The sequence below is a fragment of the Spermophilus citellus genome (assembly GCF_964194105.1).
Source record: "Spermophilus citellus genome assembly, chromosome: 13".
Classification (NCBI taxonomy): domain Eukaryota; kingdom Metazoa; phylum Chordata; class Mammalia; order Rodentia; family Sciuridae; genus Spermophilus; species Spermophilus citellus.
In genome coordinates, this window is record NC_138193.1 from 76,781,300 (window position 1) to 76,890,133 (window position 108,834).

General features: G+C 37.7%; 1 protein-coding gene across 1 annotated transcript; it reads right to left on the reverse strand.

The window, feature by feature from the left end:
- Positions 1-2,856: 2,856 nt before the first annotated feature.
- Positions 2,857-70,638, reverse strand: PPP1R21 (protein phosphatase 1 regulatory subunit 21). Its single transcript, XM_081264058.1, has 22 exons — positions 69,632-70,638; positions 56,418-56,486; positions 54,395-54,541; positions 52,185-52,286; positions 50,852-51,016; positions 50,616-50,674; positions 49,557-49,651; positions 44,723-44,775; positions 44,095-44,244; positions 40,508-40,609; positions 40,329-40,417; positions 37,798-37,934; positions 33,618-33,710; positions 28,941-29,068; positions 25,544-25,696; positions 22,811-22,903; positions 20,173-20,415; positions 11,677-11,709; positions 10,420-10,536; positions 8,449-8,547; positions 7,328-7,456; positions 2,857-4,824 (listed from the first exon to the last, which is right to left on the reverse strand). The coding sequence occupies exons 1-22, from the start codon at positions 69,686-69,688 to the stop codon at positions 4,795-4,797; spliced, it is 2,343 nt and encodes a 780-aa protein (XP_081120184.1). The 5' UTR covers positions 69,689-70,638; the 3' UTR covers positions 2,857-4,794.
- Between the last annotated feature and the right edge of the window lie 38,196 nt (positions 70,639-108,834).

The following is a 108,834-nucleotide window of genomic DNA, read 5'->3' on the forward strand; positions in this document are numbered from 1 at the left end:
TTAGTAAAGCTGTGGAAAGGTAAAGTTGAATGAGGTACATGAGTTACTGAGAAATTTGATATTTTATTCTCCAAATATGTAGTATCTGAAGAACTTGAAAGTCCCAATTTAAAAGGTTCATACTACAGTAGTGAATAATCCAGGCTTAGGAAGCCAACTAAGCTGGAGTTGAACCCTGGCTCCAATATGTACTAGTTGTGTGACTGTAGACAAGTTGGCCCTCTAAACCTTAGTCTTCTATCTATAAAATGGGGATAGTGAGAATATATATGAGATAATGGTTGTTGGGCAGTTTAAAGAGAACCACAGTGTCAAGGCCTACCTATGCCTGACTTAGGGTAAGAGTTAGTACACAAGAATTACACTGTGCCTTGGGAACCGACTTTGTCAAAAAAGCAAAGATCTTAGCAGATAAGTCAAAAAGGCACCATTTTGGAGGCCAGGGTTGTGGCTCAGTGGCAGAGTACTTACCTCACACGTGTGAGGCACTGGGTTCAATCCTCAGCACCACATAAAAATAAACAAAATAAAGATTAAAAAAAAAAAAGGCACCATTTTGCCATAGATCCAACTCCAAAGCAAAAAGGGAAATAATCCCAAGATTTACATCATCTCTAAGAAAAAAGCAGGCCTATTGCTCCAAAATTCCTCCTGACTCAGAGGCCCAAGAGTTTTCACAAAGAGGAGAGTGTGCTTCATGCATGAAAGAGAGGAGAAAGTGAGCTAAGAATGGCGATATTTACACTACTAACAGACTTCCAGACACAATAAGGAGCCATTCTGAAGGCTGTCCGTCAGGAAAGTGGGCTCTGCAGAGACATGTTTTAGAAAAATTATCTGGTAGAAGGGGTGGGAGGACTGGAAGATGAGTCCAGACAGGTAGCCAGGGCTCAATTTCAGGTATAGAGTAAAGAGAGGTTAGAAGTCAGAAACACTGCAAAGACAGAAGTATTCAGTAAAACAAGATAACCAATGAGATGTGCAAGATGAGGAGGAATCAAGGGTGATTCCCAGGTCTCCAGATTAAATTTCAACTTGGAGAAGCTAGCTGCTTCTCCCTCAATCCTCCTCAGTGATGCTTGTTCAGGCCCAAACCCTTGGATTCATCTTTGACTCCTCTCCTTCTCTCACACCCCACCCTCCAACCAATCAAAATTCATTCAATAAACATTCACTAATTGCCAGGTAGTGTTCTAGGAACAGAGTACAGCAATGAACAAACCAAACAAAAACACCTGCCTTCACGGAGCTGTGTCTTCTAGAGGCAGAAACAGGCAACACATAAAGCAAATAGATCATATGCCAGATTGTGATAAGTATTAAGGAAAACAAAGCAGAGACAAGCAATAAAAGTATAAGGAGTTGCAATTTTGGATAAATCTGTTAGGTAAATCCTATCAATTCTATCTTCAAAATAAATCCAGACACAGATTTCACATAACTTCCCCCATCAGCACCATGGTCCAAGCTACCATCATCTCTAGATGGCCTCCTGTTACCGCAGTAACCATCTGACAGGTCTGTGTTTCCACCCTGTTCCCCCCTAATCTATTCTCAACTGAGCAACAAAGAATTGTTACTAGAATTCTATTAAAACTTAAAGTCAAGTAATGTCTTTGCTTTGTCCCTAACTTTCCAAGGGCTTCCTATTCGTACTCACAAATTTTTAAGACCAACATCTACAACTCACAGGTCAGTTACCTTGTCTGCTGTCTCATCTTCTCCTACTATTCTCATCCTTGCTCCCTCTACTCCAGCTGCAGCGGGCCCCTTGCTTTCTTGGATTCCAGGCTTACTCCACACAGGACCTTAGCACGTGCTAGTCTTCCTGTGTGATACACTCTTGCCCCGAGGTCTACATGACTCATGATTCATTTTCTTCAGATCTTTACTCATTTGTCACACCTTTCCTGGTCTCTCTCTCTTAAAAGCCAATATCCCATCAAGTCCTTATCCCCTTTCCTGGCTTTATGTTTTCCTCTTCAGTACTTAGAAGCTTTTAACACATTGTATATTTTATTTACTTTTGTTTTCTTCCCCACACTAAGTTCAATGATGAAAGGTATTTTTGTCTATTATTTGAGTTCCAGCACTTGGGATAGTTTTTAGTGTATAAAAGGCACTCAATAAATGTCTGTTGACTAAATGAGTATTAGGTAAGAAACACATCTGGTGAGATGCAAGAAAACTAGAAAAAAATGGGAGGGGAATTGGGTGAGTGAATTTACCATTGACTGAACCCTGGAATTGTGAGCTGCCCATGGGATACCTGGTAGAGAATTCATATGACAGCATGAGCTCGGGGAATAGCTCGGAAGAGGTCAAAGCTGGAAAGATGAGGTCTGACATCTCTCAGTAGACTCAATGACTGAGAAGCTGAAACAGGATCTTGAAGAACACTTAAAGGAGAACCATAGAAGAAACTGAGAAGGAATTTTCACAGGAAAAGAGAACAAGAATGAAAGAGAAAGAAGCACTGGAAAATCCAGAAGAAGAAAGATCTTCAAAGACAAATTGGGTTATAATCTTTCACATTATAGAAAACTCAGGCAAGAGCAGAGATGAAGAGAAGCCACTGGACTTGGCAATCAGGTGGACACTGGCAAGGCTCCTTATGGTGGCTTCATTATAATGTAGGCAATGAAACCTGACTACCCCAAATTAAAGGAGCAAATGGGTCTTGAGAAAGATGGGAAGACAACCAACAATAACCATTTCCATAAAATCTGGAAGAAAAATGGGAAAGAATATGGACAAAGGGAGGAGAAAAATAAATAACTTAAGTAGCAATGACAGTAATATTGCCAGTAACATTTATTACTAATAAATAATCTTTATACGAGGTACTCTAGGCAATTTACAATATTAATTCATTTAATCTTTATAAAAATCCTAGGAGGTAGGTATTATTTATATCTCCTATTAATAGATTAAAAAAAACTGAGACACAGAAATGCTAAGTAATTAATCTGTGAGTAAAAGGATTTGAACCCAGGAAATTTGGCTTCTAAGTCTAAACTCAACTTTTTAAAGGATGGGGTAAATTCAATTTGTTTGGAAGTTGGGGGAGAGGAGTCAAGCAGAATGAGAAATTGAAGATGTAAATGTGAAAGGCAAAGTCCTGGAAAGGGAGTGGCACCAAAGCATTGAAAACATGTTGGCTTTATGGGGAGCAGGAGCCCCCATTGCCTCACAGTCAGGTTGGGTTTATATATAAACAAGTGTGGCAGTGAAGAGGCACTCCTGCTGAGGGACTGTGAGTTTGATGGTATACAGTCTGATTATGAGGGGGCAAGGCTTGAGAAGTGGTATAGTCATTACTGAAACTTGGAATAGAAATGCCAAAGGACTATCATGGAACAATGTAAGCTTGGAAGGTGAGGTTCCCAAGCTCATAATAGGGTGAGCTAGTCAGCGTGGTTCTTTGATGTTTCCCTCAGAGTTTGGGGACCTGGGTGCAGGTGCTGGTTTAATTGATAGAGAATTGGAAATGGACAGTGATAAGGTGAGGGGGCAAGGGACTGAACTAACCCCAAGGTCCCCCAACCCAGGATCCAAATACTTTCATTGCCATGAGGACTGAGCATAACCAGAGTCTCTCTCCATGGCAGGCAGCTGAGGACTCAGGGTAAAAAACCACAGACGCAGCCTTGACACTGAGCACTGAGGGAAGCGAATGATGGGCTCTCAGATTAACCAGAATAAAGCAGGTGGGAGGGTGACCAGCAACTGCCTAGGAAGAGCCTCAAGGAAGATGCAGTCACAGGGAGGGAGTTAGGAAGGAAGGAATTTCAGGAACCCCTCAGCTAATCTGGGGAATTAAATGGGCCTGTGCAAGCAACTGAAAAAGGAACAATCTATTTTGGGCTGTGGGAGTGGGGGTGCAAGGAGAGACACTCCTGAAGTTTACACTAAAATGACACAAAAAATATTTATGGGATAAACCACCGGAGCCTAAAGGTCTTAGGGTTCTTGTTTGACCCTTGAGTGTACAAGCAGCTCTCAAGACAAAACTCAAAAGCATTATAAAGGATTAACTACAATTATTCCAATTTGGGGAATTAGAAAGATTACATCTAAGTCAACTGAGTTTTTATAAGTTTTGTAAAGTCGACTTTAACAGGTTTTGGTTTCTTTTACCAAATTTTCATAGAGACTGAAAGTTTGACATAAGTATGAATTTATTGACATGAATTTTCTTGAGTTATTATCCTAACACAGAGAGGGTACTGAAGAGCTGAAGACAATGATAATAAACCCACAGGATCTGAAGTTTGCAAGACTCATTTCCTCTGAGAGGGAGGGAGAGATAGAGAATATGAATAAATCTTTAAAAAAGAATCTGGAGACTGCTTTCAATTATAGTAAGAAGTAATGACAGTTTGACAATTTAAGCATTTTATCCAGAAACATATATCTATTCCATAGATACCAAATCGATTACCATATAATTGAGTTTGAAAATATACAAAATATTTGTTCTCACATACTGAAATTAAAACCTAATTTTAAAAAGTGCACAGTAAAAACAGCATAAGGAAACCTATAATATCCATGGTATGTGTACTGTTTTCCATTTTACTGTCAACATCAAATTCTGTATTTGCCTTACTGGTTACAAATATATTTTAAATGTTTCAAGGCCATTTACAACACTGACTAGTTTACTAGGTCCAACAACACTTCAGCTTCCCGAAGCCGCCAGCGCTGGACGAGGAGTCTCGGCCTGCAGCTCTGTGCAGCAGCAGTAGCAGCAGCTCTGGAAAGAACAGTCGCCAACCAGCTATTTATGAGCTATCGACTCTTGTTCTTTTTTGAATTTCCCTAGGCAAAGAAAAATATAAACAATAAGAACACAAATTTCCAAAAAAAAATAGTTCACATAGTTTATAAACCAAGCTGTCAGAAGGCCATATTTCACTTTGGAACATTTTTGCTTCCTGGAGGGAGAATAGCCGATAACCTTGCATTGTAACTTTTATTCAATAATCGCACAACAGTTTACTTTTAACTCTCCCTGCTTTCTACTTCTGTGGGCCCTATCCCCGTGGGGGATGGGGTAGGCAATAAAGGAAGAAAAGCAGGCTACTATCTGGGATTTACCAAAACCTCAAAACATTCATTTTGTTCTAAAGACAACAGAGAATAAGATTTCATGAAACTGAGTAAAAAATTTTAGCCTAAACATGCTTTTGCACTGTTTAAACAAACACTGTATAAAGGCCTTAATAGCTAATAATTTTGAATATGTGCCAACTAAATGCCAAATGATACTGATTATCTGTCAAAAGTAAGCTGAGAATAGTTAGAGAGAAAATATCTTCACTTATTTCCAATTCCATCAAATAAGGAAACTTGAACTTTCTGGTTTTGTATAATGTTTTCTTTTTTGGAGCAGTTCATTTCTTAGGAATACATTTTAATTAAATTCCTAAACTATGAGGTATAGATACTTTTTTTTTTCTTATAAGTGGGGAATGCCTGCAGAATACAAATACTAAGAGAAAGATAATAGCAAACAAATGGTTGAGGATATTTACTTGGTATCCAATGGAGACAATGTCAACTCAGCCATAAGATGATGCTATAGCACTATAAATTATTAATAAGCTTGAGGGGAAGCAAAATACAGGGATTACAGCATGATCAAAGAAAGGCTAACAATATAAACTCCTAATTGAAGACAAGTCTCTTAGAGATTTTTTTTTTTAAAGAGGAGAGAGAGAGAGAGAAAGAGAGAGAGAGAGAGAGAGAATCTTTAATATTTATTTATTTTTTAGTTCTCGGAGGACACAACACCTTTGTTGGTATGTGGTGCTGAGGATCGAACCTGGGCCGCACGCATGCCAGGCGAGTGCCCTACCGCTTGAGCCACATCCCCAGCCCTCTTAGAGATTTCTTAATGACATGTATTTTGAGGAACAGTTTAAAAAGCTCTGAGAAAACTTGAAAATTCCCTACCTTCTGAAGTAGCTATAATCTAATTACCTCTGGGATAATGAGCTTTGCTGTGCTCAACATTTACCCTCTTCAATTCAGAACCAAATGCTTTGCAGATTCAAGGCTTTCCCTAGACTCACTTTACTTCTTTTCAAATGACAGGTGCTAAAACTGGCTTTCTCATTCTATACTAAAATGAGAAAAGACAAAACGTAACCTCTTCAATGTGTGTGCTTTCCTCCATGACTAGGAATATAACCTCAAGTTAGACATTTCCCTGCTGGAATATCAAGAGGCCAAAAAGGTAAAAAGAGGCATTATTTAAGAAGGCCAACCCCCACCTTCTGCCTCAAGCTCAAGTTTCCTGAAGCACGAGTAACTGAAGAACCATAATCAGAACCATATTGGCTGGTTAAAATCATCACAGTGAGGCCCAGAGAAGCATCAGAGACACCCTCTAAAGTAGGGAGAGGTCAACAAATACCATGATACTACACTGAAAAATAAAAATTATGTAATGCAAACACAAATACATTAACATTATGTATTTTCCAAGAAGACCCCAACTGACCTCAATGTTGCCCTACACCACCACAAGCAGAAGCTAAAATAAAGCTATGGTTTATTCATCTCTACTTCTTCTCCAGTGCACAGAGCAGGATTCAATAAATGCCTGCTGAATTACTAAGTAGCAGCAGCAGATCTCAAAGAGCACAAGCTATAGACAGTGAATTCCAGCTGATGGTGGTAAAATAGCCTCTTGTAGTTACTGAAACGTGTTAAGCATCAGAGATGACACATAGAACTGAGCACCTGGTCCCTTAAAGCTTACCATCTTGGCAAAAAAATACATATGTTATGACACAAAAATAAAGATATGGCAGGTAGATATATACATTCCAACCTAAATAGATTACCGGTTATCTATTGACCTTGACTTAGACAACAGAGGCTTTATGAAAAAGGTAATCTCCAGAGTTAAAAAGAGTCAGACATTCCTTAGTTATATGGATACCTATGAGAATAAATTTTGTTAAAGGTTACTCAACAGTACCATTTAGATACTTTTGTAAACAAAGCACAATCCCCTTCCTAAAAACCTCTGTGCCACCACCACTCTTCCACAAGAATAGCAGAAATGCCAAAAGTGCCCCCAAAGAAGCAGACACAATATTAATGCCTCAAAGTCAGAACTTCTAAGTTTATAACTCAGTCAAGGAAACTCAATTTTACTTTTTTATAGGACAAATGAGATTAAGGAAAATGATCTATAAGCATTATAAATCTCATAATCTTTCACTCCTGAAATGCATAACAGTGAAATACCTTCTATTAACTATATTAAATACATTGCAGAGGGACTACCTCTTCACCTCACCCCACATACCTTACTGGACATCTTCAGGGTGTCAATCTCTTCTCTCTGTTTAGACAATGTCTCATTCATGCTGCACAGATGGTCACTCATCATGCTTAACTGATCCTCATAACTCCTTTTGGTGGTTGTCAGCTCATCCTGAAGAGCAAAGGAAAAGAGAGAAAAAAAGGAAATTTAAAGCCCCACTAGTCACTTTAGTCTGAAGCTTTTAAAATTAGTTTTTAAAATTTGGAAAAGCAACCTATGAAGATGGCCCAGCTGATCAATTAACACAAAGGTGAAGGCACAGGTCTAATAAAAAAAAAAAAAAAAAAAAAACTTAAAAAGAAATGGAAAAGAAGTTTCTCTCAGCCTTCAAAATATGCCCTTAATTTCTTTGCAAAAATGTTTAAGGGTTTCCTTCTGAACCAGGTGTAAAATCATCAGAAAGGCCAGAGGACTAAATGATCTTTCCAGATCCCCTCAGGTTTTCTCAAGCCTCACACAGGGCCTTGGACACTTTCACACCATCCCACTCCTCAGTGGCCCACAGCCCTCGAGGGACGAAGTGCCCTTCCTTTCTCCTCCCGCTTCTCATGCTCTCTTCAGGCCCCTCAGATCTGATCCTACACGGGCTCCTAACTAATCTGAGAAGCTGATCAACAAAGAGGAGCTGGCACTGTGATGATGTATTTTCCTTGGTCTGGTACCATGTTTACGTAACAAGGGTACCATGTTACAAAACAAGGTGGTGAAGAAGGAAGAATGTTTTGCAGCCCCACCTTTCAATGTAGGTCAGTTTTATGAAAAAGAAAAGAGAAAGAACAGAATAATGTGTGTAGAACAAGCCTCCAGTCTACTATGAGGAGTATTACAAGGAAGGAGGTGGGAGGATTATCAGTAAATATAATTCAAGCACATGTTGACTGTAGAAGAATTTAAAATAAAGCTCAAGTCAGAGAAATAAACAAGTCAATCACTTTTTGTCTGACATAAGATGTTTGTTTAAAATATGCTAGGAACAAAGTGGTTAGAAAAAGCACATGCAGAGGTCAAATGCCACAACTTCTGAAAGGAAAGGCTGACTTGTCTGCCCAAGGGCTTTCAGTGAAAAAACATTAAGCCTGCTTAGATAACACTTACGAACTCACCTGAAGTCTGCTGATGTTCTGACTGGCAAGTTTCATCTCCTCTGTCAATGCCTCCTTAGACTTCTCAGCCAAGGCTAGTCTTTTAGTGAGTGCTCGGCACTGTAAAATCAGAAAACATTCCATTTCTAGAAACAGTGTTTTCCAAAACCAAATTTACTTCAGAGAAGGTTATTAGAAAATAATCCCCAAAGGCAAAAGCCATTCGTTTTTCATTCATTTCACAGCACCTGCTGAACACCTACAGACACTGTACCACACCTGAGTACAACAGATGAGGCCCCACTTGCATCATTTTAGTAAGGGAATAAAAATTTTGTCTAATAACCCAAGCCCATCGGTGTTTTTTTCCCTAGCTCTGATCTAAAGACCACTTGTTAAAAAAAAAGTAAGAACTTTCTACATTCACCCATATGACAGATGAAAAGGGAAGTGATTATTTCAAAAGTGATCAATGCATGCTGGCCATGGATTCTAAGATACTTTTAGTCCTTCAATAGAGAGCGCATTACAAGAGCAATAAAAGCTTCACAGTCCCACCTGATAAGTTATTCTTTATCTGTACGGGGGAAAAAATGAGTCCAGGACCGTTATGATCACAGCTGTTTTCTCTGGGAGTTCTACCAAACCTAGACCATCCAGATACAGAGCAGATGAAAAAGGAAAAATTCTATTTTGCACTATTGTTCAAAGAAAGTGAGTAATTAAAAGGATCGCTAGACTTTTTGATAAGACCATTGAGAATGACAAAGAGGAACTGATGAGACACACTTGAATGCTGTGTCCACATCAGGCACTCGGACTAACCATTCCAGTAAGGTCATTCAGGAGGTCACCACTTCCTGTTTACAGATGAGGAAAAACTGGGACAATCTACAAATTTTTGTATCACAATTATGCTGAAGACATTTATGAAAACAGGCAAATCTCTTGAAAATAAGATAGCCTAAAAAAATTTCCCATTTACTCTTTATTTCTCAAGAAAATTTCAGGACAGTTCAGCCAACCAAATAAACTACATCCTATTAATCAAATACCAACCCTGCTCAGCACTAGATGAGACAGAGAATGGAGAGACGTACGTGTAAGGCGCAGGTGCTCATGAAGGTGACAGTCAAATCTGAGACATTAACTCAGCAGTTAGAGAACCAAATAATGAGGATACACTGCTGTACCGTATGGCTTAGGTATTACAGCAATTCCTCTGCAAGTTTTCTCATTTGCTGTCCTCCCTGCTTTTTGCATTCCAACAAATGATCGCTACTCATCAACTTATCTAACATGTATGCAATAGCTGCTTGCACACTACACTGAGCTAGGTACACATCATTTAGTTTAGCAGGAAAAATACGCAAAGCTCCTCTCCACTTCTAGCAACTGGCCTCCTATCAACCTCTCCATCTCTACAGTATAAGAGAAAATCACAGATAAAGTCAGGTCTCAATAAAGGGTGTTGTGTTTTTCAATATCTTTAACAACTTAACTTTAAGGTTACTTTTTTTTTTCATTTATAGTAATTCATTTAACTTGTTATTTAGAAATTGGAAAGTGTTTTTTTAAAAACGGTATATTTGTTTTTCACCTTGCCTACACAAGAATTCCTTCATCTGTGATCATCTACCTGTCCTTAACTGTAAAACATTTGAAATCTCTAATAATAATGCTCCAAAATGTATATTATATGACTATAGAAAAGGCTACTTCTAAGTCCCCCGGCTATCTTTCAGTAGCTTGGAAATGACAAATCAGTCTTATTGAAATTAAGATTTGGGGGGTGGTTAATAGACTAATCAATATGAACTGCAACCAAAGGCACAGACACAGGTACACAGAAAATGCATATTGATTTCTCTCTTCTAGCAAATGGTAGAATAGGTGGCCTGATTCCTGAAGGGGTGAGGAAAACCACCAACCCAATTAACTCTCCCCGACTCACCTCAGCATAAAAATGCCCAATTAACTCCCCCGACTCACCTCAGCATAAAAATGCACTGACTTACTGTCAGCCAGCTGCAGCTGGGACGTAAGCTCCACTATCCTTGCCATGTAGTGATTTTTAATTAAGTCTTCTCGAGATTCCACATCTGGAACCTAAATAGAGCACACATAAATAAACACATGCCAGTAAGATGAAGCAATTCTAGGGGGACAAAAAAGACAACATTTTACATATTTTCACTTGAAATCTGATGGGGAATTACAGTTTGCCTACCCCTCAAAGGAACATCAGGCATAGCAGGTAAATGGACATCCCAAGTTTCTTTTATTTAGCATTCTGCCTATCTCAGAAAGAAGCTGTGTTCAGAAGAAAACAAGGCTGAGGTAAAGTACTGGGAAGCTCACTGGGGCCATATCCTTCCACTTGGTTTTTATTAACCTCAAATTGGACTTTCAAAATTTCCTTCTGTGAGACTCCTATGTGCTCTAATTGGAAGAGGGCAGGGGAAAAGGAGGGATTTACTGGAACTCTTACATTCTGAACATTCTCTTTTCTCCTAAATTATCTTAAGACAATTCTAATGCTCTTAGACAAACTAAAAAATTAAACTATTTCTATACTGAACAGCTTTTGACCTTTGTTCCAAACTGATATTTCTCCCAGTTACTCTAACAATGACACACGTTTAAAAATACAAGCAGAAGTTCAAGATTATCTATATTATAAGATAAATAAGGAAGCCAAAGAATTTACCAACCTACTTGAATTATATTTATTGGTTTGCCATACTAAGTGTTAAGATGAATGATTTCAGGGTTCACTTAATGGTTATTTACAAATTTGTATGTAAAACTATTTCAACATTGAAATGTACAAACCTATCCGGCAGGCCAAATCTGAAGCGTTCACTTACTTCAAACAAACTGTTTATCAAGGCCCTAAACAGTACTGCTTTCCTGGCTGCCCACTGCAAGGAACAATATGGCTCCCGGCTTCATGCAGTATACCAGTGAATAGATGGCCAAGCAGGACCACACCTTGTCAAACTGCCAAGACAAGTCACTCAACAAGGCAATTACAAAAGCAGGCTATAATTTGTTGGTGACAGTCAAAACAGAACCAGAGAGAAAAGCAACATGGATCCATTGATGGAGGGGGAACTACTGGCCCTACATTTGCTGGAATTTCTAGGAAAAAACCACAACTGGACCAAGAAAGCTTCTGCAGGATTTTGTCACAAACATGGTGTCAGATATTTACAAACAGACAACACAATGCCAAGTGCACATTACCTCGCTGTCAGATGTCCTGGTTAAAGTCCCAATCTAGAACATAAGGGGAAAAAAATCTTTAGCACAGAATGTTTATATTTCAACCACAAAATGTTTAACATATATAATCTTTTCTCAGTCCACACTGGTTTACAGAGCATTGGGAATACAGTTCTGGAAGATCATCCTTGGATTATCTTTTACTATATGATGTTGTCGCTGCATTCACTATTTCTGCCATGAGGCAGAAACCAATAATGACCATTATTAAATCATCCCTCAAAATGCTGAATAGCCATTTTCACTAAAACTCAATAAACTATCTAGGAAGAACAAGAGGAAGATCAGCTTTGGACCCCATCTCATCATTTCCATGCCTATTTCCAAAGCAGTAGCCAAGGCAGGGTAAAGACGGTTTTATGGTGACCATAATTAAACATTCTGAACAGAAAACACAAATAATAGATATTCTGGCTGAAAGGTCCAAAGCAGAAAGAAGAGCCAGGCACAGTGGCACTCTCCTATAATCCCAGCCACTTGGGCAGCTGAGGCAAGAGGATCACAAGTGTAAGACCAATCTCAGCAATTTGTAAGACCCTAAAGACTTAGCAAGATCCTGTCTCAAAATAAAAAATAAAAAGCACTAGGGACATGGCTCAGTTTTTAAGCACCCCTGGGTTTAATTCATGGTACCAAATAATAACAACAGTAATAATAATAAAAAGGAAAAATAAGTATTTTGGGTTTAGTATTAAGACATTAATAAACTTTGAGATTTAAATTAATGAAAAATATGTAATTTTAAACACATTAGAGTACAGCTAGATTTTAAAAGTTTGCTTTTATGGATTAAGATTTCAAAAACAGTATGCTTACTGAATTCAGGCTATTGTTCAAGGTGGAAGGGCCTATGCTTGGGCACAATGACTTAAGAAAACTACTAGAAACTCAGTTTCAATGGATTCTGCTAATCAACAATGATACCAAGTAGACAGTTTTCACATATTCTAAATAATACCAGTAGGAGGGGAGGGGACATGGGAAGAATGGAGGAACTTTGGATTGGGCAAAGGTGAGGGTGGGGTGGGGAGCAGGCATGAGGGTAGGAAAGATGGTGGAATGAAAAGGACATAATTACCCTACGTACCTATGTATGATTGCACAAATGGTGCAATTCTACATAGTGTACAACAGGAGAAAATAAAAGTTGTGCTCCACTTGTGTACAATGAAATGAAATTCATTCTGCCGTCATGTATAACTAATTAGAACATTTTTTTAAAAAAGAGAACTATTTTGGAGAGCTGTGTGTACTAATGAATGTTATGCCCACCTAGCTATAAAAGAATCTTTTATAAGACTTTTTTATTTTTATATAAGAGTTATAATTTTGTACTCAATGAAGCAGGAGTAACAATTACTCTGTCTTTTAGTTAAAACTTCTTATAATTACATGCTAATCATTTAATTTTATATATTCAAATATGACTACATTTGATGAAATAAACTTCAAAAGTGTATCTATTCCACTTCCCCACCCTCACACCTTACTCCCAAGTTATGGTTTGAAAATACCATATAGTACAAAGTTCTTCAAAGGAATGATATTACATAAATGGAAGGAAAGTTTTAAAATATATTTTCAACATTTCTCAAATGCTACTAACAAGAGCTAAACTGATACAGCTCTTTTAGAATATAGCTTGGCAACAAAGATCAATGAATTAAAACATTTAGGCTTTATAACCCAGTGATTCTAACCTTAAGAATATATCCCCAAAAAATCATCCAATACACACTCTTAAGCATTTAAAAAAAATGTTATTTAAGATAATAAAAATTAAAACCAGCAGAGTATTGTGCATAAAGTATTCTTTGGGTTTAACTAAGCCCTTTCTGAAATATGCATATTCATTTTGATTCTGAGATTTTATGTGTGATAATTTTTGTATTAGTGCATTATAATTATACATAGTAGTGAAGCTCATTTTGACCTAATTATACAAGCATGTAAAATAATTTGTTCCAATTCAGTCTCTAGTACTTCCCCTTTCCCCCCATTCTCCCATTCCAACCTGTATTCCCTTTCCTTTACTCATTGGTCTTCTTTCTATTTATTTACATTCTTAAAATTAGTGCTTTATAGATATATATAAAGGTGAAATTTGCTGTGGTATATCCATATATATAAACAAAGGGTAGTTCAGTCAATTTCATTCCTCTTCCTCTCCTTCCTTTTCCTGTCCTTCCCTCCCCCTCAACCCCCTTCCTCTACTCTACTGGTCTCTGTTATTTATATATTTCAATTACTTTTAACTATTCTGCTTTCTATCTAATATCACAAATTTATTTTGGCATTGTTTTATTATTATGGGGTAAAATTGGAAATATATTAAAGATATTGAATATTAAAAAATTATAACCAACATCCAATCATAAGTAATCTAAGGCACATTAGATATGGAATATTATGAAATTAATAATAGAATAATAGATGTTAATTATAATCAGTAATAGATTATAGAGTTTCTCATAACAGAATGTTTGTGTATTAATATTATGCTTATAGACTTAAAATTTTATATAGTACAATCTCAAATATAATAGGAAATTTTGTAGAAAAAAATGTAAATAGTCACAATGATGACTTGATTATTCAGGATATCTTTTTTTTCCTTAACTCATCTGTATTTTTTAGTTACAATATACATGTATTTTTTTACACTTAAAAGATATATTTTTAAATTCTACTAATTAAAGTAATACTTTTTAATTCCAGAAAAATATGAATATTTTTATTGTTCTGTGGTTTTTTTTTTTTTTTGAGATTACAATGTTCTCTTTTTTTATATAAAAAATAATGAGTTGGGCGGGGATGTGGCTCAAGCGGTAGCACGCTTGTCTGGCATGCACGCGGCACTGGGTTCGATCCTCAGCACCACATACAAATAGAGATGTGTCTGCCAAAAACTAAAAAATAAATATTAAAAAATTCTTTAAAAAAAATAATGAGTTACTGGATATTCAAATTACAATACTAGGTATTTTAATGAAAAATTTAACTTTTGAAATACTAAAGGGTTAAAAATTATAGGTTTCTATGTTATTTTTTCAGCCTCAAAGTGCTTGCACCAAAGTAATCTGGTAGTTTGTAAAATCAGTTTCCTTTGTTAATCAGTTAGCTTTAAAATGGGCACACTTGTTTCCAATACCCAGGAGAGAGAGACAGAACATGCACATGAACACATACACATAGAGCTACATGCTTAGTTCACTTATGTGCACTTAAGGGGAGACAGGGAGGATAAACAAAAACTGGAAAGTAGAAACATCAATGAAAGCAAAAAACTCCATCTTTTTTATCTCTATTGTCTACTATGTGTGAGGCAAGTACCAGATCGTTTTTGGCAGGAATCTCCCATATGCAGAAAGAATTGCATGGTAAGACTTTTCTTAGCCTGAAATACAATTCCTGCCTTGAACTCCTGCTCACTTTTAAAACCCTTTCATGTCACCTCTTCTGTGAAATCCTCAACCTCACCAGGGAACTTCTCCATGATCTCATAGCACTCTATGGCTAGCCAAGCAACATTAAAAGAATCTAAGAGAAGGCAGTATATTTCATTATATAGACTATAATACAGAAAATGAAAGGAGACACCCATGTCTTGGTTCTCTAATACTAATGATTAAAGACAATGCCAGAAACAGTGGTTCATGAAAAAAGTGGCATCTCAACTATACCTTAAATGATGGGTATAGTTTGAATTCAACAAAGTCAAGGAGAAGGAAAGAATTGTCAGTGAAAGTAGATGAGGGCAGAGGGGTTTTGAATAAACAGATGAGGATAAGAGTTATGAATAAAGAGTTATCCAGCAGAACAGAGATAGGGAGGCAAAAATGCAAAGGACACTATCAGAGAAGAGAGTTCAGTTTCAGTTAGTACAAGGAAATGAAGAAGCTACAGTTAGAAAGACAGTTTTGAACTATCTTTCAAGAATCTTCAATGCTAAATGAATGAATGGATTATATTCTATAGATAACAGGAAACAACTAAATCTCTAGAAGCAAGAAAGTGCCAATCACTAGTAGATTCTAGGAAAAGTATACTGACTGCACTGTGTAAGGGTGGTGTAGGAGGAAAGAGACCCTCAGAGATGCAGACAGTAACAGACAAGAAGAAAATAAGGCTACATATACACATGCAAACTGGCCAGCCTACTTAAAGCCACATCAACCTTGAAATGCACCAAACCCAAATAAAGTCCTTATTACTCATGGCCCAACAGCGTTCAGTACTAAAGTTTTTTCACGTTCTTGGAAACTGTTAACACATATGGATGAACAGTGCTTGCCACTGAAAATGTTCAAAGTAAAAATTAGTCCTCAACTTTCAGCAATTGACAATACTCACTCAAATTCACAAGTGTTACCAACTTCTGGCACCTCAGTAAAGCAAACAGTGAACAAATGGGTTTATGTTGGCTAGGCTGACATAACTGACACTGATCAGAGCACGAGACTCCATTAGTTAAGAAGTCAGGTTGTCCAGTTCTTTCTCCTTGTTCCTCAGTTTCCTCACTGATAAAATGGGCATGTGACAGTCCTTACAATCTCACAGTCCCTATGATCCTGGATGAGGACTGACTCAAGCTAACATACTGCAAAAGTCCTTAGACCCCAACCCAGAATTCAATAGCTGCAATCACTTTCACAGTCAGCTATGTCTCCCCTGGGCTAGTCTGTTCCCACAGTTACTCCCAGGCCAACAACTACTCCACTGCCAGCACAAGTGAAAGATGAGGAAGGAACAGATGCAGACAATCAGGAAGACAGGACAGAGCGAGAAAAAATTCCAACACAAAAGCAAAGTTCAAAGGAGAAGGTAGGAGCACCATGTCACACTGCCCCCAGATGCTAGTTGGACAGATTTGAAATTCTGTTTGTTGAATGTCCCTCTGGTAACTTCATTTATACCCTACAGTTAAATGTTAAACCACTGATGTGGGGGTGAACTTAGTTGCCTTCCCCTATCGGGGCAGCATGTAGGACTTATGACTGTGACAATCAGCAGGGCACCACAGGACCTGTGGCCCTGGAGACCATTCAGGGCAAAATTCCAGGATATTTCACTATTATTATTATTATTATTATTATTATTATTTTGCTTTTCTAAAAATGTAAATCTTTCTTCCTCTTCTATATTTTGGTATGAAAAATTTTAAAAATTTTACAGGAAATTTGGGAGGAAAAAACAAAAGGTCTACCATCTAAATTCAATAGCTCTGTAAGGATATTTTTTTTTCTGAACAATTTGAAAGTAAGTTACAGACATTATAATACCTTGCCCTAACTACTCTGACATTTATCTTCAAATAATGAAGATATGTTCCTAATATCTCCATAATACCATAACCACACCTAGGAAAACTAATAATATCTAAGGTTCTTGCATGGTGAAGATGAGATAAGGTCTGCATACATCTTGGAAATAAAAGCTGCTGTCTACATTTCACCATCAGGTCCACTGGGTGAACCAGGTGCAAGTGAATCTGAGGATCATCTTGCTTTTCAGTAGCATCAAGAGCCACAGGGGTAGAACAGTAGAAAAGCACAGCCAGAGGGCAGGGTCTTTCAAAAGCAGAGGGACTCTCCTAAGCTCCTCAAGAAAGGCTGGGGAAAACATACCTGAAGGGACTATTTGATTATATGGGCTTTTTTTTTTTTTTTTCCTTTCTGATTTCTCCTTTTCTAGATTTTCCTAATTTTTTTTTTTAACAGTAGGCAGGATATTAGAAAACTTTGTAAAAAGAAAGTTTCAATTCTGTAAAGTCGATAAAAGATATTTCTTCACCTTCACTTTCAATGTAGTTAAAAATAAGGCCAGACAGAATTAATACTATTAAAATGGCCATATTACCAAAAGCACTTTACAGATTCAATTCGATTCCAATCAAAATCCCAATGGCATTCCTCGCAGAAATAGAAAAAACAATTATGAATTCATCTGGAAAAATAAGAGACCCAGAATAGCTAAAGCAATTCTAAGCAGGAAGAGTGAAACAGGTGGTATCACTATACCAGATCTTAAACTATACTACAGAGCAATAGTAACAAAAACAGCATGGTACTGGCACCAAAACAGGAAGGTAGACCAATGGTACAGAATAGAGGACACAGAGACCAACCCACAAAATTACAACTACCTTATATTAGACAAAAGTGCTAAAAGCATACAATGGAGAAAGGATAGCATCTTCAACAAATGGTGCTGGGAAAACTGTAAATCCATATGCAACAAAATGAAATTGAATCCCTTTCTCTCACCATGCACAAAAGTTAACTCAAAATGGATCAAGGATCTAGGAATCAAACCAGAGACTCTGCGTCTAATAAAATAAAAAGTTGGCCCTAATCTCCATCACGTGGGGTCAGGCCCCAAATTCCTTAATGAGACACCTATAGCACAAGAGTTAAAACCAAGAATCAACAAATGGGATGAATTCAAACTGAAAAGTTTTTTCTCAGCAAGAGAAATAATATGTGAGGTGAATAGGGAGCCTACATCCTGGGAACAAATTTTTACCCCTCACACATCAGATAGAGCTCTAATCTCTAAGGTATACAAAAAACTCAAAAAGTTAAAAAACAACAAAAAAAACCCCACAAATAACCCAATCAACAAATGGGCCAAGGACCTGAACAGACACTTCTCAGAAAAGGATATATCAATCAATGAACAAACACGAAAAAATGGTCACCATCTCTAGCAATCAGAGAAATGCAAATTAAAACTACTCTAAGATCATCTCACTCCAGTAAGAATGGCAGCCATTATGAAGTCAAACAACAAGTAATGGCGGGAATACGGGGGAAAAAGGTATACTCATACATTGCTGGTGGGATTGCAAATTGGTGCAGCCAATTTGGAAAGTAGTATGGAGATTCCTTGGAAAGCTGGGAATGGAACCACCTTGACCCAAACTATTCCTCTTCTGGGTCTATACCCAAAAAACCTAAAAACAGCATACCACAGGGACACACCCCCATCAATGTTTATAGCAGCACAATTCACAATAGATAGACTGTGGAACCAATCTAAGTGCCCTTCAATGGATGAATAGATAAAAAAAAGTGGCATATATACACAATGGAATATTATTCAGCACTAAAAAATAACAAGATCATGGCATTTGCAGGGAAATGGATGGCATTAGAGCATATTATGCTAAGTGAAGTTAGCCAATCCCTAAAAAACAAATGCCAACTGTTTTCTCTGATATAAGGGGGGTGACTCAAAATGGGGTAGGGAGGAAGAGCATGAGAAGATTACCTCTAGATAGGGAAGAGAGGTGGGAGGGAAAGGGAGGAGAAGGGGAATTGCACGGAAGATGGAAGGAGACCTTCATCATTATACAGAATACATGTATGATGAAGTGAGGAAAAAGAAAAAAAAAAAGAAAGGTGTCACATTAGATTGGGTAGAGAGAAGTGATGGGATGGGAGGGGAAGGGGGGAAAGGAAGGACATCAGAATAAAATAGACATTATTATTGCTGTATGTATATATGCATGACCAATGTGATTCTGCAACCTGTACACTCAGAAAAATGAGAAATTATACTCCATCTGATTCATATGTATGATATGTCAAGATCATTATACTGTCATGTGTAATTAATTAAAACAAATTAAAAAATAAAAAATAAAAAAGGCCAGAAATATAAAGTTGTAAGATAGTTTGCCAACGTACTGCCTTAAAAGAATTAGCCTGATGGGTTTCTATGTTATATGTATGTTACAGAGCTTTATACTCTTAGGTGTACCATGTAATTGGTTAAAAATTGTATTAGTGGTCATTTCTATTAAAATAGTTAGGCATTTGGTCCTTAGAAACATAATCACATATTTCAAGTGTTTTTATGGAAAAACAAAATCATCTTAAATTTGACTTCCTTTATCTCTTTCAGGAACACAGTTCTCATCATAAGGGCTCATGTAAAATCACAAGGAATTTAATGGAGTTGCCTTATCAAGGAGGCATCCTGCTTACTAACCTGCATTTTTTTCCTATAGCATATGTATCATTCCTGTTATAGAATGACATGTAATTTAGATAGTTGTGATAGTCTGAATGTGTCTCCCCAAAATGATTATGTTGAAATCATAAGCCCTGAGGTGATGATATTAACAGATTCAAACCTTGGGAGGTGACCTGATGGAATCAGTACCCTTGCAAAAGAGACTCAGACAACCTGTTTGCCCTCCACCATGTGAGAACACAGTAACAGATGATCACATATGAACTAGGAAACACACCCACCAGATACCAAATCTGTGGGTGCCTTGATCTTGGGAATTCCCAGCCTCAAGGACTGTGAGAAATAAACTATTGTTTATAAGCATCCTGCTTATGTTATTTTGTTGTAGCAACTGAAGTGAACCAAGACAATGGTTTTAAACCCAAGGATAAACAGATACCAAGTAGCATTTAAGCAGGCAACTACAAAGACACTTACCAGACTGGTGCTCTGAACAGGCTCCAACACAGCCTTGGCTACAGCTTCACCTTGGCCAGTAGCATTCAACATGGCAGCATTTTCTTGGGCCAGCCCAACAAACTGGCCGCCACCTGAACTCTTCAGCTTATCTGCGATCCGCTGGTTTTCTTTCTCTAGCTTGATTTTGGCTAACTGTGCTTCCAACATCCAATGTTCTTTTTCCTGTTCCAGTTTAGAAATCTTTTCCAAACTCTGTTGAACCTTGAAAAGTCACACAGAGTTGTGCATCTTAGAGAATAATACAGACAAAACTTAGTGACAAAAATAAATAAATAAAATACACAATATAAAGCAAAACTACCTCACAGAGGTTAAAAAAACTAAAATCTGACACTGGAATGGGGAGAGATTTATTAAATAGGATACAAAAAGCACAACCATAAAATGAGAAACAGAACTAACGCACAATAAAAAAAGATCTCTATTCATCAAAAGACTTATCTAGAGAGTGAAAGGAAAGCCAAAGAATAGAAGAATGTGTAAATGTTTAACCCAGAACATATAAAAAATTCTTTATCCAACAGATATATTTTATATAATACCCAGAACATATGAAGAATTCTTACAAATCAATAAGAAAAAGATAACTAATAGTAAAAAAGGCAAAAATAATACCACCAACAACAAAAGACTTGGACAGGCACTGGATCAAGACCATAAACATAGAAGAAGGTGCTCAATATCACTAATTATCAAGAAAAAGCAATTTAAACCATCTATTTGACTACAATGCAAAAGACAGAAAATACAAAAGTATTTGTAGAACAATTTGAACTTTCATTCATATAATGCTAAATGAAAAAAGTCAGGAATCAAAGAGTATATACAGTATAAAATCATTTAATAAACAGTTCCATATCATGCAATAAAACCAATCTATGGTATTAGAATGCAGGATGATTATTTTCTTTGGGGAAGAGGAGAGTAGTAACTAGAAAAGGGCATGAGTAAGGCTTCAGGAATTCTGATTATTTTTTCCAAGGCATACCTTACACAGAGAAATCACACACACACACACACACACACACACACACACACACACACATCACTTTTAAATCTAGGTGCAGTGTATTTAACTTATAAAAATTCACTGGGATGTGCACTAGCAATTTGTATGTTTTTCTCTAAGTATATCACACTATAATAAGAAGCTAAGACATACCTGTTAGGGAAAATAAAAACTTGAGAATTACCTAAAAATAATAGTGATCTTATAGTGAATACACATGCTTTACCAACTATCACAATTGAGCAATTTCCATGTACCAGACACCATTTGTGGTACTTTCTTCCTCTTATCCCACTGAAGCCTTCAACAGCCCAACAATTCTGATTTATCAAAGAGGAGAACTAAGGCTCCCAGCAGTTAGACCATCTGCTAGGCTAGAAAAGGAAGAGCCAGAATTTGGGGCCCCATATGCCTGTTTGAGAAGTTGGCTTCTTTTTCCTATATCACACTGCCTCCCACTGGCTCAAAGCATGCTTACAAGACCCTAAAAGGCACGTGTTCTCCTCACTTTAGAGAGGCAAGAAGGGAAGACTAGAGTGTTTGTCAGACCAGCCCATAGCTGGTCGAAGGTACAGTGGGAAAAACATGAGCTCTGAGGTGAGGCAGCTCTGCCACTTTTATATAGCTATTCTGGTTAATATTTACTTAATTTCTTTTGAGCCTTACTTTCCTTACATTAAAAAAAAAGAAAAAAACCCAAAATTAATTTTTAAGGTATTCTACATTTTACTGTGTCTGAGGAACTTTGTTTTTTATTATTTTTTAAATTTTTTTTAATTAGTTGCTCAAAACATTACAATGATCTTGACATATCATACATTTGATTCAAGTGAGGTATGAATTCTTTTTTTTCCACGTGTACAGATTGCAGTATCACATTGGTTTTACAGCCACGGAAACTTTGTTTATTAAAAATCACTTTGTGGATGAAATTTTTAGTCCTAATACCTTAACACATTAATGTTGAAACGATAAGTGATATGTGTTTCTTATTAAAGTAAGGTCAGGATTGACAAAATGTTGTCTTGGTAAACTTATTTGTACTCTCTTTAAAACCAAGTTTTTCCAGAACTAAAAGCCAGCTGCTGACGTGAATAAATCTTTGAAAATAGCTATACTGATTTCAGTTTGTACCAGTTTCTGAAAGAGATAGTACCTCCCATTCCCACTTGCCCCCAAATTCAACTGACCAACTAAATACTAGAAATTTCCCATTCTTGCTCAGTGAAGAAATGAAAATAATTTACTGAGTCTCCAGGCCCCCCCCACCCCATTGATACCTTAGAATTTCACACATTTAAATCTAGCACCTTAAGAATGAATCATCATGGCCAAAGTATGTTAATATCATTCTAGTGCCAAATGAAACACCAACTGAACTAAGAAGACTTTTTTAGAATATCAACAGATTATTCAACAAATTATACCTATGGCCCTTTTTAGCATGTATAGAAAATTCTATAGATTAAATGTTTACTAATGTAGTTTTTTTGAATCAGTCAGCACCCTATATGCCTTAAAAACCTTCTCCAGAGGATCTAGCAATTCTGCTCTTTAACAATTTCCATCATTTTCCAGGTGCCATACCTGTTGTGCAAGGCCTTCTCGACTTTCAGTAGAGCTGAGAAGGACCCGGCGGTTTGCCAGTGCTTCCTCATAAGGCACAGACTCCAAAAGGGGCTATGGGAAAAGCACCATAAGAATAAATAAATAAATAAATAAATAAATAAATAAATAAATAAGAATTAAAAGAAAAATATTGCATCATCTTCCCCCTGGATCCTACATGCACAAATAAGAATGCTGGATAATAGGGTATGATAATAAGTTCAGATGTACAACAACATAGATTATTTCCTTCAATGCATGTGAAAAGAATATATTTGTATTTTAAAAAGACAATAATGAAAGAGAACTTATTATACCAACTATAAGATACACTAACTTACACTATATGGACTTGCACCAAAATACAGATCAACAACAGAACAGAAAATCCAGAGACAGACAAAAGCATACATAAAAATCTACTATGTGACAAACACTACAATTCTAGTTCAATGGATAAAGAACTACATAAATGGTGCAAGGACACCATGTAATTATCTAGAAAAAGAACTAAGATCTTTTTCACATCTTGTACCAGAATAAATTCTAGATGAAAGATCTAAAAATTTAGATGACAAAAAAATTGGGAGAATATTTCCATAACTTTTGCAAAGTACCCTAGCTGAGAATGACCACCAAAAAGATCTGATATTAACTTTTATTTATTTATTTATTTATTTATTTATTTATTTATTTATTTAGGTGGAGGGTGGTACTGGGAGTTGAAAGCAGGGCCTTGCATTAGCATGTAAAGCATGTGTTCTTCTACTGGGCTACAGACTTCTCAACCCAATTCTTAACATAAAGAAGTTCTTTCAACCTTAGTTAAAAATATATTTTTTTAAATGTGTAAAAAGCTTGGACAAAGAATTTACAGAATAAATACAAATGACAATTATGAGAGGACATTCAACTTCATAAATAAGCAAAGATAGACAAATCAAAATAACAGTAAGAAACCCTTCCTCTGAGATTGATAGATATTAACTGTATGGGTTAAATTCACATGACTATAAGCTGTAAATAAATAACTTTCCTGAAGTATAGTCTAAGAAAGGTGCCAAAATTTGAAACATTAACAAACTTTCAATCAGCAATTCCATTTTGGAGAATCAATCATAAAGATATAACTAAAACAATTAGATAAATATGGAGAGATAGGTTGACTTATACATTATACAGAGTATCAACACTGAAGGGAAATTTGGCAGTAACCATTAAAACTTAAAATGTGCAAACCACATGGCTCAAAACATTCTACTTCTCAGTATTCCACACATGTGTCCAAGGAGATACTTAAAAGGCTAGCCACTGCAGTATTACGGATACAATAAAAATAATTAGAATCAACCTTAATGCCTGCCAATTAAGGGAAACTTAATGAACCATGGAATATTCATCTTATAAAATTCTATACTGTATTCAAAAGGAATGTAGCAGGCATTACATATAATGACATAAATGGCTAAAATATATTTTAAATGCACAACAAATCTTGCATTATGTTTAGAAAAGAAGGAACTAATAAAAAGAAAGAATTCTATATATTGTTACACACCAAACTGATATATAAAGGTGCTTCTGGATAGAAACTGGAATTAGGGATATTACCTGTAATGTTCTAATTTAAAATAAGAATGTATTTGTCTATTTTGTAATTAAATATTAAAGACAGTTCAGTGGTCGAGCACTTGCCTACCATGGCAAGAAACTGGGTTCAACCCCCAGCACTGTATTAAAATTTTTTTTTAAATAAAAGGAAAATAAAAATTTTAAAGAAACACAGAGAAAATAATAAATGCAAAGTTGCACATACAAGAACCCATTGTAGCACTGCATATAACAGTGAAAAATAGGCTATAACCTACATATTCATATGCAATAAAATGGTCAAATTATTACATTAATGACTGAAATATTACACACGTGTTAAAATGATGATAGTAATTTACATTATAGATATCTATTTTTGATGTACATATGAACATATTCACAATACAGTAAGAGAAAAAAATTCTAAAACAGCAGATGCAGCTAGATACATTTTGCTATTTATAGCACATGTGGGTACATACATCCATGTGTGCATCCATGTTAATTTTTTTTTTTTTACACAGAGGTATATTCTAACAAAGTGAAGAGTAACTAGCTATATTTGTGTGGTGGAATTGGGGAGATCATAATTTTCTTCTTAACATAATACTATATCTTCCAATTTTTTTTTTTTTTTTTGGAAATGACAATGTATCATCACTACTTAGAAAAAATTATAAACATTTAATTTTTTTCTGATTCTACAAGTTTAAGATAGACTTTTGACATCTGGTATTTATTGCTTGCCAGGTTACCTCACTCCAGGCATTCTACCTGGCACTAGGGACACAAATCCAACATGACCTGTGCTTACCAAGTAAGGTTTGGGTCTCTGCCACCTTCTCTTCCCCAAAGATCCATTCTAACACCACCAACCACCTACACCCCAAAATTTTGTAAAATCTAAATAATATAGCCAGGTGTAGTGGTGCATGCCTATAATTTCAGCAACTCGGGAGGCTGTGGCAGGAGGCCAGCATCAGGCACCCCTGGTTAAATTCCCAGTACAAAAAAAAAAAAAAATCTAAATAATATGGACTGTGAAAAAAATCTACTACCATTCTCTGGAATGATTCCTAATATTTTCCTTCATTTAAATGTTAAAAGCAGCTCACAAACCTTTCTCAAAGCCTTCATATAGGCAGCAGCTTTTTTCTTGTACTGTAGCATACATTCTGCTGAAAGAGGACTAATGAATCTATTTGACGCCTTAGGCCCGTAGCTCAGTGAAGCAATGAAGTAGTCCACATTGTTGCTGAAGAAAGATGCAATCTAAACAAAGTGTGACAAGAAGATAAATTGTGTTTTCCAACAATAATCTAGAATTTATAACTAATAGCTTTCAGAGCAGTTTAAAGATGCTGAGAATGGAAATGAAATTCCAAAACCTGCTCGGCAGCCCATATTTATTTACTGTGAGAACAACTCCTGGACAATAATAGATAATAAAGAGAATATAGCTACAAATATTCAGAACTGACTTCTGACATGTCCTATTCTAGACAATTTCTATTCTTATTGAAAACCAAGACTCATTCTGATGTATTCTGTAGGTGACTTTTATGAGCTGTTTATCTCAGTAATTTCTACACTGATTTCAAAATATCCACATTTGGGTTTATTCATTTCATTTGCATTTTAACTAAATATTTCACATTCTTACAGAAGACAAGATATAGCACCTTGAATATGTAATCTCTACCTAAATTTAATTTGTAAATCTCAATTTTTAAATTATAAAAGAAGAAAGAGTAAAAATCCAGTAGATTCTTATCATTTACAGATCCAACAAATTGTTAAATCTATATAAACAGCCTCAAAGAGCCATAACTTTAATTTTGCTGAGCCATGATTTGAATCTACAGTGCTGTATGAAATGGTATTACAAATAAAAACATCTGGCTAACTGTCCTAGCCAGAAAAATCAGTCTTAGAGACATTAAAGAATACCCTGTCTTGATAAATCTGAAAAAAAATGGCTTGTGAATAGAGTACATTACCTTGGTTAAAAACTACTCTAAGCCAGGCATGGTGACTCACACCTGGAATTCCAGGGGTACAGGAGGGTAAGGCAGGAATATCATGAGTTCAAAGCCAGTCTCACCATCCGTGAGGCACTTAGCAACTCAGTGAGACCCTGTCTCTAAAAAAATACAAATAGGGGTGGGGATGTGGCTCAGGGTTGAATGCCCCTGAGTTCAATCTCCAATAACCACCTCCCTACCAAAAAACCTACTCTAAAATTAAGCAATTAATCACTATTGTCTGAGGATATATTTTTCATTAATATTTTGTTATGTCAAATAAATGGGTATTCCAAGAATATTTTTAGTTGTAGATGGACATCTTATTCATTTTTATGTGGTCCTGAGGATCAAACCCACTGCCTCACATACATCAGGCAAGTGCTCTACCACTGAGCTACACCCCCAGCCTCCAAAAATCTTGAGCTATATTCCCTGTGAATGCAGGGACACACCCAACACCTAAATTTAAGTCATATTAGTATACTGTAAGGTAAATTTTCTTTCTTCTAATATTTTTCCATTTTCCAAACTTCCTTTAATATATATATGCTATTCCTTCCTATTGTTTATTATTACAAACTATAAAATTTAGTTTAATCAAATCATATTTGCTTATTATTAGGATTTCACCAACTAACACCCGTTCAAATAGTAATGGTTAAAAAACATTTATAAAAACTCTAGAGCAAAGATCAGATACATACTTTTACCTGAAACAACATTTTAAGGTTTCAGAAAGAGCAAAGTTAAAATAAACTGTGAAATATGCAGGTATTTAATATTTCAGTGTTTTTATAAAAGACAACAAATGCAGAGATGCCTATAAAATATCAACTTTTTCCAGAATTTTTAATTCAATCAAAGTTGTCCTCAGTAAGCTTCTGGCATGCTGTAAAATGAAGGAGATAAAAGAAAGCAGTGGGGATGGTCCTATGGCTCAGGAATCTTTGGCACGAATATGTGAATTGACTGAACCTAAAGATAACACTTCTTAATTATCGCCCTAAGCTACAACAAATGGTCACAAAGATCAGTCGAAATTCAGGAAAAGTGACACTGAATGTCTAACATGACCTACAATCATTTTGGATTGATTTAAACCACTTCAAGAAAAATCTCTTATTATCAGGATCAACCCGTCAGAAAAAAACAATGATGTATAAATACAGATATAGAGATGAGAACTTCCTTCAGAAATTATGTTGAGCTGCTGAAATAAATGGGCTAAGTTAGTTCTGAATAGTCTTTTGGTTTTATATACATGGTAAGGTCTCCAATGTGGGGAGCCACCCTGAAAAACTACACCTTCAAGTCCTGAAGCAGGAGGCTTTGACCAATCTCTTATATTCAAGGTGATTGGGCATTGACCCAGCTCGGATAGCAAGGCAGGTCGTCAGGTGTAGGCGTACCCCTGAGGTTGTTACACTCACCTGCTCCCTTGTAATCCTACCCCTACTGCCCTTTTATGGATAGAACTTTCTAAGATCAGTGCCCCCCCACAATAAAAGCTGAGTTCCAAACGTGCTCTCTCTCATCAGCATCTCATGACTTTCTCTTGCTCTCCCTTTTGGGGAGCCTAAGGCCGAGAGCCTGGGGAAGCCGTCCTGAAGCTTGTGTAAAAGTAAATTGTGTCTCTGTTTTAATTTGCTCCACCACAAATTCACACAAGCGACCTTAGTTCAGCTGCCCGTGCTGGTCAGGGACCTTACTCCAAGACATTTTGTCAAAGATATTGATGACAGCATGACTCTGAAAATATGAATTCTGAAGAAATTACAATATCCACAATCATAAGATTTTTAAAGAAACTGCAATTTATAATAATAATTAAGTACTTAATGACACAATCATAACCTAATATTAAGGGTTCAATGAAAGATACATATTGAAGCTGCTTCAAAGGAATTGTTAAGATACAAAAGCACCACTGTCACAACTTACCAAATACTATGAGAGAAGTGAGGCTCTAATCAACTTAGCAAGACCCTGTCTCAAAATAAAAAATAAAATGGGCTTGAGCTGGGGCTCAGTGGTAAAGCACTCTTGGTTACCAAGGGGTGGGTGTAGTATGAGGGGAAAAAAAAAAGCCAAAATATTAACAAAGGTTGTATTGGGTGACTTTTTTGCTTTCTCTGAATGTTTCCATTGCTTTATGTAACAGACTCCTGAAGAACCTATATTGAGACTATGCAGAATCTTCAAATCATTCAACCTTGCATTGACATGACCAGTGAGTGATCTACTCACTCACCACAAATACCAAACAATCACTGCCATATTGTTTTAAACATTGAGTAGATAATTCAACCTGAAGAAAGCTGAAAATGTTTTTAAATAAAAATAAATAAATATGGGGGAGGGAGGAGGAAAAAGGAACAACTATATTTTACAAAAAAAAAAAATTTATATTCCAAAATTTTTACAGGTAAATTCTCCTATGTAATTAAAAAAAAATTTATAATTGTCAACATAAGCCAGAAAATAATTACCTTTCCTGCTCCATTTGTTAATGCCACTACTGATGACAGGATACAGTCATTCGTTGTTATCAGCTTCTGTGTTGCTGTTGGAAGTTCATGCTCTATTGTAGCTTTTTGACTATAATGTTTAGAAATATCTATAAAAGCAATCAAATGAAAACTCATTACTACCTATACACAAGTCCACGCACTACTCTTACAAATTTATAAAGTAAGTTTGACAAAGAATGGTCCCAAGTATCACGATTGTGCTGAATATTATCAAGTAGGCCACAAATTCAGGAGAAAGAAGGGAGAAATAAGTGTTTCTTAACACCACCTTGGCTGTCTTGACTATAGTCACCAGCCGGTCAGTCTGATTGTTAATAATTTGAGGACTAGCCTTATTCTAGCATTCGGCAAATGATCCTGACCAGGATTTACCACTTAGAAACCACTGTTTTGAAAGTCTAACAGGCACTAACAAGAAATTATCTTATAATTATATAAGCAACCCTGAGGCTAGAACAGCCAACATAGGCATGATGTCCCATAATCCATACTGGACCTTAGGTAATTTGCTGATACACACACTAGCAATAAGAAATGCCTGCACAGCCAAATAAGGATTGGATACTCCAATGTCTGCTTCATGTGCTATTACTTCTAGTCCAATAATATTACAACAAAGGTCTGTGGCTAAAAAGTACAGAAAAAGGCTAAGAGAAATTGCAGTAAGACTGGTCAAAGAGCTAAGTTTTGGAGTTTTTCTGGGTCTCTGAAATATATAATGAGTTTGCCCTGGAAATAAGGGAAAATGGGAGGATTATTATGACAACATTGATTTATAGTGAAGGGTGATTACATTTTTAAGTAATAAATATTTACAATACAGTTTTCACTGAATTTCTTAGACTTCTTCAAAGAACACTATCATTACCTCAAAGCTAAAAATAAATCATAAAACATGAAAATTTACTGTTATAGAAACTATGTACGCAAAGAATTTCATTTATTCAAAATCAAAAATTTAGGGGCTGGGGATGTGGCTCAAGCGGTAGCGCGCTCACCTGGCATTCGTGTGGCCTGGGTTCGATCCTCAGCACCACATACAAACAACGACGTTGTGTCCACCAAAAACTAAAAAATAAATATTAAAAAAAAAAAATTCTCTCTCTCTCTCTCTCCTCTCTCACTCTCTCTTTTAAAAAAAATCAAAAATTTAGTTGATTTTACATTATGCATAATTAAAGAAGAAATGAGACTATTTGGAAAGAAATGGTATTAAAGACTTAACCTAATACTTTCATATTTTCATACAAAATTACTATATTCTATGAAAGATTATTTTCACTAAAATTTTAAAACTAAGGAACTGTTTAATCAATAAATATGTATTATTTATACAGTCTACATACCTATATATATCTTTAATTTAGTATAGTTTCAGTTTTGAGAAAACTTCTTAATAGTCTCTGTATACACTTCAGTCCGTTTCCTTCTTATTAACATCTTACTTACTACATGAAAGTTGTTACAGTAAGGGAACTAACCAATAGGTACATTACTATTATATTCAATAAATATATTTTTTAAATACTTTTTTAGTTGTCAATGGACCTTTATTTATTTATACATGGTGCTGAGAATCAAACCCAGAGCCTCAACATGCTAGGCAAGCGCTCTACCACTGAGCTACAACCCCAGTCCATATTTTTTAAAATAAATGATAATCTCTATATATTTTGTAAGGTTTCCAAGTATATAAAAATTCACTTAAAATAGTGAAATTTATTTGTATACTGAATATGCTAACACCTAAACAGACATTTTCTTATTACACACAGTTTTATTCAATATTTTTCTGGAAGTATACAATGTTATAATACAAGTTGGTTAGCAGGCAATCTTGGTTTGTTAATAGGTAATTGAAGTACTTTTCTTTTATTAGACCTTTATAGTTATAGATAGTTTGAGATACTTATGAAAGAGGTACAATACTAAACAATGCTATTGGAGTTTGACTATAATTCTCCCAATCCGATTGTTTACTCATTGTTTGATCCAAATATTTTAGCCATTTAGGGTGTCCCTTGATGTTAAATTTTAGCTCCAAAAAGTACAAAGGAATCACATGACCAAGACCATGTATTTATTTTTTCCTCTTATGTTTTCTATGAATCTACTTGCTTTGGATGTCTCTGAGACCAAAAATCAAATCATTCTCATATAGAATGTCACTTGTTAAAAATTAGTTCCTATAATTCTTTGTGGTGAAAACATTTTTGATTGGTAATAAAAATTGTGAAAATTGATTTATTTTATGAATAAATGAATCATTTAAGAGTAAATTGCTTATTTTATGAAAAAAATTAGTTTATTCCCATTTTAATTCTATGTAAGATAAACACTTTTATAACTCCCTCCCTATCTTTGTTTTTACACTGAGAACAATCTATTAACCCACCTCCGCATCTTCCCCTCTTACTTCCAAATTTGATTAAGCAATAATTTGGGGGAAAGCAGGAAGGGCAGAAGTTTGAAATAAGAGTTCTCTTAAAAACAAAGATTCTTCTGTTAATGCTCTCAGATTTCATGAAAGATATGCAACAGTCTTCCAAACTAGATACGAAAACAGATTTGAACTGTAAATCTAGTAACATGGCTCTAAACCTACTTGTCAACATTCTTCAAGTTTCCCAACATTCTTTCTTTATATTATGTTCATCTTCAAGGAAAGAAACACATGTGACATAAAGGAATAAGGAGGTTTCTGACCATCCCATATTTTCCATCAGCTCACATCAAACACTTTGATACTTGGCATCTTCTCTATCTTATATAAGGTATGAACAAAAGTATTAGAGAACTTTGTTGGTTGATAAATTAAAATAGCAACATAAGAAAAAATCAAGATTTTTTTTATGTAAATGAAATGTTAAGATCCCTTTCAATTAGGTAGCTATCATCCACTGCTCTAGTATCTCCTATTTAGAAATTCTGAAGAAACTGCTAGCAGGAACAAATGATAATATTCCTTTGGAAATTTAAAAACCAAGAAACCTGGAGTCATAGAGGTACCTGTGGTTTCAAAGGCCTAGAACTCAGTTTAAAGAAAAGTTCTGGAGCCAGGCACAATGGTGCACGCCTGTAATCCCACTAACTCAGGAGGCTGAAGCAGGGGGATCATGAATTCAAAGCCAGCTTCAGCAACTCAATGAGGCCCTAAAGACTTAGTGATAACCTGTCTCAAAATAAAACATTAAAAAAAAAAAAAAAACAGGCTGGGGATGTGGTACTTGTTGGTTATTCAATCCTGGGTTCAAACCAGGGTACCAAAAAAAAAAAAAAAAAAAAAAGTTCTGGAATGACCACTAAAGCTAAGTCCCAGCTCCTCAAACCAAAAGTTGCATAGGAAAAAACAGTACCTGTTTATTATGTTTTCTACAGATCAGATTAAGTTCTGCAAGTTTGGGATTGACTACTGTGAAGTGCCACTGAAACTACCAATGATCAATCAAGCAATGATTCCTGAAACCAGGGGATACCTCTAGAGATACACTGACTTTCAAAGTTCCCAAGGAAGTCCCATTCTCCAGATGATGGCAAAATGCTGCTTGTAATGCTGCTGGGATGAAGAATGAATCTCAGTGCCATAGATGTTTAACAATCTGTAAGAGGGTACCAAGCACACCCCTCTTACACATAGCTTTGTTTTTTTTTTAAAGGAATTTTAACAATCAATTTTGACTCAGAAACATTCATTTTATTTATTTTTTTTTAAAGAGAGAGTGAGAGAGGAGAGAGAGAGAGAATTTTTAATATTTATTTTTTAGTTCTCGGCAGACACAACATCTTTGTTGGTATGTGGTGCTGAGGATCGAACCCGGGTCGCACGCATGCCAGGCGAGCGCGCTACCGCTTGAGCCACATCCCCAGCCCAAAGTTTTTAAAATTACTGTTTGTGAAAGGAGTTACTAATTGTTAACTAAACATCACAATAAATCATTTGGGCACCTGGGTTACTTCTAATAGTACTTAATAATCCCTCCTGCCTGTTCTCCTTCCCCGACCCCAAGTTTCTAAAAGGAAAAGAAAGGAGTAAAGAAATCTAGAAGCAACACAGAACTACTGATTGGTCAAGGCTTAGAATCACATACAAAGAATCATATGAAATACTTTAAAAAGTTACACTCTGCCTACCAACATAGTATATTCTTAAAAACACAAAAGAAATAAATTGACCAAATGACATCTTCATTTCTTAAAGCTATGCTGAATGAGACAGGAATTAGGCATTTTAAACATCAAAATGCACAGATGTATTCTTTCTTGAACTTTAACCTTAGTTTTTTCAATTCTTTCATGCTTGGGCTCTAACAAGCGTAAAATACTTTGTTAAATGCCTCTGAAATAGCATGTCTTGTTTGGTAAAAATCCATCTACCTGCATTTAGTAGGGGTAATGTCTTTCTGGCTAATGTACAGTGCACAGGGATTTCTATTCAGCACTTTGTTTACCTTCAGAAATCAAGCAGATGGGAAAAGCAGAAGGCAATAGCTGTGCACTTTTATGTAAGCCAAATGCTGCTAAGCCTTTTATCTAGGATCTCTAACCCTTGGCAGTATTTGTTTAAATCTCATTCAGACAGATCTGAGAAGTGGGATGAAGGTTTTAAGCTTATTTAAGTTCTTTTTCAAGGCTTACCTTTCATGACATCATGAAATCCATGCAGAGCAACACCAACATTTGTTAAGACAGAACTATAGTTTGTCCGAAGGAGTCCATCTGGTTCTGTACCTAGGAAACCAAAATCACAAACTTAAGCATTTTCCTGTCCACCATCTCCCTTTATTTGGAAGAAGAAACAGTGTAAAGATTACCCGTAATGTGTTGGAAACAATGGTCCTTAAAAACCTTAACATACATACATACATAATGGTGATAAATAAACACAGAAACATTTTAACTGGTTTGGATTTCTCATGTCCACAAACATTTTTAAGAACCAAAAATTAAATTTGCTAAGCCGGAATATGTCTTAAGAGTCTGTGAATTTTCATCTTGTTACTACATAACATGTTTCTCGTTTTTTTCATTCCCCACACATTATTTTTTGCTGAATATCACTAAAACATTATTATTCAAACACCATGGAGTTCTACTTCTGGCATAACAGCATGAGGGGCTCTCTGGATCTGCTCCCCACAAAACTGGTGATGACTACAAAAAAGCAATCATTCAAAGTTTCAGGAAATGGTTCTAAGGACACATAACAAATGAAGAAACACTCAGGAAAATTTGTAACAACTCAGCAAGAATAGCAAGAGTCCGTGGTATTTAAAACAAGACATATTGCTTCCCTTCCCTTACCAGCTCCTGGAGGTTAAGAAACACCATCTCAACCTCAAGCACACAGCACTCCAATTCTTCTAACTCCTGGCTCAGGGGCCGGAGAGCTCATCGTGTCTCCAGCTACCTGTTGCTAAGGCTAAGTTCTGGACAAATGCAGCCAAGAGGTGAGAAGTGTTCCCTTTCTGCCCAGCCCCTGCTCCAGAGATGAAGATTCCAGCTGAACACGGCACTGAGAATTGGGTCTCTCATCACCCTTGTCCCTGCTCAGCAACAGGATTTTCAAAGTTCCATCTTAATAATATTAAGTCTTCTGATCCACGAAGACTTAATGGCAGGCCAAGGAGTCCTAGTTTGCTGCTCTACCACTTCCACCAAGCTCTCAGAGAGAAGTGCAGCAACTGTCCCCAGCACTAGAACCATGGCTCAGAGACTTTTGCCTTGGGGAGAAGCAGTCCTGAAAATAAGAGCTTAAACCTCTTTTCAAAGGAGCTGACAGTATGTGAAGAAGTTCAAGCCTAAGGCTCTCAAAAACTGGAGCCTGTGGTAAAAGCACAGGAGCAACTTGTAGGTTCACTAGAAATTTAAGCTAAACTGTAGGCTGGCTTACCAGAGAAAACTAGAAAAGAAGTATCAAGAAAAGCCCTCCTGGGATCAGAACAAATTTCAAACATTGACCTCAAAACCTCTACCTGCTAGTTATATGCTAGGTCTATAACTACACACATAACTTTAAGATCAAATTTAATTGGATCATCCTGTTATCAATTTGTGCCCCAAGGCATTCTGGAAACACAAGAGTAATCAGCCAGGGTATAATTAGGAAGGAGACAGCGAAGGAGAGCCCTGCCAAAACCACTGTCATCCCAGATGACAGTGTGCATGTGCAAGGCTGAACCCTCTGAGAAGCAGCATCCAGGTATAAAACTTTTGCTCTAAAAACAAGAAAGTGGTGTTTAAAGAAATTAAAGGAGATATATATAAATGGAAAAACATGCCATGTCCATGGATCACAAGACTTAATGCTGTTAAGATGGCAATATTCCCTGTAAGTTTTCTAGGACTAGTGTTACAAAATACCACAAATGGGTGACTTAAAACAAGAGACATCTATTTTCTCAAAGTTCTGGAGGCCAGAAGTCCAAACTTAAAATGCTGGCAGGGCCATGCTATTACCAACAACTTCTAGGAGAATGCTTTCTTGCCTCTTCCAGGTTCCACAGACCCCAGGTGTTCTTCAGCTGGTAGTAGGGCAACCACAATCCCTCCTCTGTCTTTATGCATCATTCTCCCTTAGGTCTCTATCTCCAAATCTCCTTTCTCTTATAAGGATGCCAGTTGTTGTATTTGGGCTCTTCCAGTATTACCTTATCTTATTTGATTATACCTATAAACCCTATTTCCAAATAAAGTCATACACATACATACTTGGGGTTAGAATGTCACATATCTTTTTTGGGGATACAAGTCAACCCACTCTCCAAATTGATCCATAAATTTAATGCAATTCCCATCGGAATCCTAGCTGACTTTATTGTAGAAACTGACAAGCCAATACTAAAATTCACATGGAATTATCAGGGATCCTGCAAAACAAAACAATTTTGAAAAAGAAAAACAAAACAGGAGGACTCACACTTCCTGATCTCAAAAACCTTCTACAAAGTAATAACCATCAAGACAGTGTGGTACTGGCATAGGAGACATATAAGGAACAATGAAATAGAATCAAGAATCCAGAAATAAACCCATACATCTATGGTCAACTGATTCTCAATAAAAGTACCAAGACCATTTAACAGGAAAAGGATTATCTTTTCAACAAGTGAAGGAGGGACAACTGGATACAACACGCAAAAGACGAAACTGGATCTTTACTTTGCATTACAGATAAAAATTAACTCAAAATGGATCAGAAACCTAAATGCAAGAGCTAAAACCATAAACTCTTAGAATATAAGTCTTTATAACCTCAGATTTGACAATCAATTCTTATATATGACATCAAAACCATGAGCAACAAAAGAAAAATCAGATAAGGATTTCATCAAGATTAAAAAATTTTGCTCTTCAAAGGATACTATCAGGAAAGTGACAAGACAATTCACAAAATAAAAGACAAATGTAGCAAATCATACATTTAATAAAGAACTTGTATCTAGAATATATATTTTAAAAAACTCTTATAATCAATAGTAAAAAGACAACCCAATTACAAAAGGGAAAGGGTCCAAATAGATCTTCCACCAAAGAAAACATACAAATGACCAATAAGCACATAAAAAGATTCTTGACATCATTAGCACAGAAATACAAAGTAAAACCACAATGACTTATTGCTTCACACCCACTAGGATGGCTAAACTCAAAAAGATAATAATAAGTGTTAGGGAGAATGTGGAGAACAGAACTCTCAAACATTGTTGGTAGGAATGCAAAACTTGTTAGTAAAGCACTTTGGAAAACAGTCTAGCAATTCCTTAAATAGTTAAACATAGTTATCATATGATACAATTCCATCCTATCAGCATACACACAAACAAAATGAAAAGATATGACCACATAAAACTCACACATGAATGTCTATTGCATCATTATTCATAATAGCCAAAGCAACTCAAATGTCCATTACCTAATGAATGGGTAAATAAAATATGTACATCCATACAAGGGAATGTTATTCTGCAATAAAAAGGAATAAAGTTCCAATGCCTGCTATAATTTGAATGAATCTTGTAAACACTATGCTAAATGAAAGAAAACAATCACAAAAGACCACATATTATATAATTCCATTGAAGACCACATACTATGATTGCATTAGTATGAAGTATCTAGATTAGGCAAATCTATGGACAGAAAGCAGATCAGCAATTGCTTAGAGCTAGGGAAATGAGGAATTGGAAAATATAAGGGTGAAAGCTAAAGAGGTAATGAAAGTTATCTAAAATTACCTACTCATGGTGCATACGTCTGTGAATATACTAAAAACTATTGAATTATACACTTTAAGTGGGTAAAATGTATAACACATCAGAAAGAAAGCTGTTTAAAAACAAACAAAAAATCAGATTACCAGGAAATTTATAGCATTCTGAAATACATCACTGAAAATAAAGTTCACTAAAATTACCTAAAAATGCTTTTTTCAAATTAGGACCAAGAGAAACAAATGGTATCTTTACTACTAAAACTTCCCTGTGCTACCTGTTGGAAAGCTGCTACAAATTCTTATGACTTGCTCTTCTCCATTAAAAAGAGGAAGAGCAAAAAGGGGATGATATTTAATGCATGCTTTAATGCCTAATATTTTACATTCTTAATAATCCAAACATTACCTCCATTTTATAAATGGGAACACAGAGGCACACAGAGGTAAAATGTTTTGTCCAGGAGGCCAGAGGATTTGAATTCCAGTTTTTCTAACTCTAGATCCTAGTCTCCTCTTATTCTATCAAGCTAAATCATCTCCCCTTTCCAGGTTATTGTGCTTTTAAGTCCTTCAGTTTGAACCATAAGTAATAAACACACTTACTTGGCAAGGCGAGAAGAGTGACATAAGTCTGCAACTTCTCAAACACAGCTGTCATCTTTTTCATGTCCTGAGACAGCTCTAGATTTCTGGTTTTTAATGCAGATGTGCAAAGAGAAGATTCACATTCTTCTTCTAAACTAGGAACGGGCAGATTTTTTAAAAATGAGCATCCTGAACAACTTTCAATTAGCTATTAGAAATCATCTAAGTTCTCTTAATGATCATATCCAAATAAAGATTTTTGTAGAAAGAGAAATTTGACCTTATGTTTACATGGCTCCTTTTCATGCACCATGATACACAAAATTGCTTGGTGCAAATGCCAATGGAGTAACAGAGGACTAAAGAGAAGAAAACCTAGCTGGGCATGGTGGCACATGCTTGTAATCCCAACAACTCGAGAGGCTAAGGCAGGAGGACTACAAGTTTGAGGCCAGCCTCCAATAAAAAGGGATTAGGATGTAGTTTAGTGCTTAAGAGCCCCTGGGTTCAATTCCCAGTATCAAAAAAAATTTTTTAAAGAAAATATCAAGGCATATGCCTATCATCTTTCCAACCTGAAAGCAGTATAAAAGCATTAGAATTTTTTAAATGTTAAATATTTTAAATCCTTTATTTACAGGGAGGAAAAAAAAAACATTGCATATACTAAATTCCTAAAGAGAATTAAACAAGAACTATTACTACTGCCACTGCCACTAGCTGAGAGTCTCACCAAGAAACCTTTTTTAATATATGTAGTAGTTTCAAAATCAAATTTACTTAGCACGCATAAAAATACACTTTGCCATCAACAAGGTGGTGCACACCTGTAATCCCAGCAGCTCAGGAGGCTGAGGCAGGAAGGTCGAAAGTTCAAAGCCAGCCTCAGCAAGTTAGCAAGGACCTAAGCAACTTAGCGAGACCCTGTCTCAAAATAAAAAATAAAAAGGGCTGGGGAGTGGATCAGTGGTTAACCACCACCACCACCCCATTCAATACCCCTGTACCCCTCCCAAAAAAGTAATCATGAAAAAATATAGTAAGATAAAATTAAAATGTTTACTTCACATAATACTTTTGCAATGATTCTTTTTTTTGCAATGATTCTTAAACAGAATCTTATTAAACCCAAGCCAAATCAATAAGGTATATTCTATTTTAATTGTTAAACTTCCAGAGTTAATTTCCAAAAACTATTTTAACTGTAATGAACTATATAACATGTAAAGATCTGAATTAAATTATAATTCATAATTATTCATCTAAGTCATAATCCCCTAATTCCTAAAATTCCCTCAAACACATCATAGAATTTAATTACTGAAATACTTTGTTGGGTTATAATTAAGAAATAAAATATCTCTTAACATATGTTAATTTTTTTTAAATAGTAAAATGTTATATTTTCATACACCTTCTAAACCTTATTTTGCTAAGAATAAGTATATTCTAGCCAGGCACACGCCTGTAATCATAGCAGCTTGGGAGGCTAAATAAGGAAGATTGCCAGTTCAAAGCTAGCCTCACCAAGAGTGAGGCACTTAGCAACTCAGTGAGACCTCTCTCTAAATAAAATACAAAATAAGGATGGGGGGGCTGGGGATGTGGCTCAAGCGGTAGCGCGCTCGACTGGCATGCATGCGGCCCGGGTTCGATCCTCAGCACCACATACAAAGATGTTGTGTCCGCCAATAACTAAAAAATAAATATTAAAATTCTCTCTCTCTCTCCCTCTCTCACTCTCTCTTTAAAAAAAAAAAAACAATAAGGATGGGGATGTGGCTAAGTGGTTGAGTGTCCCTGATTTCAATCCCCAGTACCAAAAAAAAAGAATAAGCATATTCTTATCTCTTTTATGTTCAAGTACTATTTTTCTTTTTTTTTTAAACATTTGTTTAAAGAAAGTTAAATCTTAGGATGAAATAGAAACTTGGTGGTTTTAGACAAAAATTTAGATTAGTTTTACATAAAAAATAAAAATTTCCAAGCAGCATTATCAAATTCACACTTATATGTATTATTTTTTTCTTCCTTCCCGGAAATATTTAAGGTAGACCATTAAAGATTCCTAAATGACACATCCTATGAGGGCTTGAGTGAAGTTTTTCATTTAGAACTTCATCAATAATAAAAACAAGAGAATACCATCTCAAAAATACCAAAAGATAATAGATCCATATAGAAGTTAACTATTATAACTCTCTTCTCGATGTTTACAGCAAAGGGATAATCAAACCCCCAACATGAAATATTTCTTTCAATAAATGTGCCATTCACAATGACTGAAAATATTTCTCATAACATCATGTGGTTATAAGAGCAATCACAGTACAAAACTAATGAAAATAAAAATGTAGCTGATAACTACAATTCAGTTTTCTTAAATACAATTTTATGCTACTCAAGCATGGTTTTCCTTCTTAACAAAAGTCCAAATCAGCTGCAGCGCAGAAAAGTCCAGCAGATCACAAGAGGCACATGTTACTATTGCATTAATTTCAGCACAAGTCAGGTTCCACCCACAGTTCCCTGGCCTCCAGGAGAAGTACCTTTTTAATTGGTAAGGAAGAATCTTCCTAAGGAAACATATATAGGACGTTAGGTGCTCTGAAAATGTTTTCAATTTCACAGTTGTCTCCTGGAAAAGAAAAAATAATCTCAAAGTTAAAAGTGCAAATGGATAAAATGAAGTTCCCATTTCCAGAAGTAAAACAAGCAAGAAAATTACCAGGACAGTCACAGTATCCTCAGTAATACTTTCGAATAAATGAAGCATTCCTTCCTCAAGGGGGCGGACATAAGATGCATTTTCATGAAGATATTGTGAGAACTAATAAAGAGGAAAGAAACTGTAAATTAATTTACTGGAAAATAACAAACATCCTAAATGCTTTTTTCAAGTTTTCTGAGAAATTTGGCTTTTACCCGGATGGTAATACCTCTACTACCCCCAAACCTCATCCCATTCCAAAATGAGAAAACAGAAAGGGGTGACACAATAAACAACCAGGCATGGGAGGAAATGGAGAGAAGATAGGGCAATACAACCCAGCTCCAACAGGTGGCATTCCTCAAACACTTGCCTCTCCCAAGGCTGCCAGTTTGAAAAGGGAAAAAAAATAGTAAGATCTGAAAACCAATACATAGATTTTTGTGCTATTGTCTCATTTTTAAAAAAATAAAGCTTTTTAAAAATAGTTTATTATTTTTATTGTATATGATATTCAGGGTTAACAAATAACAGGAATGTAATTATTAAAAAGAGGACAGAAAAATTTTTATAATGATCACTGATATCGTATTATGGCTTAAAAGGACTGATTCATTATGAAGAATAGATTTCAAGAGCTATGGTTGCAGCTCAGAATGGAGCATATGTTCAGCATGCACAACCCTGGGTTCAATCCCTGGCACAAAAAAAAAAAAAAAAAAAAAAATCAGAAGAAAACTCCCAGAGTTATTTTAATTTAGAAGCAAAAGGGTAACTTTTAGCTATAAAATATTTCAGATAAGTATTCCATAATGGCTCCAATTTCAATTTCTCAGTATAAAAATGTAAGGTCTCATTCTGCACAAACATGATTCAACTGACCCCACTGCAAAGTATACAGATGTATTGTCCTGGGCAACTCACTCAATCTCTCTGGGCTTCAATCTTTATAGCTGTAAAAAAAAGATGAACTCTAAGCTTACAGGTCTCAAGGACTACTTTATGATTCTACGAAGAAGTTGAAATATTTTGGTCATCTTTTAACAAATGGTTTCTGAATCTTCTTCAATTTTATAAACTTATTAGAAAAATCATAAAGGGCCTTTCATAGGCTAAAACACCAACATTTTACCTTTGAGAATATTGAGGAAATACATGAGTTCTTCAAAATAATGAAGTGTCCCAGAGAAACTAAGGTCAACAAATTTGATTCTCACCCTGCATATAATACGGCAACACACTAAAATAGTAGGCAAAGAACCAATATAAAGTAGAAATTTTTTTTGGTATTATAGAAAGTATAACTTTCTATATGAAAATACAGAGTACTGTTTTTCCTATGCAGGTCTTTTAAAAGTTGTTTCCCATAGTGATATTTAAAGATCATTTCAAAGACCCAAATTTAATTTTATGAATTTCAGTAGATTCATGGAGTCAGACCAAAATTGATGAAAACCACCTTCTGAAGGCTCATATGTATAAGGCATAATGATGCTGATAAGAGCTAACCTTCACAGAGTTCTCATTATATAGCACTTTACACATATTATCTCATGTAATTTTTCAGACACACACAACTGTGAGGTAAGTACTCTATCCCTTCACTTTAAAGATGAGGAAACTGAAGCACAGAGAGATAAAATAAGTCTCCCAAGGGGACATAGCTGGACAGTGGCAGAATGGATTGGGACCCCAAGAAGTCTAACTCAAGTATTCAAGTCTTTGCTACACTAACTGGCACTTTGGGTATTCACAGATACAAATACTGCTCAACTGCTGGAAATACCACATAATACATGGTGAGGCAAGAGAACTGGGAAGAAGAATCACATAAAGTAGAAAGAGTGGCACTCATTTCAGATCACCACATTATCAAGCCCTCAAAGTATCAAGATCCCTCGACTTCCTTCCTGTGTGAGAGCTGGCCTTAAATATGGCCCCAATGATCCCCATGTATTCTTGTATACCACCCTTCTCACATTATTTGGGGGTTAGTTTGTGTGACCAATACAATGTGGCAGAAGTGATGGTATGTGGCTACCAAGGCACTGTATAACAGGCAGTGTAGCCTCCACTTCACTCTCTCTTGGATCATTCTCTCTGGGGGAAGTTAGCTGCTGTTTCATGAGGGCGCTCAAATAGTCCTGTGGAAAGGAGCATTTACTTAGAACCAGGCTTCCAGCCAACATTCAACACCACTGAGTGAGGGAACCACCTTAGAAATAAATCCTCCAAATCCAGTCAGATCTTTGGATGAATGCAACCCCAGTGAAACCTTATCAGAAATCTTAAGCCAGAGACCTTCCAACTAATTAGCTCCCAAATTTCTGACCCACAGCAACAGTGTGAGACAATAAGTATTTGTTGTTTGAAACTACTAAGTTTGGGGGCAATTTGTTATAGAGTAATACATAAGAAATACACTCATTCACATTTATTTTACCTTTTCAGTTAAATGAAATTTTGCAAGCCTAAATTCTGTTTTGGAATTAGCTGGGGAGAAAAAAAGGAAAGAAAGGAGCAAAATCAAGCAAGAAAAAAAAAAAAGCATATATGGACTGAAGTAACATTCAAACCTCTTCCTATTCCATGTTAAAAACTCACAAACCCTGGGCTAGGGTTGTGGTTCAGTAGTAGAGCAGTTGCCTCGAATGTGTGAAGCACTGGGTTTGATTCTCAGCACCACATACAAATAAATGAATAAAATAAAGGTCTGTCAACAATTTTAAAAATATTAAAAAAAAAAAAAAAAAACACCCTCACAAACCCTGAAAATGCCTTCTAGTTTGAACTGGATAAGCAGTTCCACCCCCGTTCCTCATCCCAAGAGGAAGAAAAAAACCTGTGTACCACACAAGTTTGATTTTTTGTTTTTGTTTTTTGTGTTTAAGCATGACCAAGGATGAAGGTTACACAGGGACCACAAATAGGAAGAGAGAAAAATGCAAGCAAATTAATCTTACCAATAATAGAATGGGATTTCTCATATGTCACCCCTAGTCAAAAAGTTGCCAAGGCTTCAATTCTATAAATAAAGTGAAGGTCTATGCCTTAGTCTACCCTCAGGGACCCCCAGGCCCTCTCTACTTTTTCTCTTTTCGATCTTACCTCCCATTCCTCCCCTCTATGAACACTGGCCAAGACTACTTGTTCATTTCTCCTCTATCTCTTCCTGCTTCCTCCTTCCTGTTTCCTGATTTTGCTCCTGCAGTTCCCCTTTCTGGGGGAAAAAAAATATCCATCCCTCTTCTCTATCCTATTTGAATCCAGTTCATTCTCTAAGATCCATTCAAATTCCTAAAGAATCTTTCCCAGAGGATACTACCCATGGCAATCTCCCTTGCTAAGGATATCAGATACCTTATTGGCCACATCCCTCATTCACGCACACTGAGGTCTTTCAAAAACTCCCCTAGTATTTCAATTCTTAAGAATCTCCATTTCTGCCATATATTGCCTTGAGAGTAAAGACAATGACTTGTGGTTTTTTCCACATCCTCCTCAGTACTTGGCTCATGCACAGAAAGTGGTCTGAAAATACACAGCTCCCTATTTGTTCTCTCAATATGTTCAAGGCAACAAAAAGCATTCTAAATTAAATTTACCTTCTGATTCAATGGTGATATAGTGTCTATGGCAGAATCAACAGGAAAAATCTGAATCCTCTGTTCTGTATAGGTGTGAAAGTTCAGAAGAGCTGTCACAAGATCTTGAACAAAAGCCAGGGCCTGCCCAGCAATATCTCGCATCTTCAGCTTTAAAATGAAAAGTGCACTCAGTTGAGGTCACCTAACAATTATTATTCTAAAACAACTTTATTAAGCCTATTCTAGAGAAAACCCTTGAATTCTACTGTGATGGTTCCTTATTCATTTGATCCTATCTGAATTTTAATATTCCTATCTAAGTAAATTAGAAAGATACCAGTCTTTGGCAAACATACCCCCGACCATTTAACCCTGGCCATTTAAGTGCAAGGTCCAACAACATTAAGAAAAGCATGGTTCAAAAATTAAGGTATCCCATTATTCAGTTCTAATGTTACCAGATAAGAGAGACATCAAAAATTTGTATTACTCATTAATTCACTAAAAAGCAAATTACACAATTTAAAGCAATCTATGAGAAAGTAAAGCAATGGTTTAGCACACTGAATAGAAGCCAAAGAACTGATTCTTGTTTCTGGAAAGTTTAACATACTGACTGAAATAAAAACAGAACTTTGTCTTTTACCTGATGCCTCCTATTGTGGAGTGGAACATTGAGCGCGTTATACTGACTATACTCTACAAAACAAAAATGAAGCGCATTAGGTCTCTTGTTTTAAATTTACAGAAAAACAGCTTAACTACAAACTAACAAATGCTCTGCAGCAAAATCAGCTTCACATGAGAATTTTTTTTAAAATATTTATTTTTTAGTTTTAGGTGGAGACAATATCTTTATTTTATTTTTATGTGGTGCTGAGAATCGAACCCAGTGCCTCACACATGCTAGTCAAGCACACTACCACTTGAGCCACATCCCCAGCCTAACACATGAGAATTTAAAATGATCAGCAACATAATCACAGTATGGGAATAACAAAATTTATATGAAGTCAGTAGTTTCTCAGATAAAATGATACTTGTACCTTTTTTTTTTTTTTTAACTTCAGGATAGGAGAACAATTTCTGTGTTTCCACTTCTAAGAAATAATTTTAAATACTTTTTTGGGGCCTATCAAGATTATTTAGAAGGGCTCATGATGTTCTTGCTATCATCACTCTGGCTTCTATGATAACCCTGCACACAGCAGCCACATTAATCCTCCAAAAAATACCAATTTTTAAACATTACAGTGTTCAGAAATCTGTCACCATCTGCTACTCCTGATTCCAAGGAAGCAATCCTCACTTTCTTGGGATGGTTTCACTGTCTTCCTCATGGTCCCGCTCTCAATGCTCCAATCTGTCATCAACCCCTGATGGCTTCCTAACACCTGGCCTCACACTTCCTACACTCCTCATTTTAATGATGTCATCTCTACTCACCACTCCATCCAATCATACTGCTGTCCTCTGCCATGTCCTCAGTCAGAATGCCCCAGGCCAAAGTCGGATTCTGAAAGTTCCTCCACCTTTCTCACCCAACGCTCTCTAATGCCCCCACTGCTATGCATTCCCAGCTTCCTCTCTGTCCATCAATACTTCTCCTATCAACTCTGATGGAGTCCTGCTGCTCCTCTGACCCCAGGCCTTGTCCAACAATGCTTTCGCTAACACAAAACCAGAGCTGGGTCTGCTATAATATATTTTGCCTAACTGCAGGGGAGCATCAACTCCACTCTGTGATCCAGGATTTCCTTGCTGTGTTCCTATGATACTTCCCATGATAGCCACTCCAACCTTTTCCAGTTTAAGCCCTGGATACCATTCCTCACCTCCACTCCTGCTTCATGGATGGGATGGCCTCCCCCTTGCCATGCTAAGAGCACCAGAGCCAAAATGAAAGGGATCTTACCCTGCCCAGCTTCCATCTCAGAGTCTGTGGCTCACATATCCTTTCCTCAGCTAATTCTCCTCTTGGGCCCTTAGTAACAGCTGCTCCTGACCTGCTCAGGGACAAGATACATCAGTCCGTCCCTCCCTCCTTAGTGTCACCTCATTACCAAAAAAAAAAAAAAAAAAAAAAAAAATGTTGCAGCTCACTTACCTCCACAGTGATTTCTCTTTCACCTATACCATACTTAACCTACTGTCCTCACCCAACCTCCATGCACACAAACTTTTCTTTTACTTTGCTAGTCTGTTAGGCTCTCATCTATTTCCATTTCCATTTTCTTCATTCCCATGGCTCAAAAAACAGAATTGCCTATTTCCCCATCACCCATTCACCTACATGGAAGCATTACCTCAAAGGTTTCTTAGTCCTCTCAAAGTCACAAAATCAAATCACTAAAACCAGCTGCCTCCACCACCATTACTCTTATGACCTTTCCACATTAATATGCAGAATTAACCAACACCACCTGGATGAAACACTTTCTTCTCCAGATTCTATTTCATTCCATTTCTCTAGCTTCTCTCCCCACCCCCACACTTCCACCCCCATCACTGAGCTGGAGAAATCAACACAGGCAACTGACCATGGTCTGAAACTAGAACCAAAATAAACCTTTCCTACATTTAAGTTTCTCAGGCATTCTGTCAGATAAATAGAAAGCTAACACATCTACCTTCATTAAATTTTTAAATTTTATTTATTTATTTACTTATTTATTGGTACTGGAGATGTAACCCAGGGGTGCTTTACCACCAAGCTACATTCTCAGCCCTTTTCATTTTTATTTTGAGACAGGGTCTCACTAAGTTGCTTAGTGCCTCACTAATTTGCTGAAGCTGGCTTTGAACTTGTAATTCTCCTTTCTCAGTTCCCAAATTGCTGGGATTACAGGTGTGTGCCACCACACCCAGCTCATATTTACCTTTTATTTCTGTCAATGAACCACAATCTTTCCCCTTCACTGCCTCTTTCTTCCCAACCTCCCTGAAAGAACCAAGCTGTTCTTATTCCTTCCACAAAATTCCTCCACAGTGACTTCTCTTGCACCTGTACCATACTTAACCTCACCCTGTCCCCCATTCACACAAACTTTTCTTGAGCCTGACAGCCTAGGACCAAGCCTCCATGATGGCACACCAGAACTATCATCACAAAAGCCTCAACTTCCCTTTTTCCCACTCCAAGGCAATCTACACTCTATCACTGGATTAGCCTTGTGGCGTACATGAATCTCATCAGGACAGTGCCTGGCTCAAAAACCTCTCCAACAAACAATGGCCTTATAAACAAAATCCTAAGTCCATAGCCCAAAATTCTAGGGTCCACTCCCACTCTCCCTTTCAGAACTAACTGTAACTGCCCTCTGCATCCCACTCCTAACCCCCATTACACTTAATTACTGTTCCTGGGGTCATGTTGGAACTCTAGGCCCACATATCATACTCCGCACAAATTCTCTTGCTTGTTCTCCCTCTTCTCTGTCCAATAACCTGCTTACACACACACAAGCCTGACTCAAGCACACTTACTCTGGGAAGGCTTTCTCAAACACCCACAGAATAATGTCACTTTCCTCTAAAACTCCAAGTGGTTCTTCATGGCACAGTCTAGCTTGTATTTTCTATACAGACACTTCTATATCTATCTTTGCCCTATAGACCATAAATTCCTTGAGGGTACAGATTCTGTCTTACAAATGTTTGCATCTCCTATGCTACCTACCAATCTAGGCACTCGGCAAATGATCTCTAAATATTTTGGGAACTAAAAGTAGCTAATCCATATGTGACATAAGGACCTAAAACCAAGTGACAACTAGTATTGTTAAAGAAAGGATGAAGAGATTCAGGAAGAAGTTATTAGCACCTGATGACTAACCAATACAAGGCTTCAAATAAAAAATTTAATACAAAGATTTCAAATTCAAGGAAGCAAAGTATGCTAATTTTTTTAATTTTTCTTTTTTTGGAGGGGCGGGGTACCAGGGATTAAACTCAGGGACACTCAACCACTGAGCCACATCCCCAGCCCTATTTTTATATTTTATTAGAGACAGGGTCTCACTGAGTTACTTAGTGTCTCACCTTTGCTGAGGCTAACTTTGAACTTGAGATCCTCCTGTCTCAGCCTCCTGAGCTGCTGGGATTATAGGCGTGTGCCACCTCACCCAGCAGTATGCTAACGTTATTTACATTAATACAGAAGCTAGAAACAGATGTTGTTTTCAAAGGGGGAATTTAGGTTTTTGATACAATAATGACAAATGCTTATTTTAGTGTTGGACCAAACTACTACTACTATTTTCCTGTGATTTCTTCTCTTTTCCCTCCCCCCACCCACCCACACACATACACACACTCTCTCTCTCTCTCACTCTGGTCTTCCCTAAAAAAAATTTAGGGGAAGTAAAAAAAATTAATTTCAATCATGTGATCACAGAAAAAGAAAATGTGCATTAATTTAAATATAAGTTTCAAAATCCAAACAAAAATTTTCTTCACTTTCAAGATCTTGACTTAATTCTTACACAAAAGTTACTAACTTGACACCTATTACAAATGTAAGGTATTATCTAGTTTTTCATTTGTTTTTTGCAGTAATGGCAATTGAACCCAGGGCCTTACACATGCAAGGCAAGTAATCAAGTGATACACCACTGACCTATATCCCAAGCCATTTTTACTTTTATTTTTGTTTTGTTTTAGTGTTGGAGACTGAACCAGGAGCAATTTACTACACAGTTACATCCCCAGCCCTTTTTATTTTTTAAATTTGAGATAAGGTCTCACTAATTTACTTATGGCCTCACTAAATTGCTGATGCTGGCCTCACACTTGTAATCCTCCTGCCTCAACCTCCCAAGTTGCTGAGATTACAAGCATGAAGTAAGCCCAGCCCTTTTTATTTTTGAGACATGGTCTCACTAAATTGCCCAAGCATGACTCAAACTTTTGAGCTTTCCACCTCAGCCTCCCAAGGTGCTAGGAGTACAAGTATGACCCACCACACCCACTTGTTGTACCATTTTTGTATTTTTTTTTAAGTTCTTTTTTGTTGCTCTTGGATGTGTAAGTTACCAGACCATGCCCAGAATAAAGAGAAAGCCAGGCTTAACCAAGGCAGCTTCCTGACTGTCACTGGGGACAGACTGAAGGCCAATACCAGGCTGAAAAGATCTACCTCCCACTACCAGTATCTCCCCACCATAAACAACTTTGCTCATACAAATATTTGACTACTTTATGTGCATGTTCATTTTTACCATGAGATATGATAAATATGTGCAATACAAAGATGTGGATTTGGGTTTTTTCCAAGAAGACTGACTCTGGAGTGATTATATGTCATTTAAAATCCCCCTATACAATATGAGAGCCTAAGCTAAGGAAAAGAACAAAAAGAAAGCAACCCTTTGTTCAGCCAATTAAATTTTTTGCCAAAGTTATTAGAATTGTTTTAATTAGTTGGCTACCACAGAGAGGTTCAAAGTTGCAAATAACAGAAAACTGTACACAATACCTACTTGTATCATTAAAAGGTACTTTTTCATTGATGATTGATAAGGATTCCTCCAATCTACCTGACAAATCTTCATGAAGACTCTTTAACTGTAATTGACTAAAAGAAAAAACATAAAACCACATTATCCCCTGTCAGACAGTGAAACATCATTTGCTTATTACCTCAACAGCTGGTTTCATGCTCTCAGAGAACTGTGCCTGACATCTGGGACACTCTGAGCAGAGAGTTGTTAAAAAAGATAAAAAGAAACACTCTGCCTGAATTCCAAATCCCCCGAGACTTCTGCAGAATGGTGTAAGAGTCTGGAAGAATTCATCATAGTCCCAGTATCTTACAAAACTTAATTCTTCCCAGCTCAGAGTAATCTCAGAGCCACTTCAAAAGCATAAGTTTTCTCTTCATACCACATAAATGTTTGTTCAGTATTACTCCAAAGTTTTTATTAAAAGTATTATATCAGATTTCTTCTCTTGAGCGCAAAATCTGATGATTTGTTTTGATTCAATCATGAGCAGAGGTACACATCTAAACCATTCATATAATTCTACCAATTAATGTAATTCTACCAAAGCAACTGAAAAGAAGCAAGATATTAATTTGAGGGGTCCTATTAAAACTTAAGATATAATGTTACGTACCAAATAAATGCTGGGAGTATGACTTCAGCATGCACTGCTAAGTAATAATTTTGATATAGATATCCCTAAATTATATCATATAACCTTTACTTTATTCAAAATGTAGCATAAAACGGTTGGCAAAGTGTTTATCAGTCAGCATTCCTGCATGAATCCTCTCTTTAGGGCAGGCTGAAATAGAAAGTATCCAGTCCTCAATATGGGAGCCCCAAAAGGGTATCTGCCATGGCCCAACATATCTGTAGGCTGAGGACTAAGGCACAAGCCCCTCTCTCAAGAATGCTAAGTCCCCAGAGAATGATAAAGGATCCTGCTCCCATCTCTTCATCTCAAATGTGAGACAGATAAGACAGATGAGTTGCTAAAACCCAAACTAAGTTTTTTTTATTTGAGGGTCCCTTGGAATTCATGTTTCCACATACCATTCTTCTGTTCGAAGTCGACATTCCTTGGCCTCCTTTTCTAGAGTCTGAGATTTTACCTGAATTTTAGAAGAAAAAGAAAAGTTGACATATTAGGTTACAGATGGAGCACACATGAGGGCCACTCAGGCTACAGGGTCGCCTGGAATGACTAATTCTACTCTCTATAAAGCACACCAACAATTTATAAAAGCCTTAACCAACTTTTAAAACATTCTAACGATAATGAACCTTACTTCTAGTTTAGCTTTGTCATTCTGCAGTTTCTCGATGGTTTCCATGTACTTCCGTGTCAGGCCATCTACCACAGCTTGGTGCTGGGCAGCTTCTGTCTCTAAAGCAGACAGCCGACTCCGCAGCTCTGCTTCCACATGCTTGTGCTGTTCATCAGCTTCGAAAAACTGAAAAAGAAAAAAATGTTTTTTGACTTTTCACAGTCTAATATGCATAAATAAGAAAAAAAAAATAGCAGTGACTATTCACTGAGCAACTTCCATATGGCCCCATATGCTCACTGTGCTAGATCAAATAGGCATTATCTCATTTAATCCAAGAGAGAATCAGAAGTAGTATTTTTTGTTATCCCTCCTGTACAAATATGGAAATTGAAATTTGAAAGGGTTATATAACTTGTCTAATGTCTCACAGTTCAAAATATAGTAGAAATGAGATTTAAATACAAGGAACCTACCCAAAGCCTGAACTTCTTTCCTCTCGGTCTCATGAATTTCTATTGAAACAATTTTTGGCACACAGGGAATCAACTGATTAGAGTGTAACTTCAACTCTACTTACTTCCACACTGAAATAATCAAAAATTTAAGTGCTATTCCTAAAAAAAGGCAGAGCTCTTTCCCTTAATAAGAATTTAATACTGATTAAGAATTACGAATACGTACAACACAAAATATACTGAAGTCCAAAGCTCATTTTTCAAAGATAAGAATTTGTGCATATTTATTTTCCATCATTTGACCAAAAACGAGAAAAATTAGGAAGGACAGCTGGATATACTGCATTACGATTCTTACAATATGTCCATTGGTTTGAGGCATGCCAACAGCCAGGGAGTAATACACAATGCCTGACAGTGACTTTTCAACACCATATAAATATGTGAATATCTGCCATGAGTAAGGTTCTACCTTGGAGCTGGGCATACAAAGCATACCTAGTCTATACCCTCAAAGGCATTATAGTCTAACAGAGGTACTGATAAAAACCAACTAAGCATTAATAAATTAGAAAGCAAACCCCACTTCCTGATAACCTCATTAAATGACCTATCCAATCATTTTCCTGTGCAAAATGAATAGTGCCCAGTATATTTCTGTATTGTTAAATTATAAAGCTATTCTGCTGTACTTTGAATAAAAGCATATACTTCAAAGCAGATATCCAAATCAAGACATATGTAAGATTTGAGAAATGAAAATAAATTTAAAGACCTCAAGAGACATTAAAAATCCATCTGGACACAAAGCAGTGTATTTGCTTTGGTTTTTCCATCTTCCAGATTGTGTGACCCATTTTTTAATTGATAGAGAAAAAGAAAAAGATCTTTCTCACTTGTATATGCAACCGTTCATTTTCTTCTATCTTCTTTTGCAGATCTTCATCAAAGACACTCTTCTGCTCTTGGCTCAACTGAGAAGAAGACTCTCCACTTTTCTGATGGAAAGAATAAGTTATGTCCACATAACTTTCATCCTTTAGAGAAACATCCTAAGGTACACAGATTCTCTATCACCTTAGTAGCTTGTCTCTTCTATGTGTTCACCATTCTCAAACAACCCTGCAAAAGGTATACAGTCCATCATTTAACTTTTCCTACGTGATACAAACTGGAAGTGTAAACACTCCAAAAAGCAGGAAAACTTGAAAGAAAGAATGACAGAAAATAACAGATAAGGTTCACTATTCTTTGCTGATAAATTCAGGGGTAATTCTGTTGGAAAACAGAGCAGACCCAGAAAGCTAGTAATAATAAGTATGCTAATAAAAACCATTTCAATTTAATCTTTCAGTTTCAGAAATGAGAATTTTAGCAATTCTGCGAGTCTGAGTTATTAAACTCCCTTAAGAAATTGTAATAAATAATGTAGCAGTATTTCACAAAGATAAGTTATATAAGAAATCACATAAATTTCTAAATTTAAAAAAAGTCATGTAAAATAAAGCTATTATAAATAAACATAAGAAAAAAGCTAAAAGATTATTTAAAAATCCCTTCACTTTGCTTTTTAACTAATATTCACTTTTTCTACTGAGAATAATAGTACTATTTAAAAGATCTAATAATGAACATTTGTTTTCAGATGATTCACAGAACTCAGACTATTCAAGGAACAATCTAACAATGCAATTGTGTTCAAACATCAGACACCACCCTTTTCCTCCCTTTTCTGTATCCTCGTTCTTCACTTAAAATAAAGTTACCTACTGATTCACTATAAATTAGTTTTATTTTATTTTTTATACCTTTATTTTATTTATTTATTTTTATGTGGCTGACGATCGAACCCAGTGCCTGGCTTGTGCTAGGCAAGAGCTCTACCACTCAGCCACAACCTCAGCCCCATAAATTAGTTTTAAAAGCCCTCTGAAAACACAGCAGCTATGTATAAACAACAATAGTAACAGGAAATATTAATCACATCTGAACATAAGAGATGCAAAAAGAACAGTGCTGACTGACATGTTTGGGGGCCTCAAGCACTTCCAAATTTGGATAGCTTTAATTAAAAATAATTCACAAGTGTTATACCCACACCTCTGCTAAACAGTTGTAGTCTAGCAGGGGAGGGGATATTAATAACCTGGTGCACCTGTTTGAAGTCTAGATGGCTGTTTCCTTCCCAAGGGTCTTTCAAAATTTCCAGGGCATGTGTATTTTGACAACTTCCCAAGTGACTCTAATACATGTCTATTATCCCCTGTTTCCCCCTTAACTTGAACACTAGCACTCCAGAGAATCCTCCCATGTAGGGAAATACATATGGAAAAGGTATTCACATATTATGTGGCAAATAGAGTCCTAGGCACTTTCACATGATCCCATTTAACACTCACAACAAGACACACACTGCTTCTTCGGAGTCACTGTACACTTTTACCCACTCTATTATAACTGCTTCTACCTATACATTCTGGAGTATGGCTCTCTACCTTACAAGACTCTATCACTAGCGCCTACTACCCCCCTCAAAAGCAACTTCTTAATCATAGGAGGTTCAAAAATACCAAACATCTATCCTAGTGCAGTAGCAATTTTAACTGACCAAAAAAAAAAAAAAAAAAACCTAAGGGAAAACATTTATTTTTAAATCTCAAGACAAGAATACTAAATTGGCCTCATAAGAATAAACACTATGAAAATACACCTATTTTAAACTTACAGACCTAAGTTGAAACCTGTGTTTCAATTGTCACTTTCATATGAATAGTTAAAGTTTATCAATATTTCTCATTTTGTTTGCCCTACTTTGGGTTAATGGCAACTTCATGTAACTAAAAGAGATCAACAATTGTGACCAATGGGAAATATTCCACTGACTTTTCTCAGCCACTAACTCAACTATATACAAGTTTGGTGCTAATACATCTCTTAAAACTGACTTTTGCATATTTAGTAGATATTAATAGCAAACATCTGCTTTCTTGACCCAATATCAACATATAATAATAAAATGTTAGAAAACTTGGAGATGGGGTTTTCTGCTGAAACCAGTGTCTGCGCCTCTTGATGAGCCACACTAACTTGCCTTTAAAGAACCTACCTTGTTTTTCTTGCCTCGAGGCTCACTTAGGGATAGTTCATCTTGAAGTAGCTCTACCCTCTTGGCAAGCTGCAGATTTCGAAATGTCAAACTATCCATTTCCTGTTGTAGTTTCCTCAATGACTGATCCTTCATTTTCAGTTGTTCCTATATCAAAGTGAAAACAAAATGTACCTCACCCTTTAGCCTTGAGGTTTAAAGATAATAGGGGGAAAAAAATCTTTGTTCCAGGAAAATATAATCAAAATCTCTTGCTTTAGGAAATTCGAGTTGCATGTTTGTCATTTCAGTTCTTATGTTTTTAGCTGTGTTTTGGGAAAGAATCATCTTTTGGCCAAACCAAGTAAATTAAAAAATAAAATTAAAAAAGCAAGTATACTGAAATAACAGTGTTGAAAACTTAAAAGTAAAATACCTACAACTATATTTTGTTAAATCTATGACAGTGAACAAACACAAAGCCTGAGGACACAAATTTATAAACCTGAATTTGTTTTAAGAGAATTCAAACTCACTATTGATACCCTTCAGTGAACAAGGATGGGAAAAAATGTATTTGTATTTCTTTTTTTCTATAAATCCTCTCTGCTTGAATATAAATCAGTCAAAATATGGAAATATGGAAAGCTAGAGAGAAATATTTAGTTTGGCTCTATTTTGAAAAAACAGAAGAGTCAGGTGTAGTGGGGCAGGTCTGTAATCTCAGCTACTTGGGAAGCTGAGGCAGGAGGATTCCAAATTCAAGGCCAATTTCACCAACTTAGTGAGACCCAATCTCAAAATAAAAAATAAAAAATAAGAAAGGGTTGGGGATGTGGCTCAGGTGGAGTGCCCCAATCTGACAGTCTGTCTCACACACACACACACACACAAAGTCAGCACACACACAAAGTCAAGTCCATGAATATTTACCATACCCAGCAATTCATTTAAAGCCTATTACTGGGGAAAGTATTTCCTATTTGTTGTAGTCTGCTTTCATGTTTGACAGCCTCCTATTGCTGGTTGTTTGATTAACTATGATTGTAGCGATAGTGCCAACAGTGGTGGCAGTGGCGATGGTGACCACTGTTTCCATCTATGGAGCACTCACATATCAGTGCTAAGTATATTTATTATTTTATTCACGGTTTACAACAACTCTATAGAGGCTGATAACATTATCATCCCCCTTGCAGAAACTGAAGTTTAGAGTTTGGGATAGGGTCTTCCAAAATTAATGACTGGTTAGTAGAGCTGGAACATTAGTCAACTGGTGGTAACTTATTATAATAATATAAAGAAATTACTTTTGTTTTATTATTCATTACAATGGTCATTGTAAGTACAACATAGTTGATAATTTGCTAGTCTGCTAGATTAGACTGTTAGGTTGTCCAAGAAGGAATCTATATCCTAGTATTAAATTATCCATCACTTAAAAATATCACTAAGCATTATTTATTACATGCCTACCAAAATGAGGTAGAAACAAATTCCTTCATTTCCTATCATATTTCTCCACTAAGGTCAACAAAGGTGCTGATGGTAAAATTTATCACTCAGTGTTCAGATTAACAAAGGTAATTAATATCAACTAGCTCAACTAAAGGCAAGATTAATAGACTAAATGATTTATACATTCAAATCCATTTATTAGGGCCCTACCATCTGCTGAGTGCCAAGGATACAAATATGAATACAACATAGCCCCCTCCAAGTGCTGTCTGGAGATGACCACAGATGAGAAGCCCCATTAATCCAGATGGATTTTAGCTAAATAAAGGCAAGGTACAGAAGAAATGTATTAAAGTCAAATAACACTTTTAAAGTAATTTTTAGCTAAGAAAATCAAAATATAATATTCATATAATAGTAATTCCTAAGCAAGTAGGAGTGTTAAACACAAAAAAGAATATTACTATCCCCTATCCTTAGTGAATCAGTGTCAGAGTTGGGACTTTAACCCTGAAAACCAGCTGAATCCCCTGCTTTGAGTATCACCAACGCTTAACATTCATAACATAAATGATCTGTTAGATACCTTTAAAGCAGCAGAATTTGCTTGTTCATCCACAACACCTTTTTTTAGGACCTGATTCTGAGCCCGAAGCTAAAAATAGAGAAAGCAATAATTATTTTTAATAAAGCAATTAGGGATCACTTGTAATTACTTTATAGGAATCATTACATTGAATAAGTATCTTCTTGTGTATACATACACACACACACACACACACACACACACACAAATTGTGCCCGCATGTGCCCCCGAAGAACATAGCAGATATCATAATTTGCCATTTTATAAATAAGGACACACAAGCTGAGTTCCACAATGGCATGAAACTAATTGATGACAAAACTGTGACTAAAATCCATGTCTCCCATTTTTAGCCCAACATTCCTTATGTAAAACTAAGTCAGGTCCTTAAATTAAAAATACAAAAAATAAAAAGAAGAATGAAAACAAAGAAAAGATATAATAAATAATAGGGTACTAAATATGCCATTTTCCTTGAAATTCTGACACATAATTAGTAAAATACATATAGTTGGACATATTATGGAATAAAAAAGTGGCTCAAGTGGTAGCGCGCTCCCCTAGCATGCGTGAGGCACTGGGTTCGATTCTCAGCACCACGTAAAAATAAAATAAAGATATTGTGTCCACCTAAAAAACTAAAAAATAAAAAATATTTTTAAAAAATCAAATTGTGGGACACTAACATACCCAGCAGGACACCACCTCATATTAGACTTGCAAATGTCATCACAGACAATAGCCTTAGAATGGTAGACCTGTTATCAGGCATCAGTCAAGGCAGTGCACAAAAACTAAGAACAGGTTTAGTTTTTAAAATAATAATATCCCCTTGCATTTTAACACTCATTACAGACCAGGCACCATCCGAAGTGCTTTCTACACATTACCTCATCTAATCCTCACAATCCTAGGAAGTAAGTATTCTAATTATCTCCAGTTTAGAAATGAGGAAGACGAGGCACAAAGAAGTGGTAGCAATGCTGAGATTCAGACCCTAGCAGTTTGACTCCACTGTTGTAATGCCAACTAGACAATGGTGACTGCTATTTTACAAAGTTATATTGAAGGAAAAAAAAAAAAAGGAGCAGGCTGGTGAAGGGGAAGCTTGAGAAGAGGAGGGAGAACTTGAACTTTTTTTTTCTCCATTGCTAACTACTAAAAATTCAGGCATAACTTTATTTAAAATAAAAGCACACTCTATTTAAAATAAAGTACACGCCTGTAATCCCAGCAGCTTGGGAGGCTGAGGCAGGAGGTACAAGTTCAAAGCAAGTCTCAGTAACTCAGTGATGCCCTAAGCAACTTAGCAAGACCCTGACTCTAAATATAAAATAAAATAAAGTATGTGAATAAAAAAAAATATGCAGTTTGATTTTTGACTTATGTATTCATCTGTATAACCGTCACTGGCAGAGTTCTAGAAGGTAAAATCCACTTTTCTAGTAAGAGTAATATATTCACAGCAAAGAGAACACAGCATGTATAAGAATAAATACAGACTCATATTCCAAGGGCCCAGTGCAGAAAACATGAATGGCCAGTCTATTCTCTGAAAATGAAATAATAGGACAATTTTATTTATGAGATTTAGGGAAAAAAAACTATTTCTAATTGTGCATAACTCAGATCTGTTTCCTTTAAACTATAGAAAAATGATTCTTCTGTGTCCAAAAAAAAGAAATATTTGACTGCTAAACCATAAACTAAATATTTAAACTCTATAAAAAATGTACAATTCTATGACTAAAAGAATAAAAAGATGAACTTACTTTTAGAAAGTTAAACATCACACTAAACTGCTATAACAGAAAGCCATTGTGCCATTTATTAGACAACATAAACTTGAGAAACTCACTTCACCTTTGGAACATCAGCCACATGGTCTACAAAAGGGATGAATATATATACCCTATCTTCCTTTTTCTGAGGCTGTTGTGAGAACCAGATAAGAGACCTACACAAAGCAATTTTGAAACAATAAAGTATTCCACAAATGGAAACTGAAGTCTCATAATTAGAATGGACCCAAAGGGACAACAGGTGCATTTTTTATACTTTGCCCAAGGAAGGCATTGTACTAAATGATATAAGAGATAGAAAGAAATAAAAGATACGGTCGCCGTTTTTGAAAAATTTGTAATTTAAAAGCGAAGATCAAATATGAAAAGATAATTAGGTCTGGGCGCAGTGGCGCATGCCTATAATCCCAGTGGCTCGGGAGGCTGAGACAGGAGAATTGCAATTTCAAAGCCAGCCTCAGTAACACCCTATCTCTCTAATAAAATATAAAACAGGGCTGGGGATGTGGCTCAGTTGCTCGTGTGCCCCTGGATTCAATCCCCAGTACCAATAATAATAATAATAATAATAATAATAATAATAAGAAGAAGAAGAAGAAGAAGCAGCAGCAGCAGCAGCAGCAGCAGCAATACTAGTACTTCCTGCTCTTTTAAAAAAAAGAGTATGAACATTACAACCCATTATTAAATCCCAAGTTTTTAATTCTGCTAATATTTCAATGAAATTGACACAGGTCCATTAAAATAGACTGAAAATCATAATGTAGAACTTATATATCCTTTGTTATCATGAAGAATAAAACAGAGTGTCTTTTAAATAGGACATTGGGACAATATGACATCTTTAAAGTATATAAGTCATCCTATAAGTAGAACGTTTGGCAAATATTACATCTGAAACTATGGGACAAAATGGGTTCTCTAGAAAAGGAGTTGGTGAACTAAGGTCTGCAGGCCAAATTGGCTTTCTACCTACTTTAAAGTTTTACTGGATCATAACCATACTCATCAGTTTCTGTACTGTATACAACAGAAAGATATTAATAGTCGTAATAGATACTGTATAGCCCCAAGCCTAAAAGGTGTACTAGTGTATTATTTGGCTCTTTACTGAAAAAGTTTGGTAACCTCTGATCTATAAGTTCAAAAGGGAGAAATACCAGTTTAATACTAACTTACATCATGCAACATTCTACTTTTTAAGTAATATTAACATACTTGTGAATAATGTGTTACTTGGTCTGTTTTTCTGTTTTGTTTTGGGGGGAGTTTTCTTTTGTGTGTGTGTGTGTGTGTGTGTGTGTGTGTGTGTGTGCATGCATGTGCTGGGGATTGAACCTAGGGACACTTTGCTACTAAACTACATCCTCAGTTTTATTTTTAGACAAGGTATAACTAAGTTGCCAAGGGTGGCCTCCAACTTGCAATCCTCCTGCCTCAGCTTCCCAAACAGCTGAGATTACAGGAATTTACCACCACACTGGCTAGAATCACAGCAATTTCAAACATAAATTAACCACGACTTTCATCGGTAATGCACAATGAAAGCAAACTGAAAAGACCACTTCGTTAGAAAGCAAAACGAACATTCAAATAATTATTTAACATTTAATATGATTATAATAAAACATGATTTGGATTTCCCTTTGGAAATGTTGCTAAACTGAAAACTCAACATGGTTTCAAAGAAACTGCTTAACAGAAAATACTGCTTTTTAAAAAAATGTTTATCTAAAATACCTGTGTATTATTTAGTAAGTGGGAAAGGATAACAATGATTAGCTTGGCAGAATCTACTGCCATTCCAACTATACTATGTAGCATTTGATGCTCCCTGCACTTCAGCATCATTGCCACCACATGACTGCACAACAGAATGAGCAATATGTCAAATGCTGATAGTGCTGTGATCAGTCTGGTCTTTTAGATTCCATCTTCCTCCTCTCCAGCATTCACCACAGAGGGGAGGCAAACACAGTGTTTCTGTTTTAGATACAGTTCCAAGATCACCAGATGAGCTCTAATGCTGGTAGGAGATGAGTGTGGAGAATTCAATACATGTTGATATAATGGAGAAACAACTGCCCTCTAGTCTCCATTAGACACAAAAACTCCAAAAGACAATGCAGGCTATTTCCAGACGTTGCACATCAAGCTCTTCTGTTCCTTTCAGTGGAGGACAGTACCTCCAAATCCCAACTATGTAGCCCTCTTAATCCTTCTAAATCTCATTTTGTTGTCCTGTAAAATCTGATTAACTTTATCTTTATTTTGAAAGTACAGCCTTTCTTTACTTTGGCCAACCAGATCCCATCTGTCCTTCTAGAAGCCCACTTCTTACCTCTGATCCTACTTCCTCCATATTTTTTTCTTAATTGCTCCTTGCAGCCCATAGTGAGCTTGTTTCTCAGTTTCTTTGGCATTTATTAGTAATAAGACATCTCTCACTAAACTGTTCAATTTAATTTCTTAAAGTTATTTATGTATGATTTCTGTACTCCTCTCCCATCTGTTAATATAAACTGTTCTTCGTGGTAAAGACTCTAATATACGTCCTTGTATTTCCTGCTTACAACAAAAGATCAATGCTGTGGATAGAGAAAGCACTCAAAGTTTTAGTCAATTAATCAAATTACTGAATATAAAGGTATTTAAATGTAATGAATTATACAACTATAAGAGACCATCGTCACTTTAACATTTCCTAAGGCCCTTCTCCAAACGATTAGAACCTCGTGGTCCTATTGGACACCAAGAATCCTCACAAGTCCTGAGAATGCTTCTCTAATAACTAGTGCCCAGACCTGTTCTGTTTAACTTTGGTTCTGGAGTAATCCAGCATCATCCAGGCCTATCACAAAGCTATTTCTCTAGGGACACAGAATAGTAGTGAGCCAACTATGAACTCTCTCACACCACCCTGACAATTTCTCATAGGACAATTGGCCAGAGATGAGGGATTTATAGTTTTCAAACACAAACTGTTGGAGGGCTTTGTGGAGAGAGTTCAATGAGTCAACCACATGCATTGTTCATCTAAACCTCAATCATCTGAGTTTAAATCATTTTTTACATGGCTGTTTTTATGCAATGGACATTTTGACATTTAAACATGTTTTATAACCCTATAAAATGAGCCTTTAAACATACAGCTTTTCTTCATCAAAAAGTTATGTGGGCAACAAGTAACCCTAAGCCTCACCTAAACTCTGATTCAAAGCTTCAGAATGTGCTAGGTGCAGTGGTACATGCCTATATTCCCATCTACTCTGGAGGCTGAGACAGGAGGAGCACAAGTTCAAGGCCAGCAAGGGCAACTTAGAAAGACCTTATCTCAAAATATAAATGAAAAGGGTTGGGGATGCAGCTCAGTGACAGAGTGATTGCCTAGCATATTCGAGGCCCTGGAATCAATTCCCAGTGTGTGTGTGTGTGTGTGTGTGTGTGTGTGTGTGTCTCTCTCTCTCTCTCTCACACACACACACACACACACACACCCCAAAAAAAAGCTTCAGAACATTGAAGTTATGTGCAGATATGAATTGCCTTACCTGGCCTTGATGATCCCTAAAACTCCTTCCAGGTATAGCATTTAAGTATACTAAAGTGTTGGAAATACCAACTGGTCTTTCTCTCAGGCTATTTGCTTGTTCCTATGCCAGAAGGGATAAAGCATGTGCAGGCTACTTACTATGCACTAATGTCTGGGTTTATTTTGTCACTGATGCAGGAAAAAAACTCCTCTTCAACCCAGCCCAAAATGGAACCTTTTCTCCTTCTCCTGCTCTCATGCAGGGAAATTCATGAGGACAACTACCCTCAACCCTTGCAGTCAAGCTACCCACCATCAGTGACTGGATGGGTAAGACACTGAACGAAAGAGGAAGAGTGGGCCAACCCTTGTCTTTCTAGGACCTGGCTGTTCACTATTCAAAGTGTAGTCCCTGGATAGCTACAGCAGCACTGCTTGGGAACAGAATCTCACACCCAACCCCAGAACCACTAAAACAGGATCTGCAGTTTAGCCAGGTCTTCAGGCAAATCACACAGATATCTACATTTGGGACGCACTGATCTAAGATCTAAACAAGCCCCGTTCAACAGGGTAGCGATTTAAATTTATTTAAAATAAATAAAATCTAAAATTTAGTTACTTATCCACACTAACTTAATTTTGAATGCCAATTACCACACATGGCAAGTATTTAATCTGCTAGACAGGACAAAGAACATTTTCATTCTCATGGACAGTTCCATTGGATAGCACTGAACACAAAGTTGTTCTTCAAACCAGCTTCAGTATGAACCCAGCTCCTGAGGCTACTTCTCTCACAGAAAGGAGTGATAATCAGATTCCACCAAGCCTCATTATCTGAACAGAAAACACAATGAACCAAACTGACTCTTTCCCAATATAAGTAGCTCTGTACTCAGAGGATAAGTCTAAAAAGTTCCCAATGGAGATCTCCTTCACAACTAAAAGAAGCATTAATTGCAAAGTAAACTGTTAGAGAATTAATGAATGTTTGGCTCTCCTATCAGTTTCAACTGCTTCAAATAAAGATTCATAAAGTACCAGAGGGCTGTGTGCAGCTGCACATGCCTCTAATCCCAACAGCTTGGAAGGCTGAGGCAGGAGAATCGCAAGTTCAAAGCCAGCCTCAGCAACTTAGTGAGGCCCTAAGCAACTTAGCAAGACTCTGTCTCTAAATACAATATCCTGTACATCAGTGATGGGTCAACTCAAAGAGAAATTAAGGAACTTTTCCCATTCACAGTAGCCTCAAGAAAAATAAAACATTTGGGAATCAACTTATCAAAATAGGCGATACACCTCTACAATGAAAACTACAGAACACAAAAGAAAGAAATTGAAGAAGACCTTGGAAGATGGAAAGATCTCCCATGCATAAGCAGAATTAATATCGTCAAAACAGCCATATTACCAAAAGCACTATATAGATTTAATGCAATTCCTATTAAAATTCCAATGTTATTCTTCATAGAAATAGAAAAAGCAATCATGAAATTCATTTGGAAAAATAGGGGGCTCAGAATAGCCAAAGCAATCTTTAGTAAGAAAAGTAAAGCAGAAGGCATCACAATACCAAGACCTTAAATTTCACTACAGAGCTACAGTAACAAAAACAGCATGATACTGGCACCAAAACAGACATGAAGACCAATGGAAGAGAATAGAAGACACAGAGACAAACCCACATAAATACCATTATCTCATACTAGACAAAGGCTCCATAAACATACGTTGGAGAAAAGATAGTCTCTTCAACAAATGGTTCTGGGAAAATTGGAAATCCATATGTAGCAAAATGAAATCAAGCCCCTATCTCTCACTCTGCACAAAACTGAACTCAAAGTGGATCAAGGACCTAGGCATTAGACCAGAGACCCTTGTACCTCCTAGAAGAAAAAGTAGGCCCAACTCTCTATTATGTCAGCTTAGGAACTGAATTCTCCAACAAGACTCCTAAAGCACAAGAAGTAAAATCAAGAATCAATAAATGGTATGGTTTCAAACTAAAAAGCTCTTCACAGAAAAGGAAACAAATCAAAAACGTGAAGAGAGAGCCTACAGAATGGGAGAAAATCTTTGCCATCTACACCTCAGATAGAGCACTAATCTCCTATATAAAGAACTCAAAAAACTTAACACCAAATAAATAAATAACCTAATCAGTGGTGCCAATGCCACTTCACAGAAAAAATACAATTGGTCAACAAATATATGAAAAAAATGTTCAACAACTCTAGCAATTAGGGAAATGCAAATTAAAACTACACTGAAATTTCATCTCACTCCAGCCAGAATGGCAATTATCAAGAATATAAATAATAAATGTTGGGGAGGATGTGGGGGAAAGGTACACTCATACATTGCTGGTAGGGCTGCAAATTGATGCAACCACTATGGAAAGCAGTATCAAGATTTCTCAGAAAACTTGGAATGGAACCACCATTTCACCTAGTTATCCCACTCCTGGATGTACACCCAAAACTTAAAATCAGCATGCTACAGTGACACCGCTGCAACAATGTTTATAGCAGCTCAATTCACAAAACTGAAACCAACTTAGGTGCCCTTCAACAACTGAATGGATAAAAAAAATTGTGGAATGGAATATTACTCTGCCATAAATAAGAATGAAATTATGGCATTAGCTGGTAAATGGATGGAACTGGAGACTATCATGCTAAGTGAAATAAACCAATCCCCAAAAACAAAAGGCCAAATGTTCTCTCTGGTATGCAGCTGCTAACACACAATAAGAGAGGTGGAGAGAAGAATAGAAGTACTTTGGATTAGACAAAGGGGAATGAAGGGAAGGGAGAAGGGATGGGAAAAGGAAAGACAATGGGATGAATCTGATATAACTTTCTTATGTACATATATGGATACACAACCAGTGTAATGCCATATTATGTACAACTACAAGAATGGGAAGTTATACTCCATGTACGTATGATAGGCCAAAATACATTCTACTGTCATGTATATCTAAGAAGAAATCAAATAATAAAAAGGAAGGAAGAAAGAAGAAAGAAAATACAAAAAGTGCTGGGAATGTGGCTCAGTGGTTAAGCACCCCTAAGTTAAGTCCCTAGTACCAAAAAGGAAAAAAAAAAACAAAAAAAAACAAAAAAAAAAACACTAGTTTCAATAATAGAGAAAGCATGATGGCACATGCCTGTAATTCCAGCAACTTGGGAATCTGAGGCAGGAGGATCATAAATTCAAGGCCAGTCTGAGCAACATATCAAGAACCTGTCTCAAAATTTAACAAAAAAGGGCTGGGGTGGCTCAGCAGTAGAGTACTCGCCTAGCACGTGTGAGGCACTGAATTGGATCCTCAGCACCACATAAGAACAAATAAATAAAATAAAGTTATTGTGTCTAACAACAACTAAAAAAAAAAAATTAACAAAAAAATTTTAAAGGGCTGTGGAAAAATGACAAATTTAATTTTTAGCAAAATTATTTTGCTAATACTTTGCTAATACCACTTCTCGGCTCCCCCTCTCCATTTCTGATACCATTTCTTGAACTTTGATCTTTAAAGTTTAGCATGTGCTATGGTTAGAATGTTCAGGGTCCCCCAAAAGTTCATATCTAAAGGTTTGGTCTATAGGGTGGCCACACTGGGAGGCTCTGTGGACCCTGGGGTCTGTCTCTGCATGATAGTTAAAAAGGTAATTAAGTGCTTGCTCCCAAGTACTCCTGCCATTGTCATTCACCATGTGCCATAAGTATCAAGGGTGAGCCTTTACTAAGCCTTTCACTGTTTGGGCTTGGAACTTTCAAAACTGTGAACTAAATAAGCATTTGTTCTAAGTTAGCTGCCTCAGGGACTGTGTGGCAGTAACACTTACTAATATAATTTGCAACAAAATCATAGTAGTTTGTTACAACATAGACTTGCTGGGTTCTACCACAAGTTTCAGATTCAGTAAGTCCAGGGCAGACTCAGGAGTCTGCATTTCTAATCCATTCTCAGATAATAGGGGTCCAGGACACACACTTTGAGAATTACTGACCTAGCACAACACAATTATTAGCAAGATCTTGAGACTTGCTCACACATGGTACAGGCAATACTGCCTTGATTAGCTTTCCCTTGCATCTTTACCTAATAACTTTGAAAACCTGTCCCTACATACCTTCTCCCTCCCTCAAACTACTGACTCTGACATTTTAAAAGCCTCTAATGACTTCCTAGTTGCCCAAACCACTGGAGTCTTCATCTCCATTTTTATCAACCTTTCTATAACACTTTGTTTTAGCAACCTGTTTGGTTCCTAATTCTGTCCTGTATTGGCCTCTATGGTTCATCTTTTATCTAACCATATTCTCAGTGTCTTTTATGGGAGCTTCTCAAAACTTAGTGGGGTTTTTTTTGTTTGTTTTTGTTTTGGGGGTTTTGTGTGTGTGTGTGTGTGTGTGTGTGTGTGTGTGTGTGTGGTTATTGTTGTTTTTAAAACTTCTTAGGATGAAAAATTATTACCATAGTTCTTAAGCAAGGAAAGACCCTTTCCTGAATTACAAGCTGAGATGTACACCAAAGAATGAGAACATTTTTCAAAGTCTTTGGATTAAGGACCGTGCTTACTGCTCTTCTGATATGTAGGCTTCCTTCTAAAGTAACAGAAAATCTTTTTCCTTAGTATCCTAAATAAAACAAAAGTACAGTATAAATAGATTTCAGTATCAGCCCACAATTTCTGTACCAGGGAAGGTAATAAAATGATTGACTACCCCTTGCATAGGCACAGGAATGAAGAGGTCATAGAACTCATCTAGAAAATGTCTCACACTGGAATTGACAGGGAAAAGCGCATGAAATTTTTTGACCAGTCTCTGTATCTTCTGCTGTAAAATTTCTATAGCAATGCAATGTAAAAGAATGAGAAAAGGAGCTGGGCACAATGGCTCACACCTGTAATCCTAGCAACTCAGAAGCTAAGAAAGGAGAATCACAAGTTTAAGGCCAGACTCAGCAACTTAGAGAGACCTGTTTCAAAAAAAAATTTTTTTTAATGGGGTGGGGGGCTAGGAATATAGCTCAGTGGTAAAGAAATGGTCAGGCCCGATAAAGAAGATGGTCCCAAGTTTGACAAACTTCCTATATTCCCCTTAGCATCTCTCCTCCTGGCACATCCTTCCCATGCGTGTTCCCCACATTTCTACCCAGATTAACTCTCAAAGTTCATCTTTATGGGAATTTCTTTAAAACATTAGACTTTGTCCTCACTTTTAGCCAGGTCATCTCCATTAGAAATTTTCAGCAATTACCCCTCAAATCACCTCAAGCTAATGTGTGAATCGCCTAACTTTAATGTGCCCTCCATCACTACATTTTATGACTGCATCTAGCCTTTAACACCCCCTTTGTTCCAAAGGGCTCTCTGTCCTGTCAATCTTCATCTGCCAGTGGCAGTTATAACTCTTTACCTCAGAACTTCAGGGTCACTGCTGAGTCCTCCCTCACTCACCAAGTCCCAAAGAATGGATGAGACCCAAAGATGAGCACCTTAATGCACTCTTTACATCTTTCATCAGTTTAGTGCTATGAACAAAGCATTCACTCAAAAAGGAAGTAATCTAAGAAGTATTTTTTTAATTATGGATCCTGATTCCAGCCTCCCCTCTCCATCCCCAAAATCACTAACTTTATTTAACCCTACATTATTCTCCCCAAAACTATTCCAACAGCCTACTATTTAGTTACATTTTCACCAATCTTGCCCCATTTCAACCCATACTCCATACAGTCAGCAGTTTCTTTCCTAAAAGTAATGTCACTCCCCAACTTAAAAAAATATATATAACTCAAAAGATAAAGACCACAGTGGGTGTGGTACAACATGCCTGTAATCCCAGCTATTTGGGAGGCTGAGGCAGAAGGGGTGGAATATGGAGGCCAGCCTGGGCAATTTAGACTCTGTCTCAAAATACAATAAAATGGCCCAGAGATACAGCTCAGTGGTAGGGCACCCTGAATTCATTCCTGGAGATTAAAAAAAAAAAAAAAAAGATAATGTTCACACTTATTATTTGATATCCACAACTCATGATTCAGTCCAAATTGCTTACCTCTCCAACCTCATTTCACCACTCTGCCATTTATCTTACAGAGTCTGGAAAGCTACTACCTCCTCCTTCCACCTTCCCTACTCCCTAATCTAAATAACTTTTAGCCTTACTCCAGGAGGACTGCCTTGGTGCTCCCTTTGAACTAGCACTTGTTATACTGTACCATAATTATGTACTATGTTTGAACTTTCTCTTAAAGGTGACCCTTATAGCTAGAACCCTGCCTCACTCAATGGACCCTGGCATAAGGCTCACAGGTAGTCCATTAAGTATCTGTTAAACACATTTGTATAACTAAAAGAATAAAATCTTTCAAAGTTTTTTTAATTACTTTAGGAGGCTATAAAATTATTTGATCAATGTAGTAACTGCTCAAAACATTTTTGCAACACCTCTTTTGCCATTTGGAATTGCTTTCTGAGCTTGTTTACTCTCCAAAAAAGAAAATCAGTCCCTTTATACCCACAAAACATTTTCAACCAAATATAGTAGAGGCAACTTTGAGCACTGCCATCCTCCACCCTACCCCCCTTCATTGTATGGATTGGCTCCAAACTTTTGGTCCTTTCAAACAAGGAAATTCTCCTTCAAAGGATGAAAACTTGCCTTCACTGACACTGTGTCACAGGATCTTAAGATGATTTCAAATGGTAATGCAAGAAAGTTTTGCAGTTGGAATGTGTAGTGCCTCAAAGGGCTCCTATTTGATGGTGAAGACTTAAGTGTTTATGTTTAGATGCGGGTTTTATTTTTCAAAAATATTTCATTTCACCTTGCTGAATATCTGTTGAATGAAATCCTAAGGGGGAAGGGGGTGGGGGGAATGGTGCATCTCAATTTCTCCAAAACTGTAAAAAGGGGGCTAAGTCTTCCCATTGACTCCATGAATCAAGATCACTGAAAATTCAGCTTAATGACTGCTGAATCAATTTCCAAAGATCAAAGCGCTTTAATAACTTCATTAAAATATTAAGGCAGAAACACCCTACCCAGAAACTGCACCACCCTTGTCCAAGGAAGGAGTTCCACCATTTAAGACTGATGCTGTAAACACGACAAAGGAGCAGGTCCCTATTTTGCTTAATTCAACATGTATGGAGCAACTGCTGGTTGTTCTGTCCTATTCCTGGTGAATGAGAGGACAGGAGAGAGGGAGGGAGGGAAGCAGAGGGAAAGTGAGGAGAGAGGGAGAGAGGGGGAGAGGGCACAGCCCTAGTACTCAAGCTGCAAGCTGTCAAAATCATTCCAGACAACATCTTGCGAGAGCACTGAATACATTCATAGCCATCCATCTCTAGTGAGGCAGTTTACACGAATGACACTATTTACCCTCCCAAATCGATTTAGGGGCAGAAATGGCTCTTAATCATCCCTAAGGGAAGGGAAGAACAACGGTAGATCTTCCCCATCACTTGGTATGGGAAAAGTGAGGAAGCAGCTAGGGAAGGGGTGGTCCAAACCTTTCTCTTCCCCTCAGGGCCAGCACCAGAGGCAGAAGCCTGGATTTCTGACATCCCAGTGCCAAGCCCTCTAGTTCAGTAAGAAGGAACAATCAAACTCCAGCTCATTTCTGCAGAGACGCACACGGACCCAGCCACCGCCCGGCCCCATCTCGTGGGAGCTGCAGGTAGAGGCAAGGTAATGGTGGACAGAGAAGGTGGAGGGGAGGGGCGGGGAGGGGCGCGCTCGCGTCCCCCTCAGCGGTCCCCCTCCGCGGTCCCCCTCCGTCCCGACAAGTCGCTGCCAAGGCAACCCAAAGCCGCAGGGCCAGGGACCCCTTACTCCCCGCCCACGTTGGGTACCTTCGAGTACTCCTGAGCCAGCTTCTGGTACTTCCCCTGCAACTCTGCCGAGGCCATGGCCTCCCCCGCCCCGTCCAGGCCAGGCTGTCCAGGCCGCTCAGTCCCGCCCCCCGCCCCCAACCCCAGACCCGCTCCAGGACACGGCTCAGCCAGCGTCTGCTGCTCGGCCACTGCCGCCGCGCCTCCTCCTCCGCTTCCGGGTTCTCGGGGTGGGAGGAAGGCGGAGTGGGACCGGGGGCGGAGCGACCACCGGGGGCGTGTCGACGTCTCGACGTCACCGCCCCACCCTTACGCCCCCGAGCACGTGCGCGCGCCGCCTCGCTGGCGCGCCGGGATTCTGCCTCTGAGAGCAGAGGGCGCCATCTTGGACCACGCGACAAGATGGCGACCCGGAACGGAGACAGGGCGTATCGGGAAGGAAAGCGACTGATGACTGTACAGAATGGGCGGGGGACGGAGAAGTGAGACCGTGGTTGCGAAGAGCAGAGGACCGGAAGAAGAAACATTCTAAGAACATCAAGAATTCTAACCTACCCCGTGCTTCCCAGTTCCTATGGCAACCGACTGGCATTAGATGGTTACCTTGTTCACCAGGAGCGTGGAGAGAAAGACCGCTGTATTCCGCTATCTGGTTATCCGGAGATGGCAGCACGGGACATGCCCTGCACTGTGAACTATCAGACCTACCCCAAATGTATAACGCTGCTGCCACTTTCTCTTGCTCCAGACCAGACAAACCCTTACTGTCTTTTTTGCATTTTGATACTGAAATTTCTTTGTGTCTGTTCTCTACCCAAGTTCCCCGCCCGCCCACCACTGTCCCCGGAAGCACAAGTTAGTCTTTTGCAGTGAATTGAGTAAAAGGCCGTTAGGAAATTGCAGATGTTTTCTGCCAAGCATGCAGATAGAGTGGAGTTAACAGTTAAAAAAAAAAAAAAAAAAAAAAGGAGGCAAAAACTAGTCTGCCTGGGATATTTTATGACACTTTTGCTTGAATTACAAACTGCATCCACTCATTAATTTTAATGTTTTTTAGAATTTTAGTAGGCATTGCATTTCATTGCAACATTGAAATTTTCATCAATAAAGAAATGGATAAATAGATATAGGCTACATATTTGCCATGAATTACAATATGGGTATTAAAACTAATGACTAGATTTGTGTGTATCTGCATTTGTTTGTATCAACAGGGCAAAAGGCCATGTTAAATATAAAAAGAAATTGCGTCATACTATAGGTACGTTTTTGAAATAAGTAACATTTGTATTGTTTGTGGACACACAAACATGTACTAAAAATACAGAAACAAGAACTGAAAGGGATACATCAAATTCTGGATACTGGTCGCCTCTAATGAGAAACAGGGTGAGGAAACTGGGAAGAAGAAAGGAATGTAAACTTTACTACGGGGTGTGTGTATTTTGTGTGTGTATTGTTTACTGGGCATTGAACCCAGAGGTGCCTTACCATTGCACTACATCCCCAGTTTTTATTGTTGTTGTTTGTTTTACACAAGGTTTTGCCAAATTGCCAAACCTGGCCCCAGACTTGTGATCCTCCTGGTTAGTATCCTGAGTTGCTTGGATTGTGCCACCACACCCAGCCTAAACTTTATTTTTATTTCCTTAATTTTTAAAGTAAATATGATAGGGTTAACATTTATTATCTAAATAATAGTATAGAGATGTTATATTAGCACTTTAGAATGCTTGAAATTTTTCATGATTAAAAAAACTGTTATGTGAAAAAATGTTAGACATTAGCAATTAGGGAAATACAAATCAAGAATACATTGAGATTTCATCTCATTCCAGTTAGAGTGGCAGCCATCAAGAATACAAACAACAATAAATGCTAGAGAGGATGTGGGGGGGAGAACACTTTTACATTGTGGGTGAGATTTTAAATTAATACAACCACTATGTAAATTAGTATGAAGGTTTCTCAAAAGACTAGGAATGGAACCACCATATGACCCAGCTATACCTCTCCTTGGTATTTATCCTAAGAAATTAAAAAAGTCATCATACTGTAGTGATACATGCATACCTATGTTTATAGAAACACAGTTCACAATAGCCAAACTATTGAACCAGCCTAGGTGTCTTGTCAGATGAATGGATAAAGAAAATGTGATATATACAATGAAATTTAATCCAGTCATGGTAAGAATGAAATTATGTCATTTGCAGGAAAATGGTTGGAACTTGAGAACATTAAGTGAAATAAGTCAAACTCAGAGAGTGAAAGGTTGTATGTTTTCTCTCATATGGGAGGCTAGAGAGGAAAAAGGAAAAGAAAGGTGTGAGGCTAGGGAGAATGTCATGAAAATCAAAGGGAGATCAGTAGAGTAGAAGAAAGGGACCAGGGAAAGGGAGGATAGGAGGAAAAGGGAAAATATAGAGGGATGATATTGGCCAAATTATATTGTTATATTGTATGCATGTATGAATATGTAACAGTGAATCCTACCATTATGTATAAATATACTGCACCAATAAAAAATATACAAGACAGAGGGGAGGGGAGGGGGTATGGGGGCAGGAAAGATGGTGGAATGAGGTGGACATCATTACCCTAGGTACATGTATGACTGCACATATGGTGTGATGCTACATATGTACAACCAGAGAAATGAAAAGTTGTGCTGTGATTGTGTACAATGAATTAAAATGCATTCTGCTGTCTTATATACTTAATTAAAATAAATAACTTTTTTAAAATATGGAAAAGAAAGAAAAAAAAAAACCTATGTTATCTTGGTGTACTTTGGCTGTAAGCCAGGAATTTTATAGTGAAGGACTAAGGCTATATCCGTCGTAATGTGTAAGAGGATTATAGACTTTAAAATGTTTATAATTCTTTTTCAAAATGTTAATAATTTTCAATTTGTTAATAATCAAGTCCTACTACTTTCAGAACAGTAGTTTTTAAAATTGTTAGTTTTCTGTGGCACCACCAAGTGGCAGAATTAAATATTGTGAATTTCCATTGGTTATAAAAGAATGAAAAAAAAATTTAAATAACGTTCCAAAGAAAGAATGTGCAAGTTTAGCCAGAGAGCCTGTGTAATTTTGCTAAATTTAGAAATTTCTTTTCCACTGACTAATCTAGTTGTCCTGTCAGATGTATTATTGTAAAATCCCAAATGATAAGTCCAAATACATTAAAATTAAGAATCTCTTTCTCAAAAGACCTCACTAAGTGAAAAAAATATAAAACCAAAGAATGAAAACAGATATTTGCAATATACATATCCAACAGAGGTCTCTTTATCCAAAGATATAAAGAGTGCTTACAAATCAATAAAGGAAAAGACAAGCAACAAAAGAGGAAAATAGCTAAGAGACTTCAACAGGATTTTTCACAAAGGAAGATATACAAATGACCAATATATATGCAAAAGTATGTTCTTTCTGTTAGTAATCAGGAGGAAGTGAAGTTAAAACCACAGTGAAATACCACTGCATACACACACAAACGGCTAAAATGAAAAAGATTGAAAAGAGTAAGAATACAGGAAAGAAACTTGCATAAAATGCTGGTAAAAATGTAAATTGGAACAGTAGTTTAGGGGAAAAGTTCGGTGTCATCTCATTCGAAAAGATACATATAGTACACATTACCTAGCAGTTCCAACCAGAAAAAAAAAATGTGTGTATGTATTATTCATCAAGAATACTTGTAACAGCCAGCCGCAGTGGAGCATGCTTATAATCCCAGTGGTTCAGGAGGCTGAGGCAGGAGGGTCATGAGTTCAAAGCCAGCCTAAGCAACTTAGCAAGATCCTGTCTCTAAATGAAATATAAAAAGGGCTGGGGATGTGGCTCAGGGATTGAGTTCCCCAGGGTTCAATCCCCAGTATAAAATAAATACAATAATAAAAATAATAATATTCATAACAGAATTACCCATAAATAACCAAAACCATCCAAACAGACTCTCCAAATGTCTTATCAACAGAATGGATAGGTAAATGATTGTACATTCATATTATGAAATGTTGAAAGCACTGAAAAAAGAGTTACTTATAGTAGATTTTTCATAAATCTCAAAAAAAAAAAAATCCAAGGGTAAAAGAAACCAGATCTGAGAAAACAATTATACTGTCTGATTTGATTTTTATAATGTTCAGAAATTGATAGAATTTAATCAAAGGCCCAGGGATGCATGGTTGGTGGTAAAACTAAAACAGTAAGGAAGTGATAACCAAAAAAGGAATGTGATTACTTTCATGGGGGAGAGAATGGAAACTCTAAGGAGGTGGGTGTGAGATGGGCATTGGCAATGCCCTATCCCTTGCTTCTGTGGTGCTACTGAAAAACCAGCCTCTACCTCAGAGCAAAGCCTGTCCAAGGAAGAGATGAACTTTGTCCTTGAAAGACCCACAGAGTACTCCTAGGCACATTCCCACCCTGCTAAGTGGTTTATCTACAAATAACAGGAGAGATCTGCTGCACCAGGTGTCCCTGACTCAGTCAGGCTAGGTGGGGACCCATAGCAACCCCCTAGCAACCATCAATCAGCATGAGACAGGGAAATACCTGGGATGCCAGATGACCCTCCCAGTAGTTTATGGTGGTTGATAACGTGTTGGGAAACCATGTAGTTCAGCACAGACACCCCTTTTGGCTTAAACCAATCAGTTCAAACGAATCCCCCTCTTGTAGTGACCAATCCCCCCTACCCAACTTGTTCCCGCCAGTGAATGTGCTAATCATGTTTTAGAGTTGTTATTTGATTTTCCCGCGGTGTGTGATGATTTGCTAAGAGATGCTATGATGTATGTGGGGGTCCCTGCCTTCTCCAAAGAATGTATAAAACTGCTGCAAACCCTGGGCTCGGGGCCTCTCGGCGTCACCAGTTGCTGTGTGTGTGTGTGCGCGCGGAGGACCGAGCTAGCTCGCAATAAACACCTCTTTGCTGTTTACATGGATCTTGGTCTCTGGTGGTCTTTTGGGGGTCCCGAATTCGAGCATCACACTACATGGTTGTTGGCTTCAGCTAATCCCTTATGAAGTGTATTTCTGTTTCATGTGCTTTATTGTATGGGTATTACAAACATGATAACAAAATGTTTGAAGTCTCAATTATCTCGTGTTTGCCAGCAACAGTTCTCAACTATAAACAGCATGCTTGTGGAGAATGGTATGAATAAAGGACTCTTGGAATTACTGTACACATGCAAGTGCTATGCTGATCATTATTGTCTGTGAGTTTTGTTTGTTTGTTTGATCACAAATGTCAGAAACCAAACTCAAAGTAACTTGGAACCAAATGGGGAACTCATTGAAAGAAGTGAGGCTATGTCACAGGACAATAGGAAGAAAACAGCTACAAGACCTCAGGTTTTAGGCCAGGTTTTAGTTTCTGCAGTTTTCACACTCCATCTCTGCCTCTTCCCGCAGATGCACTTTTATGAGGTAACAACATAGAAGCCCACAGATCCTAAGCCTCCCGTGTCACAGTTTTGCCTCTGTTGCCTCCAGGGGAAAAAAAAAAAAGTAGGTTTCTTTGTTCCAGTTTGAAAAATCCCAAGGAAAATCTTTGATTGGCCCCAGTTGGGCTAGATGCCCATTCCTGGGAGAAGCTTTGGCATGAGGTCTTAGTTACATAGCACAGGCAGGGCAGCTGGGAGAACCACCAAGCCATGACCATGCCAAAAGAGATTAGATTACTCTTTCCTCAAACGAAGACTCCTGTGGTGTAAGCCACTAGGTTAAGCAAGGACACACAAAAGCAGAGGCCAGTGAGGGCCAGAAAGCAGCATCAGGATCTGCTTGATGACAAATCCAGGTCCCCTGCTCTGCCCTGCCCTTGAGGACATAGTTTTTCTCAAACAGATAGAAGTCATCTCTGAAGGGGTCAAAACTTGAAACAAATGAGCATTTCCTGAAAGGTGTAAGGATATCTCACAGAACAATAGGAAGAAATGAGCCACAGGACATTGGAACAACGTAAGTCAGGAATCTGGATGTTTCTGCAATTCTCAGGCTCCATCTCTGCCTCTGCTGGACTGGGAAATCATTAACCGATGAGTTTGATTTTCCTCTTCCAATAGAGTGGAGACATTTGAGGAAGATTAGATCTGTCATATAGAAAGGAAAGATTTTTCTCTCCACACCTACGCATAGGATGAATCAATTGTAGTCTCACAGAATGAGCAAGAAAAAGTTTTGTTTGTGTATTTCGTACTCCATGCTGAACAATGGATCTGGTGTACAGCAGGACTGGCTTTCTTAGCCATCATGGAATGATAATTGTGAACAGAGTTTGTCAGATCCCATACCAGAGATGGTGCAAGATGAAGTTGGACCATGGGACAGAAAGGGGGACTATTCAGGTCCTATCTGAAAGGCTGCCTCACTTTTATGCGGAGTGCATTCCACAACACAAACACGGCATCTTTTTGAGCCAGGGGGTAGATGATGGGTGGTGCAACACTGCAGAGGGAGTGGGGACCTACCTATTTCATTATTTCAGAAAATGGCTGAAGCAAAGATGAAAAACGTGTTACTGAGTGGACCTTGGGGGAACCCATGATGGAGGGGGCAGGGCTCAGATCTTTATTAGGAATAGCTCCTAACCTGAGAGCTATTTGACATGCAATGCTGTTCTCGTAACAGCTTATCAAACCTAAAACTCATATTAGAATACACAGCACATTTAACCCCTCACTCTTCTAAACAACAAAGTCACAAAGTGAGAGTGAAAGTTGGATTTTACTGACTTACGGCAGGCTCTGGCACGCAGTGTTTACAGTCAGAATTCAGTTTTCATGGACTTTGTATCTGCAAATTTGCATCAAACTTATTTGTAACCTCAAAATCAATAATCACAACACTTTTGAGGTCATTTACAAATATGCCCAGAACAACAAAGATTTGCGTCACCCAAAACCCACATTTCCAGCTGAGATCAAACAGGGAGATGCTCGCCTTGTTTCAGCTCTCCACACTATAGTGGATGCTGTTTATTGTCTCATTTTTTTGGATTTTTGAAGATTTTTGCTTTTTAAAATGGCTCCCAAACTTAGTGCTAAAACACTAGACAGGGTTCCTAAGAGCAAGAAGACTGTGATATGCCTTACTCAGAAAATACAGGTGTACCTAAGCTTTGTTCAGGCTGTTTATAGAGCTGTTCATCACCGGTTCAACATCAATGAATGAAGAATACATGTTAAATATAAGGAGCCTTTAAATGGGAACACACATAAAACATCTTCACTTGGTGAAAATATTGTGGCCAGAGGCTCATAGGGACCTAACTTTATATTTTCCCTAGATTATGTTATTTGCTAATTTAATGTTTGCAGCAATTTATAGAACAAAACTACATTAGGTGATGAGAATCAACTATATGTAGAACAAGTTGATCTTCCCTCAGCCATATGGACAATGACCACTTATGCCATCAGTTTCTTGATAATATCAGAGGTATTATACAATCTCTGAGTAAACATTATTTCATGGTCCAGTAGAATCACATGCTTGCTGAAGTCAAGGACTTCTTTCAAATTTCAGGGCTCTCTCCACGCCCTTTAAGTCATACATTCTACTTCAGAGTAACTTGATGTATACAGAACCCACTATAGTGACATTAGACCAATTTGCCCCACCAGCATCACCCCCTATGTAGTCATAAAGAGAAGTAAGCAAAGATTTTCTCTGACCTGGTTTCATAATCTCTATGGCCAGTCTCCATACTTGATTAGGGATAATAGAGAATGAAAAATGTTTATATATGAGTGGATAGAGGGGAAGGTCTTAGTCTGTTTTCTGTTGCTATAACAGGTTACCACAGACTTTTATAAAGAAAAGAAGTTTATTGAACTCACAGTTCTGGATGCTGGGTGAAGTTCAAGAGCATGACATCAGCATCTGCTCCACATTTGGTGAGGGCCTTCTTACTACATCAGAACATGGCAGAGGGTGTCACATAGCAAGACAAAGCAAGTGCAAACATGCTAGCTCAAGTCTCTTTTCCTCATCTTATAAAGTCACTAATGCCATCATGGGGTCCCATCCTCATAACCTCATCTAATCCAATTACTTCCCAAAGGCCTCACCTTCAAATACCATTAACATGTGAATTTAGAGATTACGTTTACCATACATGAAACTTTGAGGAGCACAATTCAGACCATAGCAGGGAAGGATTAAGGAAGGCATTTAATAATAATGTTATGATGAAAAATAAAAATAGCAACAAGGACAGTGTGTTATTTTTATTTTTCATTCGGTGAGAAATGCACACCAACTCTATCATGGGGAGTGGGGAATGGCAGGGAAGAAAAGAACTTTACTCCCCATGATTTTTCTCTTGAGCAATTAGCTCCAAAGTTCAGGTTTAATAATGAGGGCTCAGTGAAGCAAAAGTCTGAACAAAATCTGATGATTTGCAACTTTGAGGAGTCTTACTAAAAATAGGGATTCTGTGCTTGGAAGTTTTGCAACTTCTTCCTTTGGCTGTGCCCCAGTACTTTTCCTGTCCCTGTGACAGCAGGACAGAAGATGGATGGGACAAGCACAGAGCCAGGCATGTCATATCCAAAGTCACATGGCAGACACTGGTAGAATCAAAACCAGAAGCAGGTCCTCTGCTTTACTATTTAGCTCAAAAGGTCAGAAGTCAGTCAGTCCTGGATTAGAGGTGAGGGTGCCAAACCATTCATTATACTTCTTATAATATAATGAAACCTAATGCATCCATGACCCTTTTGCAAAAATTATGACCTCCAGATCTATAACCCATACCTGTTCTCCCATCTGCTTGATTAATTTAAAATAAATCCCAAACATCATAGTATTTAATGCTTAAACTTTTCAGCACATATTTCTAAAATAAATGACTCTTTTTTACACATTATTATTATATATGCTAATAATGACTAATGTATGTGCTTTATTCATAGTTTTTACCTAGTCCATTTTCTGTTCTTGTCCAGTTTCTCAGATATTCTTCACTTTTGACCACCTGGCCAGTTCTGCAGAGTCCTATTTAGGTATTTTGTACAGCATGCTTCAGTTGGGATTTATCTAATATTTCCTCATGATTTGACTGGGCTTAAGGGTTTGGGGAGGAGATTACAGAGTTAAAGAGCCATTCTCAATATGTTGAACCAAATTTACATAGTAGAAACATGCCAATCTCAACAATCTTGATAACCTTTTAAAGTTTGATGTTAAAGAGTTGCATCTTCTACCAGGTGCAGTAGCACACACCTGTCATCCCAGTGACTGGGGAGGTTGAGGCAGGAAAATTGTAAGGTTAAAACCAGCCTCAGCAATGTAGCAAGATCCTGTTTCAAAATAAAAATTAAAAGAGCTGGAGATGTGGCCCAATGGGAAAGTGCCCCTGAATTCAACCCCTAGTACCACAAAAATAAATAAATAAATAAATAAAAATACAAAAGCAAAGAGTTACCTCTTTGAAGTATGGAACTTTCCCTTTCTGCATTCTTTTGCCCTTAAATTTCTGATTTTATGCTATTTACTGGGCATAAAACAAAGGATATGTGTAAAAGAGCAATAGATAATAAGACCAGATCTGGGTAGACATTGTATTGGAACTCTAAATATGGCCTTTGGGGTAGAGTGGAGGTGGGGACCAGAGGAGGTAGATTGAAGATTTAACCTCTACACTTCTGGAAGTCCATTCCTGTATTCTACAGTATGGGTGTCGTGTGTGTGTGTGTGTGTGTGTGTGTGTGTGTGTGTGTGTGTATGTGTGTGTGTGTGTGTGTATTAAAATATACATATATAAAATTTACGTTTTTAACTTTTTTGGGGGGGTACTAGGGATTAAAACCTGGGGCACTGAGCCACTGAGCCACATCCCCAGCCCATTTTATTTTTGTATTTTGAGATAGGATCTTGCTAAGTTGCTTAGGACCTCACTAAATTGCTGAGGCTAGCCTCAAATTTGTGATCAAGGCTGGGATTACAGGCCTGTGCCACCACAGGAGGCCATTGTAACCATTTTGAAGTGGTTCAATAGCATTAAATGTATTCACATTGTTGCACAATCATCCCCATCCATCCAGGATGTCTTCATCTTCCTCAACTGAAACTCCAGATCCTTAAATGCTAATTCCTTATTTCCCTCCCCTAACCCCCAACCACTCTTCTACTCTCTGTCTCTATGAATTTGACCCCTCTAGGACATCTTATAAATGCAATTATATAATGTTTATCCTTTTGCTTCTGGCTATTTCACTTAGAATAATGTCTTTACTTTTCAGTCATATTGTAGCATATGTCAGAATATGACGCCTTCTTAAAAGACTAAATAGGGGCAGAGAATGTAGCTCAGTGGTAGAGTGTTTGCCTAGCATGTATGCAATCCTCAGTTCAATCCCCAGCACTATTAAAAAAAAAAAAGACTAAATAACATTCCATTGTATGTACATACCACATGTTGTTAATCTACTCATCCCTAGATGATATCCAGGTTATTTCATTGTTTTGGATGTTGTGAATAATGCTGCTACGAATATGGGTATATAAATGTCTGTTTAAGCCCCTGCTTTTAATTCTTTTGGAGATATACCCAGCAGTGGAACTGCTAAGGTATATATAACCATAATCAATACTCTCACTGTACCCTATGGTGGAGATACTGTATAGTGGCGTGCTGTTCATATTTTTGTAGCTCTACATTCATGAAATCATTTAAGTAGCTTGAAATGGGCCATGATGGGAGTATTTGCACCATGGAAATAGAAAAATGCTGCAAATTAGGCCCTGATCTATACCCCCATCACAGAACTGGTTATACATTTGTCACCTGTGTATAGGACAGGTGATATACAACCTTGGGGTGTTACTAATAACTTCAGAATGTTCTTTGTATATCCCACAACGAAAACCATAAACATCTGTGCAAAGCAATTCTCAGGAACCACTGAGATGAAATTCATCCACTCAGCCCTGGGGGCCTTGCCGAGTCTGGGTCTAATTCATCTTTTTTTCTCCCAAAACAGTGAGTGTTCAATGAATGTCAACTGAAGAAATGAATCCAGGGTTTTCTCAAGGGAAAAGTTAAACCTAACCGGATGGAAGGCCTTTTGGATTGTACAATGTCTAGCACTTCTATTTTCTGTATAACTGTTATAATGAAAATTATTTCAATTTAATTCTTAATTTCAATCAATAGAAAATGTTTCCCAAATATTATCATTTACTATAGTTGTAATTATTACTATAGCCCACACTCAATCCAAGTCCACTGATGTATCAGTAGCTGTTCTTTATTAGGTATCTTTTTCCTAGAGCAAGGTGTGGGAGTTATTCACATTTTGAATAATACAATATTGTGAGAGGTTTTCTTGTCTTAGCTTTTTATAAAATTTCCAGCAATCACCAAACCAACTTAAAATTTTCATTAGCAATCAAAGACAAGTATTTTTCTGCCTTTTCTATATGACATTGAGAATTAATTGATAAAGGAGACATTTTTATAGAAACAGAGGGGATGATAGGATTTTTTAAAACAACCTTTTTGTAATTTCTAGCAGTACAATTGATTCAAGGCAAAGGTCATACGAAACTGTTAGATGAATGGAGGGAGAATCAGGTGCTACTCCATGTACCTTTTGGTAAGTCTTAAAGTCTTTGTTTTCTTTGGTGGGGGGGTTGTTTGTTTGTTTTGGTACTTGGAATTGAACCCAGAGGCATTTTACTGCTGAGCTACATCCCCAGTCCTTTTTAATCGTTTTATTTGTTTGTTTGTTTGTTTATTTATTTATTTTGAAACAGACTGACCTCTTCCTGCCTCAGCCTACCCATTCGCTGGTTGTGATTATAAGCCCATGTCACTGTACTGTCTTAATTGAGGGAGACAGGGGGATCATGTCACCAATGTGCTTTCTGATAAGATGCAAAAAACAATACATAGCACTATTTTTGAATCATACTTGCCAAAGTGCTTCACTTGGGTCTCATTCAGCATTTATACCCACCTTCCAATTTATTTTTAAAAAATTAAAAAATAAAAAACAGAGATTAGAGGAACAAGTTGAATGACACCACAAGAAAGCTGACAGATATTTGCAGAATCTCAGGCTATTGGACAACGGAAAAAGTGGAAGAGTAAGGAGTGCATTAGATGAGAAGAGACTTAAGATTTTCTTACAATATTAAATTACACATACACTATGATCGGTTTGTTCTACTGGGTATGGGGAGGGATTTTAACCTAGTGAAATAAAAACATATCCACACAAAAATTTTCACAGCAGCTTTATTCATAATGACCCCAACTGGAAACAATCCAGTCAGCAACAAGAGTATGAACAAGCAAACTGGAATACAACTCAGCAATAAAAGAGAACGAGTGAACTCATGAACATTATGGTAAGCGTAGGAAGCCAGACATACAAAAAAAGTGCACACTGTAAGTTTCCATTCTATATGACATTCTGGTTGGGCAAAACTCATCTATGGTGAGAGACATCAGAGCAGCATTGACTCAAAGGTGCAGGAGGACTTACTTTCTGAGGTGGTAGAAATACATGTTCTCTATCTTTGTAAGGGTGTGTTATCAAAATCCATCCCACTGCATGCTTAATTCACTTATGTAAGGATATCGCAATTGAGAAGGAGGGAGGGAAAAGAGAGAGACACTTAAAGAGACATAACTAAACATAATATGTAGACTTCTAGGATCTACAAACAACTGCAAAAAGTTTTCAAGAAAACCTAAATGCAGACTGTATAGGCATTTAGAAGGCGCCAAGGAATTATGTGTCTTTTGATATGATAATGGCATGTATAAGAAAATCCATATATAAGAAAATCCAGTTTTAACAAATGCATACTGCAGCATTTAGGGTAAAGGGACATAATGCTCAGATGACAATACTTAACAGGGGGAAGCAAAGACAGCAAGTGAGAAAATCTTGATACTCCAGAACCTGCGTGGTGGTGCTGTGGTGGGTGGGGAGAGTGGGTAATTGTCCTTTTGGCTATTTATGTATATTTGAAAATGTTCATAATAAAAAATTAATTGGTTTAGGTAGATAGAGAATATAATACCCACAGGGTCAAAGTTAACATTCTCTTAAGATATCAGAGACCACACTTGCCTTGTTGGTTTTTCTAAGTCTTTGGCTGCTTGTTTCTCATATATATATATTCAATGCATCTTTTATTTTATTTGTTTATATGTGGTGCTGAGGATTGAACCCAGGGCCTCACATATGCCAGGCAAGCACTCTACCACTGAGCCACAACTCCAGCCCTGATTGTTTCTTTTTACTAAAATTGACACATCCCAAGACCACAGTTAAGGGTTTCTTATACTAATCAACTTTATTTATTTTATTTTATTTATTTATTTCATATTTATTTTATTTATTTCATATTTCAGTCAACAAAATAGAGTTCTTTACTCTCCATTCTGGCGCTCCGCAGAACGGTTCTTTTTGCCTGCTTTAATCTCTCGCTGCCACCAGGGGGCGCGCCCTCCCTGAACTTGCTCCGCGGAGGACCGAGGAGCGAGAAAACCAGCACTACAATCGGAGGAGTAAGTGGTTACCAATCTTTTTGGCATGCCCGCGACCAGGGGCTGTAATTGTTTAGGCACGTCTCTGGTGACTTCATCCCACTACACCTGAGTCTTTTAAAAGAAACAATTAGCCTGTTTGAACAGAACAGGTAAGGCAAATTAGTAACTGGAAAATTACTAAGTCGTTCTACAGGACGTGTTGGGACATCCTGTACTCCCTTGAGGCTCAGTTAGGGTGTGGCCTCTTCTTCCTCTCTTGATGGCTGGGAAAGGCGGCAAGTCCCTTCTCTGCAGGGCGCAGTTCCCTCTTTGTCCTGGGTGCACTGGGCGGGCAGGAGTGCAGTTGGCCTTTAGGGACAGAGGGGGGGGGGGGGGGACAGACATTAAAAGTCCTAAGGGACTGCTGAATGCTGCCGCGTGCTCTACAGGCCCCAGAACTGAAGCTCCAGCACTGCTCCTGGGCCCTCCTGTTCCTTCTGGCCACATGCGGAGCGCCCCCTATGTTCCATGCCATGTTCCCACTCCATGAGTAAAACCTTTAGAAGAGGATGAGGAATGAAGGATCTCTCTCAACTGCAGTTTGATCCTGCGGCTCCTGCTCAAGAAAACCCTTCTGAGGGGATTTTGTGAAAGAGAATGTCATAGCTTACAATGTCTGTGCCATGAGCCCCTTCCTGACACTGTGCCCCATGTTCCTTGCAATCCAGTTACGTGGTCTCCAGTCCTGGGATGCCCTGTGATCACCAATAAGATGTTAGCTCCATCTGAAACCCTCCACACCCACACTCTCCTCATTCCCAGCTCAGGACGTCCTGTCAGTATTCTTCAGGGACCCTGAGCTACTTCTTCAAAATTTTTACCTTTGTTTCTGACTCCCTGCTAGACTCTAAGTGGCATAGAAACTATTTCCATAAAAACTTTTGAGGTGCCAGGCACAGTGGCATGCCTCTAATTTCAGTGGCTCAGGAGGCTGAGGAAGGAGGATCGGGAGTTCAAAGCCACCCTCAGCAAAAGTGAGGCACTAAGCAGCTCAATGAGACCCTGTCTCTAAAGAAAATACAAAATAGGGCTGGGGATGTGGCTCAGGGGTCGAGTGCCCCTGAGTTCCATCCCCAGTTACCAGCCCCACCCCACCCCCAAAAAAATCCTTTTGAAAATCTGAAAACACTTCCCATCACTTTGTAAGAAAGTGGCACCAGGGTGAAGGGAGTATTTGAGAACAAGGAATCCTCCAGAAGCTCTTCACATCGCACGACAGAGGTCACTGTCTTCTCTCAGTGTGTAAAACTGACCCTGGGAAGGAGGGAAATGGGGACTTACGGAAGGCAGCAGTGAGGGTGTGGAGAGAAAGTTGGAGGAGCATAACAGAAATAAATAGTAACCAGCTTTTCCAAAGCTGCTTCCACACTCTGACTGTTGTTCTCTTCAAGAAACTCTCAATCCCTCCATGCCTCAGTTCTTCTAACAGAGCCATCACCAGAAAGGCCTCCAGATGGGAAAAAGAATCAATTTGAGAATTAAATTTTGGTTACTGTTCTTTATACATGCATGTGTTCATTTGACAGACACCAGGGAGGTGGGGTGTGTGCCAGGCCCGAGGATGGGTGTTGGACATACCTTTGAAGAACTCACACCCAGCCATGAGAAAGGGGATGCAAACCATTGTGATACTTCAGCTCCATGTACAGAGAGGACTCTGTGCTAACTCGGAGGAACAGAACTCTGGACATAGTGTGGATGGAGAAGAGGAAGATGCAAAGTTTTTTAAAAAATATTTATTTATTTATTTTAGTTTTAGGTGGACACATCTTTATTTTATATGTATGTGGTGCTGAGGATCGAACCCAGGGCCTCATGCATGCTAGGCAAGCACTCTACTACTGAGCCACAACCCCAGCTCCAGAAGATGCAAAGTTTAAGGAAGGTTTACAGAAGAGGTGGGCATTGCAAGATTCTGCCAGCCAGTGGGTGTGCCAGGGCTGGGCCCTGAGACATGTGCACGAAGAAAACAGTGAAATCCCTACCTTCATGGAGACAGTATTCTGGTGAGGGCACAAAGCATTAGTAATAAATGCAATAAATATATTCTACAGCAGGTTAGAGTAACTACAGGGGAAATAGGACAGGGCAAGTGGCCAGGAGTTGGGAGGGGGTGGAATGTATGGAAGGGCCGTCATGTAAGCCTCATTGAGAATTGACACTTGAAGGAGGACTTATAAGACAAGGAATAGGTAAAGCCTGGGGTGTGGGTATTTGGCAGACATGCTCCAGGCACAGGAAACAACAGGGCAAATGTCCCTAAAATAGAGTGTGCCCGCATATTTAGGGAAAAGAGAGGAAGCCAGTGAGACTGGAAAGCAAATGGGAGATGAGGTCGGAGTACAGCAGACAGATTATAAAGATGTGGGCATTTACTGTGAACAAAATGGGCCACCATTGGAGCAGGGGGGCTGATAAACTGGGTCTCAAAAAAAAAGTAGATTGTAAAAACTTTCAGTGACAAACCTTGCATGATGGTGTACTCCTGTAATCCCAGCGACTCAGGAGGCTGAGGCAGGAGGATCTGAGACCAACCTGGCAATTTAGTGAAACCCTGTCTCAAAATAAAAAGAGCTGGTGATACAGCTCAGTGGTAGAGTGTCCCTAGATTCAATTCCCAGCATCACCAGGGGGGAAAAAGTTCCTGGTTTATAGCATTTGCCAATCTCTGTGGTATAAATCTTACTGCCTTGGCCTATTTCAAACTATCAGTGTGACATCACCACACACAGATTAGGGAAGGGAGGTGCAGTGCAGGACTGGCTTCACTCCAGCTCACCACAGCTTTGGGGGGTTTTGAGCAGAATTGATATGATCTGAATTGTGCTCTAAGGCCCCTCTGGCTGCTGTGTGGAGAGTAACCCCTGGGGCTCCAGGAGAGCAAGGGCAGAAGCAGGGGTCATTTAAGAAGCTCTTGCGGTAATCCCAGGGCGAGAGGACCTAGCAATAGCCCAAGGGGTTACCAATAGTGGAGGCAGTGGGTTGCAGGCAGATTTGGGGGTATGTTCTGACCCAAATCTGTAGAAACCTACCCGGATTTCTTGGCAGACTGAAGAGAAAGTACAATTCACTGTGGCTTCAAGGTCAACTGGAAGTATGGGGAAAAATGAGAAGAAAGGCATTCCACATGCGAAAAGCCACCCTTGAAAGCACATATTGTAGTTGAGGAAAAGAAACAAGGGCCAGGGGCTGGTGAACCAGTGATCAGAAGAAGCAGACAGGGCTGGAGAAGAGGATCTGCTCCACAGAGAGGAGCCAGGTCTTGGCTGCAGGCCAGGCAGAACCACTGATGGAGCTTCAGCTGAGAAGTAAGCAATTACATTCACACTATTAAAAAATAACTGGAGAAACGGGAGGCTGGGAGACCAGTGAGGAGGCTATGGTGTCATCCAGGGGAGAGAGCAAGAGCCCCATCAGGGTGGAAGACAAAGACATGACAGAGTCCAAAGATCACAGCACCAGGACCACAGGTACCATAAAACCCTTGTCAGCCCCCCATCCCCTGCACCTTCCCTACAGGAAATTGACCTTTTCTGTCCTTCAAATCACTTGCTGCTCAGAAATGCCTTCTCTTATCCTCTGAGGCCAGGAGGATGGATGATCCCTTTCTACACACAGACCCATGGACTTTTCTTGATGCACCATAAAGTCCAAAACCCTCCTACACCACCACAGTGGACAGTTATTACTTACTCAAATGCAGTTGTTTTTCATACTTGAGTTTTTATTTCCCCAGGTAAGCTGACTGTGAGTTTAGGGGCTGACCTAGCAAGTGCTGGGCTCGCATATACTGTACTCAAATGACTCAAGCTCCAAACAACAAAAAAATTCACATCCAGCTTTCATGCTTAGTCTCTAAATCGAGTCTCCATCCATCTCTGCCATAGTTGGGATTTCTGTAAAAATGGCCAGAAGTGTGCATATGCATGTGTGCGTGTGCATAGATGTGTATCTCTACAGGTGTTTCTAGTTTTGAGGGCATAAACTTATTAATAATAACTTTCACTTATTAGATGCCTACTGGGCACCAAAAACATGATATTCTTATTGAAGTTTCTCGACAGCACAGCATGGAATGTAATTCGGGAATTGCTGATTAATAAATCAGCTACCAGCTAGTCATGAGAAGGACATGTGACTCCCTGATTCATTTTATCTTTGGAGAAATTTGATGATTTTTACAGCTTATTTATTTGCAAACTAAATTTCACAAATTTATTCCACTTAGCTTTTATGAGATTATAGGGTCTGTAATTTAGACTAAGCTATTCATGATGAACAAGCTTAATAAAAAATACATTTCTGCATTTAAACATTTGTAATGAGTGGTAATATTACTAGATGGATAGCTCTAAGCCAAAGGATTTTACTAAAGGAAAATGTTCCTTTGAATAACTGCTGGATCATGAAGAATAAATCTCGAGCTAAAAGCAAAATAATAAAAATAATAATTTCAGTTACAAACATGTATTCAATGTGTTATGGTAATTTGTCATCAACTCTCCCTTAAGAGCACAATTTACAAAATGCCTGTATTGCTATGGTGATGCTCAGGGAGTAAAGAGACTTGCTCAGGGTCACATAAACTCAACCATTTGACTCCTTCTGTTTTCCTCTCATTGCAGAGAGAAAGTCACGCAGGAGTATAGCTGTCTCCATTCTGCATGTGGATGAGAGCTGGGGCCAGGGCTCCTTGCAGGTCAGATGGTGATCCCCAGGAAACACCATCAGGAGGATGAAGCTTTCAAAGGAGATGCTCTTCCATAGCTGGTGTGTGAGCACACACGCACGTGCATATGAATTGCTGTGGAAGAGGCATTGCAGACTGACCCTTGCTTCCTTCCTGGATCTGATCATAGTTCACAACAAAGGGTTTTCCAAGTATGAAGTTTCCAAAAAAGAGCTGGAAAAGCTCCTCTGACAATCATGCAGTTGGTCATCAGGCAAACACTTCCCTCACCACATCCTCAGAAATTGTGACAGCCCTGCTGGTGTTTGATTTCTGTTGTCTTGGCAATGGCCACCTCTGCACAGTCCCTCCCCTGGGGTTCCTCTGAAAAAAGTTGGGCAAAGAGCTGGGGAGGGGGTAGGTTTGACCATGTGTCTCAACCCGAAGAGAAAGTGCTGGAGCTTAATCTGGGGAGAAGGTGGAGAGGTCAGCAGCCCTGCAGGGGTGTTTATTGTTAGTATTTGCTTGTTTCACCCCCCTTCCTCCTCTAGGAGTCCATGCAGGGCATAAACCCAGGCATGGCTGTATCCACGGAGGAGGCATTCAAGCAACACATTTGTGGATTGGATGGAGTGGAGTAACAAGATCGTAACATTTCGTGGGATGTGGGATGGGGTGGCGCACGCCTGTAATCCTAGCTACTCCAGAGGCCGAAGCATGAGGATAACCAGTTTGAGGCCAGCCTCAGCAACTCAGTGAGGCTGTGCTTCAAAATAAAAAATCAAAAGGACTGGAATGTAGCTCAGTGGCAGCATCCCTGGGCTCAAGCCCCAGTCCTGCAAAAATTAAGAAATAATAATGAACAGGTTTTGTTTTGTTTTGTTTTTCTTTTTCCTCATTTTACAAATGAACAAATGGATACAGAGAGGTTAAATTACATGCCCCAGATAAGGAAGCAGCTTCACCACAGAGACCAGCCCTAGGGCTCGAGGCCATCGTCATCTGTTCCAGCCATCTTCCTCATCCTGCACACTGAGGTTCCTGAGGAGTACTGGTCGGTGGGCTTGCACAGAGCTCTTCATGCCCCTGCTCTGACCAGGCCAGGCTCCACAGGAGACACTGCCGCTTTGTGTTGCCCTCCTTGGCACCAAATGAAGTCAGGTGGTCCCCATTCTTCCTGTTCCACTTCGCCAAATCCATCTGAACACATTTCCTGTGCACAGAGCCAGCTCACCAATTATCTGCTCCAATTAAGGAGAGCAAGATGTGGTTAATTCAGTCCCTCCAGTGGGTTGACCAAGACGAAGGGTGAGGTTGGCAATGCTGGCTGTAGGTCCTCCGGTGGCCCTGGGCATGCTGTTTCCCTTGGCACTCCTTCCCTACCCCCAGATGGCCAGTGCAGTTTCTCCCTCGCCCCCTCCTTCCCCCTGAGCGTCCCTGGAGTTCCAGAGCTGTGTCTTGGCTCTGCCTCCCCTCTGTCGACAGAGTTCTGTCCTGATCTGTGTCCCCTGATCAACAAACACGCAGGAGAATTAGTGAAAGATCCTGGATTAGCACTAACTCTCAGAAAGAATTAGCTCTCAAATAACATTTGAGGCATCTTCTGTGTCTATGTCCAAATCTGGGCTTGACACAGACAAATGTAAAAATCATGCTTGTTTTGCTCTGAAGTACAGACCCCAAACACTCAATTCTTTCTGCCTCGCAGACTAAGGAAAAGAAGGCGGACAAGGGCTGAATGTGTATTCACCTGTCCCATCAAGACCAATGTCCCCATCCCATAAATCTAGAGAGCAGATATGATCCTGAGATGAAATTTACAGGTAATATAACCTACACACACCCCTCAAAAATAAAATCAGTAGGCTAAAGATGTAGCTCAGTGGTAGAGCGTTTGTCTGGCATGCAAAGCCCTGGATTTCATCCCTAACACCACACACACACACGCAGAATAGAATCCGTAAAATGCCTTGCTTGGAAAGAAAGAAAGAAAGAAAAGGTAACTTACATTAAAGTAAAATGCATTTCAGTATGGAAATGCTGGGGCCAATTACACTACAAGACACAATGAAGGTGTCAAATGCTGTACTTATCCATACATTCTTCATGAATGGGACTATACACAGATTAATACAAGAGTGTTATATTGGATGCAACTGGTATTACTGATGGGCGATGAATCTTTGGAAATGGTAAACAAATCCTAATAAAGTTCCAAAAAGTAAAATACAGAATTTGTTTTATGTGGAAAAATTCCTGGAAAATTAGGAATGTATAATGCTGTGCAAAAAGAAAGAGAGAGAGAGTTGACTACATATAAATATAATTATGTTGAAGGCGTAGTTATTTGTAAATATTTTGCTGTCATTGTTTTAAATCTATAGGAACATCAGGACAGGATGTCCTATGTTCTTTCTACTAAAAATAGGTAGTATTCTCATTCATTGTAGCTACAGAAAAAAAATTGTAACCTTTCTCCCAAGAAAATGTCAAAATGTCCTTAGTACTCTGCCTTTTACCCCATGGAAAGCCACTCGGTCAGCTGTTAGCTTTGGACACTACAAATAGAGTTTCCAAGTGACAATAGCTTAAATAAGATAAGGGTTTGTTTTTCTCTCAAATTAAATAAATCTGGGAGTAGGTCTTGGGATGGATTGTCCAAGTTTTCTACCTTATCTTTTCCAACATTCCTAGCATTGATTTCCATCCTCAAGTTCTGATCATAGAAGGATTGCTGAAGCTCCAGTCATTGTGTTTGTGATCTAGGTAGGAAGAAGAAAACAAAGGAAAGCAGGAAGAGCAAAGCCACCGAGTAGATGATTAACCCTCCTTTAACAGAACCTATGGAAGTCCCCCTAACAACTCTGCATATCTCATTAGCTATCCTTGTCCTCAGGGTAGACCTGGAAACTATCTTTTAGTTAGACATATTGTAGTCTCTAATAATATTGAGTTCTGCAGTGAAGAAGAAGGAGTGATGGGATTGGAAATCAGCCACTTTTACCACATTGTTCCACCCACCGCAATGTCCAGGGATCCTGTCACAGCCCAAAATGCAGACTCAACACACAGGTCCTAAGAGAGGACCTTGTGTGTGCCTTGGCTGCCTTGGCTCAATGCGTGAGGGTTCGATTTTTGGCTGCTGTTCCAGGCAAGAAAGCAGAGGGAAGCTGGCAGTGGCGCACGCCTGTAATTCCAGCAGCTCCAGAAGCTGAGGCAGGAGGATTGCAAGTTCAAAGCCAGCCTCAGCAACTTAACGAGACCCTGTTTCAAAATAAAACATAATAAAAGGGCTGGGGATGTAGCTCAGTGGAAAAGCACCTCTAGGTTAAATCCCCAGTACCAAAAAGAAAGCAAGCAAGCAAGCAGAGGGAAGCCTCATCACAATGATCTGGTGTGACTAGATTCTGGTACCAAATAAATCTGGGGACACCAGATCCATGCTAGGTTGAGGGAATCCAAACCCCAAAACTGCTTGAATCGCTAGTTGAAGAAATCAAGATGACAGTGATTTAACAACTTCAACTCCTCCTCCTCCTCCTCCTCCTCCTCCTCCTCCTCCTCCTCCTCCTCCTCCTCCTTCTTCTTTTTCTTTGCCCAGGATTGAACTTAGGGATATATTTTTACATATTTTACAGGATGTCTCAATTCATACTAGTCATAATTCAACATCCATATATAGCTATTAGCTACTCTAATTAGACAGTGCAGTAATATATATTCATTTCTACATCTCTATCATCTACATATATCATATATACATATATTTTATTGAACTTTTATCAGTTCCTTTTGTGTGTGTGTGTGGGGGGGGGTAGCAGGGATTGACCCAGGGATACTTAACCACTGAGCCACATCCCCAGCCCTTTTACTTTTTCATTTTGATCTCATTAAGTTTGCTTAGGGCCTCACCAAGTTGCTGAGGCTGGCTTTAAACTTGTGATCCTCCCACATCAGTTTCCAGAGCTGCTGAGATTACGCATGTGCACCACCACACCCAGCAGCTTCCTACCTTTGACATGAGTCATTCAAATGTATATGAGTGTGTGTTTCCAGAATTTATGCCAAACCTTCTGGAGTTCTCTTAGAGGAGTTCTGTTTAGTTCCACAAACATGAATTTCACCTATTATGTTTCTCCTGCTGTGTACCAAAGATGCAAGGAGAAATGAAGTTTTCTTCCTTGGAGAGCTGACCATCTGGGCATGGGGGAGAGACAGGCCACCGCACTCTGGTCAGTGCAGTGTGGAGGAATTCCACTCTGACAGCCAGCACAGTGCCATACCTAGGAGATACTCAGTATGGTCATATTGCTTAGCAATTTTCTGAGATGCCTAGAGAGGAATCTGTTGTCTTCTGGGCTGAGTTTTCTTGAACTAAGAAGTTACTCTCAGCTGCTTCTACTGCTGAATGCTGTTTTCCCTTCCTTTTCATCCAGTCAACTATGTCTTAGGAAATATTTTATTTTCAACCTTGCAGAAATCCTTCTTGGGATGAAGCCATGCCAAACTTTTGGAACTGGGAAGTATCCAGCATTAGGGAAAGATAATAAAAATAATCTCTGTATTTGGAAATGTTTATTTCTTGCTTAGCCTCAAAATCTCTCTCCAGAGGGCAACTTGACAGCAATTTTCAAAGTTTCAGTAAAACCACCATGCCCTTTGACCTAGCAATTTCTGTCCTAAGAATTTATACCAAGAAAATAATTAAGGATCTACAGTACACAGAGATGAAAAACTAAGAATGTTTGTTAGAGGCTTGTTTATACTCATGAAAGACTGGAAAGCATCTAGGTGTTGTTGTTTCTAATGTTTCTAATCAATAATAGAAGATCAGGGGCTAGGGCTATAGCTCAGTGGTATAGTGCTTGCCTAGCACATGTGAGGCCCTGGGTTCAATCCTTAGCACCTCATACAAATGAATAAATAGAATAAAGGTATTAAAAAAAAAGATTTAGTTTAAAAATAAAAAATAAATAAATAATAGAAGATCAATCAATAAATATGGTACGTGCCATATAACACATTGCCTCCACTGTTAAATTCACTTAACAACTGTTTACTGATGATCTGCTACATGATATATTAGCAAGTAAAATTATGCAGCACTCACAGTCTAGTTATGTACCATAGTTGTATTTATTTATTGACATGAAAATGTATTTAAGATACATTGGTTTCATTTGTTTATTTGTTTATTTTGGTGTTGGGGATTAAACTCAGGGTGTTTTACCACTGAGTTACATCCCTAGTTTTTTGTTGTTGTTGTTTGTTTGTTTTTGAGACAGGGCCTTGCTAAGTTGCTGAGGATGGTCTCCAACTTAAAATCCTCCGGCTAGAGCCTCTCCAGTCTCTGGGATTGGAGGTATTTGCCATAGCATGGGATAAGATACATTGTTAAGTGAAAAAAACCAGATTAGGAAACAGTAGAAATGATGTTAATAATAGCTAACAATTCTATGAGCACTTATTATATGCCAAACATCATGCTAAGACACTTTATATCTACTAAGTCATTTCACTTATGTAAGAATCTAGTATGGTTCAATAATTTTTTTAAAAATATTTTTTGTATTTGTTACTTTTTTTACTGAACAAAGTGGGTAGGCCCAAGTGTAATAAAAAAACAACTCTTTTCTTTTTTCCCACATTTACTTCAACCCCACTGTGGAGATTCCCCTTTTTCCATCCCTGAATGAAATCTCAGGCAGATCTCAAAGCTGGTTGGCCCTTTAGCCAGATGGATTGTCTTACTTCAATAAATGGAACCTAGTCCTAACTTCAGTTGAAAGGGACTGTCCTCCTTCAGGCCAAACTGCAGCAAGCATGAAGCAGCAGGGTCATAGGGTCAGTGGTTGCCAATTCCCCTCCACCAGATCCTCCTCTTCCTTGGCTCTGATCCTTCTAGGTTGGGTGCTGAGCACCTGGACTGGAGGAAGGGTGTGGTCTTCCCTGCCAGGCACTGACATCGGCCACCGGTGGTGCCTTCGAGGGGCACCTTCACAGGCTCCCTCTGGAAGGTGCTTTTTGTGAGATCCTTGGTTGAGGATGCTGCCTCTCCTCTGGCTGGAGCTCCCAGGTCTCCCTCAGATAGTTTGCAGCCATCTCCCTTACTCTATTCCTCTCCTTTGGTCCCTTTGCTCTCCCACTGAAGAGACTTCTTGTGCAATTCTATAAAATGAGCCCAGAGGAGCCAGGCATGTTGACAACAGGCCTGTTTCAGGAGGCTGAAACAGGAGGATCAAGTTCAAAGCCAGCCTCAGCAAAATCGAGGCACTGAGCAACTCAGTGAGACCCTGTCTCTAAATAAAATCCAAAAATAAAAAAGGGCTGGGAGGGCTGGGGTTGTTGCTCAGTGGTAGAGCATTTGCCTAGCATGTGTGAAGCACTGAGTTCGATTATCAGCACTGCGTACAAATAAATAAATAAAGGTCCATTGACAACTAAACAATATTGTAAAATGAATTTTAAAAAATGGACTGGGGATATGGCTCAGTGGTTGAGTGCCCCTGAGTTTAATCCCCAGTACCAAAAGAGAGAGAGAGAGAGAGAGAGATAAAGAGAGAGAGAGAGAGAGAGAGAGAGAGAGAGAGAGAGAGAGAGAGAGAGACCCAGGCTTGCTGTCTCCTCAGTCCTGCTGTCCCCAAGGAAAAGTCAAACGGCTTGGACTGCCTGCCATTTTTTTTTTTCTGTTGTGCAACTTTGATCCAGGCGTGATCTCTTACCTATAGACTTGTTTTGGCAAAAGCAGACACTAGTTGCCAAACCCCAGCTGCTCAGAGGAAGTCTCTGAAAGTCCCTCTCACTGGCTGGCAATGAGGGCGTGCACTCCCTGTTCCTTCCCAGGGAGAGAGGTGAGACCACCCCTACCCCTTCTGTGACTTTCCAAGAGCTCCAGACTCTTCGGCCCTCATTCCTTTATAGGCTGGAAGAGTGACTGCTTAGTGCCTGCAGGACCAGTTTCATAATCAATCTGCTCTGTCTGAAAATGAAGCTGGTTCCAAGTTCAAGGCCAACTTCAGCAAGTTAGAGACCCAGTGGTAGAGAGCCCCTGGGTCCAGTGCTCCAGCACCAAAGGACAGGGGACAAAAAATAAATCTGAAAATGGCCTCCCTGGGCTAGGTATGAAGGTTTTGGCAGGGCCTCCAGAAGGTTTTATGCCTTCTAGAAATTCTAACAGAGAATCCGTTTCCTGCTCCTTTTCAGCTTCTACAGGTGCCACATTCCTTGGTTCTAGTTCCTTCCATCTTTAGTAATCCAGTAATGATGGGTTGAGTCTTTTTCATAGTACACTCCTCTGACATTCACCCTCCTGCTTCTCCCTTCCACACAAGGACTCTGTGATTACATTCAGCCCACCCAGATAATGTAGGAAAAATCTCATTACCATTAGTTGAGAGCTAATGATTCCATCCACTACCTTCATTTCCCCCTTGCCATTAACAGGAACATATTTGCAGGTTCCAGGAATTAGAACATGGCCATCTTTGAGGTCACATACCTGTGTTTCTTTACATACTCCCAGAGTCTCTGCATCACCAGTCTCTTTTACTGTTTCTACCAAAAACACGGAGTGAAAACTCTTCAACAAGGAAAGATTGTTGTTTTTAATCATTATTTTCAGAATTTCATTGTGTACACACATTATATTACATTATATTATATTACACATTAGATTACTCATAATCTCAATAATCAACCATTTTCATCCAATATTTTTAGGTTTTTTTTTTTTGCTTGTTTGTTTGTTTTAGTTTTTTTTAGGTGGACACAATATCGTTATTTTTTATTTTTTATGTGGTGTTGAGGATCGAACCCAGCACCCTGCACATGCCAGGTGAGCGTGCTACCGCTTGAACCACATCCCCAGCCCCTATTTTTCAGTTTTAATGAATTTCAAATGAAGTAAAATAAGCCAATTTTGTTTTTTTTAGCTTTGACTGAGATGATTCTTAAAAATAACTGCAAAAGAAGCCAACTTTGTGAACCAGTGTTTTTGTAGTGGTTATTAACAACTCCTTAAATTATCCTGGGCTTTGTCATCAGAATTAGAATCCATTCTAACTGGCTTAAGCAAAAAGAATATATTGTGGGGTTTTTAATGACTTAAGAACCACTGGAAAAACTGAAGAAACAGGAAAAAAAAATTCAGGAAGACTTTGAGGACCATAACTCAGAAATGAGACATCAGATGAGCTACTTCCTCTTCCTTTCTGTATCCCTAAGAAGAGGAATTAATGAAAGGAAGAGAGAAAGCCAGCAATATTGGTAATATGGAAATGAGTAAAATGGAGGCTGGGGATGTGGCTCAAGCGGTATCGCGCTCACCTGGCATGCGTCTGGCCTGGGTTCGATCCTCAGCACCACATACCAACAAAGATGTTGTGTCCGCCGAGAATTAAAAAATAAATAAATAAATAAATAAAAGTCTCTCTTTCTCTCTCTCTTAAAAAAAAAAACTCTCTTCATCACTTTAAAGTTAAATTTCTCAAGGATTGTCTGTATTAAAAAAAAGAGAAAAAGAAATGAGTAAAATCTAAAATTCTGTTGATCTTAATGAGTAAGAGCAGAAGACAGGAAAACTTTAATAGCTTTATTTATTTACTCTTCTAGGTAACCATTTATTAATTTTTGTATCTACCCACCACCTACCTACTCATGTGTTTGCAAAACTGATAATCTAAACTTATGTTTACCTTTTATGCTCCTGTTTCTTCAGTTAAAATTCAAATCACACAGAATTATATCAAGTGCTTTCTGCCAGCTAACCTCACAAACCCCAAAGATAACCCCCCTCTCTATTTATATATACATGTGTGTGTATCTCTCCCTCTCTCTTCATTGAATTTATTTATTTATTTTTAGGAATAATGTCTCTTAACAATTTGTTTAGACTTTCAAATGTATAAACACACACATAAGCTTAACAGGTACATGCTGCATATTCTATTCTATAATCTCCTATATAGCAATAAATAGTAGATCTTTTAAATGTCAATATTTTATATATCCTAATACTTCAAAAAATATATATCCCTCTTGATATTTTCATAATCTTTCATTATAATCAACATAATTTATCTTTTTAAAAACTTTTTATTTTACTTTTTATTTGTTCTTATTGGTTATATATGACAATAGAATATATTTTCACATATTATACATATATGTAGTATAACTTCCCATTCTTCTGGTTGTATAAGGACTTATGATTACATTGATCATGTATTTATATATACACACAGGAAAATGTCCGATTCATTCTTTCTTTCCTATTCCAATTCCCCATTCCTTCCCTTTATTCCCCTTTATCTAATCTTATGTATTTCTATTCTTCCTCACCCCTTACCCTTCTTTCTTTCTTTCTTTCTTTCTTTCTTTCTTTCTTTCTTTCTTTCTTTCTTTCTTTCTTTCTTTCTTTCTTTCTTTTTTTGATTAAAAAAATGACAGCAGAATGCATGTGGAATGTGATAAGACATTATTATCCAAAGTACATGTATGAAGACACGAATTGGGTGCCAACATACTTTATATACAGAGATGAAAAATTGTGGTATATATGTGTAATAAGAATTGTAACATAATTTATCTTAACATTCCCGGTTGATGGATACTAGGGTTATCTCCATTTTTTTCTCTATTACAAACCACATCGTAGTGAACCTTTAAATTCTTCTATGATTTTGCACACATATTCTATTGTTTTCTTGGGACAGAATCCTTAAAATTGAATTTTAGGTTAAATAGGAACACTCCAAAAATCGTTGAGTGTGATGGCACACATTTGAAATCCCAGCTACTCAGGAGGCTGAGGTAAGGAAAATAGCAAATTCTAGGTCAAACTGGGAAATTTGAAGAGACCCTGTCTGGAAATAAAAAAATTAAAAGGGCTAGGTATATAGCTCAGTGGTAGAGTCCCTGGTGGTTCTAATCCCAGTACCAAAAAAAAAAAAAAAAAAAAAAAGAAAGAAAATAAAATAAAAGAAAAAAGGAAGAAAGAAAGAAAAAAGAAAAAGAAAGGAAAAAAATGACACCAACAAACAAAACAAAAATTGCATCATAGACATTCCTCCAGAAAGTTGTACCAACGTACCCACCTACATCACCAATATCAAGTGACATCAGCCTTGTAAATCTTCTGTTTTGTGATGTTCTGTTGGTTTTGGCATCAGGAGTTTCTTTCTTTTCTTTCTTTTTTTTTTTTTTTTAAGGAATTTCTAAACTCATAAAATAAACTCTCCTCCCCTTCTCCCCACACATCCTTTAGAACAATTAAAACACAAAAGAAACTCTCTGCCCTGCTCCCAGAGACAGGTCACATTCACCTGTTGAAACATTGGACTGAGAATGAAGGTAAGCAGGGCTTTGAGCAGACTTTTCCATTTGTCTATTGGAATTGATCTATTTGGATTTTTCAATTAAATTACTCATTTTATCAGCATAATTATATTATTCACATAAAGGTGTGTATATATGTGTGTGGGTGAACCCACTTTTTTTTTTTTTTTCAGTACTAGTGACTACACAGAGGCAATTTACCATGGAGCCACTTCCCAAGGACTTAATTTTTATTTATTTATTTATTTATTTTTTGCCACAGGGCCTCAGTTGCCGAAGTTGGCCTGAGCCATGCAATTCTCCTTCCTGCTTCAGTCTCCCAGTTGCTGGAATTACAGGTGTGTACCACCATGCCTGACTAGATTCTACTTTTATCCTTTAATTAATTCTTATTTCCTCCTTCATACTATTTTATTGTTCTTTCTACCTTCTTTCATTTATTCAACCTTTCATGTTTATTAATAAAAGCATTTAGCTTTATTATTTTTTCCTTGACTACATCTTCACTGAGAGTTTTTGATTATTTTTTTTAAAGAGAGAGTGAGAGAGGAGAGAGAGAGAGAGAGAGAGAGAGAGAGAGAGAGAGAGAGAGAGAGAGAAAGAGAATTTCAATATTTATTTTTTAGTTCTCGGCGGACACAACATCTTTGTTGGTATGTGGTGCTGAGGATAGAACCCGGGCCGCACGCCTGCCAGGCGAGCGCGCTACCGCTTGAGCCACATCCCCAGCCCCGAGTTTTTGATTATTAATATTTCAATTATCTCTATTTCAGTTTTGATTTTCTCTCTGACAAATCTATATGACTATTTCCAAGTAATTTAATCTGGTGGGAGGGAACATTGCCTTTCTTCTTAATTTCTTGTATTATTTTACTATGGTTAGAGAATGTGACAGTGTAATTTTTACCTTTTGAAATATATATTTAACAAGATATGTATTTTTGTAAGACACAAAATCTTACACATTTCTATTGATCCAAGCTTACTAAGTAATCATAATTTAAATTTTCTTTACTAAGTTATTTTTTCTGTGTATTTAATAAATTCTGAGGGAAATTTTTTTCTATTCTGATTTTGATTTTGTCAAATTCTCTACATATAATCAAAATTTTGCTTTGCTTATTTTGTCCATGAATATTCACAACTATCATAACATCTTGGTAGGCTAGACTTCTGTCAAAACAAAATCTTTCTCCTTGTTGTAACTTATTGCCTTACATCTGGCTTGTTTGATTTAATTGCAATACCCACCTTTATTTTCTTGTTTGATATGTTAGCCCAGCCCTTGATTTTCAGTGTTTTTCTTTTTAAGAATGTCTTATTAATAACATAGTACCTAATTTTCCTCTTTAAAGAAATCACTTGAGCCTGGCACTGTGGTGCACACCTAAAATCTCAGTGACTATGGAAGCTGAGGCAGCAGGATTGCAAGTTCAAAGTCAGCATCAGCAATTTAGCGAAGCCTTAGATAACTTAGTGACACCCTCTCTCAAAAAAAAAAAAAAAAAAATTAGAAGGGCTGGGGATGTGGCTCAATAGTAAAGTGCCTCTAGGTTTACCAAAAAAAAAAAAAAAAAAAAAAAAAAAAAAAAAAAAAAAAAAAAAAAAACAACTCTTTTAAATAAGTCATTTGAAAATCTTTAATGGGGAATTTAATTCATTCACACTTACCATAGTGATTTTACATTCTAAGTTCCTGTGTGGGGCTCTCCCTTCATGCAAGGATCTTCTGGCTCACTGGGGATACAAATAAGTAATGCAAATGATTTTAGCTCATGTAATGTTGGCCTTCAGAGTTCTCCTAATCCAATCTGCTCTTTGACAGATGAGGAAAGAGACTGGTGTCAGGTCACACTGATCAGTGGCAAGGCTTGAATAGCAGTTAAATTTGAACACAAGACTGTAACTTCGAATGCAATTTCAGGAAAGTCTCATTAGGATCAAATGAAATCAGCCAGAATCAGTACTAGCTCGTCCCAGCCCTGTGGGACTACCCATAGCGATGGTTGGCACTTGATTATATTTCACTGTCATTTAAAATCACAGTATTAGACCATTTCCTTAGTAATGACATGTACTGCTAAAGACTTCTGAACCTTTTTTTTTAAGAGAAGAAAAGGTTAATTTAGGGCCTGCTGTTTTAGGGGTCTCAATCCATAGATGACCAACACTGTTGCTCTAGGCCTGAGGTGGCGCAGAACAATATGGCAGAAGAGTATGGTTGAGAAAAGCAGCTCAGGATATGACACCAGGAAGCAGAAAGCCATACTTTTCTTTTTTTAGATATTTAATATATTAACACTTCAAACATATGTTACTAAATATATATTTGTTTTAATGCACATTAGGAAAAATGTATATTTGGTATACCCATTAGGGGTAGTACAACTTAGACTGACACCACCGCAATTAAAAGTGGATCAGGCTGGGTGAGGTGACACACCTGTAACCCTGGCTACTCAGAAGGCCGAGGCAGGAAAATCACAAGTTTGGGGCTAGCCTGGGCAAATATCAAGACCATGTCTCAAAAATTTTATACAAAAAGGGGTGAGGGCTGGGGAACATAGCTCAGTGGCAGAACACTTTCTGGATTCAATCAATCACCAGTATCACTTTTGAAAAAAAAGTTAATCAGTTTGGGCTGGGGATATGGCTCAGTGGTAGATTGCTTCCCTGGCACACGTGAGGCACTGGTTCAATCCTCAGCACCACATAAAAAAATAAAAGTATTGTGTCCACCTACAACTAAAAGAATACATAAAAGTTAATCAGTTTAAAGAAACATGTTAAATAAATAATAGTATAAGTAACAGTATAAAAATGTAAATGACTGAAATTTGGGAATATCTATTTTAAAATAAGAAAAGCTTTCAGAGGAAGATAATGGTGGTTTTAAATCCTAAATTAGCCCCTTGAAAGGATTAAATAGGTATGTAAAAACACCTGGCTGTGTTATTTCTCTAATTTATCTTGTGTTAGTCCTGTCTCCTTCAGTAGGTTTGATAAAAGCTTTAAGTGACAAAAAAACAAACAAAAAACTTTGTAAAGCAAAAATCACTGTTAATAGCTGGACATAGTGGCACACACCTGTAATCCCAGCTACTCTTGAGGCTGAAGCAGGAGGATCACAAGTTTGAGACCAGCCTAGGCAACTGAGTGAGGCCCCGTCTCAAAATAAAAAAAATATAAGAAAGCTGGAGATATAGCTTAGTGGTAGCTGGGTTCACTCCCCATACCAAATAAATAAATAAATAAATAAATAACAATAATAATAAATAAATTCACCATGAGATTCTTACATTTCAGAAGAAATGCAACCCCTGTGAGCCAAGTACAGCCTATTTATTTCTGAACTGTATTTGAGTTTTATTTTTTTTGACCTCTAGAACAGGTTTAATGACACTAGATAAGGCATATAGCAAGGTTAATGGAAATGATCTTTGATCTCTGCATGATTGCAATCTAAATTAGTCTCCACATTGGCCTGGATATAGAGAAACCCAGCTATGCTTTTAACTAGATGTAAGAATTAGTTATTTGGGTTTCCATTTCCTCTGCTGCAAAATGAGTGTTGTACTAGATAATCTGTACAGATCCTGACAGTTCTAATGTATTATATAACTCATGCCTGCTGGATCTCCTCCATGTGAATACCATTAATTAATTAACAAATTGATTGATTCATTCATGCAGAGAGAGCTGTGCATTTACTGTGCCACCAGGCACTGTCAGAGAAAACATGGCAACTGCTCTCCTCAAGGAGTTCACCTCATAATGCCTGCTAATTGGCTTATGATCTGCATAAAATCCGGTGGAGACTTCTCTTACAGAAATCATACTGTGTAACTGCTTAAGGACAGAAAATAAGGTTAAATTTTATTTTAACTTTATTTTGTACTGTTTAAAGTGAAAGTTAAAACATACATAATGCTAAACTTAGATCTCTCAAATTGGCAAAAACTTTTGTTTCATGGGAAAATGTCTAAAAGACTCTCCCCTCCCCCATACAAACCAGAATGATCAATGCATTGATCCTGGAAATTCAGTTTGGAAACAATATCACAAGTCCACATCTGGGTCTGTCCAGTCCTGTATTAAATTCTATGGCAGAGTCATATGAAAGAGAAGGGACAATCTTGCAGGACTTTTGACTCGTTGGAAGAATAAGATGCATCTGCAGGATCCCCATCAATGAGCTCAATGCAGCAACTGCTCTAGGCAGGAGGAAGCAGCTGCTCTAGGCAGATAAATTACAGAATGGTGGCCCATCAGGGCAACACACTAGATAAAGACTCCCATCTCCCCTCTGCCCTACCCAGTATGTATCTTGGTGAGAGAGGACAGACTGATTGTAGCTCCACTCCCTTTTTTTAGCATGACTTTGTATAGAGTCCACACTTTTGTGGCAGCCTGGTTTATGAGGAGCAATTAAATGACTTCAAACATACTGAGAAGATACTCATGTGGCTTAAACAGTGACCCGTGTGAAAAAGAGGTTTTAAAAATTGCTAACTTCTCCAATCTTTTCAAACCGAGCAAGGCTCTTAGACCAAGAAGGAAGTTTCCTCCCATTGCCTGGGGAGGCACAGCTTTAAAAGCAAGCTGCATTATTCATATTAGACCTTTGTCCATTTCAGCAGCAAGAAGCCCTGACATCGGGAGGGTTAAATGTTTTCAAATTCTCTTCCACTGAAGGCTGGATCTTGTTGCCTAGTGACTGCTGGTTTGCTCGCTGCTGTCACTCACCTTGTCTCCATTCTCATGAGAAAGGTTATGATTGGACAAAGGTGACATCATAGCACATAAAGAAATAGCATCTCTTTGTCAAAATAACACCAATAAGATGACTCAAGAGTTGTTAGCAACATGTCTTGTTTCCTTTGCTTTATTTCTTTCATGTAGAGCTAACAAATTTGGTGCACGTTTTCTCCATTTATTATAGAGTCAATATTGTGGGTGCTAGTAGTGGATTTTTTTGTGTGTCATAAAAATATTCCTTGACAGCATATGGATTATTTTCTCATCCACTGAGTCAATGCTAGCCCAGCCAAAGCCTTTCCCTGCCATGCACTTGGTCAGCACTTGAGAAGCTGAATAGATTACAGGCAGAAAATGACTGCCCGGTGGCTCATTATCACACCAGTGGTTTCAGAGTAGAGTTTCTCACAAGGCAGGTTCTTCTTGGTGCTTATCTGAGAAGTACCTAAAGTGGTTCCAAAGCATCGGTTTCAAGGACAGCCTCATAATAGGGCTCAAGGTACATAAAGGAGGCATCAAAAGAGTTAAAAAGAAAAAGAAAAAAAAAAAAAGAAAGAAAGAAAGAAAGAGAAAGAGAAGTAATTAAAGTTGAAAACATACCTACTTTTAAAAATCAAGCAGTTGGAGAGATCACACACATTTTAGATAATAAACAAACATAAGCTCTCTGATTACTTTTGAAATTGACATCACACGTGTTTGCACTGCTTTGAAAATTAAGCCTGATAGTCTTTTTGTTTTATATTTTTACTTGTGCCATGTACTTTAATATTTCAGCCATTGAAGACATCAGCTATGTGATTATAGTGTCGGTTGCAGATTCATTATGCCAGGCTGCTATATTAAATCTAAATGCTTTCTTTTCTTGGTAAATATTCAGTATACAGCCTAGTACAGCTGGTATAATTGGCTAATTGCTTCCAATTAATGCTCTATTTCAAAAGCTGCAACTGCATGTAAAGCTTAGAGTTGAGCTGCAACAAAGGCGAATCCCCATGGGAAACAGAAGGGTGTGAATTCCTCTCTGCTATTCTACTGGAAAGCCATTAGAGTGAGGGAACTAATAAATTATATATGGCCCTGCTTTTACCTTCATTGATAGGTACCTGCATTGTGTCAGCCAGAATGTGTGAGTACTCTGCTGCTTCTCCCCAAAGCTGGCTGCAGTGTAGTTGAACATGATCTTTTCTCATTTGAACAATCAGCAGTGTCTTAAAGTGAATTAAAGAGGATGATACTTTTCCTGGGCATAATTCATCAGAAAGAAGGGAGACAGAGTATTTATACAGAATCCAGTTATAAGAACACACTCTAAATTATTGAACATGTTCATTCAGGAAAAAAAAAACTATTTTTAATGTGATTTCCTTTAAGAATTGAGATTGACAAGTGGGGCGAGGTGGCACACTGTAATCCCAGTGACTGGGGAAGTGGAGGCAGGAGGCTCAGGAGTTCAAAGCCAGCCACAGCAACTTAGAGATGCCCTAAGCAACTTAATGAGACACTGTCTCAAAATAAAATATAAAAAGGGCTGGGGTGACTTAGTTGCTAAGCATCCTGGGTTCAATCTGTGGTACCAAAAAGAAGAAGAAGAAAAAAAAAATAAAACAAGAATTGAGATATGTGTGCAAGAGGTGGCAGAAAGTGGGTGAGGGGTCATTTAAATGGAACCTAGGGTCTTAGGCAGGCTGAGCAGGTGCTTTACCACTGGCTACACCTGGAGCTTGAGATAAAATCCTATTGTGAATAGAAGTTCTGCTGACATAGTTCTTACTTTATTCACTAGAAATATACAAACATCTGAGTTCTTAAAGGCGTTTAGTGCAGTTTCTGGATGGATTAGGATGATTGCAAAATCAAGCCCAGCCTGGGCAACTTAGCCAGACCTTGTCTCAAAAATAAGCAAATAAATAAGGCTGGGGTTATAGCTCATTAGTAGAGCACAGGCGAGTTCAATCCCCAGAACCCCAGGGGAAAAATTTATGTAACCACATGTGTGTGTTCTTTTGAGATTGGTTTCTTATACATTGTTGCAAGGACCAGGAGTTTGTTTCTTTTTTCATTTCTGAGTAGTGACAGAGGGATTCACCATAATGGATTTATTCACTTGTTGATGGATAGACTGTTTTCAGTTTGGTGCTGTTATGAATAAGAGTACTATGAACATTTGTGTCTATAAATATTCAAGTACAGGCTTTCATTTCTTTTCAATAAATACTTAATATTGAAATTGCTGGATGTTATATATTGAATGGTTTGCCTAAATCCATATATTGAAGCCCTAATTCCCAGTAGCTCAGAATGCGACTGTATTTAAAGGTTTGGGCCTTTACAGTGGTGATTAGGATAACATGAGGCTATTAGGGTGGGTCCTCATGCAGTCTAACTGGTGTCCTTATGAGATGTGAACACACACAAGAGACCAAGAATGTGCATACAGAGGAAAGAACTTGTGAGGAAACATACCAACAGGTATTCCTCTGCAAGATAAGAAGAGAGATCTCAGAAGAAACCAAAACCTGAAGATAACTTGGTTTTAGATTTCTCAGCTTTCAGAACTGGGAGAAATAAAACTCTGTTGTTTTAAGTTACCCAGCCTGTAGTATTTTGTTTTGAGTGCCCTGGAAAACTAATCTACTGGGTCATAATGATTGTATGCTAAACTTTGTAAGAAACCACCAGACTGTTTTCCAAAGTGGTTGTGCTACCTGGTTCCACTAGCAACACATGAGCTTTCCAATTGCTCTACCTTCTTAAAAACAAACACCAGTATTGTTAATCTTTTTAATTTTTGACATTCTAATTGAGTACATATTAGTATCTCATTGAGCTTTTAATGGACATTTTCCTGATGACTTAGGATTTTCAGCCTCTTTCCTTTGTCTTTTTGTTTATTCAAATATCTTCTTTGGTTAATGGGCTGCTTAAATAGTTTACCCGTCCTTACTTAATTTGAGTTGTAGGAAGGAATTCTTTATATATTATGAATACAATCCTTTGTTAGATTTGTGTACTGTGAATATCTTTGTACAGTATTTTATTTAACTTTTCACTTTCTGAATGTTTTTGGAGAGCAAATTTTAATTTTGATGAAGTCCATTTATATATAAATTATCTGAAAAAGTCCATATATATATATGTACATATATATAAATTATCTGATAAAGTTCATATATATGTACATATATATATAAATTATCTGATAAAGTCCATATATATGTATGTATGTGTGTGTGTATATATATATATATATATTATCTGATAAAGTCCATATGTATGTATGTATGTGTATATATATATATATATATATATATATATATATATATATATATCCTCTTATGGTTTGTGCTTTTTGTGTCCTAAGAAATCTTTGCTTGTCCCCACATCAGAAATATTTTCTCCTGTGTTTTTGTCTAAAAGTCTTATACTGTTAGCTTTTGCATTTAGGCCTGATTTCAAATACATTCTTATGTATGATGAGAGGCAGGGATTTAGGGTTATTTCCAATATGTATATTGTTTTGGCACCATTTAGTGGAAAAATCATCCTTAGATTTTGCAAGACTCAAACTTCATGCATATTAAACAATTCCTCACATTTTTCTCCTCCTAGTTCCTGGCAACCACCCTTCTACTTTTTGTTTCTATTAATGTGACTACTCTTAGGTGCCTCATTTAGGTAGAATAATATAGTATTTTTGTCCTCTTGTGCCTGGCTTATTTCACTTAATATATCTTCTCAAGGGTCATCTATGTTATAGCATGTGTCAGAGTATTTCATCATATGTATGTATCTTTTTTTCGGTTCTGGGGATGAAAGTTGGGGCCTCCCACATGCTAGAAAGCACTCTATCACTGAGCTACATGCCTACTCATCCCACTCCCATATTTTCTTCATGCATCCATTGATGAATATTTGGGCTGCTTCCACCTTTGGCCACTGTGAAGAATGCTACTATAAATGTGGGTATACAAATATCTCCTTGAGACCCTCCTTTCAATCCTTTTTCTAAAATTTTACTTTATACCACCAAGCTACATCCCTGACCCATTTTTATTTTTTGACAGGGTCTTGATGAATTACCTAGGCTGGCCTTGAACCTGTGATCCTCCTGCCTCAGTCTTCAGAATCACTGAGATTACAGACATGGGCTACTACATCTAGCTCTATTTTTAATTTTTGATGAATTTCATTGTTCTTTGTAGTGGCTGCAATCATTTTTTAATTTCCACTAATTTCAATTCCATACTGCTTTCCATAGCACTTGCATCATTTCAAATTGCACAGGGTTCCAATTTCCCTACATTCTCATCCCATAAATGATAATGTCATTTTGTTTTATTTTTTATAGGAGCCATCTTCATGGGTGTGAAGTGGTTTCTCATTATTTTTTAAAACTTTTTAAATTATACACATCATGTGGTTTTGATTCACATTTTCCCAATAACGAGTGACATCAAGTATCTTTTCATGTGCATCTTCTTTGGAGAAATGTCAATCCTTTTAAAAATTGATATTATTTATTATTGCTGAATAATAGTCTGTTGTCTGGATGTACCAGTTTATCTGTCCATCTACTGAAGGATGTCTTGGTGGCTCCCATGTTTGGTCAATTTTGAATGAGGCTGCTATGACAATCGTCTACACCTTTTTTATGGAATGCTTTCAACTCATTTGAATACATTCTAAGGAGATGGATTGTATGGAGAGTATGTTGTTTTGTAAGAAACTGCCAAATTGTCATTTTTTTTTTAGCCATTCTAATAGGGGTGTGGTAGTATTTTTTTTTTTTAGTTGTCAATGGATCTTTTATTTATTTATATGTGGTGCAGAGGATTGAACCCAGGATCTCACACATGCCAGGCAAATGCTCTGCCACTGAGCCACAACTCCAGCTCCTTTATTGTTGTTGTAACTTGCAATTTCCTAATAATGTATGATGTTGAACATCAGTACATGTACTTATTTGCCATTTGTTTATCTACTCTGATAAATTTTCTCTTCAGATATTTTGCTCATTTGTTGTTTGCTGGTATTTTGCTTGTATGTCTTTTAAGAAACTTCATTTTCTCTAAGTTGTCGACTTTATTCACATAAAATTCTTCATATTATTCATGTACATCCTTTCAATATCTGTATAATCTGTCTATAGGTACTGTTTCATTTGTGTCCTTTTTCTATTCATTAGTCTGGCTATAGGTAAAACATTCTTATGGATCTTGTTAAAAAATATTTTTTCAAATATTTTGTCCGCTTTTGTTGTTAAAGACGCACTTAAATTTTGTCCTGCCACTCCATTATGGCTGCAAGTGAAAGTCTTAAGGTGATCTCTTAAATTGCATAAAATTTCAAAGTCTTTCCCAGATGCTGTGATCCCAGCCTGAACTCTTTCTACTCACACTAACCTTTAATTCACTGAAAGTTTCATGTTTTCTGGTATCACAAGGATCTTTCTGAAGCTACCCTTGCCCAGAACAATTCACCATGTTTTTATTCCCAGATTAACATGTATCTTTCAGATCCCAGTTTAAGTCACATTCTAGGGGAAACCACCACTAAAATCCCAGATTATATATTATATGTTCTAGGCCCTATTCTTGTGTAGCAATCACAATTCACAATTACATATTTACATGTTTCAGAGATTGTCTATTTTTGTTTCTTAGCACATATTGTATGTCACAGATTTAAAGCACAATGCTTGGGATTAGGCACACAAAAACTCAAGTGAAAAGAGGCTCTCAAGGTGTGAAATTTTTTCTCAACTCCTTTCTACAAATTATCATATGAATTTAGCTACATTGCAGTGTCTTTAGAATCCTCAACCAGTAGACAGCAATTTTGCTTCAGCTTCATAAATCTCCTCTAATTCGACTTCCTATGATCTCTT

Bases quoted from the DNA above. Each gene is read 5' to 3' on its own strand.
- PPP1R21 (XM_081264058.1), bottom strand. From the start codon at position 69,688: ATGGCCTCGGCAGAGTTGCAGGGGAAGTACCAGAAGCTGGCTCAGGAG. The intron at 49,652-50,615 runs GTATGTGGAAAC...TTTTTCTTTTAG, and splicing joins CGACTTCGAACAGAAGAATG to TCAATTACAGTTAAAGAGTC. The intron at 33,711-37,797 runs GTAAGTGTGTTT...TTGGTTTCCTAG, and splicing joins CACTCTTCTCGCCTTGCCAA to GTACAGAACCAGATGGACTC.